Consider the following 116,842-nt stretch of genomic DNA (forward strand, 5'->3'; position numbering starts at 1 on the left):
GACCAATATTCAGTATCTTCCATCTCTATCTGAACCGTGCTCTGAGGAGGAGGAATCATGACACTATCTTGAGGCTTGCGGGCACCTTGGTGCCCTACAGCCAACTCAAGTCCACAGACCCTGCCACCTCCCTCCCTCATCCACCACCTTCCCCCAACCTACCCCATCCGCTCAAGCAAAAAGCTCAGAGTCCCAAGGGAGGCTTCAAGGATATCCGTCTAGCCCCCAATCTCCATGCAAAGCTTCCAAACCAGTCCAGGCCAATAACAACCAGTAAAAATTTGAGTCATCTTTAGGGACAGGCATTTCACTACTTTTTCATGTCCAACAACTCTTTCACATCCCAGAAACAATCTCCTTGACTTCAAGATACCTGAGATCAGCAATACTTTCCATATTTGGGGTCACAGGCCCCGGTCCCAAACAAAACTGTACATACACTTCCTAGAGTCTTCAGTGGCCAGGACCCCAGTTAAGATGGTCAGAACTCAGAAAAAATACAAAGTAATCACAAGATAGCTCACAACAGTTTGGAGGCTGCTTTACCCAAGGTAAAAACTAAGATATAAGGACAGGACAACAAAAAAGAAGCGTCCAAACAAAAAAAAAAAAGAGAGAGAGAGAGAGAGAGAGACCTCACTTAAAAGTAGGAAAAGGTTCAGGGCACACAGTGTCTGTTGGACTGAATATTTTATTTCAACAGACATCCCTGGTTTTAAAAAAAAAAAAAAGATGGAGGGAGTGGGGGATATCATCACACCCAACAGGGAGCAAAACTCCCATCCAAGAACTCAGAGCCTCTTCTGAGGCATCACTTGAGTCTTTGCTAGCTCCAAGACAGAAAGGAGCTGAATTTTCTAACTTTTGTTAAGAAAAATCTATCAAATATGTTCATTCTCGCAGAGGCGAGGGCTGGGTCCTCAGGGAAAGAGATCCTGGGCTCGGATCAGCTGGGGTCCCAGAGATGAAGCTGGGGGCCGAGCCAGCTGGGCTGCAGGAGATCCAGAGGCAGTCAGGTCCAGAGCCCTAGAATCCGTATTTGGCTTGGGTCTGCCGGCGGCTGAGCTTGTTCTCCGACCAGGTGTTCTTCAGCTCCAGCTCCCGCTCCTTAGCCTGTGCAAGGGAGAGGGGGAAGGGGAGAGTCACACCAAGGCTCTAAGAAACGAGCTTCTCTTGCCTCTGTGTGCTTCCCAGTTTAAAGTCTTTCTGCCATCAAAACAATTATGAGGAAAAAGTAAATCCCTTGAAGGATTTAATTTTCTTATTCAAGCAGAAGGGGAGGACCCTCAGAAAGCAAAGGAATAGGGTTCAAGCAGAATTTCAAGAATGCTGGTCCTGGGACTTCCCTGGTGGTCCAGTGGCTAAGACTCCATGCTCTCAATGCAGGAGGCCAGAGTTCAATCCCTGGTCAAGGAACTAGACGCCACATGCTGCAACCAAGAAGCTGCATGCCACAACTAAACCCTGCATGCGCAACGAAGGCCTGTTGTAGTCAAATACATAAATAAATATTAAAAAAAGAATGCTGGTCCTTCCTCAGCTAGATTTAAAACGGAAATGCTCAAATGGGAAATGGACAAATGAGAACTTGAATTTGGCGTCTGAAAGGAACACAATCCGCTGCCTTGGATACCTAACAAGCCACGTGGGGGAAGACAGCGTTGAAGACCTGGACAGGTCCAAATAGGACACCTACCAACAGTAACTTAGTCTGGAGCCGCTGTGTCGCTGTTGTGTTGAATACAGTATATATGGCACCCGAGAAATTCACACCACTTTAGAGCACAAATTGAAGCTGAAAAACTGACTGGAAGGTACAAGAATTGATGCTTTCCCCTCCTGACTGTGGCAGCTCCTAGCTCTAGACTGCATTCTGGGAATGTACAAATGCCACCCTAGAAGAGGGGCTCCTCAACCCCACCCCCACCTACTCCCCTGGGTGGAGGAGGGTGCTGAGAGTTCAGATTTAAAAAAAGACGCTACAGGGGAACAGCAAGCAAAAAATAATTTAAAAATAAAAACAAAAAATTTAAAGACACTACCCTTAAATTCTTTCCCTACAAATAACAAGATAGGGTAAGGGTACAAAGGAGTCAATGAAAAAGAAGGTGAAAATATGGTAAGAACAATGAATGCACGTTCTGGCACTGAAATCGCCAACCAGCATATACACTATCTGAAAATGACCAGGAAAGAGTCTCACTCCTTCTGTACTTTTGACAGCATTTAGTACACTAGATCTCAAAAAAATATTTAATGACACAATAAATATTTGAAAGCTGCCAGGTCCTATCAAATAAATACCAAGAAATATTCCAATTCCAAAAGATATTTTTAGATTATCTGTAAATCTGAATTACTTGCACTGATGTTTCCTGCCACAGAAATGAAGAACACAAAACCAACCTTACCTCCTCATGAGGTGTATGTTCTGCTAAAAGTCTCTGAACCAATTTTTCTTTCGTTTTTTAAATTATCAGATGAACTTGTATTTAAAAGAACCTTATAAGAAACCATTTCACCCCCTCTCTTATGTTTTAAATACCTGAATGTTCATTTACAGTTTATTCCAAGCACCTGTACTTGAGTCTTACATGAAGTTGAGCCTGAGGCAGAGTAGGATAATTCTGAAGGACACATCCCCACCTAGTGGCCATGTGGAGAACTGCGGAGGGTGCCCGCTGGAAGCAGGTTGTCTGACAGGCTTCCAGCCAAGATCTCAGCCTTCAAATCCCCAGGTTTACAGGGATCCTGCCTAGCAGGCCAGGGCCCTCAGGCCTCTCACCTGATGAATCAGGTACGTAATCTGGTGTTTCCGCCGCTGCTGGCCTGTTGGCTGCTCACCTTTCTTCTGTAAGGGAAGAGAATAATCATTAACACATTGAAAGAAAAGTGGAAGTTTCTCACTTGCCCCAATGCAACAAGGATGGGTATTAAGAAAAAAACTACACAGCCCAAATCCTAGGGGGAAGAAGTCATCTTGGAGCAGTTTTTAAGTCTGTATACTTACAAGATAGTTATTTTTACTAAAGTTATTATGCAAAAATCTCAAGCTCAGAATACTTGCCTACAAGAGTCTGCCAATATCCTCATTAGACTGGAAATACTTTGCGGTCAGGGCTGTCTTCTGTATCTTTGGTAACCCACCACCCTCAGCACCAAGAATGGGGCTCTGCCCACAGTGGACAGCTGACACCAGCTTTACCGCCTGCAGTCCATCTAAAGCAGTTTAAAGGTCCAGGAGACCTCCCTCCCTTCTTACCTCCCGCCACCTCCTCTGCCCTTAAGGGCCCCTTCATCTCTGTCCCCTTCTCCCCAGTCAGGCCAGATGTCTAGCCTATCTCCTGCCTGCTGCTTACTAAGCTCTCTCCCATCCATCACCTTGGGCTGAAACCCTACTCCCTCATTCTAGTAAGTACCAACAAGCAGCTTCCCTGGAATTAGGTTTTCACAATCACCACGCCTCTCCAATTCTCAGCCTTCACCCATAACTGCGCTGAACCCCTACCCCAACTGTGATGCAAATGATTTACTGTCAGAGTCTGTATTGGTCTGGGCTTTCACTCTGCGGTTTTCCTGTCCTCTGCCAGTGCTAGTCTCAGACTAGAAGCTTCCCAATCAGCCCCACCCAACTCCCAAAACTCCTCTCTGGAGCCTCCTCGGCACTTACGTAATCAATTTGCACCATAATCATTTATACTCAAGTGTCCTTAAAACTCTTTTTCTCAACTACACTCTAAACCTGTCAAGGACAGGAACTGCATCCTTCTCTTCTTTTTTTAAAATATAACTCAACACAATGAGATAGTGGGGAAAATAATAAAAGACTTAAACCTGGGAAAACAGCAGACTCCAATTCCCTGATGCTGTTTAATGTCATTTAATATGACGGTTAAAGATGACAAACATAAATCGTCCAGCTCCATTCCTGGTTCACAGTGAGCACCAACAGCAGCTGTTACTATGTGAGGATGCCTCTCCACCCAGTTAGTGGAGCATGCTCTCCTAAGTGGCTTTTCCGGTAAACAGTGATGGATCTATGCTGATCTAACCACAATCCTTTGCTCTGTCCTGTATGACCGCCAGCACTCAGTTAAAACAAATGGCTGGGGCTCAGATGGCCATCTGTGGCCAAAAAACAAAGCAAAGAAAATGGGGGGAGAAGGGCATAAAATGCCCGACCTTGGCCTTGCTGGTGCTGGGCTAGAATCCAGGCTCCCCCACATCTTCCCCGCTGTGGCAGGCTCATCAATGTCCACATTTGCTGTACTCAGCTAGTAGGTGAAGAGATGTTCATCATACTGACTGAAGAAAACTAGCACTGAGAAGGTAGGAGAGTGGTGTGGGAACTGTGAGAAATAAAGCATCTGCAAAGACCACAGCTGGGTTCAATAAATAAGAGAAAGAAAGGGGAGAGAAGGGGATGCACACTCAGAACCCAGGACCCCAGGACTTTGGAGGCTCTGTTGTGCCCACACCTCAATGACGTGCTGCACCAGATCCCAACTTAACAGGCTGGAAGGGGGTAGGACAGCAGGAAGGAGCCACACATACTGAGACCTTCGCAACTGCAGGACAGGAAATGGCTCCAGCCGTCCAGTCTCAGCAACCAGACTACCATATAGATAGAGAGCGAAGTGCTGCAAAATTCTGCAAAGTAGAAGCTGTGTCTGGGAGGCTTGGTGTACACTCCAGTACCAAGGGGAACACGTGTTTGCTAAAGATGTAGGGACAGTAACAATGAGGTGAGGGGTCAGATTCTGCTTTGGGGACTCCCAAGGGGGCCACCCAGTAGACCTTTCTTTCCCACTTACTTTGCTGAATGATTTCATGGTTTTCTCTTCTGTCAATGACTTGGTCATCCACTGCTGGGCCCCACTGAGCTGGTCGTCACCTTTGATCTCCACAAAGTTGATCTCCTCCCTCCCTCGGTTCCTTTTGCCCTGCAGCCGCTTAAACTGGAAAAGGGGGGAGAAATTCAGGAGTCGAGGGTCTGGGTAGGGGATCAGGAGATGTCACCAAGGACCCAGAGTTCATGGAATGATTTTGGGGCTCCCCAATTCCACTGCACCCTTAATTCTCTCTGTGCAGTATGTCCTTTCACCATGCCACCTACCAAGCTGACAGGTGAAAGGCTACTTCTCACAAGCTCTCCTGGCCTCAGGAAAAAGAAGGCCAAAATGTATTCCCAAACGTGAGTGCAGAGATTCACTGGTATGAATTTTACTCAAATTGTGTATAAATTGTATATGCCTAAAAGAACTGCACACTATTTTCAAATTAAGAATTAAAGGTACAAAAACAATCCTAGGATTTCTCTTCTAAAAATCAGTTCTTTTAACATGTCTGTTCTTTCTCATTGGTTCAGTATCACCAAATCAGCAGACCACACACCAGATTAGACATTAGAGGAGAAGGCAATTCGAGGTGGAGAGAGAGGAAGCCTCAAAAAAGAGCCTGGCAAAATTTCCAGGAGACTGCTACTCTTTCCCCTTCCTCCGAAAGAAAGAAAAAGTATCACACTGTTAAGTCACCAGAAGATGTGCTGCGGAGTGTAGGTGAAGAGGAATTAAATTCAAGAACACTTGGAAATCTGCAGTGAAGCCTAGGTTGTGGTCTGAGCATCAGCAAGGCCTCTCTCTACCCATAAGGAGCTGACTTTTGCCACTGGATAAGTTCCCTGCTGCCTCCTAGGCTTAGAACAAAAAGGGCCTAACTACTGAACTTGTCAAGGAGGACATACACAGGAAAGTGGACGAACACAGGACGAACCACAGGCAGAAGTTTACAAAGTTTCTGTGAAAAGGTGAGGAGAATGTTATTTTTATAAGACCTTGCATCCCCTATTTCTCCAACCCACTCCTGGTAGGCTGCGGCCTCCCTACAGATGGAATACTTTATCTCCTGAACATGCCTGGACGGTCGCAGAACACGAGGTTTTTATCTTCCCTTGTGCCGAGTTGGGGAGAGGCTCAGCAATAGGGAATAATACAGTGATGTGAAACACAAGGTTATTTACTGTGGCTGCTGTTCCCTCCCCAAAATTCACTCTCCCCGTCTCTGTCAGTATGATTGAACCCAACATTTTGGCTGGGCATAGTACCACCCAATGAAAAGACTACTGCGTTCTCTTGCAACTAAATACGGCCATATGACAGGTTCTAGTCAGTAAGATAGAAGGAAAAGTATTCTCAGGAACTTTCAGGAAGTCTCCTAAAGGGGGAGGTGACTTTCTGTTTCCACTCTGCTGCCTGGTGTGCAATAATGATGGGAGTGGCCTTAGCTACATTCTTATTTTATCGAAGGGGGCTGGATCTTGACAACTTTTTGAAGCTGCCATACCAGCCTTGGCCTGCCTACCTCTAGCCTTCTTTTATAAAGGAAAAAGTTAACCTCCCTTACATATGCCATTATTACCTGAAGTTTCTCAGTTATATGTTCAAACCGAATCCCAAATGAATACAGCTTTTTTGCTTTTTTTTAAAAAAAAGAATTTCCTTTAGCTTCAGACTTGAAACCTGGTGTCTAGGGGTCAAAGATGGTCACTTTGGCTTTATTAACTTACTGCTTCGTCATCAATGAAGGACGCATCTGGGGCAATTTCCTGGGGGGGGACCAGAGCCGGGTCCTGTGCGGGATAGTAGCCACCACTGTAATAATCCTGTAGTCAAGGAGGAGAGAAAACACACCAGCTGAGGGCACAGTGCAGAGAACGGAGAAAACCTCACCCAAGAGGCAGTGGTGATACCCACACCACAGACCCCTCAAGCGGACCAGCCAAAGCACAGATCCTAAGGACCTATCCTACAACTCAAGAACCAGAGTTTTTTCTGATCTACACCATCCAGACAGATGGATTTTTTTTCTAGGGTAGAGATACAAGAAATAAAGACATTCTCTCCTGCTTCAATTCACAGCCTGCTCCCTTAGCTGCTTCCCCAGCATGACTCCTACTGCTGACCTCTACCGTGCCTCAGCCGGGCTCCTCCTGCTCAGAAGACCCCAGGACGCTCCAGTGTGAGCAGAGAGGAGAAGGCATGAGGCATGCTTCCTGCTCCTCGTTGGATCTAGCAGCCCTGGGCACGGGGGACTCCCTCCCCTAGCAGGCAGGGAGGTTGCAGATCTCTGATAAAAATAAACCACCATAAGGGTGGTATGGAATTGACAAAACTGGGAACAAACCAGGTTTGCATTACCAGATTTTCAGTTCAGGAATTGATGACGCCCCTTTAGAGGTGAGCTGGCCAGATGTTGCTGTGGACCGTGGAGGAACAGGGGTGAAGGCAAGGGCAAGGCCCCTACTGTGGCCAACTCAGGCAACTGCAGGCTGAGAAACTATTTCCTCCCTGCCTGCACTTTTCCCTAATTCTTCCACTTTTGCCCAAAACTCCAAGAAATGCTCCTCTAAGAACATTCATTTTATACATGAAAAATAAGGTTTAATATTAAATCAAAATAATACATTAAAAAACAGAATAATTAAAGCATTAATTTTCATTTAAAGTATTGACAAAAAACATACATTTAAATTGAAGGGCCCCCTAGAGTAATTAGAGTGCTTTAATTTGCACTGACTGCCTTCATGGTATCTGTAACTGCATACAAAATCCCAACTGTTATTCATTGGCTGGATATAAACTAGTGGTTTCTTACATTTTTCTCTTTCTTTGCTAATGAGGTCAAAACATTCATCTTCCTCCTTCCAACAACACTGAGGGGAGACACACTGTCCCTGGTCAGTCTACAGGACACAGCAAGGCTTAATGGCAAATAGTTTTCAAAGTCTTTGATCAGAACAGAGAGCCCTCAAAGTCCACCTACCATGGGTCCTTACGTAGGCCTAGATTGTAGATAAGAGTAACAATGACCACTCAGAGAATCACTGAAGTCTTGAAACCATCACACACTAGCAGGAAAACTTCCTAAGGCTGCCCAGCCACAGCTGCCTCTGATCAACAACCACCATGGCTGTGAGTCCCCGGACTCCTGCGAGCCCTCTCCATCTAAGCAAGCTCTGACCACTGGAAGTCTGTCTTAAACTACTCACAACCTGGCCTCATTATATTCTCACCCTCTGAAGCCCTGGAGAACAATTTAAACAGCTCTTCCACATAACATTTGAATAAAATTTCTCATAACCATTTACTGAGCATTTGCTATGTTACCAGTATAACCCTTGTAGCAACCCTGAAGTTCTATCATTCTCCCCATCTTAGAGCTGAGAAATCTGAGATTCAGAGGGGCAGATAAGTAATTTGCCCCAACTCACACAGCTTGAGATTCAAAATCTAAACCCCACTTCCTGTCTCTGCCTAAACTATGGTCCCCCAGTGTCTTCTCTCCAGAGACTGATGTTAGTCCTTTGACTTCTCATGTCTCAGTCAAGGCCTCTCACCATTCTCCTATTCCCTTTGCATTCAACTCTCCAGACTTCCTCCTCTCCCTCCCCACTTGCTATGTTCTCAGCACTCCCCACCTCCAGAACTCTCCTTGGACTCACTGCTATCTAGTCGTCTATGCCAAAGCTCTCACATCCTCCTCACCCACGTGTGCAGAAGTTACCCGGGATCTCTAGGATTAGAGACTGCTCTTCTTCCACTTTCTCCCTATACCTCTCATCAGCTCCTACAATGACATTTTGTGTTCAGAATAAAGGGATTAATTGTGTGGTTCAACCTGTCAGGCTTCGAGACTTCGGCAATTTTAGATCAGTATGGTTCAGCATAAAGGCATAATGTTTTGAGACCCGATAAGGAAAACCAAGACACCAGAAGACTCATTAATTCAGCCAAAGTGATGCCAGAGAGGCCGATCACAGGCTCAAAACTCTCCCGGACTGCCAAACTCCAACATTCCCTGGCCTGCCCTCCCTGCCGCTTACCCACCTGATAGTAAGCACCAGCGGCATTGGCATCGCCATATGTGGAAAACTGATTGTAGCTGTAGTCATCCCCAGGCTTAGGCATCCAAGGGGCCCCACTTGAGCCTGCTGCCATCTTGAATTCCAAGGGGGCATTGGCTGCATCGTCCTGGAAGGCCGGCTCTGGTTCTGTGCCTGGAGGCAGCTCTTCGGGGACAGTGGGAACGGGGTAAGGGTATGGCTCAACTCCAGGCGGCTCGGCCTTCTCAGGGAGGGAGAAAAAGTTCTCAGGGGCTACTTCCTCATCACTGTCGTCCTCCTCCTGCGTGATCTGCTTTGTCACCTGCAGGGCAGCACTCTTGGCGGCAGCCTTGATAGCTGAGGGCGACGGAGTGGTGGTTGTGGTGCCCACAACGGGGGCAAGAGAAGAGGACTTGGTCTTAGAAGCTTGCCTGGAGGGCTTAGTGTCAGAGGAGCCATCCGAGGGTTTCCGGGAGAAGGCATGGGGCAGGAGCAACCTGTTAGTCTCTTTCACAGTCAGGTTTTTAGGCTGGGGAAGCAAGGCGGACAAGCCAGCCCCCTCACTGGATCCCTGGTGACCCAAGTTTGGGTAAGGAGGGAAGAAAGGTGGCAAGTGAGGTGTTATGATACATGCTACTGACATTAAGAACAAGCATTACAGTTACATGCTCCAGCCTAAAATCTTACCAGCCCTGTTCTGTCTGACCTTTGCCCACTAAGGTCATCCAAAGTGACTGGACTCCTCCTACCTCAGGCCCTTCTACTGTCCACTTCTCCCAGCTCCTCTATCACAAAACCTTTCCTGATTTTTTTTTTTTTTTTTGCTAATATGATACATTTAGTAAATACATTGTCTTTCTTCTCCAAAAGCCCAGGGCTCTCTCCAGCTTATCAATGAACATCTCTCAGTATCTTGAAGGTTCCTCTTAAGCATGGCAACTCCCTGCTTCCTTTGGATTGCCACTCAAAGTCAATAGCAAGGCTCTGTCCTAAAAAGACATTCATACATCCCGCCCAAAGTTCCCTCCCTGCCCAAGGAAAGCCCTAGAGATGTGGTATATCCAGCTTGTTTATGCCAGAGTCAAGCATTTAACTTATCAATTTGTAAGCTAACTGGCTCAGTCCATCCAGAGTTGCTGTTACTCCTAAGAATCTTTCGGATTCTGCTTTATGTAAAACAAGGCCAGCTGGCCTACCTGTAGGGCTGAGGGAGGCACTGGTTTGAAAAAGGAGATGGAGTTGGTGTCACTTATGGACACTGTGTCACTGTCCTGGAGTAACCATGTACTTCAGCACTCTCGGCCAAGAAATGCCCAGAGTGAGTAAACTAGGGCTTCTGAATCAAGCAGTCCAGGCAGAACTGTTCACCCAGAAAATGGGCTCTTCTCCCTGCTGTCTGTGTTCACAGACTTAGGTCATTCTATCCTGGCAGACGCCAAAGGCTCAGGCTCATAAAAACCAGACTGAGATGGAAGATGGAGCACATACATCCTTCAGGCTCCCTTCGAAGCGTGTGACTTCTCAGCCACATCTGGGATCATGGCTACATCCCTCTGCAGTGCTTGGTCCACACTCTGCCTCATCAGCTCAGAGGTTCTCTATGCATGCATCTCTTCCTACCGTCTGGAAGGCTGCTCTTTACTCCTAGAGTGCGTTCTGAGCCAGAGTCCTCCACCTCTTTAGTTGCCAGTTCACTTCCTCCAGGAAGCCATTCTGACAACAGGCGACAACTGGCTTCATTCAGTCTCAGCAAGTGAGTGTCTTTCATGATTCTTCCTCCGTATCCCACTACAGACATGGACACGGCATCACTCTCATCAGTTATCTAACTTCCATGTGAATTTGTCCTTCCAGGACCTCCCAACATGGGATATGACGCCTTAACAGACTCAGGGAAGGGGCAACCTCAGGATCATGTACTGAATTAGGAGACAACGACCTTACAAAGCAAGAGCCGCTTTTGCTCTTCCTGAGACATACAATTGACATGAGGTCAGAGGGCGTGTAAATCACTGAGTGTGGAGCTGAATAGGAAGAAATTCCTGGGAGGCAGAATAGAGGCCCTGGGACAGGGGAAACAGGAAATGGCAGTGTGAGCATCTCCCAGCACTGTCTGGTTAAGGACTTCTGGTCTTTATGACAAAGCAGCGGCTGAAGGCTGCAGGCAAGAGCATGGACTCAACAGTCAGACCGCCTCAGCCTGACCTCAGCTCTGTCCCCATGAGTTGTCTGACCCTGGGCAAGTTCCTCAAGGTTTCATTCTCCTCATATACAATACAGGAATGACAGTAACACTCTGATTTAGGTACTATTAAGAGGATAAAATCAGTTAAACACTGGTATAGCACTTGGTACTATTTAAGTTTCTTTTCCAGGTTAAAAATAAGACTGGGAGAAGATGGATAATTTTAAAGTTCAGATGTCCCATAACACTATTTTGACCAATCCATTTATTCTACTGTTCCTAAATAATCCTTTTACCTGAAATGTAATAAATCAAACTGAGTTCCAATTCATCTCCCTACCACGCCTGTCCTCTAGGAGAGGCGACGCCAGCACACTAAAGTCAGTGAACAGTGAGGGGAGGGGAGAAAAGCACAAGGTCTGATGTTACCTGGAAAACAAAACTACACTCAAATAGGCAGTCCTCGGTATCAATATCTGCATTTGCTCAAGCTTGATTTGGAAACTTCCCATCTTCCAGGAAGCAATATGGGAAGAAATGGCTTCTGTCACAAAGCTTACCTGAAGGACAGTTTTCTTCTTTGTGGGTTCATCTTCCTCAGAATCTGACTAAGAGAAAAAGAAACAAAGTAAGGCCTCGCTGTTTAAGGACAATAGGGAAAGCACTCACCTTAAATGAAGCAGAAATAAAGGCCTGGACAACAGTGGCTATCATCTTGTCTGGGCCCTTCCTCTGTGTGAGGGATGTATCTCCCAGGACCAGCCAAACAGCTTCAGAGAATGAGGCAGGCATTGACCTCCCCTGGTCACTCATTCTCAAACCCCCAGACCTGTTCCAGAGCCTTTTGCATCAATTTTGTCTTTAAATTAAGACTACTTCCTCTCATTCAGTCTTTGGTGGAAAGAAAAAGCTATACCCATTCTTCTTCCTATAAATCTGTCCACTAGAAGATAAATGGCATTTGGCCCACAATCTCACCCAATCTCAGCTTCACTTCTAAAACCACTTATATAGACTACATAACCACAGGGCCGGGGCACTCCTATGGGATTAAGTGGTGTGTTAACTACTCTTCTATGAGACATTAAAGGTCAAAGCCATTGGAGAAATCCATTCCTCTCCAAGTATGATCTATTGTTTAAGTATGCCAGACAGAGTCGTTCACGTCCAGGAAGAAGGCAAATAAATGATGACTGTGAGAATTTGGGGCAAGAAGGGAGGTCCCTCTGTGTTATCCCTCTGATTCATCAGGATTGTTTCTAAAACAAGCTCTCACACTGAAAAATGGCCAAACTTTTAGTTCAACATCAGCTCCTCAGCCATCTTCAACTATCAGAAAGATGCAAGGCATATGAAAAACGAGCTGTAACATTTTATTTTAAAAAATTAATATCCAAACTGAGAACTTTAAAAGTTTTGCATTTGTTGTTAAGACCCTGGTTTGGGGCACCTGTAAATAAAGGTGATTAGGCAGAAATCTAAGATCCTTTCCATCCCCAAGATTTTAAACAAGTAAAATTCTCTGCCTATTTTTTTCAACTGAACCTCATATGTCACAAGTTCCCCACAGGATTCATCTGCTACAAGGACCTTTTGGTCATCATTACTCAGAACCTACTGTATGCAAGACACTATGCCAGGCACTATAGACACGGCTCCAACTGGTGTCCTGTGGCTGGGCTACACATATACTACGATGCTATTCATCCACTCAGGCAGCAGGACAGGACTTGCAGCAGGCGGAGTCCTGGCCCACTGATTTCCAGAGGCACAGCCTGGACTACTTTCTCCACTGTGCTTCAAAGAGTTTCTTATATACCAAGACATGGAAAAAGTACCAGCCCTCAAGAAACTTGAGTCCAGTAAGAAGAAAGACAAGTACCCAAATAATTGTAATAAAAGCAGTTAAGGATAAGGGCATCAACTGTGACTCCAAAATCTCCTCAAAGAACCGGCCAAGCCTCCACGTGTACTTCTTCCACGGAAGTCCCCCACCTTGTCACTCCTCCTGCAGGGTCCTGGATGACTGCCACCTCTCACTCTCCTGTCAGTGTGCACTCTGCTCCTCCTGACCTGAAACTCTGAAGTCTTCCTAAAGCAGCTCACCTTGCTCTCCTCACTGTGTCCCTGTGTTATTTATTGTCTGGGGTGGCATCAGGCTAACAATGATTCATCTGTGCTTGCTCTGTAAATCCTGCATTTTTCATGTGCATATATGCTTGCCTTACTAGAACTAACACCCAAAAAAGAAGTCCTTTTCATTATGGGGCACTGGAATGCAAAAGTAGGAAGTCAAGAGACAGCTGGAGTAACAGGCAAATTTGGCCTTGGAGTACAAAATGAAGCAGGCCAAAGGCTAACAAAGTTTTGCCAAGAGAACATTCTGGTCATAGCAAACACCCTCTTCCAACAACACAAGAGAAGACTCTACACATGGACGTCACCAGATGGTCAACACCGAAATCAGATTGATTATATTCTTTGCAGCCAAAGATGGAGAAGCTCTATACAGACAGCAAAAACAAGACGGGGAGCTGACTGTGGCTCAGATCATGAACTCCTTATTGCCAAATTCAGACTTAAATTGAAAAAAGTAAGGAAAACCACTGGACCATTCAGGTATGACCTAAATCAAATCCCTTATGATTATACAGAGGAAGTGACAAATAGACTCAAGGGATAGATCTGATAGACAGAGTGCCAGAAGAACTATGGATGGAGGTTCATGACATTGTATAGGAGGCAGTGATCAAGACCATTCCCAAGAAAAAGAAATACAAAAAGGCAAAATGGTTGTCTGAGGAGGCCTTACAAATAGCTGAGAAAAGGAAAGAAGCAAAAGACAAAAGAGAAAAGCAAAGATATACCCATTTGAATGCAGAGTTCCAAAGAATAGCAAGGAGAGAGATAAAGCTTTCTTGGTGATCAATGCAAAGAAATAGAGGAAAGCAATAGAACGGGAATGACTAGAGATCTCTTCAAGAAAATTACAGATACCAAGGGAACATTTCATGCAAAAATGGGCACAATAAAGGACAGAAATGGTATGGACCTAACGGAAACAGAAGATATTAAGAAGAGGTGGCAAGAATACACAGAAGAACTATATAAAAAAGATCTTCATGACTCAGATAACTATCATGGTGTGATCACTCACCTAGAACCAGACATCCTGGAATGCGCAGTCAAGTGGGCCTTAGGAAGGATCACTAGGAACAAAGCTAGTGGAGGTGATGGAATTCCAGTTGAGCTATTTCAAATCCTAAAAGATGATGCTGTTAAAGTGTACTCAATATGCCAGCAAATTTGGAAAACTCAGCAGTGGCCACAGGACTGGAAAAGGTCAGTTTTCATTCCAATCTCAAAGAAAGGCAATGCCAAAGAATGTTCAAACTACTGCACAACTGCACTCATCTCACACGCTAGCAAAGTAATACTCAAACCAAGTGAGGCTTCAACAGTACGTGAATCGAGAACTTCCAGATGTTCAAGCTGGATTTAGAAAAGGTAGAGGAACCAGAGATCAAACTGCCAACATCCACTGGATCATCAAAAAAGCAAGAGAGTTCCAGAAAAACATCTACTTCTGCTTTACTGACTACACCAAAGCCTTTGACTGTGTGGGTCACAACAAACTGTGGAAACTTCTTAAAGAGATGGGAATACCAGACCACCTGACCTGCGTCTTGAGAAATCTGTATGTAGGTCAAGAAGCAAATTAGAACTGGACATGGAACAACGGAAAATGAGGTTGGAAAATGAGTACGACAAGATTGTATATTGTCACCCTGCTTGTTTAACTTATACGCAGAGTACATCATGCAAAATCCTGGGCTGGGTGAAGCACAAGCTAGAATCAAGACTGCAGGAAGAAATATCAATAACCTCAGATATGCACATGACACCACCCTTATGGCAGAAAGCGAAGCGGAACTAAAGTGGAGACTGAAAAAGTTGGCTTAAAACTCAATTCAAAAACCTAAGATCGTGGCATCCAGTCCCATCACTTCAAGGCAAACAGATGGGGAAACAATGGAAACAGTGAGAGACTTTATTTTCTTGGGCTCCAAAATTCCTGCAGATGGTGACTGCAGCCATGAAATTGAAAAGACGCTTGCTCCTTGGAAGAAAAGCTATGACCAACCTAGACAGCATTTTAGAAAGCAGAGACATTACTTTGCTGATAAAGGTCTGCCTAGTCAAAGCTATGGTTTTTCTAGTAGTCATGTATGGATGTGAGAGCTGGACCATAAAGAAAGCTGAGTGCCGAAGAATTGATGCTTTTGAACTATGGTGTTGGAAAAGACTCTTGAAAGAGTTCCTTTGACTGCAAGGAGATCCAACCAGTTCATCCTAAAGGAAATCAGTCCAGAATATTCATTGGAAGAACTGATGCTGAAGCTAAAGCTCCAATACTTTGGCCACCTGATGCAAAGAAATGACTCCTTAGAAAAGACCCTGATGCTGGGAAAGATTGAAGGCAGGAGAAGGGGATGACAGAGGATGAGATGGTTGGATGGCATCACTGACTTGATGGACATGAGTTTGAGCAAGCTCCAGGAGTTGGTGATAGATAGGGAAACCTGGCGTGCTGCAGTCCATGGAGTTGCAGAGTCAGACACGACTAAGCGACTGAACTGAACTGATCCGTGAAAATGCAAAAAATGTATACTAACTAAAATTTTTTAACAGAATTCAAGAATTATTATTCTCTCTGGTCTGCCAAGAGGTCAAACACAATCCAAGAAAAGCCTTAAGCCCCAAACACCCAAGCATTTTTGACCTTTTCTCTCTGTTCCAAACTCCACTGCCTCAGGGTTTACTGACCATTTCCCTTTTCTTTTTTTTCCCCTCACTCCTCCTTCCCTTGTTTTTTGACTATGAAGACTTTCTCCTTTTCAGCAGACCACACAGAACCACCTTACTGTGGGGTACACAAGGCTGTCATGAAGTCCCCCAGGCATGTTTAAACTTTAACATCTTAGGCAATATGTCCAATGGAAACAATCTGAAAAGAAAATGTTATCAAGTTTAAGACGATTACATTCATAAAACCATACAAGCATATTTTTATTTTTCAGATCTGTGACAAACAAAAAGTGGCTACTCTGAAATTGTAGGCAAACTGTCCTATGGCTAATAGAATTGAAGGCCAGATCAGCTGGGGGAAGAAAATTCAATTTTTCCTTAAATGTCACAGACTGTTTCCATTATACTGTCAACCTAAGTTTAAAGCTTAAAAGCACACACACGAAAAACTGTACAAAGATTTTAAGAACACCTTATTAATTCCGGATTTAGAGGACTGCTACGGTTACAATCATCCTTCTCTCTTTGAACATCTTGTACTAATCTACTGAGCCCCATTATAAATCATCTCATGATGGGCACAAATAGGACTCCCTAAAACAGAACACTAAGACCCTCAAAAAATGTGCTGAACCCCTAAGCCCTTCTTAAGACTATTCATCTTTGAGAGAGGGGCAGAAATAAATCTTTACCTCTTAAAGCTGACTAACAGGGCTCTGAGACATTCAGTACCACACCTGGGCCACAGAGGAAGTCCAGGGCCCTTGGGAGAGCAGGGAAGCAGAATGAGAACCACTCGCCCTCTGAGTTAACTTTAGCCAACCAAAGAGGCTGGAAACATGGAACTCACTGGTTCATTATGGGAAAGAGGCTGAGAGGCCACTCAAAGGACTTACGGGCATGTGTGGGCTTGGATGAAAACAGGAAACCAAAGAAAGCTCAGCAAGGAATTATCCAAATACCTCACACACAAAAATAAATTTCAGTTCAGAGTACTGTAAAGGAGGAGATGAGTAATCCAAGATGTGCCATATATCTACCAGTCATGGGGTCAGGGGCTCTCTTAGAGAATTTAAAAGGAAAATTAATTCAGCTTCTATCAGGAACCAACTGGAGGCAACAGGATCAGCCTAAGCACAGTATTTAGACACAACGAGAACTTCCTTGATGGTGAAAGGTACATGACCACACTGGGGTTTTTTCCCCCTTTATCATGGTAAAGCATATATAACATAAAATGTATCATTTTAACCATTTATAAACATACAATTCAGTAGCATTAAGCACATTCATAATATTGTATAACCATCACCACTATCTGTCTCCAGAACTTCTCCTCATCCCAAACAGTAACTCTGTACCTACTAACAATAATTCCCCATTCCCCAGTAACCTCTATACTACTTTCAATCTCTTCATTTGCCTACTCTAGGTACCTCATACAAATGGAATCATATAATGTGTCCTTTTGTGTCGAGCTTATCTTACTGAGCATGTCTGCAAAGTCCATCCATATTGTAACATGTATCAGAACTGCAGTCCTTTTTAAGGTTGAGTAATATTCCACTGTATGTACATACCACTCTTTGTGTATCCACTCATCTGTTGCTGAAAATGTGGGTTATTGCCACCTTTTGGCTACTGTGAACAGTGCTGCTATGAACACTGCTGCTGCTGCTAAGTCGCTCTAGTCGTATCCGACTCTGTGCGACCCCATAGCCGGCAGCCCACCAGGCTCCGCCGTCCCCGGGCTTTTCCAGGCAAGAACACTGGAGTGGGTTGCCATTTCCTTCTCCAATGCATGAAAATGAAAAGTGAAAGTAGCATACAAGTATTTGTTTGAGTCCTGTTTTCAATTATTTTCACCTAGGAGTGAAACTGCTGGATCATTCTAATTAACTTTTTGAGAACCCACCAAACTGTCCTCCACAGGACTATATTAAAAGGTCAACTCCTAGAGTGCTGAAGACCAGCGAAAGGCGATCTAAGTGGGTCTGTGTCATCTGACCCAGAGAGGATGATGATGCTAGAGATACAGGAGCACCCAGGGCTGGAAGAAGTAGGCTGGGCCAGAAAAGGCATTCCCAGGTTTTCGAGACACAAACTGGCCGTGTCTCTTAAGAAGGAAGTGCTGCATTTCTTTTTGGCCTCCTAAGAGCCTGCGCCTCAGTGGCCACCACTGTCCTCTCTGTTCCAGCTGCCAAGAGTGACAAGACACACACCGCCCGAGACTGCTGAGCAAGAACGGAAACAGACATTTCCCATTAGGCCAGGCCCAGCGGGATCTGCTCACTCCCCATGGCAGCTCCCTCTTATCTCCCAGGCTCTGGTTCTGACAGACTCCCTTTCCAAAAAGCAATCACTAGTTGCCAGGGCCAGAGGCCAAGAAGGAAATCTGAGCCCAAGCACAGACCACCGCCCCACCACCAACCCCCCAGGCTCCAAACTCTAATCACTTACACACTCCTCTCTGCTATTATCCCAATTAGCTACATTCATCAACGGTTTTCCCCTTTGGTCTCAAATATGTTCTTACATCTGCCCGTTCAGTTAGGGCATCATTTTCGCTTCCACTTTTGCACTCCTCATAGTACCATTTTCCTAGTTCTGGTTGCTCAAGACTCTTCTATCTTTTGATAGGAACTATGATAGAAAATGTGGAAAACTCAGCAGTGGCCACAGGACTGGAAAAGGTCAGTTTTCATCCCAATCCCAAAGAAAGGCAATGCCAAAGAATGCTCAAACTACCACACAATTGCACTCATCTCACACGCTAGTAAAGTAATGCTCAAAATTCTCCAAGCCAGGCTTCAGCAGTACGTGAACCATAAACTTCCAGATGTTCAAGCTGGTTTTAGAAGAGGCAGAGAAACCAGAGACCAAATTGTCAACATCCGCTGGATCATGGAAAAAGCAAGAGAGTTCCAGAAAAACATCTATTTCTGTTTTACTGACTATGCCAAAGCCTTTGACCGTGTAGATCACAAATGAACTGTGGAAAATTCCGAAAGAGATGGGAATACCAGACCACCTGATTTGCCTCTTGAGAAACCTATATGCAGGTCAGGAAGCAACAGTTAGCACGGGACATGGAACAACAGACTGGTTCCAAATAGGAAAAGGAGTACATCAAGGCTGTATATTGTCACCCTGCTTATTTAACTTCTATGCAGAGTACATCATGAGAAACGCTGGGCTGGAAGAAGCACAAGCTGGAATCAAGATTGCCGGGAGAAATATCAATAACCTCAGATATGCAGATGATACCACCCTTATGGCAGAAAGTGAAGAGGAACTAAAAAACCTCTTGTTGAAAGTGAAAGAGGAGAGTGAAAAAGTTGGCTTAAAGCTCAACATTCAGAAAACTAAGATCATGGCATCTGGTCCCATCCCTTCATGGGAAATAGATGGGGAAACAGTGGAAACAGTGGCTGATTTTATTTTTGGGGGCTCCAAAATCACTGCAGATGGTGATTGCAGCCATGAAATTAAAAGACGTTTACTCCTTGGAAGGAAAGTTGTGACCAACCTAGACAGCACATTAAAAAGCAAAGACATTACTTTGCCAACAAAGGTCCATCTAGTCAAGGCTAGGGTTTTTCCAGTGGTCACGTATGGATGTGAGAGTTGGGACTGTGAAGAAGGCTGAGTGCCGAAGAATTAATGCTTTTGAACTGTGGTGTTGGAGAAGACTCTTGAGAGTCCCTTGGACTGCAAGGAGATCCAACCAGTCCATCCTAAAGGAGATCAGTCCTGGGTGTTCATTGGAAGGACTGATGCTGAGGTTGAAACTCCAATACTTTGGCCACCTCATGCAAAGAGTTGACCCATTGGAAAAGACCCTGATGCTGGGAGGGATTGGGGGCAGGAGAAGAGGACGACAGAGGATGAGATGGCTGGATGGCATCACCGACTCGATGGACATGAGTCTGAGTGAACTCCGGGAGTTGGTGATGGACAGGGAGGCCTGGCGTGCTGCAATTCATGGGGTCGCTAAGAGTCGGACACGACTGAGTGACTGAACTGAACTGATGATAGAAAGGAACACAACATACCTGGGAGCAAATACGACTTCTGCTCCTCTCAAACTATGTGATTTTAGCTTTGTTCTCTAAATTCCTATATCCTCACCTGTAAACCAGGGGTAAGGCTTAACTTAGAGAGTCACTGATGTGCCCAGCACAGTGTCAGACACTGCACAGGTGACCCACAGATGTTGGTGCATTCGTCTTTCCCTTTCTATCTAGGGCTAAATCCTAGTTAAATTCACCGCAGTCAACTCTTAACAGAAGTGACCAAAATCAGTGAAATTTCAATTTCACAGCTTCAAATCCTTCACTACCTGGGTAAGCAATTTGAAAGGACGCCTAACACTAATCCAAGTGACTCGGAAATTTCTATTTGCGTTGGAAGGCACATTACATGACAGAAAACCCTTAGAGCAAACGTATTCCTCTAATTTTGCTTTTTTGGTATCCTAATTTTAGAAGTCTGCATCTCCTAAGCCCACAAAATCAGCGGGCTGATTTTCTTAACAACTGTTCAGAAAAAGAACAGTAAGAAGGGAAAAGGAATGATGATTCCCCATTTTATGGATCATTCCTAATTTTTGACTCACATTAAGTCAAAAGCTGACTGAATTTGATATTCAAACGTACATGGAGAGAGAATTTCCCGTGTTCCCTGACTGTGGCTGATCGATGAGCTGACTCAAATCAAACCAATCATAATCTCTCTCCCAGAAAACCAGACCAGAACTAAAACTATAGTTCAGTCTGGGCCAGTCACTAAAAGGAAGGAATGAAAAACCAAGGAGGTATAGGTGGCCCTCTTTCGTCCGCAACAAAAGTTAAGAAGTGGAGGAAACTGGTCTGCAGACAAAGAAGAATGAATTAAAGGTGCAAACAGAAGCTGTGTGGGTCCCTGACAGATCTCCAACTCCTGATTCCAGGCCCTTTCCAGGGTACCTCAGTATATTTATGATGTATTTCTACTTATGCTAGCTTGGAGCAGTTTCTGATACTTGTAACCAATTAAATCTAACTAATCCCCAACCTGCTCTACCTTTGTATTCCCCAAATAAATAGCACCACTACCCTCCCAGCTGCCTGAGCCAAAAGGTCAGCCTTGACCCCTCTCCTTCACCCACGCTGCTACTGCTAAGTCGCGTCAGTTGTGTCCGACTCTGTGCGACCCCATAGACGGCAGCCCACCAGGCTCCCCCGTCCCTGGGATTCTCCAGGCAAGAACACTGGAGTGGGTTGTCATTTCCTATTCCAATGCATGAAAGTGAAAAGTGAAAGTGAAGTCACTCAGTCGTGTCTGACTCTTAGCGACCCCATGGACCACAGCCTACCAGGCTCCTCCATCCATGGGATTTTCCAGGCAAGAGTACCGGAGTGGGGTGCCATTGCCTTCTCTGCCTTCACCCACGACATCCAATCAATTCCCTGGTCTTACCACTTCTCCCTCCAAAAAAGACCTGGAACCTCCAATCCTCTCCATCCCCACCACTCCCTTGTCTTACACTGTCTCTACCAGTCTTGCTCCCTCCAGATCTTTTGGCACCCTGTGATCAGAGGGTTCTTGCTCAGACTTAAGGGCTTTTCACTACCCTAGAATTATGTACAAGGGCCTTGGCATCGTATCCAAGGCCCATTATCATCTGGCCTCAATCTCTTTCTCTCTAGCCTCTGCTCTCATCACTACCCCTGCCCACCACGCACTGCAGCCATGGTGCGTTACTAAAGCTCCCCGCAAAGTGTTTGCATTCTCTCATCTCTGGGCTTTTGTACATTCCGTTCCCTCTGCCTGATGTCCTCCTCTTCATCACCCCTTTCTCTGGCTACCTTCTGCTCACTTGTCATATCTCTAAAGTGTAGACATCATCGCCTCCTGAAAGCCTCCCCAACCTCTAAAGGTGATTAGCGCCCCAAAGGAGAGGTCCCGTGGCACCAGCTCCATCATGGTCCTCCTGATTTGACCTTGCCTGTCTCCCCCCACATGGACCATCAGCTCCTTTTACAATAGGGTCTATCATGCTCACTACTGTACTCAGCTCCTGGCACAGAGAATCAGCTCAACAGTGAATGAAGGAATGAACGAGAGTTCAGAGTTAATTGATCCTACTTCAGCACCAAATTCTAAAGGAAAATTATTTAAGGAAACCTAATTCATTCACTTGAAAAGCAGAGACATTACTTTGCCAACAAAGGTCCATCTAGTCAAGGCTATGGTTTTTCCAGTGGTCATGTATGGATGTGAGAGTTGGACTGTGAAGAAAGCTGAGCACTGAAGAATTGATGCTTTTGAACTGTGGTGTTGGAGAAGACTCTTGAGAGTCCCTTGGACTGTGAGGAGATCCAACCAGTCCATTCTGAAGGAGATCAGCCCTGGGATTTCTTTGGAAGGAATGATGCTCAAGCTGAAACTCCAGTACTTTGGCCACCTCATTTGAAGAGCTGACTCATGAAAAGACTCTGATGCTGGGAGGGATTGGGGGCAGGAGGAGAAGGGGAAGGCAGAGGATGAGATGGCTGGATGGCATCACTGACTCAATGGACGTGAGTCTGAGTGAACTCCGGGAGTTGGTGATGGGCAGGGAGGCCTGGCATGCTGCGATTCATGGGGTCGCAAAGAGTCAGACATGACTGAGCGACTGAACTGAACTGAACTGAACTGAATTCATTCACTCAGATGTTTACTGAAAGCCCAATAAGCACAGGACACAGAGCTTAGAGCCACAGGACCTTAGACCCACAGATATTTCAAAGGCTAAGGTCGCCCTTACCTATTCACCTTAGAACTTTCTTAGGCTACCTTTCCCAGGAATTACATGTTCAGAAAACAAAACACTAACTTGTACAGAACAAAAATGGGAAACTGAACCAGTTAAGGGCTAGGATTTGGTTTTATTCTAATTATCCATCTCACAATTTATCTCAGGAATTTAGCAAATTATACTTACAAAGGAGGGATAGTTAAAAGTCCTCAGAATTTTCCACCACTTCAGCCAGCCTAAATGGAAGATTCTACAGTCTCTACCAGCAACTTTTCCTGATGCTACCTCTGAGGACCTAAAAATGAGTCTTTCAACTGTCACTGTGGAGGGAAGCAAGCTGGCTCAAAGTGCCATCTTCCCCCATATATAGCAATTAGGCTGAAAGGAAATTTGGGAAGAAAACTGTGAAAACAGAATGCCCCCCAAAATGAACCTATTTTCCTCTGTCTTAGGAACTTTCCTTTGTTCCAGGTTAAATCAAGAGCAAACTTAAGTTCCAATGGAGCAAAAGAAGGCTTTTTGGAACCCTAGACTTAGAAATAACAGACTTGGGTAAAAAAGAAGGGGAAAATGATTTGGAAAAAGTTTGGAACAAGGTAGTAAGAGAGATTCTGGAAATACCTTCCATAAAGAATCCATATTCATTTGAATTCATTCACCCAAAATATTTAGATAGTACTCAGTATGTGCCAGGCATTGCTTTAACCACTAGGAATTCAGCAGTGAAAAAAATAAACAATAAGCCCTGTCTTCATGGAGCTTGTATACTAGCAAAAGAGAGAGGCTAATAAAATAAACAGCATGTGAGACGGTCAGTATGTCATCTCATACACAGCAAGGTAATGCTCAAAATCCTCCAAGCCAGGCTTCAATAGTATGTGAACGGTGAATTCCAGACATGCAAGCTGGATTTAGAAAAGGCAGAGGAACCAGAGATCAAATTGCCAACATCCCCTGGATCATCGAAAAAGCAAGAGAGTTCCAAAAAAACATCTACTTCTGCTTTATTGACTATGCCAAAGCCTTCGACTTTGTGGATCACAATAAACTGTGGAAAATTCTGAAAGAGATGGAAATACCAGACCACCTGACCTGCCTCTTGAGAAACCTGTATGCAGGTCAGGAAGCAACAGTTAGAACTGGACATGGAACAACAGACTGGTTCCAAATAGGAAAAGGAGTACATCAAGGCTGTATATTGTCATCCTGCTTATTTAACTTCTATGCAGAGTACATCATGAGAAACGCTGGGCTGGAGGAAGCACAAGCTGGAATCAAGATTGCCGGGAGAATCCATGCGCCCTTTCTTGGTCCTACTTGAGCTTAGTCTCCGGTACCACTGTGCAGACTGGGTCAAGTAGAACCAAGAAAGAAAGAAAAAAAAAAAGATTGCCAGGAGAAATATCAATAACCTCAAATATGCAGATGACACCACCATTATGGCAGAAAGTGAAGAGGAACTAAAAAGCCTCTTGATGAAAGTGAGAGCAAAGTGAGAAAGTTGACTTAAAGCTCAACAGTGAGAAAACTAAGATCATGGCGTCTGGTCCCACCACTTCATGGGAAATAGATGGGCAAACAGTGGAAACAGTGAGAGACTTTATTTTCTTGGGCTCCAAAATCCCTGCAGATGGTAACTGCAGCCATGAAATTAAAAGACACTTGCTCCTTGGAAGAAAAGTTATGACCAATCTGCTGCTGCTGCTGCTAAGTTGCTTCAGTCGGGTCCGACTCTGTGTGACCCCATAGACGGTAGCCCACCAGCCTCCCCCGTCCCTGGGATTCTCCAGGCAAGAACACTGGAGTGGGTTGCCATTTCCTTCTCCAATGCATGAAAGTGAAAAGTGAAAGTGAAGTCACTCAGTCGTGTCGGACTCTTATCAACCCCATGGACTGCAGCCTACCAGGCTTCTCCGTCCATGGGATTTTCCAGGCAAGAGTAATGGAGTGGGGTGCCATGGCCTTCTCCATATGACCAACCTAGACAGCATATTAAAAAGCAGAGACATTACTTTGGCAACAGAAGTTTGTCTAGTCAAAGCTATGGTTTTCCCAGTACTCATGTATGGATGTGAGAGTTGGACTATAAAGAAAGCTGAGCGCCGAACAATTGATGCTTTTGAACTGTGGCGTTGAAGAAGACTCTTGACAATCCTGTGGACTGCAAGGAGATCCAACCAGTCAATCCTAAATGAGATCAGTCCTGAATATGCATTGGAAGGACTGATGATGAAGTGGAAGCTCCAATACTTTGGCCACCTGATGCAAAGAACTGACTCATCTGAAAAAACTCTGATGCTGGGAAAGATTGAAGGTGGGAGAAGGCGATGACAGACGATGAGATGATTGGATGGCATCACCAACTCTATGGACATGAGTTTGAGTAAGCTCTGGGAGTTGGTGATGGACAGGGAAGCCTGGCATGCTGCAGACCATGGGGTTGCAAAGAGTCGGACACGACTGAGCAACTGAACTGAACTAGATGGTGATAAAGTATCTTAGATGGTGGTGCTATGGAGAAAAATAAAAAAGTGGGGTGGGGCGGAGTGGGTGACAAGTTACAACTGAAATAGGTCAGCTAGCAAGTCCTCACTGGGAACCTGTCTTTTAAACCCAGATTTGAAAGAGGTGAGGGAGAGAACATTCAGACATCTGTGGGGAAGAGAACAGAAATAGCCTCCGGGCCGATTTGGAAGTCTGAAAAAAAGCAAGGGCGAAAATAAGCTTCCCTCTGAGGGTTACCAGAGGTGAGCAAGGCATGGACCAACTGACCTTTTAGAAGTGAAAGAATGGGAAGAACTCCAGATAACTCTAAAGTATTACCTGCCCCTAGGATGTTCAAGCTGGTTTTAGAAAAGGCAGAGGAACCAGAGATCAAATTGCCAACATCCGCTGGATCATAGAAAAAGCAAGAGAGTTCCAAAAAAACATCTATTTCTGCTTTATTGACTATGCCAAAGCCTTTGACTGTGTGGATCACAATAAACTGTGGAAAATTCTGAAAGAGATGGGAATACCAGACCACCTGACCTGCCTCTTGAGAAATTTGTATGCAGGTCAGGAAGCAACAGTTAGAACTGGACATGGAACAACAGACTGGTTCCAAATAGGAAAAGGAGTACATCAAGGCTGTATATTGTCATCCTGCTTATTTAACTTATATGCAGAGTACATCATGAGAAACGCTGGGCTGGAAGAAACACAAACTGGAATCAAGATTGCTGGGAGAAATATCAATAACCTCAGATATGCAGATGACACCACCCTTATGGCAGAAATTGAAGAGGAACTCAAAAGCCTCTTGATGAAAGTGAAAGTGGAGAGTGAAAAAGTTGGCTTAAAGCTCAACATTCAGAAAATGAAGATCATGGCATCCGGTCCCACCACTTCATGGGAAATAGATGGGGAAACAGGGGAAACAGTGTCAGACTTTATTTTTCTGGGCTCCGAAATCACTACAGATGGTGACTGCAGCCATGAAATTAAAAGACGCTTACTCCTTGGAAGGAAAGTTATGACCAACCTAGATAGCATATTCAAAAGCAGAGACATTACTTTGCCAACAAAGGTCCATCTAATCAAGGCTATGGTTTTTCCAGTGGTCATGTATGGATGTGAGAGTTGGACTGTGAAGAAAGCTGAGCGCCGAAGAATTGATGCTTTTGAACTGTGGTGCTGGAGAAGACTCGTGAGAGTCCCTTGGACTGCAAGGAGATCAGCCCTAGGATTTCTTTGGAAGGAATGATGCTCAAGCTGAAACTCCAGTACTTTGGCCACCTCATGCGAAGAGTTGACTCATTGGAAAAGACTCTGATGCTGGGAGGGATTGGGGGCAGGAGGAGAAGGGGAAGGCAGAGGATGAGATGGCTGGATGGCATCACTGACTCGATGGACGTGAGTCTGAGTGAACTCCAGGAGTTGGTAATGGACAGGGAGGCCTGGCGAGCTGTGATTCATGAGGTCGCAAAGAGTCGGACACGACTGAGTGACTGATCTGATCTGATCTGATCTGAGGATGTCTCTTCTATCTCCCAAGTTCTCACTTCAAAAAAGGTCTTCAATTTTTCTGATCCAACATTCAGAAAACAACACAAGCTTGGTTGCCTCTTCTATATGTAAATGGTGAAACTGAAGCATAGGCCTGCAGTTCAGCTAAACTCTGCATCTTCACTCTGTCCTTCACCAGGTAAGATCTTACACATTGGACACCTGTTTCTCATCTGTAAAAATTAGAATGTTATCTCTCACAGTTCTGTGGCAATTCAAGGAAAGGGTCAATGCCTGGCAAATAATCTGTACTCAATAAATACTGAATTTCTTCCCTAACTTCGCTCAAAAATAGAATCCAGGATTCCTATCCTTTCTGCTCAGACCCTGATGCTTTTAAGTTCAGAGGCAAAGCAAAAGATTAGTTCTGAATGTTGGCCAAGGGCTCAGGAATTGTCTCCTGTTACCTCTTCTAATGCCATATTTTATGCTGTTGTGAGTACATCGGGGGTTTGGGGGGGGGGGGCGGGGGCGGGGGGAAACTTCGATGAAGATGCAACAGAGGGAATGCAATCAAGGATCCCTGGGCCTGGCCCTGTCAGTGTCAGGGGATGGTATAAGGCCTTTCCGCGGGCGGGTCCAGTTTGGAGAAACACGCAAGGACAAGTACCCTAACTCCCCAAGCCGACAAACTTCAGCTGGACTAATCGCACAGTACCAGGGATCCAGTGGTCTGGAATCAACGGATGCATTTACAGGAGAGAGTCTCCGAGCCTCCACAAGTCCCTCCCACAGCTGAGCCCATGCCCAAACCCAATGGACAGTGGGGGTGCCCTCTCCGGATACTCACATCCCCTTTATGCAACTCTGGCGCCGCAATCTTCACCGGCTCTGTCCTCTTCTTTGGCTTCGGAAGCCCCAGGGGGGGCCCGGCACCGCCGATAGGGGGGGGCAGACTGAGGCCAGGGCCTCGGGGCGAGGGCAGCCCCAATCCGAGCCCCTCCCCAACTCCCGCCGCTTCAGCCGGGCTCACGCCTGGAGGTGGGGGGAAACCTCCCAGGCCGAAGGGCAAGGGGGGAGGAGGCTGGAGCCGGGGGTCGCCGGTGGGTGGGGGCAGCAACAGCGGCGGGGGAAAGGCTGGGGCCAGCATCTGGGGGGGCGGAGGCAGCAAGGCCGGACCCTTGGGTGCGGGAAGAGAAGCGAACAAGCCCCCTAAAGTGGGCCCAGGTGTAGGGGCCGCCGCCTCCTCCTCCTCCTCCGGCTCCGGCTCAGCCTCATCCGGCTCACTTTCATCGCTGCTGGCGTAAGCAACCAGCGACATGGCGCCGCCCGCCTTTGGGGCGCCCTTGCCGGCAGACGAGGCCTACTTGAGACCGGGGATGTCCGGAGGCCTAGTGTGCCCCCCCAACTCGGCGGGGAGGGGAACCAAAAAGCCCGCCTTCTCCGTACTCTAGGGCTAGCCCCGGCAGAAGCCCATGCCCATAGTTGATTTCTACCGAATAAGGCTTCCCTCTTCACTTAAGCTCCTAGTCCCGGGCAACTACACACAGCTAATGGCCGCCGAGTCACTCCGCCTCCTCCTCGCCTCACTAACATAAGAACTACAACTCCCAGAGAACACTTTGGCCACGGCACCATTCTCCGCCGCAGGGAGCGCGGCGCAAGGCACGGCGGGAGTTGGAGTCAGAGGAAGGATTGACGGGTCCGCAGAAAGACGGGCGCTAAATCCGCCTCTGATACTAGGACTCCTGGGATGAGTAGTTTTGGGTTTGTTGGTTGGTTTTTTTTTTTTTTTTTGGTCCCCTGACAATTCCTAGATAACTACAAGCCCCATCGGTCACCGCGGTGGTTACATGGAGACAGATAGGAAAGCATTTCGGTACTTGAAGTTCTCTAGGGCAGCTGCTTGGGCGCTAAGATTTATGGGAAACGTAGTGCTCTTAAAAACTGCAAGTAATGTCGGGAAGGAAAGGGCGTCTGGGAAGGTGGCGGGGGTGGGGGGAGGGTAGCTTAAAGAGAAAGTAATCTGTAAATGAGGCTGATGAAGTCTCCGAGTCCACTGAAACTCCAAGTTAGAATAAAACACCCCAAGAACAAACAGGGCTCGAGAAACCTGTACGAAATTGGGCTGCGAGCCAGAAAGATTCAAGACTTCAAGCCTAATTAAAAACATCTGAGAGCTGAAATAAATGTAACATAAGAAGGTGTAAGTGATCTCGCCTTTACCAAGGTGCACATCCAGGAGCACACCTCGCCCTTCCAGCCAGGGTCCTGACCTCACTCGTCAGTGAGACATAACGATGGGCAAGGGCCCTGGAAGGCAGAGCTTGGTCAGACCAGATCAGATGAGATCAGTCGCTCAGTCGTGTCCGACTCTTTTCGACCCCATGAATCGCAGCAGGCCAGGCCTCCCTGTCCATCACCAACTCCCGGAGTTCACCCAGACTCACATCCATTGAGTCGGTGATGCCATCCAGCCATCTCATCCTCTGTCGTTCCCTTCTCCTCTTGCTCCCAATCTCTCCCAGCATCAGAGTCTTTTCCAATGAGTCAACTCTTCGCATGAGGTGGCCAAAGTACTGGAGTTTCAGCTTGAGCATCATTCCTTCCAAAGAAATCCCAGGGCTGATCTCCTTTAGAATGGACTGGTTGGATCTCCTTGCAGTCCAAGGGACTCTCAAGAGTCTTCTCCAACACCACAGTTCAAAAGGATCAGGTCTTCAGCGCTCAGTCTTCTTCACAGTCCAACTCTCACATCCATACATGACCACAGGGAAAAACCATAGCCTTGACTAGACGAACCTTTGTTGGCAAAGCAATGTCTCTGCTTTTGAATATGCTATCTAGGTTGGTCATAACTTTCCTTCCAAGGAGTAAGCGTCTTTTAATTTCATGGCTGCAGTCACCATCAAGTCTGACACTGTTTCCACTGTTTCCCCATCTATTTCCCATGAAGTGATGGGACCAGATGCCATGATCTTCATTTTCTGAATGTTGAGCTGTAAGCCAACTTTTTCACTCTCCACTTTCACCTTCATCAAGAGGCTCTTTAGTTCCTCTTCACTTTCTGCCATAAGGGTGGTGTCATCTGCGTATCTGAGGTTATTGATATTTCTCCCAGCAATCTTGATTCCAGCTTGTGTTTCTTCCAGCCCAGCATTTCTCATGATGTACTCTGTATATAAGTTAAATAAGCAGGATGACAATATACAGCCTTGATGTACTCCTTTCCCTATTTGGAACCAGTCTGTTGTTCCATGTCCAGTTCTAACTGTTGCTTCCTGACCTGCATACAGATTTCTCAAGAGGCAGATCAGGTGGTCTGGTATTCCCATCTCTTTCAGAATTTTCCACAGTTTATTGTGATCCACACAATCAAAGGCTTTGGCATAGTCAATAAAGCAGAAGTGGATGTTTTTCTGGAACTCTCTTGTTTTTTTCCATGATCCAGCGGATGTTGGCAATTTGATCTGTGGTTCCTCTGCCTTTTCTAAAACCAGCTTGAACATCAGGAAGTTCACGGTTCATATATTGCTGAAGCCTGGCTTGGAGAATTTTGAGCATTACTTTACTAGCGTGTGAGATGAATGCAATTGTGCGGTAGTTTGAGCATTCTTTGGCATTGCCTTTCTTTGGGATTGGAATGAAAACTGACCTTTTCCAGTCCTGTGGCCACTGCTGAGTTTTCCAAATTTGCTGGCATATGAGTGCAGCACTTTCACAACATCATCTTTCAGGATTTGGAATAGCTCAACTGGAATTCTATCACCTCCACTAGCTTTGTTCGTAGTGATGCTTTCTAAGGCCCACTTGACTTCACATTCCAGGATGTCTGGCTCTAGGTCAGTGATCACACCATCGTAATTATCTGGGTCATGAAGATCTTTTTTGTACAGTTCTTCTGTGTATTCTTGCCATCTCTTCTTAATATCCTCTGCTTCTGTTAGGTCCATACCATTTAAAAGGCAGAGCTAGGTACTTCAGGTTAATCCCTTCAACTCAGCCTAGTGGGGATGGGGGGCCAGCTACATCTCAGTCCCCTTCACAGATTTGAGGCCTCCCTTAGGTTCATCCTTATCTGCCTGTCCCCCAGCTATCTGCATATGTCCTCTGTATCTGTCTCTGTGTTTGGTGTTCCTTGTGCCTTTTGGTATGACTTGTTCATTGGTCTCTATGAGTTCCTTTTATATCCACCCATGTTTACATGTATCCTTTCCCACCTTTCATGTGTCTGCTCGTGATTCTGCAGCTGTCCTCTGTCCACCGTAATTTCGTGTCCTTTTCTTATATATTCATCTTTGCCCGTTTCTGCTGACTGTGACTGGGTGCCCTCTGTTTGTCAACTATGTGTGTGTCCTTTATATTCTAAACCACCTCTGTGTGGGCTCCATCTCCCTATTCCCAGAGCAGAAGGCTCTGCTAAGCTCAGCCCAGAGAGACTGTTAAGATTTAGGGAGGAGGCTAAAGAGGAAGATGGAAAGGATGACCAAGGTGGGTGATGATGATGGCAACAACAAAGCGGGCCAGTGACAGCCTAAGCATGACTTCTGCATTAGACAAGGCTGCTATGGTCCCCTCCTCCCCACCTTCTCCATGTGTCTAAATCTCACCCTGCCTTCACCAACAAACTCATATGCTGCTTTCTCCATCTGTTTGCTTAAATCTGTCTGCTCCCTGCTCTGGATCCCCAGAGCATTTTTCTGCCCACCAATTCTTAAACTTTAATGTGCCTGAGATCACTGAGAAACTTTTAAAAATGCAAATTTCTGAATTCCAGCCTAAGAGATTCCTCTTCAGTGGGTGGGGCCCGGAAGTGGAACCCAGAAGTCTGGATTTTTAAGCAACTCCTCTGTTGATTGCAAAGCAGGTGTAGTAAGGACCACACTGAGAAACTCACCTCTCCAGTGTTACCTTGCACCTGGAATGCTTTGGACACTGCTGCCTTATAATACCAGCTTTTCCAATCTAGGCTCCCCAACCTACTTTCTGGTGAATTTGGACAGTCACTTCTCTGAGTTTCATTTTCCTCCTCTGAAAAATGGATAGAGTATGACAGGAAAGAAAATGGGAAACTTTCAAAGGGAAATGATTATCCTTATTCCTGGTCAACACATCTTGCTGCCCTGCAGTAAAGAGACACCCCAAAAGGGCAGAGATCTTTTTTTTAAACAAATATTTTCTAAGCAGGGTCCTCTTACTGTAAACATTGATTTCCCTTAATAGGTAGATACCCTGCCCTCAAAAGGTTGTTTTCATGCAAGAAATTGATTAAAGAAATTTGAGGACGAGGATGGGAAGGAGATTTATTTCTCACTGCTTACTCCTTTATACCTTTCTAAATTTGTAACTTGTGCATGTATTACCTATTCAAAAGTAGTAATAACATTAATAAAGTCTTCCATATGATGCCTTAGAAAAATTCCTTTAATTGAAGTTTTAGTAGAATTTCAGGAGGGAACCAGATTAGGTATGTCTATTCAAATTACCCTCCTGAAATTCTACTGAAACTTCAATTAAAGAAATTTTTCTAAGGCATCCTTGACTCAATGGGCATGAGTTTGAGCAAGCTCTGGGAGTTGGTGATGGACAGGGAAGCCTGGCATGCTGCAGTCCATGGGGTCGCAAAGGGTGGGACATGACTGAGCAACTAAACTGAACTGAACTGAAAGATCATTTTGAAAAGATTTGAACCCACAAAGATGGGGACATGAGAAGAGGAGAGCACAGTGACATTTTGGAAGGTAGAAAGCATCAGTGGTACTGATTTGACACATTCAAGAGAGCTGAGAAGAAAGCTGGCCTTGGAGGATGGTGAGACTCAGTCTCACCTGCAGAAACCTCAAAAGGCCCGGGAGTAGGGCATCAAGTACCTCCAGAAGGGAAGGGAACAAAAGTGAGAGCTGGTTAAAAGCTGGTTAGCAAATATTAGATCCCTGAATCCCCTCCCCCACTTCATACTAAGGGAAGACTGCCTCTCGCCAAACCCAGGCAAAATAAAGGAAGGTTTGGGGGGTTTTGTTTTGTTTGTTTCCCAGAGGAATAAAACAGAGAGGGCTTCTGCTATGAAGAAAACTAGGCACAGTCAAAGGCATGGGTATTTTATAGACATCAAAGAAATTAAAGCAATATGCATATAGAATACTGAGACCCCAGATCTGTTTTTCCTAGAAGGTTGACCAGCAGCCTTTACCCTAAAGGCTAGATACTGAGGGAAATCTCCACAGGAAATGTGTTCAGCCCAAGAGGAAAGATCTATGGAATCCCATATCAGAGATTCCCCCTACAAATTTCCCATCCAGAAAACCCCCACACCAAGTTCTCAAATGAGAAGCTCCAACCACATGCCTATAGGTCCAAGATGCCTTTTTAGTCTCTCACTATTTTTTAAGTCCCTCACTCTTAAACATGAGTAGGCACTCTAACATGAATGATAGAGACAAGACAAACAAGTGAAAATAGAGAAACTGCAGGGAGAAGAAAACTTCCAAAATCTATCCTTTCTCAGATGAGAGAAAATATTGTATACATGAAACAAGAACAGGATGCCATAAAAAAAAAGTAACAAGCAGAAAATCAATAGAATTCTTAAGAAATAAAAATATAAGAGCACAGATTAAATTCTCACTAGAAGAGTTGGAAAAGAAAAGTTCAGAAAATCAGAGAACCACCCAGAAGGTGTAGTATCTGAACAATAAGAGTTCCCCTACCTCAAAAATAAGAGGGAAGGAAATATCAAAGGAATAATTACAAAAAACCTCCCAGAACTGAGGGACAAGCATTTTTTTTTTCTGATTGGAGGGGGCCACCCACTGCTCAACATAGTGGTTAGAAATGGGTCCCCACCAGTATGAAATTTCAGAACACTGAAAGAGAAGATCTTGAAAGTTCCCAAAGGAAAGAAACAGATTTCTTAAAATGGATCAGGACAGAATGTAACATACAAAATGGAACAAGAGCTTCAGAAATCCAAAAGAGGGACCTCTTTGGTGGTCCAGTGGGTAAGAATCCATCTTCCAATTCAGGGGATGAGGGTTTGAGCCCTGGTTGGGGAACTAAGATCCCACATGCTGCTCGATTGCAACTAGAGAAAGCCCACACTTTGCACCAAAGATCCAGCACAGCCAAAAAAAATTTTTTAAGAAAAAAAAGTAAAAAAAAATAATCTGAAGGAAAGATTCCAATCTAGAATTCAACACCAAGCCAAACTATCAATCAAGTGGGAGGGTAGAATAAAGACATATTCAGACATGTAAGTTCTCCAAATTTTCCATTCTAAGTATTTCTATTCAGGAAGCCACCAGAGGATTTGCTCCATCAAAAAAAAAAGGAGGGGCGGTGGTGATGTTTAACCATGAAAGGGTTTTCTAAACCTAGAGCTTAGAAAATACAGGAGAGGGGTGAAGGAAATCCCCAGGATGCTCAGAAAGGGAGATTCCAGGAGGAAAGTTAGAGACCAGACTACTCACTCCCAGCCACCTGTTCATCTTCAGACCTACCCCTTCCCCTCAACACTCCCCCAGGGCCTGGCACGGCACCTGCAAATGCCCTAGGGGTATATGTGGGAATGAATGAAAGAGGCTTCAGGCCCATGGCAATGTGGTGGCAGAAAAGGCCTTTCACTGCCTCCTCTGCCATCTATGCCTACAGAAGCCTTAATCAGCCTCCTCCAGCAGGGCCACAACTGTTACTCTCTCCCCCAAGGGGGAGGGTCAGAGAACCCACTGGGGCTCAATCTTATCGTTCCAGAAAAGGGTACTTGGCCCTTCCTCACCCATGCACTCCCCAGGTCTCCCCACTGTCTCAGCGCAATGCCCTTGATGGGAAGGGGCTGAAGAGAGCAGTCAGATGTGATCAGAGCCAGTTAATGTCAGCCTGACTCTGGTTCCCTTTAAGTCTCAGGGACCAAGGGAAAAGCAGACAGACCCGGGGGTTGTGGCCGTACACGGTGGGGGCTCCTCATTCAACCTTAGATGCCTCTGTCTATAAGTAGCAAGGTTACTTCCAGCACTATTTGTCACCAAACTCCTGCAAATAATGTCACCGAATGACCTTTGTGTGTGTGTGCTAAGTCGCTTCAGTCGTGTCTGACTCCACGCGACCCCATGGACCATAGCCCACCAGGCTCCTTTGTCCATGGGATTCTCCAGGCAAGAATACTGGAGTGGGTTGCCATGCTCTCTTCAGGGGATCTTCCCGACCCAGGGATCGAACTGGTTTCTCTTAGATCTTCTGCATTGGCAGGTGGGTTCGTTACCACTAGCGCCGCCACCAAACAACCTTTTTCATCTTGCAAATTGGAAATTGTGAGGATCCTCACTGCTGAAAGAGATGAAATGGTACAGTATTATTCACTACAGTACTGTTGGTATTATCAAAAGAAAGGAAAAAACCTAAAAGCCCATCAACAGGGGCTACATACATCATTCTGACACAGAAATGTCACGAACTATTATGCAGTCATAAAAATGAAGGTGGACTGGCAAGTCTTTGTGGACTGAAATGGAAGGAGTTAAGATATATGTTAAGTAAAAGGTAGTAAAGTGTGGAACAGTATATATGGGATTCTACAATTTGCTTAAAGGAAACAGCTCTATACTTGCTTGAAAATTATATACAGAGAATATTACTAGAAGACGTATAAAGTTGGTAATTTTTTGATTCTAAGAAGAAAATTGGGGTGGCAGGGGATGGGGAGGGTAACATGAGATGACTTGTCACTAAATTATCTTCTTGACTTTCTAAATTTCGTATCATATGCACATATTAATTCCATATACAAAAATAAGCTGAATTTTAATTTTTTATCTTATTTTTTGGCTTCACTTTTTTTTTTTAATTAAGCTGAATTTTTTAAATGGCATCTACAACTCATGGGGATCTTGAGGTGTTTTGTTTGACCCATGCCTCTTGGAATGCAGAATCTTAGTTCCCCAACCAGGGATTGCTTCCCTGCAGTGGAATCGTAGAGTTTTAACAAGTGGATCGCCAGAAAATCCCTCCTTCCTGTTCTATGAAGGCTGAAGTTCTCTCCCCTGAGGGCTAAGGAGCTACTGCCACCATAATTCTTGGAAGAGTGGAGAAGAAAATCCAGGAATGCAGCTGCCAAGCCCCTTCCACATGTGGGGTCATACGTCCCTCAGCAGGGACCACTGCAGAACCTTTCTGTGACCTGGCAAGTCTAAGCCCCTCCACATCCATGCTGCCTTCAGATGAAGCTTCTGGAAGTTCACCTCTGCTCATGCGTCTCTCCTACCTAAACCCTTTAGTAGCTTCCACTGTCAACCAATTAAACTCTGAGGAGTTGGGCCCAGGGATTAGTACTTTTTAATTCTTCAAGTGACGCTAATGTACAGCTCAAGTGGGAAGCCATGGCCTTGGAACAGTGCTGTTCTTGGACTGCTGTGATAATGAAAATGTTCTATATTTGTGTTGTCCGGTACAGCCAGCAATAGCCATATGAGGCCACTGAACACTTAAAGAGTGCCTCATATGACTGAGGAAGGGAACATTTAATTTTAATCAAAGTTTAAATAGATATGTTAGAAGAATAGAGAATGAATAGAGAATAGAGAATGAATCCGATGATTTTCACTTTTGAAAAATAGAATCTAAGAGTTCCCCGGTGGTCTAGTGGTTAGGATCTGGGCTTTCACTGCCACGGCCAATTCAATCCCTGGTTGCGACACTGAGATCCTGCAAACTGCATGATGGCCAAAAAAATAAAAATAAACAACAACAAAAAACAGAATTCTTTTTTAAAAATATTTTTATTATTCAAGATATTATAAGTACAGAAGAGTTATACAACATAAGCATTTTTAAGAAAATAGCTAATATAATTTAATATAAATATATTAACAGCTAATATCTGAGATACCTGAATATTCATTGGAAGGACTGATGCTGAAGCTGAAACTCCAATACTTTGGCCACCTGATGGGAAGAACTGACTCATTGGCAAAGACCTTGACCCTGGGAAAAATTAAAGGTGGGAGGAGAAGGGGATGACAGAGGATGAGATGGTTGGATGGCATCACTGACTCAATCGACATGAGTTTAAGTAAACTCCGGGATTTGGTGATGGACAGGGAGGCCTGGCGTGCTGCAGTCCATGGGGTTCCAAAGAGTTGGACACAACTGAGCGACTGAACTGACTGAACTGAATACCTGCGAATTCCCTGGTGGTTCAGCAGTTAGGACTCTGCACTGTCCCTGTTGAGGGCAAGGCTTCAATCCCTGGTCGGGGAACTAAGATCCCCGACTTAAGCACTTATGAATATCAACATATTAATTGATTTACCAACATCCCCCTTTACAGATGTGAAAACTGAGACACAGAAGGGTTGAGTAACTTGTGGCAGGTCACGCAGTGAGTGAATGATGGAGTGGGACTCAAATCCAGGTAAACGGGTTTCCAAGCCCACGTGAACACCCACACCCAGGTAGAAGTGCCAGTTTTACCAGCCCATAAGGCTGGTACCTAGGAGCTCACTGCAAAGGAACCCATTTTCTTGAACTAAATATTATTCAAAATCTAAATACAGTGATAAGTGATTTTATCAAGCACTTACCGTGTTCCTGGGCTCGATTCAAAGCACTTTAAAATACATTAAATTCATTCACTCTTCACCACAACTCCTTTTTACAGACCATTTTACAGAGATGCAAACTGAGACTGGGGAGAGTTAAGCAGTTTTCCTAAAGAGACACAGTGTGTCACAGTGGTGAAGCAGGTACTTAGACTTTGTTATCTCAGACTCTTTTTTTTTTTAAATCTCAGACTCTTAACCACTCTGACTCATTGTAAAATGCATAAAAGCATGGATTCTTTTTTTTTTTTTTACTTTGGGTGGCACCAGTGAGAAGGGGCAACGGAGGCAGTTTTGAAAACTATTGGTCTAAACTATTCATCCTCCTCTCCTCCATTTTCCAGAAGAGGGTAACCAGGGCCAAGAAGAGGTAATGGGAGCAGGTCACACGGTGTTGAGGACTGGGACAGAAGCCAAACCCCTCGACTCTCTTTTAGGAGTTAAAGGGAAGGAAACTGACATTTCCTTTGAACCTAATGAGCATGTAAGGTTTTCACTCAGATGATCTCCGTTTCTTTTGACAACCACCCCATAAGGGTAGCTATTTGTACTAGTATTTTTGCAGTAGAAGAACATTTTGTTTAGAAATTCTAGTTAAGTCATTTGTTAAAAGCCAATCTCAAACCCAGGTCCCTTGACATGCAAACACAGTTTCCCCTAGACCACATTACCTTCCTCTAGTATTCTAAGCTTCACAACCCCACTGCTGTGCCAGTTCCTCCTTCTGACATGGTCAGAAATAAGTCCCCCACCATCTCCCTGACCTTGCCCCTCCAGACTCACTTCAGAACTCTAGAGCCAGATCAGCACCCACAAGTCTTCTCTGCCCTAGGGCCCCAAGTCCACTGACTTCTTTCTTGACCTTCCTCCCACAAAAATGTAGAACCAACACCAGCGTCAAAGGAACCATTTCACGGAGACATCTGTGAACTAGCTCCAAGCTGAGCTAGCCACCTGGGGGCCGTGACCCTGTGTTTCGGACCTTACTAATCAAACGGAGGTTTAAACCAGCAGCAGCACCTGGGGTGATGAAACAGAAATGCAGGTGACACCAAACCTGAGCTAGAATCTGCTTTTTAAGAGGCTCCCCAGGTGATTCATTTGCACACTGAATTCTGCAAAGCACTAAGTTAGACCTGAGTCCCAGGGGATGCAGGCTTACACCCGCCCCTGTAACTGACCCTCTTCAGCTCTTGGCTTGGTTGTTAGAGGCAGCTGTGAATTGGTTGATGATGTTATTGTAAGGAGAACTTGGATATTAAATTGCAACCAAGGCCTGGGAGATTACTGCAACAAAGGGAACTCTGGTTGTTTTATTTCAACCAGCATCTGCATGGTGGGCTGAATAACAGGCCCAAGAGATTTGCTGCAAAATAAGAATTTAAGAAGCCTTATTGCTATCTCCACGCAATAAAGTGGAGAAATGGATAGGAGTCTGGCTTGAACTAAATTGGGGTGTGCCAAATTGGAAAATAGTTTAAAAATGCATTGGTTGCACTGAAACAGCATATTTATAATACTGGCTTGGACACTAAAAGGAAACCAACTGTGACACTGGATTTACTGAAATATCTCTAAGAACTTGTGACAAGATTCTCTCCTAATAACAATAAGAACAACAAAGAAAGGTATTAGACTGACAGAATCTGGACTATCACACTGACTGCATTTCAAACTGGAATGCACGGTAGAGTAAACACTACTGGGACCTAGCAGCTCTGTTGCAACAAGTTTGGATTTGCTATTGAAACAAATCGACAAGTCTGTGGCTGAGTGCATGCATGAGGACCTTACAGAGTGTCCTGCTGTGCCAGCAGCCTGAGCCCTGGAATGCCTGTGGACAGGGCCAGAGGGACTCCTATCACAAGGTTGGATTATGCTGAGAGGCCATACTGTATAAAGGCAAAACTTGTGAAATGCACTGCCATGGACATAAGGACAACCAACTGATATGAAGGACCATAGGAAACAAGCTCAGGCCTTGGCTAGATAAGCAGCCATTCCATGTCTGTGATGTTGGCAGGAAAGTAATGTGATCCCATCTCAGGTTGAGGAAACTGAGGCTCAGGGAGATGTTCAGAGGGTAGCACAATTCTCACTGCTAGTGAACAGCATGATAGGATGTGGCCCTGGACCTGGGCCTTTTGGCTTCATCTTGCAGTTCTTTGTCAGGGAGACTCTGCATATGCTTTGAAGTAGGATCAGGAAATTGTGGGAAGAAAAACACATATTTTCTCTCTTCAAACCTAGAATATTTTGTTGCAAAATTTTAAGAATCTAGACAATACTATAACATAAAATCCAAATATCTTATTTCTAAGTTACCACAGGTGTCTGGAATTTCGGCAAATCCAAGACCAATACAGTGACAGCAAATTGTAATTATGGCAAAGTTTTGTTTGGTTTAATGGTAAAACCCGAATTCAAGTTTTGGCTCTATCATTTCTTAATATATAACTTAAGCTGAAATGTAGTCTCTGGAATCCAGCAAAATCACACTCTTGTCCTTTAAGACCCAACTCAAAGTCAACACCTTTGTAAAACCTTCGCAGATTCTCCCCGACTCTCACCTCCACCTGTGCCTCCCCAAGACAGGTAGTGACTTCATGCTACATCGAAGTGGGATTGGGATTTATTGGCATTCTACTGTCTATTCTCACTAGAACGGAGCTCATCTTTGCAGGTTTAGCTGGTGGTGAAGCCCAGATCTCTTTTGCCGGAAAGTACATAAAGAACAGTTCTATCTAATGCACACAGAACGTGGCCACTTTGTGCCACAAGCACTCCGAAATCTCCTTGCTAACAAATTCCACAAAGGCCGTCGTAGGGCGCAATGCCCGGCATTTTAGGGAACACCCCGCTGACTGTAAGCACGTCGAGGCCCAGGCCGAACCTCTGTGTGCTCAGTGGCGCCGTACCTAGCCCTCGCCCCAGCGCCCAGCACGCAGCCACGCACCGGGAACGGAGCTAACATTCACCGATAGGGATGGAGCCGAGGGCAGAGGCACGACGCCTAAACTTCGACACTTGGCTGCGCTGAAGCCGCGGTTGGGAGCGCCCCGTGGGTCCGGGGGAGGGGCGCCAGGCCGCTCCGTCCAGCCGGGCGCCAGCTCCTCCCGGGCGCGCGGGCGGGCCGGCACCCACCGACAGCGGGCACACAAAGCCTACTCGGCTTGCTCGGCGATCGGCTCCTCACGCCTGTGTCGCCGCGCGCCGCCAGGCGGCTCCAGGTTGGGCGACGGGCAGTGGCAGGCACAGGGCGTCAAGAAGCTGCACGCATCAAACCGCCGCGGGAGGGAGCGCGGAGGGGGGAGGAGGAGGAGGAGGAGTGGGAAAAGGAGGAGGGAGGAGTGGGGACCGGGCGGGGGGTGGAGGAAGAGGCCTCGCGCAGCGGAGGGAGCAATTGAATTTCAAACACAAACAACTGCACAAGCGCGCACCCATCGTACCGGAGCGTTGCCCCAGATCCGCGCCCGCCCCGTCCGTGCGGCGCGCGGGCGGAGTCGCCGTGGCAGCGCCGGAGCCCGGGCCGGGGGCCACCATCGAGGCGGGGGCCGCGCGAGGGCCGGAGCGGAGCGGCGCCGCTACCGCCGCACGCGCAAACTTGGGCTCGCGCTTTCCGGCCCGGCGCGGAGCCCGGGGCGCCCGGAGCCCCGCCATGTCGCGATCCAACCGGCAGAAGGAGTACAAATGCGGGGACCTGGTGTTCGCCAAGATGAAGGGCTACCCACACTGGCCGGCCCGGGTGAGCAGCGCGGCCCGCCGCCTCCTATCCACCTCCAGGCTTGGGTTGCATAACACCCGGGAGGGCACGAGCGCTCCGCGCGGAGGGGTTGGGAGTGGGGGCGGGGGGCGTCTGAGTCCCCGAGTCTTAGCCAAGCGACTCCAAACCCACCCGCCGGTTATATAATGGTGGAGGCGGGGTGGTGGGGCGGCGGCGGCGGCGGCGGCGAACACCTGGCCACACGGCGTCCGCGCGTAGTGGCGTGTGCGCGGCGTGGGGAACCGAGAGCGCCGGTCACTTTCCGGCCCCCGGCTCCGCGTGCTCAGTTCCGCCCCCAGCCCCCATACTCCCAGCGGTTTCGGGCGCGCTACACGGGCACGGGCCAGTCGTGTAACTCCTCCCACCCCCCAAGCGCCACTGCTACCCCCCTCAGGGACCCCCTTAGAGACCCCCAGTTTCTTCACTGATTGTTACCCCTGGTTCAAACTCTCCTCTTCTAGATGAGATGGTTAAGCAGGATCTCAGCCCAGAAAGGGATAAACGGAGGCGGAGTTCGCTTCTACAAAACTTTGGTTTGGGGCATCCGTAAGAGATCTGAAGCTGGGAGGGTCGAGGAATCGTTGTTGGGAGGTGGGGGGCGGAAGAAGAGGGAATCTGCCTGGTTTGGAAATCACCCGCTAGTACCCTTCACTCCTCAACCCCACAAAAATACTGCTTCGTGTGCTGCCAACTCAGACTTGGGGCTGAGGGTGGCAGGGCCCTTGTTGGATTGAGAAGTCCAGTCCAGGCTGCCCTCCCTGTAAGTGGAGGTGGAGGGAACCCGAGTTGCTTCTCCTCCCCATTTCTTAAGCCTCTCCCGCCAGAACGGTCCAGTCTGCCATGTGGTTGATTCAGCCCGCCAATATGAGGCGCCCCACCACCACCTCCGCCCAGCACCTGGCCAGGTGGGAGGGTGGGGCCCAAAAGCCCAGCCTGGAGCATTCATCGTGTTTCCCCTAGAACTGAGACAGGTGAAGTAACTGTATGGGAGGTTGCCAGAGGTTGTTGGAGGAGGTTGGGGTGTCACAAGGGACAGTGCCTCCGGCAACTTATTTCAAAGATGGTGTAGGGCCTTTGGGTTTGGCCCTCGAGTATAGAGTGAAATCCAAGGGCAGAGAGAAGTAGAGGGAAGGAGTCTTCTGGACGAGGGGGCCAAGTGTAGAACTGCGTTATTGGCTGTGGGTTGCTCTTTTCCACGTGAGTCTGTGTCTTCATCTGGGCCAGACCCTGCCCTGAGGAAAGTTGGTCCAGGCCCCCCTGGGTCCTGCTCAGAGTGTGCAGACCAACTTTGGGGCCAGCCTGAGAAAATCCAGGAGATCCTCAGTCTGTACCCTCTCCTCAGGAATGTGCCTAATCCCATATGCCTTGAGCTCCTTGTTCCTGGAAACTTCTAGATGTCTGGCCTCTGGAGTGGGAGTGAAGTCTAGAGTGAAGCAGGGCTCTCCCAACTTCCAAGGCCTCCTAGGGGACTTGGGTGGTGGTGGCGGCTGGGGGCAGTGTGAGCAAGCAGCCACGGTCAGCTGTGTGTGTGTATGTCTGTGTGTGGTGTGTGGACACTCGTGTACTTTACCCTGCACCTTTGATCCATCTGGCTTCTTGGTTCAGATGCCAAGGTCCTGGTGGGCAGGTCAAGAACTGAACCGAGGTCTCTACTGCTCCTACCTCCTGGGGGTGGGAGAAAGCCCAGAGACTGGGGAAGGGGCTCAGCTGGAATGTGGGTTGCAGAGGACCCCTTAGGGCTGCAGAGAAGGGAGGGCCCCATATGGATGCATACTGGCCCATATGAAGAAGACCTTCGGGTTTCTGGTGGCCTTGGAGTAAGGGCAGCACTGGGGCTGGGAATAATGTCTATTTCTTCTTCATCCCGGGCCTCTAGGACAGGGGGCAGTCTGTTGCTTGGTCGAGGGCTGGACCCTTTAGATAAAGTTAGAGTTGGGGGAGGGGGACCAGACTGGATCCCAAAGAGATAGGACCCCACCCTTTGCCTGCGCTCTGGGTCTTGATTATGAAAATTAGAGGGAGTGGTACACCCAAGGTAGTTATGTTCCGAATACATTCTGCTTGAATGCCAAAAGAGCAGACAAATTGGGGTCTCCTTACCACCCTTGGATGCTGTCTTAGTCTATAGAGTGGCAGAGTCTGAAGAGACTCTGGCTCTTCCTGAGATGGAGGAGGAATGGAGGAGCCTTGCTAACTGTTCCATATAATAGGCAACCAGAGCCCTCAGCCATGGTGAAGGCAAATGTGTGGACTTTTCTTCCTTAGGCCCTACTTCTGGGGAGGGTGACTGACTCTGGGTGAGACTGGAACAGCCCAGTGTTTGCAGAGTCCAGCCAGAGGGACCACGTGGTAGGCAAGACCTGCCTGGAAGGACGGTGTGACTCCATCTTAATCTTTTCCTTTCCTCTTCCTTCTGCCTAACTTCCCCGGGGGATCTCCAAGCACTTAACAATTAACCTGCAAGACTCAGGGATTTTTCCCCTTCTGTTCCTTCCTCCTTTCTTCACTTCCTGTTTCACAGTCCCAGAAAACCTGCACAGCCCGAGGGCCTCACCCATCTTTTCTCTCTCTGCCCCTCCCCCACACCCAGGCACCACCTTTTCTGCCTCTCCAGCTTGCCACACTTTCCTGGCCCCAACTGTCTCCTGCCCCAGATTTTCCGGTTCCTGGGTCAGGTCAGGCCTGGGCCCTGGGTGTGGTGGTCAGAACCCTGGCTGGCAGTCAGTGTGGGCTTAGCCTTCTGGGCTGCCTTCCGGTGTGCTGAGCCAGGCGCCCCTGGGCCTGGATTGGGTATGAGGCTGGGGGAGAGGTGTTTAATTTTCTCTCACCACTCCTCACCTGGGAACTTCAGACCTTAGAAGGTGTCCATGGGCTCTGGCAGGATGGGATTTCCTATGCTCCGGCCTGTCTGAAGGAGCCAGGCAAAGGCAGTAGGCAGGTGTGGGAGTGGAAGAGCCCCAGCCAGGGGGAAGTAACTTGCCAGGATTCCTAAAATGGCTGGGAAGGAGCAGAGCCCCCTCCCCTGTTGGCCAGTGGAGGACGTGCAGTGGGGGGTCTCCAGCACTTCTCTGGCCCCACCCTGACTCACTAAGCCTTGACTCACTTGTTCTGAGTCACAGTCTGGATATAAAGGCACCGCCTGGGAGACACATGTCTGTACTGGGGACACAGGCCTCCCCTGAGACCTCATATCCTCTATGTTGTCGATGAAGAACCGCCTTTCACTTCCAAATGCAAGATAAGACATTTCCTTTGTGGCTTGAAGGATGAAGGATCCACTGAAGAAGGAATGTCTCCCCTTTTTGGAGTGAGGGGTTGGGAATTCCATTAAGTGAAAAGCACTTGCTCTCCTGGCCCTTCCCCCACAGGTGCCTACTCTCAAGGTCAGATGGGGTGGGGGTGGCATTACCCTTTTGGGGGTAGATGCCCATCTGCCCAGGTCCTTGGCCTCCCTCTTTCCTCTCGACCCACCCTTTATTTTGCTAGAAGTCAGCAGGGTGGGTATATCTGGTGTGTCTCGTTCTATTTTTAATTCCCATCCATTCTTTTGTTTCTTCCCCGCCCCTGAGGCTGGGCAGCTGGTGGCCTCCTGGATCCCATCACAGTGTTGAGCCACCTCTCTCTTTGAGTTTGTTTCCCACGGGAAGGAGACTAAAGGTCGGAGCGCCGCTTGCCTGGTCTCAGCTCCTTGAGAGCACCTCGAGCGTGTTTCCTGTTTCTGACTCCTTTGCTCACCCTAGCCCCTTTCCTGGGCCTCAGTTTCTCCCCTTGCATCACATTTCCTACAAGCCTGTTACTGCCTGGCTCAAGTGTGGCACTGAAAACATGGAGCCCAGATGAGTTCCTAACTGGGACCCTTAGATACTCCCCCACCCCCCACCCCCAGTTCTCTTTCCTGATGCACAAAGATCCACCGAAAGAGGCCTAGGAAAGGGCTTCTGCTATTATTGTCTTATGCCTGCCTGTCTCCTGGGATTTCTGAGCCCTGGAGCCTCTCATTTTATTTTTTGTTACCCCCTCTGAGAGGAGGGTGGGGAACTAGCTGGCAACAGGACCCAGGTGTCCTGGTGGAGGCGGCTCCTCCTCCGCCCACACCCCAGCTCTGGCTTCCTGAGCAGGGCCTGGCCCTCAGCCCTGGCTGGGGTTTCAGGCACAGCCAGGGACCCAGGTGCCAGACTCCAGGCTTGGGGGTGGGGTGTGAGTTAGTGTCCCCTCCTCCCTAATCTGGAGAGAGGGCCTGGGGAGGGGGGGGAGAGGAGCAGTCACATTCCTGGTTGCTGAGTGGCCCTGGGGGCGGGGTTGGGTTGTCATGGCGATGGGGATTGAGCTGGGGTGGGGGGACAGCATGCCTTTCCACCCCCTGCTCTCACACCCGTGTCTCTGGGTGGTGGGGAGGGCATAGTTTGTGCTGGGCCTTCCTGGGGAGGAGGGGCTGGACCTCTGTCCCCAGAGGCCACAGGGCAAGGGGGGAGGTGCTCAGGAGCCTGAAGACTCCATGTCTGGAGCAAGATGCCCCTCAGATTCTTGCCCAGGTTCCACCCCCTCTCCTGGGTGTGTGTCAGTTTATTTCCAGCCTCCCTGTCTCCCAGGTCCCTAGTCAGACACACTGTTCTACTCTCTGTGTGTGTTTAATCACTGCTTTGGCCTGTCTCTCTTTCCTATCTGCGCCTGGGGCCCCAGTCAACATGGCCACCTGGCCTCTGTCCGGCGGGAAGCCAGGCCGCTGGGGCTGCTGCAAGTGTTGCTGGGAGTTGTAGTTCTCCTCCCCTAACTCAGCTTGGCCTGGGCTTCTAGGGCCTGATCCGGGAGAAGCTGTGTAGGCCACTGCATCTCACTATTTCCCTGGCCTCAGACCTCTGCGCCTTCTCCATCACAGCATCCCTCACCCGCTAGGGACATTTGAGGCAGAGAATCAAGTCAGGAGCTGTTTCTGACATCTGGCCCTCTCTAACTTGTCCTGTCATTTTGGGAAAATCACTTTTCTGAGCTTCAGTTTCCTTGTCTGTAAAATGAGAGTGTATGTCACGTGACTTTCAAAAAGAGTTCCCCAAAATTCTTTGGGGGAGCTGCTACTGCTGGGTAATACTAAATAGGCAGCCCCTTGGCCTCACCTCTTCACTTTCAGTCAGAGCAGTCTGTTTCATAGTCATCCAGTGACTATTGTGTACCCACTGTGTGCTAGGCAGTGTGCTGGACGTATAAACAGACTTCTCTGATCTTGGGGAAGGTATAGTCAACATAGACATTAATATTGGAATTGTAAAAAGCACTGTGAAGGAGACGTGCTGAGAGTTTTATCTGGGAAGCCGATCAGATTGGGAGAGGTGGGGAAGCTTTCTGGAGGAAGTGATGATGGGCCTGAGGTCGGAAGGCTGATCAGGAGTTAGTGAGTATAGAAGACTGAGATCAGTGTGGCTGGAGCAGAGCGCAGAAGGACAGTGTACTGGGAGAAGACGACAATAGCGAACATATATGTGGGACGGACCACATTATGGTCATTTAAGCCTTACAACCCTTGGACTGTGACACTCTCCATTTTACAGATGAGGAAACTGAGGTTCTGTAAGTTACCCAAGGTCATACAAATATTAGTGGCAGCACTGGAATTCAGACCTTGACTTTATGGATAATGGTGAATAGGTGGTCCCTAGAATCCTGAAAAGCCACTAGCAGGGAGGAAGAATGCTCAGACCCGCACTTGGAAAGGCTCCCCCTGGTGGCAGCTTGGAGAATGGGTTGTAGTGAGGCAAGAACGGAGGCTGTGGTTTCAGTCCAGGCAAGAGGCGTGGCAGTGGGTGGACCCGCCAGGGTGATGGCGGAGACATGGAGCCTTGTGGACGGGATCTGTTTAGGGATGCTGTTTGGTTTGTGAAGGAGAGGGAGGATTTCTGCTGGGCTTTTGTGTCTGACTTCCTTTGAACAAAGTCCTACTGCTAAAAATGGTTTAGAAACCCCCTTGGTGAACTGCTGGGTCCCTCTCAGTCTGATTTTCCACGTGTGTGCCTTAGAGGTCAGCCCCACAGCACCTGTCCTCTGGCCTCCAGTTCATGACCTTAGGGCTCCAGCTCATGCTCCCTTTCCTCATTTTGCTCTCAGATTGACGAGATGCCGGAGGCTGCCGTGAAATCAACAGCCAACAAATACCAAGTCTTTTTTTTTGGGACCCACGAGACGTGAGTGAGGGAGCAGAAGTGGGAGGGAGGGCCGGCTGGGGGGAAGAGCGGTGGTGCCAGCACCCCTTGCCTGTGGGGCTGCGCAGCTCAGATGCAGTGAGGGGCTCGAGAGCACAGTCTCCCATCTCTCACCAGGGCATTCCTGGGCCCCAAAGACCTCTTCCCTTACGAAGAGTCCAAGGAGAAGTTTGGCAAGCCCAACAAGAGGAAAGGGTTCAGCGAGGGGCTGTGGGAGATCGAGAACAACCCCACCGTCAAGGCTTCTGGCTACCAGGTGAGCTGCCGGCCGCCCCCAGAGACCACCCCCCCCCCTTTGGAAAGCAGGTGTGGCCATAGGTGTGATCACACAGGGCCCACCTGTGGCGCTTAGTCTTCATGAACAGGGTGGGGCTCAGAAACCAACACCAGGGCTTTCAGAGTAGGAGCTCATGGGGTGAGGGGTGGGGGGCTTCCTGCAAGAGGGCATGGGGCTCTGGGTGTGCGATGTAGCTGTGGTGAGGGGCCACTTGTTAGACAGCGCCTGGGAGGGGCAAGAACAGGACTGAGGCGGTAAGTGGGGGCAGGCCTTTGGCGGGCCCAGAGTGAATAGAAGATGTGGCCTCAACTCTTTCCACAAAGGCTTCCAGGAGGAGGTGCTCGTGAGCCGGGCAGGATGAGGCGGGAGGGTGGGGGGCGGGGGTTGGCGGGGAAAGGGTCCCAGCTCCCTTTGGGAGAAGTTGACCCGAGGTTTTGCCTCCTGCTCCAGCCCTCCCCCCTCCTGCACAGAGCCCTGCCTGCCCGGCCAGTGGGTTTACCCCGGGGCTAATCCGACAGAGGTGGGTCTCAAATCACTTGTGAGACTGGGCACCTGGGTGGGGGCGGGGGAGAGGCGGGCAAAGGAAGGAGTGAGTGGCCGAGGGAGGGATCTGGGGAGGGGGCCCTGCGTGGCAGCTGCTGGTGCCACTCAGCCTCCACTGTCTCCACCACAGTCCTCCCAGAAAAAGAGCTGTGTGGAAGAGCCCGAACCGGAGCCCGAAGCCACTGAGGGTGATGGCGACAAGAAGGGGAATGCCGAGGGAAGCAGTGATGAGGAAGGGAAGCTAGTCATTGATGAGCCAACCAAGGAGAAGAATGAGAAGGGAGCGCTGAAGAGGAGAGCGGGAGACCTACTGGAGGTAACTGCCCCCTGCCTGGGCTCCCAGAAGCAGGGCTCCTAGTCTTGAGGAGAGAAGTTATTACTTTTTTAGGGAGTGTCCAGTCTGAGAGGCTCAACCCCTAGTCTTGGCGGGGGGGTCCCTCCTTAGAAGATGGGCTGCAGGAGACAGCTGGCAGAGGGCTGGAAGAGCGCTGGTCTGCCCAGGAAGGAGCCTCTGGGGAAAGCAGGGGGAGGCGGGCGTTCTCCCCGTCCCGCCTCAGCCGTGCCTTATCTCTGCCCAACCGCCGCAGGACTCCCCCAAACGCCCCAAGGAAGCAGAAGACCTTGAAGGGGAGGAGAAAGAGGGGGCCACCTTGGAGGGTGAGAGGCCCCTTCCAGTGGAGGCGGAGAAGAACAGTACCCCGTCTGAGCCCGGCTCTGGCCGGGGGCCTCCTCAGGAGGAAGAAGAGGAGGAAGAAGAGGAAGAGGCTGCCAAGGAAGACGCCGAGGCCCCGGGCCTGAGAGATCACGAGAGGTGAGTGAGCCCCCTGCCCCTTGGCAGTTGGGCTGGGAGGGCTGGGCCCTCTGCTGAGAGGAGGAGGAGGGCCTGCAGCAGTCAGCCTCTTGGGAGGCAGGGGGGCTTTCCCAGGAGAACGGCGCTGGCTGGGGCCTGGCCAGGCCAAGGCCACACCATTAACCCTTCTCCCCTCCAACCCTCCCCCGCAGCCTGTAGCCACCAATGTTTCAAGAGGAGCCCCTGCCCCGTTCCTGCTGCTGTCTGGGTGCTACTGGGGAAACTGGCCATGGCCTCCAAACTGGGAACCCCTTCCCCACCCCAACCCACTCTCCTTTTCCCACTCTCCCCCCTTCTGAGCTCAGACCCTGGAGATTGACCCCGATGGGGCAGGCCACGTGGCCCTCACCTCCGTGTCCCCACACACCTGTGACCTGAGTCAGGTCCGTGTCTTCTGCTCTGTGGGATGAGATGACGCCATTGTGTCCCTCCCTGCCTGGAGTTGTTTCCCAGTGTACTTGTTAGGGCCTGGACTGGCTATTTCCATCTCTTGACACCCCTCGCCCCCTTCCCCGGGCATTCTAGACGTCTAGGTTGGCTGGGATCAGGGCTATGAATGGAGGGGATGGAGAATGAATAGCAGGGTGGGCTTCTGGGGTCTGGGAGGGGCAAACTTCAAATGGGGGGATGGGTAAGAGAATGACATCTCCCTGAGCTCCTGTCCTTTCCTCCCACACCTATTATCCCAGCTGCCTGGATTCAGGGAAAGTGGGACAGCTCGGGTAGGGGGTGGGGGGGCGGGAGGAGGGGGCGAGGCGCTCCCTTCCATAAATCCTTGATGATTGACAATGCGCAATTGTCTCACTTAATGCAGACCCCAGGTGTTATGGGAGTTACAGTTTATTATCAAAAGATTTGGGTTCTTCCAAGTTCTTTGGGTCAAGGACCTGAGATCTGAAGGGCTGACTTCACCCAGCTTGGGTGGGAGTGTTGAGGAGTATCCATCCCCCTTTAGATCTCAGGCCAGAGATGGGATGCCCTGGGGAGACCCTTAGCTACCCTTTTCCCTCTTCTCCCAGTGCTCAAGGCCAGCCTACAGTCACACACGTCACCCAGACATAAAGGAAAAGACACATTTTTTAGGAAATGTTTTTAATAAAAGAAAATTACAAAAAAAAATTTTAAAGAACCCCCCCCCATCCCTTTGTGTGCCCCCCACTCTTGCCCCCATTTCTGAGGTGCACTGGGAGGCTCCCCTTCTGTTTGGGGCTTGATGACTTTTGTTGTAGTTGGAGCTTTGGTGTTCCTGCTGATGTCATTTCCATCCACATACCCCCGACCTGATCCACTCAGTGTTGTCACCAGATCCGATTTGTAACCCACTGAGAGGCCAGAGGGAAATAATCGCCCTCTCCCAACCTCTTTCTAGTGGTCTATTTGCCTCTTCGGTTTCTTGTCTCTTTCACCCTTGCCCCTCTCCCTTGGGCTCTGATGAAAAATTGCTGACTGTAGCTTTGGAAGTTTAGCTCTGAAAACCGTAGATGATTTCAGTTCTAGGAAAATAAAACCCATTGATTACTACATTGGATTTTGACTGATTCTTTGGAGGTGTGTTGCTTAACTGATGGTGCAGGGGAGTGGGGAAAGAGACTACAAATGATTTCCAAATTCACTTCTCAGATTCAGGTAAGGTGTGCCAGCTTCCTCCATTCTCAGTCTGTTGAAATACCTACAATTCCACATAGAATTTCACTCTTAAGAGTCTGGAGATCAAACCAGTCAATCATCAACCCTGAATATTCATTGGAAAAGACCCTGATGCTGGGAAAGATTGAAGGCAAAAGGAGAAGGGCACTGCAGAGTATGAGATGGTCAGGTAGCATCACTGACTCAATGAACGTGTGTTTGAGCAAACTCCGGGAGAAAGTGGAGGATAGAGGATCCTGGCGTGCTACAGTCCATGGGGGTCGCAGAGTCATACATGACAGACACTGAACAACAACGAAATTTCCACATGAGGGCGAAGTCACAGAATACTGCACCTAGTACTCTGGTTCTGCCCAGCCAGTTTAACATAGCTTCCCCCTAAGCACCTGGGAAAGTTCTTTTTAAGTTTGCACAAGAAGTAGGTTCACAATGGCCAAGAAAGAGAGGGTTGAGTCTGTTGTAGAAACAACTTGGAGGCTCAAGGGCAAAGCTAGGGATGCCTGCTACCGATAACTGTTGAAGGGTGAGGCGGTCCATAGCATGGAATCCTCTCAATACTCCCGAATTAAGTGGAATTGTTGGATTTCATCCTTTCTGAGGTTTCTTCCAGTCTGACATTTTGTGACTAGTTCATCCACTGGTACCGAAAGGCCAGGTTTCATCCTTTTAGAAAGCTGTGACACTTTGGTCATCTGCCTTGGCCCCCTCCAGCAGAGAAGGGCGGGTGGGGAGAGTACTGACTGTGGTCTCACTAAAAGGGAAGGCCCTCTGCTTTGAAGAAGCCGCAATCACGTAGAAAATGGAGCCATGGTCCCTGGTAACTACAATTCCCAGCGGCCTTCACGTAGAGCACGTGCAAGAATGTCCCTGGCACCGCAGCCTATCCGACTTTGCCTTCAACTCCCGACGTGCTTCACGGTGCTCTTACGCTTCCTCGATTTCCTACCCGGTCAGATTTCCTGCTTCCCTCTTGCTTCGTCGCGGCGGACTACAACTCCCAGCATGCAGAGAGGCTAGATTCGTTGTTGAGCGTCCCTTGTACAATTAGACTACATTTCCCAGAAATCTGAGTGATGGGATTGGGCGGGGCGTGGGTCCCACGTGCCTATGGGACCCGCGGAGGCCAGCGGATCAGCGGGAAGCTGAGGTGAGGATATCGTGAACCAGAGATTTCGGGATCTCTGGGTTGGTCGGGGAGGTGGGAACGGTAAGGTCCTTTGCCCCGGCATGGCTCAATTGCTTCGTCTGGGGTCTCCAAGCATCGGAAGCTCGGAGCGGCTGGGTACTGAAGACCGCTGGGGGCTGATCATTACCCGCACCTAGGATGGGACTGGAGGTGGAAGCAGCCTTTGGAGCCGGGGCCTGAGGGATCACTACCTACACAACAGTTCCCCTAGAGCGTGCAATGGAAGCCCCACTGCGGAAGGTCACCAGGCTCTCCAGGGCTGGTAGAGAAAGAAGAGAAAGATCTAAGGCGGGAGAGCTTCTGGGATCGCCTGTCTGAGCTTCAGATCTAGAATGGCTGAGGTTAAGGGACGTCTTATGGCAATCAACGCAGGAGACTCGGGTCTTGAGATTCGTGCTGCTACTATCAAGCTGTATGAACTAGGGCAAGTCACCAGCTCTCCGGGCCTTGGTTTCCTCGTCTCTTGTCAACCTCCCCCCAAACAGCAGTGTGATGATCAAATGCCGGGAATAGTAAGGTTCCTAACCGTAGATCTGTCACATAGTAGTGCTCCCTAAGCATTTTTAAATTCTGAATGAAGGAACACTGAGGCCCTAAACTTCAGTTCAGTCGCTCAGTCGTGTCCAACTCTTTGCGATGCCATGAACACCAGGCACACCAGGCCTCCCTGTCCATCACCAACTCTTGGAGTTTACTCAAACTCATGTCCATCAAGTCGGTTATGCCATCTAACCATCTTATCCTCTGTCGTCCCCTTCTCCTCCTGCCTTCAATCTTTCCCAACACCAGGGTCTTTTCAAATGAGTCAGCTCTTCGCATCAGTTGGCCAAAATATTGGAGTTTCAGCTTCAACATCAATCCTTCCAATGAACACCCAGGACTGATTTCCTTTAGGATGTACTGGTTGGATCTCCTTGCAGTCCAAGGGACTCACTCTCAAGAGTCTTCTCCAACACCACAGTTCAAAAGCATCAATTCTTCTGCACTCAGCTTACTTTATAGTGCAACTCTCACATCCATGAGAGTTTTTCCATGACCACTGGAAAAACCATAGCCTTGATTAGACAGACTTTTGTTGACAAAGTAATGTCTCTGCTTTTTAATATGCTGTCTAGGTTGGTCATAACTTGCCTTCCAAGGAGTAAGCGTCTTTTCATTTCATGGCTACAATCACCATCTGCAGTGATTTTGGAGCCCCCCAAAATAAAGTCAGCCACTGTTTCCACTGTTTCCCCATCTAATTGCCATGAAGTGATGGGACCGGATACCATGATCTTCGTTTTCTGAATGTTGAGCTTTAAGCCAACTTTTTCACTCTCCTCTTTTCACTTTCATCAAGAGGCTCTTTAGTTCTTCACTTTCTGCAATAAGGGTGGTGTCATCTGCATACCGAGGTTATTGATATTTCTCCCAGCAAGCTTGATTCCAGCTTGTGCTTCATCCAGCCCAGTGTTTCTCATGATGTACTCTGCATAGAAGTTAAATAAGCAGGGTGACAATATACAGCCTTGACGTACTCCTTTTCCTATTTGGAACCAGTCTGTTGTTCCATGTCCAGTTCTAACTGTTGCTTCCTGACCTGCATACAGGTTTCTCAAGAGGCAGATCAGGTGGTCTGGTATTCCCATCTCTTTCAGAATTTTCCACAGTTTCTTGTGATCCACACAGTCAAAGGCTTTGGCATAGTCAATAAAGCAGAAATAGATGTTTTTCTGGAACTCTCTTGCTTTTTCAGTGATCCAACGAATGTTGGCAATTTGGTCTCTGGTTCCTTTGCCTCTTCTAAAACCAGCCTGAACATCTGGAAGTTCACGGTTCACGTACTGCTGAAGCCTGGCTTGGAGAATTTTGAGCATTACTTTACTAGCGTGTGAGATGAGTGCAGTTGTGCGGTAGTTTGAGCATTCTTTGGCATTGCCTTTCTTTGGTATTGGAATGAAAACTGACCTTTTCCAGTCCTGTGGCCACATCTTCATCCAGCATTAATTAAAAATAGTACTAGGTCTTTTGTTTACCATATTGAGAAGTATAGAGAAGAAAAATGACCCAATATCTCAGTATTCAATAAACCAGTTGATATATATTTTTAAATGTATGTAGTTAGAAAATGCAAAAGTTATGGCAAGGAACAGCCCTCCCAAACTTCGTCTTCCCCAAAACAAGTACTTTAGTTGGTCCCTGTTTCCTTCTGGTAGATATTTATGCCTATGACAGAATATGTATTTTTAAATTTACCCCGAAAGGATAGTACTATCCACATGATTCTGTCTTGCTTTGTTAAAATCTTAGAAATAACTTGAATGACAGAAACAGCTCTGTAAAATTTTATGGATAATGGAACTGAGCTCAGAAGACAAGGGTCACAGAATGAGTTGATGGTGGAGCAGAGACTAGATCTCAGGTCCTCTGACTACCCAGTCCAGAGCTTTTAATGTCATCATAGTGAACTTTAATTGTTCTTTGAATTAGGCTTCATTTTTACTATGGAGCAAGGTTAATGGTACCTCCTTCGTCAGCTGTCCTTGGGGTTAAATGAGATGACACAGGAACGCACTTAGCATGGCCACTGGAAGGTAGCACGTGCCCGTTGGGTTAGTCCATTTTCCTTCAAGAACTGGGAAGCTTAGAGTACATACTTAGTTTGGAATTGTAGGTCTCTGTAATCCGACAGTCTTGCTCTGGATCTTTTTCCTTTAGAAAAGAAATTATCTCAGGGGGAAGTGATTGTTTCCTGATTGAGATTAGGAATTGGAAGTCTTTTGGGCCCAGGGGAGTCCAGCAGGCTATGGGGTTGCAAAGAGTTTGGACATGACTGAGCAACTGTGCATGCACATAGGGACATCTTAATCCCAGTTTTTATCTCTGCCGCCTGTTTGTCTTAACCTATAATTGCCTGGTTTTCGGACTTATGCCAGTGTTTTCTTTACATCTTGCTGTTGGTGTATTTATTGAAAGATTTTTTATTGAGTACCTAATACTTGCCAAGGGTTTCCCAGGTGGTTCAGGGGTAAAGAATCCACTTGCCAATGCAGGAGACTTGGGTTCAATCCCTGGGTCAGGAAGATCCCCTGGAAAAGGAAATGGCAACCCACTCCAGTATTCTTACCTGGGAAATCCCATGGACAGAAGATCTTGGCCGGCTACAATCCATGGGGTCACAAAAAACCCAGACACAACTGAGCAACTAAACACTATGTGCCAGACCCTACTAGGATCTTCTAGATTCAGGATGGATCTAGATAACATGGTCCTGGCCTCAATGAACTTTTTTGGACTTTGAAGTCAGGTATCTGTGGGTTTGAATGCTGATTCTCCCACATAGTAACATTATGACCGTTGACAAGTCACTTAAATTATCTGAGTCTATATCATCATCTGTAATAGTGAAGATAGATCTTATGAGGATTCAGTAGGATGGAGTCCATTGAGCCATGGAGTAGGTGCTTAAAAAGATGTTTCTTCTCTTGTTTCTTTGCCCTCTTGTTTCTGTCTACCTCAGAGCTGACTAGGAAGATTTCTGGGTCTTTCGCTGGCCAGGGGACTTCTCACAGCCTCCAGCCATGCGGCTCTCTGCTCTGCTGGCCTTGGCATCTAAGGTCACCCTGCCTCCCAACTACCGCTATGGGATGAGCCGCCCAGGCTCCTTGGCAGATAAGAAGAAGAACCCTCCAGGGACCAGGCGGCGCCGGGTGGCTGTGGAACCCATCCCTGAGGAAGACTGGCATCTGTTCTGTGGGGACAGGGTGAGAGTTTCAGACAGGTTGGGTGGTGGAGTGCTCCTGGGCGAGGATCGCCCTCCCTGACCCTTGCTATCTGCCCACAGGTAGAGATCCTAGAAGGCAAGGATGCCGGGAAGCAAGGCAAAGTGGTTCAAGTTATCCGGCAGCGAAACTGGGTGGTTGTCGAGGGACTGAATACAGTAAGTAAAGAGTGAGGGTGGTGATGCTCAGGAAGCCTGTGCCATCCGTCCCTGTCTATGAAGAGCGGCACAGGGAGGAAGGAGGCTGGCTGAGGGGTTGGTGCGACAGCTTAACCTCCGAACCTTTCACTGTTCAGCATGGACTGAATGCTCTGAGTTTCGGTAGACAAGCCACCTTCACACCCCTTGGTTTCTGATAGCCACCCTCCCCCCTTCTTTTGGACAGCATTACCGCTATGTTGGCAAGACTGTGGATTTCCGGGGAACCATGGTCCCCAGCGAAGCACCCTTGCTCCACAACCAAGTCAAACTTGTGGATCCTATGGACAGGCAAGCCTAAAGGGCTCTGGTCAGAGGGTTTCCTGCCTTCTGTTGGAAGGTTGTTGACCATATTTATCCAAAGGGAATGGTGGGTTGGATGTGCTGGATATTGAGAGGGGCCATCTCATGGACATGTCCTCCTGTAGGAAGCCCCAATCCAGGGGTAGCAGAGAAATAAGATGGTGACTTTGGGGCTGGAAGATAGCAGGGAGACCTGCTCCCTGGAGGTCTCACTTCTTCTTTCTACTAGGAAACCCACTGAAGTGGAGTGGAGATTCACCGAGGCAGGAGAGCGAGTACGAGTGTCCACAAGATCAGGAAGGATCATCCCAAAACCTGATGTTCCCAGAGCTGATGGCATCGTCCCTGAAACATGGATTGGTGAGACTGGGTGAGGGGCAGGAACAAAAGTGGGAGTGGGAGTAAGAGATGTTAAGAAGCCCTCCCACCCGTCTTCCTTCCTCTGGTTCAATAGATGGCCCCAAAGACACATCAGTGGAAGATGCTCTAGAAAAAACCTATGTGCCTCGTCTAAAGACATTGGAGGAGGAAGTGATGGAGGCGATGGGGATCCAGGAGACTCGGAGACACAAGAAAGTCTATTGGTATTGAGTCTGGGGGAGCCACTTCTCTCCTCGTCTTAAGCCTTGAAGGTTGCGGCCACCTCTTCTTCAGACACTAATAAAGAGCCTTGGGTCCTCTGTCTTCTGGTAAGACTTACACCCTGACCCCTGTTTCAGGGGCTGAGGGAGGGAGCATCTGTCCTGATGTTATGACAAAACCTGGATGGAAGTTAACAATCTTAAGGGGTCCTCCCACAGGGCAGGGCCTGCAGATTTCTCAGATGGAGGTCGAAGGGAGAGAGCTTCCCCTCACAGAGACCTCTGAATAACAGGGCGCTGCCTGTTAGGAAGACTGCAGGGACTGGGAGTATGAGACCTAAATTAGAACCTCAGCAGGATTCAGTAGGGAGGATGCTGGTCTGTCCTTTATACCTAATAGAAATGGTAGACGAGTAAAGATTTCAATTTTTTAATAAATTGAAAATAAACTTCTGCATAATATTATATAACATATACAGGGAGAGAAAGAGTATGACGCTGGTCTGTAGGGAACCCAGATGCCAGGGAGGATGCAGGATGCTGGTTCTCTGGCTGAGGAGGCAAAGACTGCCTCCCAGCGTGGTGCCTGGCAGTTTCAGATAGGGTCTGAGATGCGCCCTTCCTCTGGCTGCGTCAGTTGTCTTCAGTCTCCAGAAGAGAGAAGGCCTCACCCAGAGGCCCTTTGGTGGCCACCAGAACCAGGTTTCTTGGAGAGAGTTCGGGACTGAAGATGGGTAGGAGCTCAGCGTGGAAGCCTGTGAGAAAGGCAAGGCTACTCAGGAGAGAATTGAAACAAACTTGTACCCACTTCCTGCCTGACCTGTAGGCATAGCTCCTCTCCGCATAGGAGAGGCCCAAGGGGATCTAAGGAAACCCCGCTTTTACCAGGAACATGAGTGCCCGAGATGCTGACTTGGGAGGAGGCAAGCCTCAACACACTGTAGGGATGCTGGCTTAAGATGAGCCTCAGGGATGTTTCACCTATCCTATGGTGACAGGCATCCAGATTCAGCAGGAATTTGCATTAACAGCACCCCCCCAACCCCTGTCTGATGCTGAAACAGCTACTGGTCCTAGAATCACCACGGTGATGGGCCAAGTCCCAGCAGGTGTAGGGGCGGGGACCTGAAGGAGACCCCTAGAGCTCTAGCCCCTCTAGCCCTGGGTCCCTGGTGTGGCCCCCCTCACCCTGCTCCTGAAGGTAGAGCAGCCGGTCCAGTAGAATCAGCGTCTCCACCAGTGGGGCCAGCAGCAGGGCCAGGCTGAAGAAGGCCACCACACGGTTCTCCTGGGCCTGGTGAGCTCGAAGGGCAGCCACATTCAGTGGCAGGTGGGGGTCCAGCCCCACCCGCTGTAGCCCCCGCTGCACATATCTGTTGGGTCAGTCATAGACAGTACTCAGCTTAGAAAGTCACTCCTCCATTCAAACTGTCTGTTTCTAATTCAATTCCAGCTCTGCTTTTCTAGCTTAAGATGCATTTAAAATATATATATATTTATTTGGCTGTGCTGGGTCTTGGTTGTGCCATGTGGGATCTAGTTTCCTGACCAGGGATCGAACCTGGGGCCCGTGCATTGGGAGTGCCACTGGAACACCAAAGAAGTCCTTTAAGATGCATTTTTATTTAAAGAGTTTTCTGGCCGTGAACTGTCCATTCAATAGCAAATCAATCCAAAAATTTATTTTTAGACAAACCAATTATTTGGGCTTCCCAGGTGGCGCTAATGGTAAAGAACCGCCTGCCAATGCAGGAGACTAAGAGATGTGGGGTTCGATCCCTGAGTCAGGAAGATCCCCTGGAGGATGGCATGGCAACCCACTCCAGTATTCTTGCCTGGAGAATCCCATGGACAAAGGAGCCTGGGGGCTACAGTCCATAGCGTTGCAAAAAGTCAGACACGAGGTGACTTAGCACGCACACATGTCCAATTATTTAGCCATATTTTTATCATTTCAAAAATTTGATAAAAGAGTGACAACTGCCTTTTAAAGAACATTTGAAGCTGTCTCAGAACTCAGTCACTACCCCCTCCCCCAACCCAGCACATCTAGATTTTCTTTAGGACACGCTGACAAGTCGGGGTGGGAGGGGAATCATACCCCAAGTAGGTGATGCCCCCCATCTTACCCCCCCGCCCCGTCCCCCAGCCTCACTCTTCGATCTTGAGCTCGTGGACCCTGGGAATCCCCTGCACGCCTGGCCGCCGGAGCTCAGGCTGGGCACACCGGATGACGGTCTCCAGTGCCGCGCGGTAGCAGTGGGTTCGGAGGCTGGGGCCTGCTTTCTGTAGCCGCTCAGCATACTCCTCCAGGGCATGGCAGGCCCCCTCCCGAAGCCTGTAGGGCAGTTCATAGCCGGGTAGCCCAGCCACCCACTGACTCAGTGGGTAACCACCAGGGTCACTCAGCTTCATGTAGCAGCAGCCCACTGAAGCCAGGGCCACCACCTCAGGGCAGCAGCAGAAGTGCCTCAGCAAGGCAACACTCAGATCCCCACAGGCGTGGAGGCCCGTCAGCAGCAGGCGGGCCCTGCTCTGAGGTGAGGTCTCCAGCGGAAGCAGGAGCTCCTCACACAGGGTCGTGGGGTCCACCCACCTAACCACGTGGTGTGGGGGGTGACGAGGGCCAGTTTGGACCACCTGTGGAGGTAGGACAGAACAAAGGCAGATATGAGGCCTGTTTCCTGTCCATACACCACCTCGGGCCACAGGAAGGGATCTGTCCTGAGTTCCTTCCCAAGGAGGAAGGTGGGAGAGCAACTGGGGCAGAGGAAATGGGATAGATACTGCGTCTGTCATTACTAACTGCAAATCTTTTCATCTCTGAGTACCAGCTTCCTCATTTGTAATGAGGCTGATACCTGATTGGCCACTTTGTACAGCTGGCTGTGAGGAGGATGTATCGGTGTAGAAAGCACTTTTTAACTAGAAAGTGCCTTTAAGATGAGGCTTTGGTGAAGGAGGTAGCAGAAACAGGGACACACCGTCTCGAGCTGAGACATTTAAAAGAGAGAATTCAGCGTTGGTGCCTAGTTTCAGCCAAGGCAGTCCTGGTCTCATGGTCCTGGCTGCAGGAAAAGCTGGTCTACCTTTGGGTTCCTCTTCTCCTCTTTCTCCAGAGTCTGTAGGAGCTCCTGGTCTAGGCGCTGGGCTCTCTCCACCAGTCTCTGATCCCCTTCAATGCTCTTTACCATCAGCCCCAGCCCCAGCGACATGAAGCGGGAGAGATGGCCCTGGAGTCAAAAGAAGGGGGGTAAAGACAGCCCTGTTCAGGGTCCCCTACATAGTCCCCATCCCTATCTATGGTTTGGACACCTGAGTACCAGGCCCCCAGAGACTTAAATTCTGCCCAGCTTACTTCCTGCATTCCTTATTACTTGCCCTTCTGGGCCTGACAACCCGCCTTCTAGTTGTTCTATCCCCATGACAAAAAAAAACACAAAAAACAAAAGCAGACTATTATGGGTCTGGCTCACCTGGCCTGAGCCTACATCCACAACCTGGGTGCAGCCTGTGAGGTCACTCAGCTTCTTCACCAGCTGAAAGAAGAGGGAACAAAGGCCCCCTGGCCATTGGTTGTTGGCTCCCAGGGCAAACACTCATAAGGAGAGCAGAGAGGAGCTGAGGATGGCAGAGGAAGACGGGTAGGGGGTGCCATGGAAGAGACAAGAGACATGGAAACCAAAATAGGGTGTGCTGACCCCGGCTCAGGCTACTATCTTTGCTCCTCTCAGGACAGTGATTCAGTCCCCATAGAACAAGAGTCCTGCTGTGATGCCATCAGCAGACTGTGAAGATTATCAGAACAAGAATAAGACAGTGATTCAACTATAGCCACCAATCAACCCAGCAAAAGGATGAAGATAGGCTTACAGTATACCTGCCAAGGAAGGGACCTTCTAGGGCCTCTGGTCCTATAGGTGATAAAAGGTGCCCAAACCTTTGTAATCCATAGGCTTAAGGAGTCCCCAAGGCCCCCAGATACTACCTGTACCCCAGCCATCTCCTCACCTCTCCCAGCCTCCGAATCTCATGCTGCTTCTTGGGCCTGACATGTTTCCGGAATGGAGCTGTCAGTCGGGAACTCTGGCTGGGATTCTCCAGGAACTCTGAGGGGGTCTGAAACCCAGGCGTCCGGGTAAAGGCCAGGGCATAGGCTGTGGACTTCAGGGCCAGCAGGGTGAGTGGCCACACCGACCTGTACCTGAGATAGCCCGCCCAGGCCCCCAGTGAATAGTCCCATTGCATCCTGAGTGTGCCAGCTTACAACCCAGGAAGCCCCTGTGAGACTGAGCAATGGCTCCCTGCAGGGCTCAGCTCCGAGTCCCCCAGCACAGGGTCCCTCTTGCCCATACCTGGCCACTTCCCCTTCTCTGGGCATCCCCAGCAGCAGCGTGGCCAGCTGTGGCGGGTTCAGTCCATCCAGTGCTTCCTGCCATGAGCAAGGGAGTGTGCCCCACAGGTTGTCTGTGAAAAATTCCTGCAGGGGAAAGGGAGAAGCAATCAACAGGCTACTTCCCCTCCCATTCTTCCCTACCCACACAACACATGGCCACCAGCTGCAACTAGCAGGAACCTCTCCTCATCGGAGTCACTTCTCTGAAGTCTGCTCTAGCCTTCCCCTCCTTCCTGAGCCCAAATTGCATTCTGGACACATTTCTCCTTTTAGCAAAGTCCCCCTTGTTTATGTGTGTCCGCCACTCAGCTGAACTTAAGGGCATGTGTGGTGGCTTTGCACCTGCCTCCTTAACACAGCAGTGACTAACACACACTATCAGTATGTTACCATCTAGTAACCTACTGTTACATGTGCCAGACACCACAGACGCCAGACATTATATATGCCAAAATGTTTGTTTTTATTTTTGGTCATCACATGTGACATGTGGGATCCTAGTTCCCTGACCAGGGGCTGAACCTGGGCTCTCTGCAGTGAAAACGCCAAGTCCTAACCACTGGACCACCAGGGATTCCCTGCCAGAATGTATTTTTATTCATTTATTTGTTCAACACAAATTCTGGAGCTTTGCTTAGGCATCAAGTTCTATCCTAAGCTCAGGGGATACAAACAACAAAACAAACAGACAAGATCGCTGCTCTTGCAGAGTTAACATTTAAAGAAATTATTTCAAGTAACATCAAGAGCCACATAGACAATAAAACACTAATGAGACAGTAACATAATGGAGAGTTTGAGAGTGTACTCTTAGAGTAATACAGCACATGTGAAACACTGCATGCCTTGGTTGCCCAGAGGCAGGGGCGGAGGTAAGTAAAATAGGTGAGGAGGGTCAAAAAGTACAAACCTCCAGTTACAATGTAAATGTCATGGAGATGTATAATATGGTGACTGTTGTAAATACTACTGTATTCTATGTCTGAAAGTTGCTGACAGTAGATCTTAAAAGGTCTCATCGTAAGAAAAAAATTAACTATGTACAGCGATGGATATTAACTGATGCAAGAGATGGTTAGATAGCATCACTGATGCAGTGGACATGAATTCATTTAATGGACATGAATTTGAACAAACTCTGGGAGACAGTGGTGGACAGGGAAGCCTGGTGTGTTGCAGTCCATGGGGTCACATAGAGTCAGACACAACTTAGCTACTGAACAATTATTTCATAATATATACAAATAGGAATCATTACATTACACTCCTGAAACTAAAATGTTACATGTCAATTCTATCTCAACTTTTAAAAATTCAGGTAGTAGCAAATACAGAATACTTTAATATGCCAGATACTGTAACATTTTATATATGTTAATGCATTTCATTAATCTGTCCAAGTCAAGAAGCTAGTAAGTAGTACAGCTAGAATATGAAACCAATTCAACCCTAGAGTTTTGCCCTTAACCACCCTACTCAATTGCCTTTCTGTTGAGGAAAAACATTCCAGGAAGATCAGTAAGTGCAAAGGCCCTGATCAAGCCAGTGTATATGTAGTATAGTGAATGTGGGAGAGAATGAAATGTGATCAGGTTTAAAAGGGAGCTTGTAGGGTTTTATAGGTAATGGTAACTATAATTAGGATCCAGGCAAGAATACTGCAGTGGGTTGCCATTTCCTACTCCAGGGGATCTTGTCAACCCAGGAATTGAACCCACATCTCTTGGGTCTCCTGCATTGGCAGACGAATTCTTTACCCCTAGCGCCACCTGTGAAATCCCAGAGTACCTAGGAAGCAAGAAATGTCACGATCAGATTTACATTTTTAGAACAGTCTGTTTTGTGAAGAAATGGGTATGGAAGGGAGGAAGCAAATACAGAAATCAGTTAGGAAGTAGTCCAGAAGAGAGATGATGTTGGCTTGACCTAGGGTGGTAGCAGTGTCAATGGAGGCATATGGGTGAATTTGGTGAATTCTGTTGAATCAACAGACTTGTTGAAAGAGCTGAATCAGAAAAGAGCTGAATCAAGGATGGCTTCTGGGTTTGGGAAATGAATAATTCCGTGGATGCTGGTGGCATTTATACATCATCTCATTTATTCTTCACAATGATCCTTCAAAATGGGATCCATTTTACAGCTGAGGATCTGGGGCTAGGAGGAATTTTTATGCCTAATGTTAACAGGATAGGGAAGGCTGGATTCTAGTCCGACTCTGTTAACTTCAAAGTTAGAATTGTCCGTTACATGGCAAAACAGGAATTTATTCAAAACCTGAATGAACGAACATGTGTGTTCTTGAAAACACCTCACATGTTGCTGGGATAGTTCAACATTGCCGCAGCAGCATGGCTCAAATGCCCATGCGCTTTATTACTCTGGACACGAGGAGATTAGAAAAACAACCCACATGCTAGAAATATTAATATTTAGGTCATCAGGGAAAAAAAAGAATCGGGGGTTTTGCCCCAGCTTTAACCCTTTCTTGTACAGACAAAAGACTGAAAAAAAACTATTAGAAAAAAAGATCAGACGCTAACTCTCCAGATTCTCCCCTAGTCGTGGCTAGGTAGACAATCACACAAGCAGGAGCACCCCACCCACATCCCTGTGGCCTCACGATGATGTAGGCGTCCAGGATGGAACGGTAGAGCGTCACGACCCGGGTGAGGTTCACCGCTAGCTGTCTCCTCTCTTCATGAGAGAGGCGCCGGGCGGAGACCCCGGGCATTCCGGGGCCCAGACGGTGGCGCGGGGAGCGAGAAAGCAATGAGGAGAGAACCAGGGTCAGGACCACGCGGGTCCGGGACCCGGGCTGGGCTCAGCACTTCAGGTGGTCTCAGAAGAAAAAGTGTCCGGTCCCCGATGTTGCCTTTCCGGGATTCCAGGCTGGGGGTGAAGACTTCAGGCGCACTCCTGACGTCACAGGTCGCGACGTCCCACAGCACCAAGGTTTCTACGTCTGAGACTAGCGGGGCGGGGGTGCCAGCGCAGTGACGTCACAGTGGTGTCGCGCAGTGCCCAGCTCACGAATAGGGGCGGGCCAAGAACCAGGTCTCGCCTCCAGATCCCGCCCCTTCCCGTACACTTCTCTCCTCTCCGGAAGTGAGGCCGGGGGGTGTCCCGCGCATTTCAGTTCCCGTTTGTCGAGGCTTCCCCACACCTTCGAGTTGTACCTCCACGGGGCTAGAGGGGCCGGGGAGCGCATCCCGCCCCCGCCCCCACCCACACCGCCCCCGCCGCTGCCGCCGCTGCCGCTGCCCACACACTCGGAATCCCTGGCCTCGCTCCCGGAGACAGGGGCCGTGCGGGTACGCGGGCGCCGGCCTCCGGCGCGTTCCAACCCGCGGGCCTGCCGGCCTGGGCACCGCCGACGCGCGCCAATTTCCGCATCCGGCTCCTGGCGCTTCCGGTCTTAGCGGGTCCATCTAGGAGGTAAGTGAGTGAGCGTGCGAGGCAGGCTCCGCGGCGTGGATGGCAGCTGATCCTTAGACTCGGTTCCTTCCCCCACCAGTGTGTGTTGTCAAAGGTCCTTTCGTGGGACAGAGACTTGAGTGAGATGCATGTGGAGATTTCCCCCACCTGGAAACGAGGGAGATGAGTGCCTGAATTTGTATCTCTACTCGTGGGACCCGCGTGGGGATGCTAGGGTAATCCAGAGGTCAACTTTGCCAAACCTGTCACTGCCTTTGAGCATACTTAGACGTTCCCTCCATGGGCAGATGATAGAGTTCACCTATTCTGGCGTTGTAGATCGCAGTTTCAGCTAGTTGGTTTTGCGACCCCCTAAGTTTACAAATGAGACTGAGATCTAGAGAGGGGACATGGCCTTCCTAATACCATACAGCTGGTGAATTGTGGAGCTTTCTAGAATCCAGGCTTCCTGGTTCAGAATGAAGTTCTCCTTCTGTCATTTCACATTATTTGAGAGGTTATTCTGATGTCTTTCCTCTCTCTTAAGTCCTGCAAAGATGGGTCTTATTGATTCCCAAGCCTATGGGCTCCGTTATCAGGATCGCTTTCTTCCCTAGGGTATGCTGCAAACCTCCAAATGCTGGTCTGTGGGATTCAGCAGATGAGTCTTCTATCTTCCTCTCATCTGTAAGCTGTTCTTCCCAACTATTCTCTCACCATCCAGTGTCATCATGTCTACCTTACTCCTCAATCTGGATTTTGGCGAGCCTCCCCCCAAAAAGGCATTAGAGGGAAATGCCAAGCACCGAAAATTTGTCAAGAAGAGGCGACTGTTGGAACGGAAAGGCTTCCTCAATAAGAAGAAGCAGCCCCCTAGCAAGGTGCCTAAGTTGCACTCAGAACCTTCACAGAAAGGGGAAACTCCCAGGGTAGATGGCACTTGGAAGGCCACTCCCCTTCCAAAGAAGAAGACAACAGCTGCCTCCAGCAGTGGGTCAGAGCAGTCCCTGGACAAGAAAGCTGCAGTGCCTTGGCTGACTCCTGCCCCTTCACAGAAGGCTGGTTCTGTTGTGGCTAAAGTAGATTTGCTGGGGGAGTTCCAGAGCGCCCTACCAAAGATTAAGAGCCACCCAACTCGCCCCCAGAAGAAGGGATCCCAGAAGAATCCTCCACCCAAGAATGGCCCACAGAACTCCACCCATACACATTCAGAGAATAAATACTCTGGGGTATCCCAGAAGATACCGGGGAAGATGGTGGCAATTGACTGTGAGATGGTGGGTACTGGACCCAAGGGGCATGTCAGTTCCTTGGCTCGATGTAGCATTGTCAACTACGACGGAGATGTGCTCTATGATGAGTACATCCTCCCCCCCTGCCACATTGTGGACTACCGGACCAGATGGAGTGGTATCCGGAAGCAGCACATGGTGAATGCTACACCCTTCAAGATTGCTCGGAACCAGGTAGGAGGCATGAGGGATGGTGGTAGCAGCGAAGCAGATAGGGCAAGGTCCAAATCATTTTTCAGCAAAGGATATCACTCTGGGAAGGCACCAAAGGATTGTGGAGGGATGGTTGGAGTGGATGGGAGTAGCAGATAAAGAAGGCTTTTCTTTTGGGATGAAGAGTGGTAAGAACCTGGAAACTTACAAATAGCTGGTGTAATAAACTGTATTAGATCTGTTTTAGATCCCAAGTGGAATCCTCATCTGGCTAATTGGGACTCTGCTAGAAAAACAGCAACCTGTGATGGACAGAGTAGCAGGCATGAGTGCCAGGGGGAAAGGGCTCAATTTGAGAATACCTTGTAGAGGTGGGGCTGGGGTTGAGAACAGAGAGGTGGAGGGCGCTTCCCAAGCAAGAAGTGGCCTGTGGCAGTGTGGAAAGTTGGTGGATAACTGGAACAGGCAGCCTGCAGTGAAGGGGGTAAAAGACACAGGCCTGATATGCTGGGGTTCTCATCTCATTCACTGAACAATCCTAGCCACTGTAAGCTCTATGCTGAAAACTGGAGGCACGCTGAATGAACAGGAAAGGAGGATGAACTGGTAGAGGGGAAGCGGAAAGGAGCTGCTGGTCTTGGAAGGCCTCCAGAGGGCACCCTTGATCCACTGTGTAATTTCAGCTCCACATTCTTTGTCTTGTCTAGACACACTGTTCCAGTAATTTCTCATATGCCAGAGCAGTAAGTTGGAGGAATTTCATCAGCTAGGTTTTAGAAAGAACATGAAGAGTTAAAGAACATCCTGTGCACCCTCAAGTGTGAGCAAAGGCTCGGGAGAGTCAGAAGATCGGGTGGGTCTGAAACAGCACATCCACTTAGCTTTAATGAAGGCTGTGTGTTAAAATTAATGCAAAGTAAAGGTGTTAGTGGTCAGTAAACTGTAGGGGCGACTAAATACCAAGTTGATTAGACTATATCTGGTTTTCATCATAAAAATCAGTGCCCAAGCTGGGGTATGAGACCAAGGTACATTCAAATGAGTCTGTACCCTTCCAAGGGGGTCCCATTGAGAGGCCAGGCATTGATTCCAGGCCTGTTAACTCTTTCGCGGTCTGTTTGGAACCCCATTTTGGTAACAGCCCTCAGAGTTCATGGCATATTCTTTCGACATCCTCATTGGAAATGAATCTTTTTTTTTAGGGGGTGGGGCATACCTTGAGGCTTGTGAGATCTTTGTTCTGTAACTGGGGATCAAACCTGGTCCCCCTGGCAGTGAGAGTGCTGAGTCCTAACCACTGGACTGCCAATTCTTAATTCCCAATTTTTAATTTTTTATAGCTTGTAGGCCCTTTGAGAGTCTGATGAAAGCCATAGATTCCCTCCCAAAACAAACACAGAAACATACGCATATCAATTTGCATATAGTTGGGGGCTTCCATTACCTCCCTGGAGCCCATCTTTACAGTAATTGTCCCAGCCTGTATCTAAGGCCAACGTAACAATTATCATGGTTAAAGAACTTCAAGTATCAAGCCAGGACTGAACTAGGTAATTACATGAACATCACATTGAGGTAGAAATTAATGCGACAATAAGGAACCACTGGCTAGGCGTCCAAACAGGGTTACACCATGAAAGATGCCTACTTTTACCTCGGGGAGAGGAGATGGATTTCAGGTAAAAGAAAACTTGTGGGAGAAGGCATTTCAGGGATGAGACAGGTGAGCAAGTGGTGAAAAGAGCCTAGGAGGACTTAGAGCTGTGTTGGACTTTTAGAATGCAGAGGCTGCATCTGTGAGTCGTGCTTCTTACCACCTCCTCTTCCATGTCTGTTTCAGATCTTGAAGATTCTGGCAGGGAAGATAGTGGTGGGGCATGCCATCCACAACGACTTCAAAGCCCTTCAGTACATTCATCCCAAGTCCCTCACACGAGACACCTCTCATATCCCCCTCCTCAACCGTAAGGCTGACTGCCCAGAGAATGCCACCATGTCTCTGAAGAGTCTCACCAAGAAGCTGTTGAACCGGGACATCCAGGTAGCGTCTCCCCAAAGGCTGCCAGACCCCTGGCTTGGACGGGAAAGGCTCACCTGGTGCCTCTCTCCAGGCTCTGACACTCAGATTCCTCTGACTGTAGAAAGATCCAGGGGGAGATGCTCTGATGGGAAGAACTTTGGGCAGAGAGGTCCATCTCTACTTAGGCATAACAGTTCTTGTTTCCTGCTTCCCAGAGTGTTCCCCAGGCTACTTGGAAAAGGAAAAAAGCCTAAAAGTGGGACTAAAACCCTAAGTAAGAAAAATGGGAAGCAGGTAGATGTGGTGGCCTAACTGACCATAAAGTGGCTTCAGGGGCCTCTTAGTATTTCATATGTTTGGCAGTCAAAGAGGGGGTGGTCTGCCTGGCATGAGAGTATAGACATGTCATACATAGATTAGTTAAGGAACTAGGGAAGATGGAAGACTCAGAAGGTCTGTCTATGATCAGGTCTGTTCTGCTTCTACAGAAGAATGTAGAACAATATGGTGTGTACTTGTTGCCACAGAAAGGACTGAGGCACACCATAGTATAGGAGTTGAACCCCTGAAATCAGGTGATGAGTGGGGCCCCACCAGAGGTCTGCCTTTGCAGCCCGCTAACTGCACAAGCAGCAGCATCACTGAGGTTGGAGAGAACCAGTTGGGAAGGGAGGAAACGGCCTCTTGTAGCCTCATGCTCTTTTCTTCCTCCCTTGTTCAGGCTGGGAAAAGTGGACATTCCTCAGTGGAAGATGCTCAGGCCACCATGGAGCTGTACAAGTTGGTTGAAGTTGAATGGGAACAGCACCTGGCCCAGAATCCCCCTAAAGACTAGGGGTCACTGGCGATGCGGCAGGCGGAAGCAGCAACACAGCCAGGGCGGGGCAGTGGGCCATGGACAGCCCCACCAGCGCCGCACCTTGGAAGCCAGGGGTTCTGGGAGAGGGAGGCTGCACCCCAGGCTTAGCATCCATTGAAATTCACTTCAGGTGTTGTGTGTCTGGTTAACGTTACTTGGAAGGAGGACGCCTCCATGTCAGAACCCACCCCCGGGCCGTTTACCTCTTAAATGGTGCTAACCATGTGTCCCAAGGTGCTTTGCTTCTGGGAAAGTCTTTTGACTTTCAAAGGGCACGGCAAACTGGGAAATGTCTTTTCCCAAACTGCCTTATCGCTAGGGTGGCCATGTGTCTCATTATGCCTTTCCTCTCAAGCAATTAACAGCACTCTCTTTCACTCTCAGAAGTATCCTGTTGGATGATAACTTGTATGATCACAATGCATCTCTCAGACTCTGCTTTCTGCTCAGAGTCTACATCTGGTTTGTGTTGGGATATCACCTATTCTTTCCACCTTGAATTCCGGAGGAGCCATTCCTGGTGAGGTTTACTTCTCCTTAGGGTTATGGGCAGCAGAGGTAAGAGAGTGACTTGGAAATCAATTTTTCTGATTTAGGAAAGCAGTCTCCTAAAGTGATAGAGAATTTATTTAATTTAAATCCCACTTGCTAGGTTAAAGAAGAATTTTAAAGTGTTTCAATGAGTTTTAGTCTTTTACTTTGCTAAACCAAGCCTCTGAAAATGCAAATTATTCCCTTGATAAATTTTTTATAAAGGAAAAACAGTTGTGTGGTGTTTTCTTTATAACTTCACATTAAATAGCTTTGCCACAGACTCCTTAGCACTGTAGCTCTGCCAGGGGGGCTGGGTCTTTGGATGACACTGATGGACCCTGGTTTGCTGGGAGTCATCGGGAAGCGCTGACCAAGCCTTTGTCTGTCGCCCGTGTGCTCTGCTGCCTTCTCGGCCCTACCACAGATCAACAAGCACACCTGAAACGACGCTTCAAGCCGCACGAACACCTTCACACAGGGTATGTGACCAGGAGAGTGACTCAGAGAGTGGGCATGTGGGAGGGATGGAGCGGGGGAGAAAGGTGCTCGGTGACGCCAGCCTGGTTGCTCCTGCCAGCTCTTCCTTGGTGGTACACACCCTGATGTTGGGAAAGTGAGTCACAGGTCTGACCTTGTGGCTGGGATCACTGTCTGCGCTCTGTCTTGAGAGAATGCAGACTCCGTGTATACACCGAGACTCTTGCCCTCTTGAGTGGCTATTTTGGCTCCAGAGGCCAGAGTCACAGTTGCGGCTGCCTATAGAAGGGAATTTGCTGCAGCCAAATGAGACCTTGGACGTGGTCTTGCTGCTGTGTCCCGCACTACAGCATCTGCTTGAACAGGCAGCTGTTGAGCTCTGAGCAAGTTGGTTCCTGTTGAACCCAACATAAGCAATGTCCATGACACTTCACAAAGAAGCGCTAGGCGCTCTTACACATCTCTTAAGTGGGAATAATGTAGGAAGGTCACACCAAAAACGGGTTACAAGTCTTAAATGAATGTGAGTCTTAATTACATTGCAATCAGGAAACTAGAAGCTAAGTGGAAAATTCTCCTTTGAGTTCAGGTTTTAGGGTACCTGGCTGGGTAATTTATTTTATGAAGTATACTGTTGATTTACAATATTGTTTCTGATGTACAACAAAGTGACTCAGTTATATATAACAATCATATAGTCTTTTTCATGTTATTTTCCACTGTGTTACCATACGATGTTGAATATAGTTCCCTGTGCTCTGCAGTAGGACCTTGTTCATTCTGTATCTAACAGTTTACAGCTGCTAACCCCACACTCCTGATCCATCCCCTCCACCTCCCTCCTTGGCAACCACGTGTCTGTTCTCTGTGCGTCTGTTTCTGTTTCACAGACAAGTTCGTTTGTGTCATGTTTTAGATTCCACATATAAGTGATATCATATGGTATTCGTCTTTCTCTTATTCACTTACTTCACTTAGTATGGTAATCTCTAGTTGCACTTGGCTTTTATGCTCTACTTCACCCCCCGACTCAGGCGCCCTCCGTCCAGCATTGGGAAGGGCTAAGTCTCACTTTTGCTCACCAAAAAGAATCTGGAGACCAGAGGACCTTGCAACCATTTTCCCGCTCTTTTCTCATATACTTCCTGGTCAGAGCCCAGCTCACCCTGCAGGGTGCCTGGGGATCCCTGTACTTTAATCCCCTTCTTTCTCTGCCCCTTTGTTCTCAGGCTTCATCCAGTTGATGACAGATAAGCCCCATTGCAGATTTCTACCTAAATACCAATCAGCAAGTCCTGGTTTGCCTTAAGTTTGAGGCCCTTTGGAGCATATGCACAAGAAAACAAATGTTCTTCCGACAAATACTCTTTCCATGTCTTGATACTTCCTAATGCTGAGCCCCCTTCTGCAGGTGAGAACGATAAAGGGCAAAAGAGTGGGAGAAGTATATGCTGCCAAACACACTGATCTTTTGAAATGTCATATAGTAAAGTGATTCTTGGGAGGGGAAGTGTACTTTGAAATTTCAGGTCATAGTGCTGCCATTCTCTCTACCCTTAAAAGCCACTGGTTGAGGGAATTCCTTGGGAATCCAGTGGTTAGGACTCCACAGCCTCACTGTAGAGGGCCCAGGTTCAATCCCGGGTCAGGGAACTAAGATCCCACAAACCACGTGGTACAGCCAAAAAAAAAAAACCACTGATTGAATCAAGACTCTAACAAGGAATCACTTGATTCCTAGTTTAACAGATGATTACAGCTGACAGAAGGAAAGATGAACAGTACTGTAATTATGAACTTGCCCCAAGGCACATTAGCCTAAGTCCAAGTTTAGAGACACAGGTTCCCATGTGTGCAGCTGTACCTTGCCAAGGGCACTTATGAATATCCTGCATTACAGGCTGTGTATTGTTCACAATGCACTTTTCATTTACCCTGTAACTTAGGGCAAGTCCACCAAACAGTTGATAGCAGAACAGCATTTTATTGCTATGTAGACACTAGACATCAATTTTGATTTTGCTACTTACTCAGTTTGTGCTGGTAAATCAGTTTGCTTCCTAGGAGCCTCAGTGGTTCTGGTGTTAAAATCCTGGGGTTCTCTTCTAACTTTGAAGTCTAGCTAATGGTTGCTATCATTAATAATAATAATGGCAGCCATTTGTTGAGTGCTTCTCTGAGTCAGGTACTGTGCTGAGTCTTTAGGAGCGTGGTCCTACTCTCCGTAAGGGAGATGGTAGTATTCCAATTGAACAGTTGAGGAAACTGAGGCTGACGAAAAGTAAGACATCTTCCCTAGGCTAAACAGCTGGAAGTTGGCAGTGCTGGCATGCAGACCTGCCAGGTCTGTCTGTCTGGAGCCTCAGCTCTTAACCACTCTCCGACTGGGTTGGTAACACAGCCAGGCAGCATCTGATGAGGTTGGCATCCTGCCACGCAAATGTTTATTATTAAACACTTGCTATGTGCCAGGCATTGTGCTAGGCACACAGAAATGGCATGTGCCCCCAGTTGCTTATAGTAACCTGAAGCAGAGAAACCAGTAAATTGATATCAATGCCCTGTGGCAAGCACTGTCTAGAGTCGCCGAAGAATTTAAAATAGGGGAGTGATGTGATCAGATTTCGGTTTTAGGAAGACAATGCTGGCAGCCAAATGGAAGCAAGATTGAGTAGGGCCAGAACATGAGTTCTTCTGTTTGAGTAATCTGATGAGCAGTGATGTAGTCCTGAATTAATGAATTGGGAAGGTGCATATGAGCATCACTGAGAAGGTAGAATCAAGAAGATTTAGAGATCAGAGCAAGGGGATTAAAGGTTGCCTTGATATTTCTGAACTACAGTGGATAGACAGCAGTGGTGCCATTAACCAAGACAGAGTGTATGGTGGGCAGGAGAGCAGGTTTTTGAGGAAGATGACTTGGGTATTGATTGGGTTGACTTTGAGCTTCTTGAAGATACCCAAGTGTAGATATCCAGCCAGCAGCTGGATGTACCAGACTGGAGTTTAGCAGAGTAAATGAGATCTGGGGCTGGAAACTAGGAGACAAGAGCACAATAGTAAGATAAAAGCCTTGGCTTGGAATGAAGCCTTTATATAAAGGCATATAAAGAGCAGGTCAAAATCAGAGTCTCAGGAAGTACCCGTCCTTAGAAGCTGCTGGAGGAAGAGAGGTCTGAGAGAGGACCATCAGGTAAGAGGACAGCTAAGGAGACTCCTCCCAGGACGGGGGAGGTAGCATTAACAGCATGGACAGCCAGTCCGATGAGAGCCAACAAAAGGGTCTGTTTTGTAGCAATTCAGTGCCCTTTATCTGAGCAGCGTCTGAGAGGGGCGGCAGCAGCTCAGCCGAGACGGGCTGGAGAATAAACGAGGCGAGGAAGGAGTGGCTGTGAGCTGTTCTTTGTTGGCTCTGAAGGGAAGCAGATGAGGGTTGCTGTGGGAGTGTGAGGGCTGAAGGCGCCAATAGACAAAGCCAGCAGAGCATAACTTGGCTCGTGAGAGGGCAGGTGAATTAAGCTACAGTGGATCCTGAAAGAGTAGAGGGGAGGGATGCCAAGCTTAGCCTTGGCCAGCAATCAGGATCCCTTGTCTGCTGGGTCAGAAAGAAAAGAGGAAACGGTAAGGCAGATGGCAGGTGGAGATGGTTGGGTTTTGTTTTGTTTTGGGGGTGCTTTTTGGCCACGTGGCAGCTTGTGTAGTCCTAGTTCCCTGAGCAGGGATTGAACCCAGGCTCTTGGTGTTAAGAGCGCAGAGTCCTAACCACTTTACTGCAAGGTAATTCTTGGAGCTGGCTTGGGATGATGGTGGAATAAAGTGATTAGGGTCTGGTGACCTTGCTTGCTCATTAAATTGGAGGCAGAATGGTCAGCTGAGTATGAGGGGGAAGCCAAGGGACAGAAACTTGGAAAGAATAAAGACAGTGTGGAGCAGCCACCAAGAAGACAGGAGAGTGAGCTGACTGAGAACACAAGGAAGGGCCTCTGAGCAACGGCAGAGCTCCTGATTGAGGTCAGAAAGTGAATTTGCAGGACCCCTGCAAACTGCTTGTCACATTTTTTTTCTAGCATCATTCAGCAACCCAAACAGAAAAGTGAAGAGTTTAAATGCTCACAGCTGACAGTGTGTGGTCCCCGAGGCAAGTGCCTAAACCTAGATGGAGACGAGGTTGATGAAGTCTGTGGAATCAAGGACCTGAGAGGCTGACCTGTTGAGTAAGTGCTGGAAGCCCCCAGGGGGCCACAGGATTTCATATATATATATATGAATATATGAATATATATATATAGTGGGGGGCAAAGTTGGGGGGTTGTGCCACGCAGTGTGTGGGGATCTTAGTTCCCTGATTAGGGATGGAACCCATGTGCCCTGCAGTGGAAGCCCAGAGTCTTAACCACTGGACCACCAGGGAATTCCCCAGGACTAGAAACAGGAGGATGGGGAGCTTGAGCTAGATCCTCAGGGACCTGAGGTGGACAGATGCTGCAAACAAGGAGTTGAAGATGCATAAACACATTCTCTGAGCCTTAATGAGCTGGGTTGGGATTTCTAAGAGGGCAGCTGGGGCATCATGGAGAGTTCTGAACTCTCCCAGCCAGTGGGCATGGCCACCACCACGGCTGTATGGCTGTATCCCTCTCATTTTCAGACCTGATTTTTATCAGAGTACCTCTTTTATGCACCTATCAGTTCAGTTCAGTCTCTCAGTCTTGTCCGACTCTTTCGATCCCATGAACCACAGCACGCCAGGCCTCCCTGTCCATCACCAACTCCTGGAGTTTACCCAAACTCATGTCCATTGAGTCGGTGATGCCATCCAACCATCTCATCCTCTGTCGTCCCCTTCTCCTCCTGCCTTCAATCTTCAAGGACAGTTAAATAAATGATTAAATCAAGAACAAGTGTACTAATGAAAGATATTTTTTTCAGCCTTAGTGGTCATTGATTTTGGCTGAAGTCATTCACTTTTCATCCATTTGTTCAAGAAATATTTACTGAGCACAAACCAGGTGCTATCGTAGGCCAGTGGAGTCTGCACAGACCTCCCTTGTAGTGGGGATGATGAGTGATATGAAGAAAAGTAAGGGGATAAGGCAGATATGTGTACATAAGATTCTAGATGGTTTGTTTAGAGAAGGCATTTTTGAGGAAGTGACATTTGAGCAGAACTGAAAGACGTGAAGGAGCAAGTCAAGTAAATATCTGGGGGAAGAATATTCCAGAGAAAGAGGTCAGTGCAAAGGCAGGAGTAATGCTTGATATATTTAGGGAGCAGCATGGCTGGAACAGGGGAAGCCAAGGGGAGGGGGTAGGGGCTGGGGGGTCAGTGAGCAGGGGGAGACGTAGGCCCGTGACATAGACCCTTGTAGGCCATTGTAAGCCCTGGGACTTACTATCTGCGTGAAACGGGCACCAGTGCAGGGTTTTGAACAATGGTGTGAACTGACTCAGGATTTAAAGGACTCCCCGTGGGTGCTGTGACTGGAAGAGAGTGGGAACAGAAAACCAAAGCGGAGGTTCTTGCTGTAATCTAGGCCAGAGATGACAGGAGTTGAGGCGGAGGAGCTGGTGAGTAGCCTTATCTGAAACTGATTAACTTTGCACACATAGATGATCTCTTGTGTTGATGCTGAACAGATGTGTAAGCCAAGACTGGCATCTTTGGTCTTTCAACTCTCACCCAAGTTCCTGTACATACTAGCCCACCAGATAGCTCAGGAAGTACACGCACCCTCACCAGTAGGGGACCCAGTGTGTGGTCAGGGGTGGAGGTTTGCCACCGTTTCTGGGTGGACAGTCAGGGTTGCACCATTTCCTCCAGGCAGTGACTAAATGGGTAAGTGACATCTAGTGGCACTGCTGAGCTCGGGGAGGGGTCCTGGTGAGCCCTTGCCACCCCAGCCCCTGGTCTTTTAGAATTGCTGCACAGGTTTTTTTCCTGCTCTGCTCTCTGCCCTCCTACCGCTTCACTGTGCTGACTTTGCTGGTTTTGTTTTTTTCTTTAATATGTGAGCTCCTAGCCTTATTTAGGGATACCATCAACTCCGTGCTTTCTTTGAAAGAGTGTATATAATGCATAGGATTTTGAGAGATGTAGGGGTGGAGGGAGAGGCAGAGAAAGAAGATATTTTTAAGAATTTGGCATGGAAAGACAAGCACATCTTAATCCTCTCCCAGGCTTAACCAGATTCCATTCTGAAGTGTTTAAGAGTGAGCTTTGGGATCAGACCCCAGGCAGCATAGGAAGTTCTCGCACAGTGGCGGGCTCAGAGCCACTCTTCTCCCAGACCTGGGCACTGAGGGTTGGCCCCTCGCCCGGGACCCTGACCCTCCTGTCCGTTGCAGCACCAGGAACCCAAACTGTCTGGCATCCCCAGACCAGAGGCAGCTTCACCGAAAGGCCAGGTCCTTCACTCCCTTCTATCTTGTGGAATCCTACTCAGTCCCTTCTTTGGAAAGACTCCATGAGATGGATCCAAACCATAACCAAAGGAGGAAGAAGGCAGACTGCCCCTGCTCTCAGAGCTGAGGAGGGCGATGGAGCCTACACCCATGACCAACGGGAAGTCAGAGGCAGATAATCCAACCTTGGCAGCTTGAGACCTCAGGCTGGGGCAGGGATGCTGGGCTGGGCTGGCAGAGTGGGTGGGTCTGGGAAGCTTTCCTGAAGGGTGGGAGGGTGGATCTGGGGTCGGATCAAAGAAGCCTGGGCTAGAGCAAGGGAAGAGTGTTCTGTTGCTTTCCTGCGAGGTTAGCCACCCCCATGCCCACTCTCCACTCCAAGGCAGGAACTGCCTCCTCCCAGCTTTGGAATCAATTCCCTGGGACTCCTAGGAACCTAGAACCAGGGGGTCTGGGAGCTCATCAGAGGAGAGACTTGGCCCATGGAGACCACACTGCCCCCAGGCAGGGAGAAAGGCACACCCTGTGTGTCCTTGACTCAGGATGGCACCCTCTCTGTGCTAGCTGCTGCAAGCTCAGCTGGAAGGCTAACAAGAAATCCGGATCATCTGGAAACCTGGAAATGTGTAGCCGACAGTCCCAGAGCACTGGGATTCAAGAGGTGTGAGACCGTGGCGAGGAGGTTGGCAATTGTGAAATCCAGGATCTGCTGGCTCTTTTGACCCCCCAGGGACATGTTCCTGAGGATCCCCAAGTGCCAAAGCTCCCGTCTGAATGTCTTTCCCAGGTTGGTGGAGAAGACGCAGGCAGGGAGAGATGGGGGCTTCGTCCAGACAGTGTGCGTCCTCAGCCTAGTGAACTGAAATTCACAGGCACTAGCCAGCCCGGTGCCCCCTGGGAATCTGGGCAGGCAGTGGGAGGGGGGTGCTGGTGGATGGGGAGGGGTGAAGGGGTACTGGGTTGAGGGAGGCAGGGGGACTATACAGTCTGTCTTTGACAGCTAACATTTTCCAGAGCTGGCGCCTGCAGGGGAAAGGAAATCAGAGCTTCCCACCTCACACATCTTTTTCCCATTTTGTTCATGCTGCCCAGGGAAAGCCATTAGGGCTAGGTCAGTCTGGGGCCTCCCCTACCCGCCCATGTCTCCAGCCCTACTATAAGGAGGGGTAGGTTGGTGGGGTCACTGGAAGGACAAGGCCCTAGCCTGGTGAAGGGGCCAGACTCTGAACTCTTGCATCCCTTCTTAATTCCCTCCCTGCTCAAGATGGGAGGATGGGGGCAGGGACCAGGAATCTGGGCTCCTGGAGCCCATCCTTACTCTGCTCAAATCCCCCTGTAGCTCTGATTCTGTCTCTGGGGAGTCTGGCCCACTGTTCTGGGCCTGGTCTGCAGCAAGAAGGGCCCTGGGGTTGGGGAAGCTGGTCCTTATTACCCAGCTCCTGGGGTTCCAGCCTCCTCCCTGGAGCCATTAGCACAGCCAACTTCCTTAGGAGCCCGGCTGGGGGCCAAACTACCAGGTCTTATCTGGAGACAGTAGCTGCATTTTGGGGGTTAGAGAAGGAGGGAAATGGGAGTGCTAAGGAGCTTTGAAGAGGTGTCCCTCCGCCCCCGAGCTGGCCAATGTTCCTGAATCTGATCTGTCAGTCCCACTTACCCTGCGCCCCAGGGACAGTGGGTCCAATACTCTCTTTCTATCTCCATACAGAACCTCAAAGCCTAGGCCTAGGGCCCCCTCAGTCTCTTCTCTGGGATCTCACCCTTTTCTCCCACCACCCCCTACTTCTTTCCTCTTCAGTCTCAGAGTCTGATTATCTGGCCCAGTGCCCACCTTCTGCAGTTCAGGCCAGAGGAGGAATGTAGCCCCGAATCAGCCTGCAGCCCTGTCGACTTCTTTCTTCCTCCAAAAACTCCAGATTGTCTCAATGGACAGAGGGGTTCTGTGGAGCCCTGGCTCTTCTTCCATTTCTCATCCCCAGAAAGTGGGAGAAGAGATATCTGGGAGGGGGCTTGAGCTCCCCAGAAAATGTCTTGGGCTGGACCGCAGGCTGTTCATCTTTTCCCGGGTCTGTTCATCTTTTCACTGTCCCCAGGTACCATGCAAACCCAAGGTCCACTCTGCCAAGCTTTTCATAGCTACAGCCTTGGGCTGCCAGGGGTTAAGGGGCCAGTACCAAGAGTGGAAATGGCACAGGGATCTGGCCCTAGTCACTGCATCATAAAAGCCAGGAGTTTTACAGCAGGTCACAGGGCTGACTGGCTTCTTCATCCAGCAGTGTTGCCCTGGGGGGATTCCTTCCGAGTGGGGAAGGGGCCACGGCTGGCCAGAGTCAGGCCCAGGGCCATGTGGCTTCAGATGTTGGCAGCTGCCACCAACAATCCGTGCCACACTGAATCCCCACCTCAGCCTGGAGGTTCTCTTGAGAAGCGAGGAGGCTCTAGAGGAAGGGGGGTCAAATTTGGTGTTTTTCACTGCAGTAGGAGAGAAAGTGAAAGAAAATGGCAACCCACTCCAGTATTCTTGCCTGGAGAATCCCAGGGATGGGGGAGCCTGGTGGGCTTCCGTCTACAGGGTCACACAGAGTCGGACACGACTGGAGTGACGTAGCAGCAGGAGAGAAAACGGAGCAGGGCCTACGTGGGGGAAGGGATTGAGCTACCACGGCAGACTGGCAAGAAGCAGTCTGGGTGGTGGAGGCAGGGTAGCGGAGCAGAAGAACAAAGAGCCCAGGCCTTGTGCAGGGGTTCTCCAGGCTCTTCGATGACTGCCCACACCTCTGCGCCTGCCCCTGAAGAGGCGAACAGAGCCAGGGGCCTCTCTCAGGGAACAGAGATTTGATCTCCGGACATGTCTTCTGCCAGTGCACCCCCAGCTCCTCCTTCCCCCCTCCACTGCTCAGCCTGCCCAGCTCAGTGCACCCAGCCCAGCCCTGAGGAGAGCGTTGGCAGATGGAGCTGGGAACCAGGTAGCAGAGCCAAAAACAACAGAGGAGCCGCCTGGCTGCCCGGTGCCTGCAGATTCCCCTGGTCTAACTGTGATCCCTCCTGTCACAGGCAGCTCCCTCCTCGCATTCTGCGCTTCTGACCCCACCTGCCTCCCCCTTTGCCAGGGCCCCAGGGCTGGCTCCGGAGGCCGTTGTCATACCTTCCTTTGAGTCTGGCTGCCCCTTCCCCCATCACTCAGATTCTCTGACCATACCTTTCCTAGTTCCCAGGATCTCTCTCCTGTGCCCAGATGTTCCTGGGAATGAGTTGCCTCCTTTCTACTCTCTGACTCCCAGCTTGCACTTTAGCTTGCTGGAAGCTCTTTTTTTGGTCTTGCATCTATCCTGTTGCAATGGCAATTTCATTTGGGGAGGATCAGAGCCGGGCCTTAACAGATTTGAAAAATGCTGGGTCCTTAAGCCCAGGGAGACACAAGAACAGCACATTTCCTTCAATGTTGAGGATTAGAGCAGACCTGGAGGCAGGATGCTTAAGTCTATGCTCCGTGCTGCACGGAATCCTGAGGGCTCAGGGAGGCCAGGATATACAGCTGTCCTGCCCAGGGGAAGGCCCAGCTCCTCTCTTCTACTCTCCCACTTCCCACCCTCTATAGAATTCCTGCTTCCTTCGTGGCCCCTACCCTGTATGGCAGAGACCCAGGTGTCCAGCCCCACCTGGGTTTAATTTCTACATGACTCTCCGCCAACAAACTCTCTGATCCAGCAGATGCAATAACACTGCGCAGGGTGAGGCCCTTCTACAAGTGCTGCATTTGGCTGGGAATCTCCCGGTCCCCGTTGGGGGTGAGGGTGAGGGGTTCACAACACTCCCGCTCTTGCCATCACTCCTCCCCGACTCAGCCTCAAGGGAATGGTGGAGAGAGGTGGGGCAGCCTCCTCTTCCCAAGCCCCCAGACCCCTTAATTGTGCATACATCTACATCCACTCACACCCTACTCTTGCAACCATTCAGGAGCCTGCCCATCTGCATTCCTTCTGCAAAACCAGCCACTTTCCACATAGCCACACTGCAATGGGAACAAAGCTCCAGAATGTTTCTTTCCTAACTCTAGCTTGTCTGTTTCTTCCTCACCCCTATCCTGCCTCTGCTCCCCCACCTTTTCTCACCAATCTGGCACCCCCCCCACCCGACTTGAGTCTCCAAATTCCTGGGGGAGCCCCAAGAGAGGTATGACCCAGGCTCCTAGAAAGGGGAACGCATTGCCCCAGGCAGATCTGCAGCAGATTTGGTAATAATTAAAAGGCCAGCGACACTAGGAAATTCCTTCTCCTTATGGATCCCGGCGGGAAATTAAAGCCAGTTGTTTGTGACTGAGTGACTGATGCTGGCTAAGCTCCTCCCCATCACCTGGTTCCAGGGCTCTAGCCACTGCCCCTTGCCCCTGGGTTCCCCCAGCCTCCTCTGTTAGCCCCCTTTCCCTGTCCCCCAGCCCTCTCATCCACTACTCCCCAGCCTCATGCCCCCCAACCCCCTTCCCCTGCATTTTTTCCTAAGTACCCCTTACACACGTGCCTCCATGCTCCTATGGTAACAGGGCTGCTGGAGGCTGAAACCTCCAGCCTGGCTGTTCAGCACCATGCTCTGGACCCTCTGCCCAAACTCTCTCAGCCAGGGTTGGGGTGCAGGGGCTGGAGCTCAGGCCCAGAGCTGCCAAACCACAAACACTCACATCTGGAAAAAATTCTCCTCCCAGCCCAACTTCCCTTTGTCTTACTTCTGTCTCTTTGGTAATTCTGGCTGCCTGGCCAGTGGGGGGTGGGGGTGGAGTGGGGGGAGTGAGGAAGTGGAGGGAGGGGAGTGGGCCCAGGCTGGCCTGCCTCCACCCCAGGGAGCCCCCACCTCCAGCCCCTCTAGTTCCCTCAGCCAGACCACATCCCTCGTCTGTGCTCCTGTAGGTCCAGGCCCCCCTCATCCTGGTGACCATCTTTTGGGTGAGGTTTCTACATCCTTAGTCACAAGCTTGTGGAGGAGAGGGTCAGCCCTGGCCCTTCTTTTTTGCAGTAGGAGAGATGCCTACTGAGGAGGAGACTGGACTCTTCTGCCTGGGGGCTCAAGAAGGCTGGAGCGGAGAGGGACAGGAGACCTGGATGTAAGAGGCAGGGGGCAGCGAGGGGGCAGGAGAGGCAGCCGGAGTCTGGTTTCTGCCCCGTTCCCTCCCCCAGCGTCTCCTCATCCCCTTGGCTGGGAGCCTGATTTCACTGTCAAAACCTAATCCCCCTCCCTTTACCTACAGCGAAGCTGCAGCCGAATGATGGGGGAGGAGCAGTGCCTCAACCCCAAGCCCTAAGCACCCCCCAGGGACCACCCCTTCCCTCCACCGTCTCTGCTTTTGTCTATCCATCTTCCCAGAGCCCTTCGACCCGCTGCCCCCTCACTTGCAGAAGACCAGGCCAACCCCTACCCTGCTCCCCGCAATTAAAGTCCCCTACACAAAACCTGGAACCCTAAAACCAGGCTGAAGCCTCCAGCTCCTTTTTCAGAATTGACATTTTATTGGTTTTTGAGGGGGGTGGGGGGCGTCAAAAGCCCTTTCTACAGTCTAATCTCCATCCTTCCTGTGCCAGAGTCACCCTAGTTGCATTATCTTCCCTACACACCCATTATTCAGAGGTTTTCCTCTTTACAGCACAGAGGCTGGACCTCCAGCGTGTTCTCCAGTCTTTGGTAAATCCTCCAGCCCCTTTCCGTTGGCTCTCCTCCACGGGGGTCCTCCCCAACTAAGGCCCCTAACCTCCTAGACTGTTCCAGGCTCTAAAGGCCCAGAATCTCGCAGAGCTGGTCCTCTGCTCCACCCTTGGCCACGCTGGCAGGGTGGGGCCAGGGCTGCGACCAGATGTGGGGATTTTTCTCCCCGCCTCGGAAGAAGCTGGAAGGACAGCTCCGGGAGGGTGGCGGGGCTGGGGGTGCGTTAAGGGCATCCGGACCACGTGCACCGATCGGCCGAGGGCAGCGGGGCCGCAGCGTCCCTCAACGCGGAACGGGCCCCCGGGTTCCGCTCTCTCAGGAGTACCTTATTCCCCGTGCCCGACCCTGCTCCTCTGCGGTCGGCGGTCTAGGGCCTCCTGGCCTGTCTCCGAAGCTCCCTGCCTGACTTCCATTTCTGTTTGTCTCCCGGCCCTCTCCCTCAGAGTCTCGCCCACTCCCACTTGGGTCTCCGCGTGGAGCCGTGCCCTACCCCCGTCCTTTGATCTCCCACTTCAAAGACGCTTGCCGAGGGGCGGCCGCTCCTTCCGCCGTTTTACGGCTCAGAATGGTGACACCTGAGACCCTGCTCCTCCCCTTCCCCGGGCACCCAGCCCGCGCTCCCCCGCCCCCACCCCCACCCGGAGGTGGCAGCTCTGCGCGCCGGGGGCTCAGCGCCTCTGTCCCCGCCTCCCCTCCCTGCCACGTACTGCGATCCCCTCGGGGGTCTGGGGAGCAGAGTGACAGAGAAAGCGCCTAAATAAAGAGCTCGTGTCAAGTGATTGGCTGTGACCTCTGCCCTCCGTAGGCTCGGGCTCAAGGCTCCTGTTTAACCCTTCGACGCCCGCCCAATTCTTAAAGAGGAATGAGTCTCCCTACTCCAACTTTCAGCCCATCAGGCACTACTGGAGCCCGAAACCTGGGTGGGGAGTCTCGGGCGGGGGGCGAGGGTGAACCCCCTCCCAGCGTCTTCGAGTTGTTCCAGCAGGGGGTGCCGTTGCCTCACTTAGGTGCCTGGTCCCTGAACCCCAGGACCCCCCAGCCTCTCTCGAGTTCGGAGCGGTCACCCTGGATCCAGCTCCAGCTTCAGCGGAGCGGACCTCGGCCGCCCCAGCTCCGACTCGCAAGGAGTGGTTCACCAGCTGGTGGTGTCGCCGGGTCCGGCGCCGAGGAGCAGAGTGCACAGTGTCAGGTTGGGGAGGGATGGGGAACAGGCGAGATGCGACCCTGTGCCTCGGACTGCAGATGTGAGACCCCAGCCTCTGTGCCCCGGACCCGGCGCCCTCCCTTCCCGGTTGAGAGCCCAATCCTAGGGCTCGCCCCCCATCCGCCTCCTCATCCACCCACTGGCGCGGGAGCCAGCAATCTCCGGCCCCCTCGGTGAATTTTGGACCCGCCCATGGGTCTAGATCCAGAGGCCGTAGTGGGGGTGGGGGTGGGACGGTAATGAAGGGACCGGGCTCAAGGCCCCCACAGGTGGGGAGGGGGGCGGGACGGAAGGCGGGGCCACCTCGTTCTTGGGCAAGGGCGGGTCCGCGAAGGGTATAAAAGCTGTCCGCGCAGGAGCCCAGGCCGGCTTTTGGGTTGTCCTCGGACCTTCCCGGTTTCCTGAGTCCCGCAAGGCGGCGGAGACATCTCTTTTGAGTAAACGACTCAGCGTCCAGTGCTCCAGTGGAAAGATCTAAGGGGCCCGCCACTAGCGCCGCCACCATGCCCAACTTCTCTGGTAACTGGAAAATCATCCGATCGGAGAACTTCGAGGATTTGCTCAAAGTGCTGGGTAAGGAGATTTTTGATCGCTGGGGAGAGAAGAGGGGGTGCCGAGGCATCGGAGGTGGGTATGAGAAAGAAAGGGAAGCTGGAACCAAGGCGTGGGAAGCTGGGCGCCTACATCCCCAAGAATAGGGGCCAGACGCCTGGGTCCTGGGGCGCTGGGCCGGAATACCTAAATCCTTCTTTCTCCGGCGGGGCGCCCACCGGTGCCAGCTGCTGCGGTGACTCAGCCTCTGAATCAAGTAGAAACCAGAAGCACGAGGTCGGTATCTCTTGGGGTGAGGCAAGGGGGTTCTCCGCTGTTCAGAAGCTGCACACACTGCGTCCAGGCTGAGTGCCTGGGTCTCTACCCAGCCGAACCCCCCCGGAGGCATTCCTGCCTCCTTCCCCTTTGCCCCCTGCAGGTAACCCAATCTCCGGGGGCAGATTCCTTACCTCTTTGCCTCGGGTTCCGCCCACTAGGTGATCCGTCACAGCAGGGCCCCCAGATTCCCTTTTCTTCCCCTTTCAGAACTTTTCCACTGTGCTCCCCCCACCCTCCATCTGTGAGACAAATATTTTCCTACAGCGAGCAACTAGAGTCCTAAAATCGCTCTGGATAATTATCACTTTCTTAGATTTCAACAAATGGCTTCGTGTGAAACCCCAGCCACCCCCTCCTTTTCGGAAAATCCAAGTTCTCCTCTCCCTCCCTCCCTCCCTGGAGAGCCCGGCTGCAGCCCAGCTGGTTAAAGGTGGAAGAAGTTGAACCTACCTAGACTGCCTGTCCCAACTCCTGTGTGCCCTCAGGTGTCTGAGGGGCCGGGGTGGGGGTGAGGGGGTTGGGGGGTGGGTAGAGAAAGCCTGGACTGGCTGGGGAGAGGGTTTTGAAGAGAGATGGAGATTAGTCAAGAATTCAGCGACTCGGAAGCCACCTGGAAACCCTGGAGCCCTCCATTTCTGGCCTGAACAGACTCTGGCTGGACTGGGCAGAGGGCACCCTGTGTGGGGCAGGGAGCTGTAGAAATGAGTTAGGAATGAGGAAAGGTCTGGAATGCTGCGAGGAAAGCGAGGATTTCCACACCCTTCCTCACTGTTAGTTCTTCTTGCAATCTGACTGCAGTATTTCTCGGAGTCCTGTCAGCCTTTCTTGCTCTACCCTTGTTGAAATGAAAGGAGAAAAGTTTTCCCTTCGGAAAGCCTGGATGCCGTTCCTCCCCCATCATCTCTGGATGCTGGCCCCTCTCCCTAGTGAACGAAGCAGTGGCCTGGAGCACCCGCAGGCCCCGGCTGGAGGATTAGATCCCAAGCCCAACCCTGTTGTCTGTCTGTCTTCAGTCTGTTTGTCCTCCCTGTGGGGTCTCTCAGAGCCACGTGCCCTCCTCGGGGCTTGCTGAGGGGACAGATTGAAAACAGACCCGTTAGACAAACACAGTCCTGAATCAGCCAAGGTCAGCTGAGCCTGGCCCAGCACCACAGTCACCAGAGGCCACGGGAGGGGTGTCCTCTCTGAACCTAGCCTTGCTTCCGCAGGAACCTCAGTCCCTTCTCACTCCTCTTTGTCCTATTCAAGGGTCTCTCTCCTGGGGAGGGATGCTCAGGTATTTGGAGGATACCCACACCTTCCCTTGTGGCTCAGCTGGTAAAGAATCTGCCTGCAATGCAGGAGACCCCGGTTCAATTCCTGGATCAAGAAGATCCTCTGCAGAAGGGATAGGCTACCCACTCCAGTATTCTTGGGCTTCCCTTGTGGCTCAGCTGGTAAAGAATCCTCCTGCAATTCAGGAGACCTGGGTTCAATCCCTGGGTTGGGAAGATTCCCCTGGAGAAGGGAAAGGCTACCCACTCCAGTATTCTGGCCTGGAGAATTCCATGGACTGTATAGTCCATGGGGTCACAAAGAGTCTGACACAACTGAGCGACTTTCACTTCTAACTCACTTCACTTCTTCGTCCCATCCAATATGATGGTCATGGCACATAGCTTCCCAGGTGGCGCTAGTGGTAAAGAACCTGACTGCCAATGCAAGAGGTGTAAGAGACGCAGGTTCAATCCCTGGGTTGGGAGGATCCCTGGAGGAGGGCATGGCAACCCACTCCAGTGTTCTTGCCTAGAGAATCTTGTGGCCAGAGGAGCCTGTGGGTTATGATTCATAGTGTCACAAAGAGTTGGACACGACTGAAGGGACTTAGCACACATGCACAGCACATAGCTAGCCGCTCCTGTTTCTGTAACGGGAAAGCTAATTGTTAGATAGCAGGATGAATTTCCCAGGTAGCACCAGAGAGTGAAGCAGTCTATTTGTTCAAGGAGTTGGAGCAGGATGTGTTTCTTTTACCAGGTCAATTTGTCTTAGGAACCTCAGTCATTGCTCCCTGGTCCCAAGAGATCAGCAACCAAGAAATGGGCCCCTGGGCTCCTGAGGGACAGGCCTTCCTCCTACTCCCTTCTGCCTGCAGGAGAGTGGGTCTGTGCTGGTGCCAAGGGGAAAGGGGATTTGTTTCTCTAGGGATCCAAGTCTGGAGGAGAGCCGGGGGTCTGGCCCACATCAGGGGAATCCCAGGCCACTCACCTGGCCCAGCCCAGTTTGGCCCCTCATCCTCATCCATTGTTACCCGGAATGGTTCTGCTCCAGTTCAGGGCCGGAGGCCAGGCCAGGTGAAGCGGTGCAGGGCTTGGACCTGGGCCCCAACTAGAGATGCCTCCCGGCCTGCTTGACTTCCTGGCAGAGGGCTGCTCTCTCCGGCTACCCCATTCCTTTTAAATAACTAGGGAGAGGAGAGAAGGGGTCCAGTCTGGGAAAGGACAGGGGGACAGTCACAGGGACTCTGAACCTGAATGAGAAGACCTGGGCCCTGAAGTAGGGTGGGTGATCCTGGAGTCGGGGTACATCACAGGAGGGGAGGGGAGTGTCCCTTGAGGGGAGAGGGATGTAGATGTCTTCCAGGAGGGCAGGTGAACAGGAGTCTGATGCATGGAACTTTGAGCCCCAATTCTGGCTTTTTCTTTGCCTTCCTTTAATCAGTAAAAACAACAACAATAAGAGTAGCTACTGTTTGAAAACTTACAGATGTGCCCGGCACTGTGTGTGCTCCAGCCTAAACACACATTGTCCCATTTGATAGGCTCTTGAAGAAGCTATTGTTTCCATTTTACAATTGAGAAATCTAAGGTTCAGAGAGGTTAAGCCATTAGCCCAGGCTCACCCAGCCTGAAAGGGAGGGTGAGCCAGATGGAAATCATGGCCTAATGGATCTTATTTCACAGCCTGTGGCTTCCCCAGGCTACAGACCATTCTATAGGGGGACACAGCTGTCACACCCCCTCCCCTGTTGAGAATCCCTGTTCCTTCTCATTCTGGGAGGGACAGAGACTCAGCAAATCAAGGCCACCAGACAGGGGAGGTGAGTAGGCAAAGAGGGAAGTGGCCGCTACTTCAGGACATGAGTAGTGAGCGCTGGCTGAGGAGAGTCTGCCCTGCACATGAGTGGGGGTGTGGACACAGTGACTCTGATGAGCCCATCCCAGCAGATGGTCTCAAGGAAGGTGGACAAAGGACCAAAAGTGAGGTGAATGGAGCCTAGGGGAGTTGTAGCAGGATGAAGGGACCGGGGAGAACTGACTGCAAAGCTGAGACGTGGGATCCCAGTGCAGGGCTGCTGATGCATCCAGGTGGAAGCTAGAAACAGAAATCCCAAGGGAGGCGCTGCCTCTCTGCCCCTCCTCCCTGAACCCACCAGCCATCAGGGCTGCACCACCTGCCCTCCCTTCAAGGCGCTTTTTGGACACGCAGGAAGCCTCCTTCTCTTCCCAGTCGACTCACAGTTCAGCTTGCTCCTGCTGTCTCCTGGGGAGGGTGTGAGGCAGGTGCCCGGAGCGTCCATCCTCTACCCTCCCTACAGGGGTGAATGTGATGCTGAGGAAGATCGCAGTGGCTGCAGCATCCAAGCCAGCAGTGGAGATCAAACAGGAGGGGGACACTTTCTACATCAAAACCTCCACCACCGTGCGTACCACAGAGATCAACTTCAAGATCGGAGAGGAGTTTGAAGAGCAGACTGTGGATGGGAGACCCTGTAAGGTGCGTGCAGGGATGGGGTCCCTCGGGGTCATGGGATCCATTGCCTGGTGTCTCACCATGACATTTTCCAATCTTTCCCTTGACTCTTTCCTCCAGTTCCAGTGGGGAGAGTAGTGTTGGTGGATAGAAAGGTGGCACTTCCTCTGTCCCTCTGTTGGCCCCCCTTGTCCTGGCTGTGGGCCCAACTCACCTGGCCACCCTCTCATACAGAGCCTGGTGAAATGGGAGAGCGAGAACAAAATGGTCTGTGAGCAGAGGCTGTTGAAGGGAGAGGGTCCCAAGACCTCCTGGACCAGAGAACTGACCAACGATGGAGAGCTGATCCTGGTAAGGCTTCTTCCTGCTTTTCTCCTAGCTCAGACAGGGCAAGCCCAGTGCTACCTTCAGAGATTTTCCAGGACATTCCACAGTACAGGAAATTTAAGAACAACGGTGGCTGGTCTCTGCCTCCTGATGGAGCTGCTGGGGCAGAACTAGGCTGTCTGTGTCCCAGGCAGTACCCTTGTGCAAATGCAAAAGGGTGTCCCTTCCACCTGGAGCAAAGGACTTGCTCTGAAAGGCCCCAGCAGTTCTCTGGGGGGATCTTCCTGGCTTGGGGAGGGAGGCGTAGAATGGACCCTGGGCCTCTATTGTCCTCCATCACATGATGCCCAGGCATTTTGTGAACCGTCCTGAGCCAAGAAGTAGGTTTGGACCTGGAGGCCAAGCAGAGTACTTCCAAGCAACCCTCCTGCTCCCAAGCACAGGAACCAGGGGCCTCCCAGGCTAACAATGACTTCTCTCCCTTCAGACCATGACGGCGGATGACATCGTGTGCACCAGGGTCTACATCCGGGAGTAAGCGGCTGCGGCCCCAGAGCCACCAGAGCTGCCCCCCGCCCATGCTCCCTGCCTCCTGCCCCACCCCTTCCTCTAGGCTAGCTCTCCCCTCATCCTAGTCACTTCTGGGGGTTCTGGGTTGCCTTCTGCAGGGGCTCTCCTTTTATTGACCCCTCCTCTCCTCCCCATATATCAACACGATGGATGGAGCCCAGATCACCGATTCCAGGATCACTCCCCCGACCCCCACCCTGGTCCTAGCCCCAAACCAGCCCGTAGCACCATCTCTCTCCTTTTCTGCAAGGGGACCCGAGGGCCTAAGTAGGAAAGACGGGCCCTCTGTCTTCCATTCTTTGTCCCTGTAGCCCATACGGTGTAGAATATTTATTGGTTAATTTTATTAAAATGTTTTAGGAAATAAAACCTGTCTCTGGCTCGTTGGGAAGGGGCTGGGTAAGTCACCTGGGTCCAGCTTTGCCTTTGAAAGGCAGTGTGAGAGAGTCTGATGTTTCAGCAGCACTGGTACAAGGTTCACAAGGCGGAGGGAACCACCTGGCCTTCACCCTCCTCATCACCGGCCCTTCCTTTGCTGTGGAATCCATGACCATCACCTTCACTCCCCCTCCTCCAGCCTCCTTTGTCCCCAGCTCTGGCTTCCAAAGTTACTAAGGCCTCATCCTCTGACTCTCAGCAGGTGCTGAGCAACTGACTCCCACCTTCTCCTGTGATGGCGACAGAGCTCCCTCCTCCTCCTCCGATTGTTCCTTCTCTCTCCTCCAACCGCAACGTGTGGGCGACCACAGGCCTGGCCTTGGCCTCCCACGTGGCTCCAGATGACTCATCACCACCCACAGGATGGCCTTGCTCTTCCCATGTCACTCTGTGTCTGAGACAAGCCTGTCTCTGCCTTGAAATCTCTCACTCTGCCCCGTCTGCCACGTCTGCCCCGTCTCTTGGATCTTCCAAGCCCCTTAGGTCCTCCTCCCACGCACCTCCCTGAGCCTCCACACTCAGTTCCGTGTCTTCCCAAATTCCATCACGATCTCTTTCACACGCCACTGCACTAGACCCAGCTTTCTCATTGCTCACCTGGTTTATCCAGCAGCAGCTCCTAACTGGTTTGCCTGTTTGCAATTCACGTTATCACGATGTGATTGGGGCCAAGTGAGCACAAGTGATAAGCGAGGTTCAAATCCTAGTTCTTCCACTTGCTAGTTGTGACTTCAGAAAAGTTACCTGGTTTCCCTGGGCCTCAGTTATCTGGGTCGTATTTTTTAATTGAAGTATAGTTGATTTTGGCACTGGCAGGCAGATTCTTTACCACTGCGCTAGGGAAGATCCCCTGAAGTAGGAAGTGACAACCCACTCCAGTATTTCTTGCCTGGAAAAATCTGTGGACAGAGGAGCCTGGTGGGCGACAGTTCATGGAGTCACAAAGAGTTGGACGCAACTTTGCACACACACGTAGTTGATTTACAATATTGTGTTAGTTTCAGGTATATAGCAAAGTGATTTTTTTCAATTCTTTTCCATTACATGCTATTACAAGATAGTGAATATACAGTAAATCCTTATTTTATATATATTAATGTGTATCTATTAACATCATTGGAGAAGGAAATGGCAACCCATTCCAGTATTCTTGCCTGGAGAATCCCATGCACAGAAGAGCCTGGTGGACTACAATCCGTGGGGTCACAAAGAGTCAGACACGACTGAGTGACTAACACACATTAATATCGTACTCGTAATTTATCCCTCCCCCACCCCTTTCCCCTTTGGTGACCATAAATTTGTTTTCCATATCTGTGAGTCTATTTCTGTTTTGTAAACAAGTTCGCTTGCTTTTGTCTGTTTGTTGTCACACTTTGTGGCTTACGGATCTTAGTTCCCGAACCAACCAGGGATCTAACTCTGGCGCCCTGCAGTAGAAGTGCCGAGTCCTAACCACTGGACCGCCAGGAAATTTCCTATATTACTGTTTAAATTCCACATATAAGTGATATATAATATTTGTCTTTGTCTGGCTTACTTCACTTAGAATGATAATCTCCATCCATGTTGCTGCAAATAATCATACTTCATTTTTTGTGTGTGGCTGAGTAATATCCCATGGATGGAGGAGCCTGGTGGGCTGCAGTCCATGGGGTCACTAAGAGTCGGACATGACTGAGCGACTTCACTTTCACTTTTCTGCATTGGAGAAGGAAATGGCAACCCATTCTAGTGTTCTTGCCTGGAGAATCCCAGGGACCGGGGAGCCTGGTGGGCTGCCGTCTATGGGGTCGCACAGAGTCGGACACGACTGAAGCGACTTAGCAGCAACAGCAGTATTCCACATCTTCTTAGGCCAGTTGTCTGTTAATGGGTACTTGGCTTTTTTCCATGTCTTGGCTATTGTAAATAGTGCTGCTCTGAACACAGGGGCAGAGTACATGTATATTTTTGAAATGTGTGTATTTTCAAACTAGAGTTTTCATCTTTTCTGGATATATGGGATTGTGGAATCAGTTATTTGGCTTTTTTAAAACACAAAACAATGTAATTGAAAGGCTTATGTACTGGGACTGGGAAGTTTCAGTCGGGTCTAACTTCAGGTGTGGCTAAATCCAGCGACTCAAACGCATACGTCAACCTCTCCCTTTGCATCCACATCCTGCTCATCTGTTCCTTTGTGCATTGTTCACCTTCAATCCTGTCACAGAGAAATGATCTCTACGTCATAGGAAATGGGTTTCATATGCCTCCGGCTAACACGGTAACAGCTTGAGATCCACAAAGAAGCGGGACTCTCTCCCAGAGTCTTTATCTTGAACATCCCGGGATTCAGTTTGCTTCTGCTCATACCACATGACCATCCCTTGGCCCCTGGGACTAGTCGCTGTCGTCAGGGCAAGGGGCCCACTGATTGGCCGGGCCTGGACCTCACACCACACCCATGGCCAAGGAACAGGTCTGGCAAGGTGATTAACAATCCCATCAGGATCCCATGGGATGGGAAGGAGCACTTATCCAGGGAAGAGCGCTGCTATGAGTCTTAGGCTTCTAATCTAGAAAACAGCAATTATATATAACATCTACCTCACAAGGATGTTGTAATAGTTAAATAAAATAAATCTCATTAAGTATATAGCACTTAGCAATAGTAAACTCTTGGCGTCTCTGATCTATCCTTCACAATGCTGCCAGGGGATGCTTCAAAACATATTGGGGCACTTCCCTGGGGGTCTAGTGGTTAAGAATCCACCTGCCAGTGCAGGGGACATGGCTTCAGTCCCTGGCCTAGGAAGATAGAACCCGCAGTGGGGCAACAAAGCTTGTGCATTGTTGTAGCCACGCGTTTTGGGAAACAAACTCACTCAAAGGACAATGCAAATAGTGGAGTGCAGTTTATTACACCGGCAGGCCCAAGGCAGAGTCTCCTCTTAGCCAAGGACCCCAACCAGTTTTTGTGAAAACCTTATATACCCTAAGTGTACTTGCTCAAACCCACCTCCCCAAATTCCTTGAAACTAGTCTGGACAAGGTAAAAGAGAGATACGATCAAAGTTAACCCATGATTCATGTATCACAAGACTAGATAAACAGTGGACATTTATGAATAGGCCTGTGGTCATATCCCGATAAACATAATGGAATTTACCACTTTGTTCCGTTACAGAGATAATTAGCATATTCTTTTAGGCAACGGAGGAGAGTCCAAGTACAAGTCCTGAGGCTCTTTTATCCGGGGGTCTGGTTTTCCATTGTTATGCCATTTCTATAGACACCGGGCACCAAGTTCAGAGTCCACTGGGAGGGTGACCATGCGTGTAGCCTAATGTTCGCAGCCTGGCCTAAGATGGAGTCCAGCTCCGTCTGTTTCCTCCTTCAGCGCTACTGCACCTGCACTCTAGAGCCTGCGCTCTGCAACAAGGGGAGCTACAGAAAAAAGAGAAGCCAGCACATTGCACCTAGAGAGTAGCTCCTGCTCTCCGCAACCAGAGAAAGCTTGTGCACAGCAACGAAGACTCAACACACCATAAATAAATAAACTTTAAAAACCCCACTAAAAAAAAAATAAAATAAAATAAAAACCCCACTGCCCCCCCCCCCAACCAAAAAAACATTGAGATGGCCAAAAAGTTCATTTGCGTTTCCTCCAACATTGAACGAACTCTTTGGTCAACCCAATATGTTTTCTGTCAGTCTCCTGTTAAAAGGGCTTCCCAGGTGGCGCCTGTGGTAAAGAACCCGCCTTCCAATGCAGGAGACGTAAGAGACACAGGTTTGGTTCCTGGATGGGAAAGATCCCCTGGAGGAGGGCATGGTAGCCCGCTCCAGTATTCTTGCCTGCGGAATCCCATAGACAGAGAAGCCTGGTGGACTACAGTCCATAGAGTCACAAAGATCGGACACGACTGAAGTGACTCAGCACACATGACCTGTTTAAAAAACAATAAAACAAGGTACAAAATCCCCTTAGCTGCCGCCCCTCATTTTGTCCAAAATAAAGTCCAAACAGGTATTAGAAGCCTTTCAAGATGTGGCCTCTGCTTTTCCTGCGCTGCTCTTCGGGGCAGGCGTCTGCTTCCACCTCCCCTGCACGGCATGCTGCCCTCTCTGTTGACACCCAGATGCTTCTTCAAAGCCTAGCACCTCACATAGCCTGAAGGAGCCTCTCGCATCAGTGCTGACACTCAGTGGCCACGCTTCAGAGACTCTGTGTTGGGTGGGGAGCCTCCTCTGTCTACAAGACCAGGGTGCCCCGGGGCCAGGGCCTCCCGCTGCAGCCCTGTGAGAAGCCACAGGCTGTGGCTGAGGGCAGAGGGTCAGAACCAGGGGGCAGGGAAACAGAGTCCCCGGGCAAGTGAGGCCCCTCTCTGAGTGTGGGGTGGGGCAGGGGAGGGGCCCTTTCATTTATTCATCCAACTATTGTTTCCTGAGAGTCTCCTGGGTGCTGGGCACTCCACTAGATGATGAGAACACCGAAATGAATAAAATGGGCAAGATTTCTGCCTTTATGGGGCATGTGGGGGGGGGGGTAGGGGGAATAGATCTCAAGTAGGAAAAGATGATTCAAAATAAATGCACCAATAAATATATACAAATGCACCAATAAATATATATAAATGCACCAGTAAATATGCAATCACCTGTTGTGGTAAGTGCTATGAAGGAGAAGGGGAGAGGAGGAAGAGAGTGCAATAAAGACCTCACTCCAAATGGGAGTGGGTGGAGTGTCAGAAGAGCAGGTGTTTGGAGGACAAAGCGCTTAGGGATTCCCTGGAGGCCTCAGTCAGGTAGAGCAGAGGAGAAGGTGCTCTAGGCAGAGAGAATTACAGGGTAAAGGCCCTACGGACAGTTCGAGCAGTTCAAGGTCCTATAATTGGAGTGCAGAGCAGCTGGGGGTCATCAGTGACTGGATTATGAAGAGTCTGAAGGACATGAGGGCCACAGTACGTTTTTCTTTTTCTTTTTTTTGGCCTGAGACTTGCGGCTTGTGGGATCTTAGTTCCTGACCAGGGATTGAACTCCGGCCCTCAGCAGTGAGAACTTGGAGTCCTAACCCCTGGATGGCCAGGGAATTCCCAGCATTTCTTATTTTAAGAGCCATGAGAAGTCACTGAAGGATTTTTTTAAAGGGAGTGGCATTCCATTTCTGTTTTAAGGAGCTTCTTCTAGCAGCCAGGTAGATAGATCAGAGAAACAGGGGAGCGAAGGAAAGCCATCAGGAAACTGATGAGATGCTCAGGCAGAAGGTGGAGAGAAATTCGGTGGAGGGTGCAGACTGTGATGCATTAGAAAGGGGGAAGAAAAAGGAAGGTGTCAAGAATGGCTGTCTGGGGACTTCCCTAGTGATCCAGTGGCTAAGACTCTGCACTCCCAAGGCAAGGGTTCAATCCCCGGTCAAGGAACTAGACCCCACTTGCTGCAACCAAGAATTCCCATGCTGAAACTAAAACCCAGTACACAGCCAAATAAATAACTTCTTTTTTTAAGACACTGCTAAGAAAACAACAAGAATGGCTGTCTGGCTTTGGTTGCTGCTTGTGCTGGTTTCGGAAATGGAAAAACGAGGGACTTCTCTGGTAGTACACTGGATAAGAATCCACCTGCCAATGCAGGGGTCATAGGTTCGATCCCTGGTATGGGAAGATGCCACATGCCCCAGAGCAACTAAGCCTGTGCACCACAAATACTGAAGCCAGTGTGCGCTAGGGCCTGAGAGCTGCAGCTGCTGCGCCTGCGTGCCACAGGGGAAGCCACTGCGATGAAAACCCCACATACCAAAACGAAGAGCAGCCCCCACTCACCACAACTAGAGAAAGCCCACACAAAGCAACAAAGCCCCCAAGCCGCCAAAAATTAAAAGAAGAAGAAATAGAAAGTGAATCAGGCTGGGCCTTCTGGATACTAGTATTGTGTTTGGTTTAATCCAGAAGAGCCCTAATTCATCAGCCTGAGCTCTTCCTTTATCTTCTTTCTGCATCGCCTCCTCCCCTCCCACCCCATCCTTGACTCTGGCTCTGTCTGACCTGCATCCAGTTGCTGGCTCCACAGCCTACCCATCCCCGCTCAACCTGACTGCTCATTCCCACCCTGGAGAGATCTTTCTTCAAGCCTTTCCTGCACCTTCCCAGGCCCTTCTGGCTGGAGCTCTGTCTGTCTGTTTGGGGCATCTGCTCTTGTTTCTCTGCCTCGTGTGTCTCTGAATACAGCTGTTGAAAATGGCAGGGAGAAGACACACTTCTTTTTCCCAGATCTCAGAGGGCAGGGACTGGGTCTCCCCCCTCAGAATGGGGGTTCTCTGAAAACAGTAGCTATTTGTCTACCCTGAGACGGGGGCCCCACTTTGGGCGGGCCCTTCCTCCTGGCTCTGCTTCTCCAGCACTTCCCTGCCTGCCAGCCTGAGATGACAAGGAAGTTACAGCCCTGGACACAGGAGATTGGATCAGGGAGTGGCCACCTCACCCATCTGGCCCAGCCCAACCTGTGAGAAAATCCCTCTAGCTTCCCCTCCCACCCCAAGGCCTCTTGGGCTCCTCTTCCGTTACCTGCCCGTATTACTCAGTGGTGCATTTGAGGGAAAAGGCATAGGAGCCCCCACCTCCTGCCTGTATCCTGAAAATTCTGTGAAATCTCTGTGGGCAGAGTCTTCTTGAGAGTCCAAGCTTCTCAGAGGGGAAGGAGAGGGTGAAACCTCTGAGGCAGGAACAGAGGGGCCTGCCAGGGTCACCGAGCCCCCGCAAAGGTCAGGACAAGCAGAGCCCAAGCGGAGAGGAAGGCTAAGACAAGGGAGGGTGTGTGTGTGATTCTCTCCTGGAGTTGGGGCTGCGCCCAACCCACAGGGGCACTGATGGGCACTGAGACAGTTTACACCAACATCTCAGGGAAACTGAGGTACACGCACACACAGACACACATGCACACACCAAGAAACAGGAGCATGGAGCTGAGAGAAAGGCCTAGAAAGGCCTCAAAACCAAGAGCGGCAGGGCACAGCTGAGACCAGAGAGGAGAAAGCTCTGGGGAAGCCAGGGCCCGGGGTGCCACTGAGGCCCCCAGAACCTAAGGGCAGCTCTGTGCCCATGTGTGGCAGGAGGAGCCAAGTTACTCCATATGGGAGGGACTGGTAGAAGTGGGGCCACAGACAGGAAGCCCTGAGAGAGGAGCAGGGAGGAGGGGAGAGAGAGAGAAAGAGAGGGAGAGAGAGGGAGGGAAGGGAGGAGACCAAGGGAGGGGAAGACGGAAGAAGGCAGGGGGCAGGGATAGGAGGAGATCTAGGCTGGAGAGGGCTGAGATACTCAGGAGGAGGGGGAGAGGCTGGGAAGAAAGGGCCCCAGGGCTGGGGGTCAGAGGAGAGGAGGCACGCTGGTCAGGGCCTCTGACCCCAGGTCCCAACAAAGGTCTGCATTAGGACCACCACAGGCACCAGATGGATGGGACTGGGGCCTCCAGGCCCTTTGTGGCAGAGGATTAAAGGGAGCAGGCTCTGAGGAGGGTCCTCCAGAGTCCCCCACCTCTTGTGGGCTCCCCTACCCCTCTCCACAGTGACCTCAGGACCCTTCAAGTGTCAGCGGAAAGGGAGAGACTACTGGGGTGGCAAGGTGGGTTGGGGGGGGCGGGGAGAGGAGTCCAACCAGGTGTTTCTCTTGGCTGGGCCAGTCATACCTGAAAAAAATGAGGGACAGGGTAGCCGGACAGCCAGGGGACCTGGGAAAGTCCTTCGGCCCATCTAGAATCTCCCTGGGCCAGGTAACGAACCTGGGTCTGCCGCATTGCAGGCAGATTCTTTACCGTCTGAGCCACCATGGAAGCCCAGAAAGTGATTCCATTGTGTGCAAATAAGATGCAAAAGCGATGCCTACGGAGGCTCCAGGAGGCGTCTGGAGGTTAAGGCTGCTGCTGTAGTGAAGGTCAAGGGTCCCCGGGTCAGGTCTTCCCACCTCTCCTTCAGACCTGCCGCTGCCCTCCTGACCTCTTGGCTTCTTCCTGTCCTTGTACCCCTTGGCGCTGTCAGTCGAGAAACCAGTTCTGTTCCTGCCCTGGATAAAGATCTCTGGGCTGGGCTCTTCCCAGGCAGAGGTAGAAACCTGCCCAGCTGACAGCACCCCTACTCCTAGCCCGGGCTGTTAAGAGCTCCCCACCCCAGGCCCACCTGAGGTCGGCCTGACCCTTTCCTCACCATCCTTCCCACAGGCCCATACCCACTCAAAGAAAAATTCTGAGTGGGAGCTTGTAGGGAGCAGGGTCCCTCCTTTGCCTTCTTCCTTGGGTCTCCCAGGAGCCCTCGGGTTCCTCTCCTCCCATCCACACTCCCCATTCCGTTTGGGCTGGTGGGGTTTGTCTCTACCCACCGCCCCCGCCCCCGGCCCCCGTCTTCCTCCACGACCCACCCGCTCCCCACTGGACTGACAATAGTTCCCAGACCGCAGGGTTAGCCCCTTGCCCGGTCACCGGCACCAAAGGAGGTAGGGTGAGATAGGGTTGACCCCACTTAACCGCAGCCCCTGGTCTCCTCTTGAGCCATCATTCATGTCCCATGACATTCTCGTCCTTTTCTCATCCCCTGGAGCCGCATGTCCCCACTCCTCCAACTGGAAGGGACTTTAAAAGGTCATCTCCTCCACTCTTACGCCTCCTCATCAAACGTCTGCCTGACCTCTGCCCCTACCCAGCACTCTAGAAACCCTATTCCTCTTGTCCCAGCCCTCCACAGTTGGCCAGACTCTCTCAGCTTCCCCCAGGGCACTTGTAGGGGAGGGGAAGATCAAAAAGTAGAGAAGGCAGTATTGGCAGCCATTGGGGGGATCTGGGGACGTCTGGAAGAGCCTGGACTCAGGTCTCAGCTCCCATCCCCACTCCTCGAGGTGAGCAGGTTGCCAGGCCAGGCTGGGATTCAAGCTGGTGACTCAAGCTGGAGCGGCCAGACAGCTGCACGGTCCTTGGTGTGAGCCCTCCCTTCCGGCCGCCCTGAGGTGGAATCTTAGAAGCTGGGAATTCAAGAACCAGAGAACAGAGTCCCGGAAGGAAGGGCCTTCGGGGATCATGCCTCTCCTTTGTTCAGAAAGAAACTGAGGACCAGAAAGTGGTGTGGCCCGCTTGGAGGGTCACTCAGGCAGCAGGGGAATTGTTGGTCCCAGTAAGAGGGGGATGCCTGATCCCCACAGATGTCAGCTCGACCCCTCCACACCTTCTTTCTCCACAGCTGGGAAGGTGGGTGCTCCAGGGTGGAGAGGTGTTAGGCTTCCCCTATGGCTCTCCTCCATCTCTCACCCAGGAGGGGGACAAGCCTCTGCTCCTTGCTGGGCCTCTCCTCTCCTTCCGGACTGAAGATTACGAGGCCAGGACAGGTGTGGCAGGCCATGGGCCTCAGGTGGGGGATTACGGGCTAAAGTTGCAGCAGGAGCCTAAGGGGAGGGGATCCTTCCTGGGCTCAGCTTAGAGCTGCCCGGGGAGGGACAGTCTCCTTCCCTTGGCGGGGCTCTGGCGTGGGACACTGGAGTTTCCTCAGAGGTCTGATCATCCAGCTCCAATACATCTCATGCCACCCACGGGGCTGCACCAAAGTGTAAGGAGACCCAAGGGCCAGACGGTCGTCCTGTTGGGTCAACTATGGCACGGGTGTCATCACTGTTTCCACAGATGCTGACAAAGGCAGGGCCCCGGCCCGGCCTTGGGAAGATGGGCGGCATTTATTTCCTTGATAAACATGTATGGAGCATTAGCTATGTGCCGGAGAAGGCAATGGCACCCCACTCCGGTACTCGTGCCTGGAAAATCCCATGGACGGAGAAGCCTGGTAGGCTGCAGTCCTTGGGGTCGCTAAGAGTCAAGACAAGACTGAGCGACTTCACTTTCACTTTTCACTTCCATGCATTGGAGAAGGAAATGGCACCCACTCCAGTGTTCTTGCCTGGAGAGTCCCAGGGACGGGGGAGCCTGGTGGGCTGCCGTCTATGGGGTCGCACAGAGTCGGACACGACTGAAGCGACTTGGCAGCAGCAGCAGCAACTATGTACCAGACCCTGTGCTGAGCAGGGTCAGTGCAGTCCTGGATTTTCAACCATCCTCTCATCAACTGAGGAAATATTCTCTGACCTTCCCGTAGGTTCCAAGCACATCATTCTGGCTGCTTGTCCTCAGTTCCCCAGCCAGGATGGAACCCCCACAGCAAACTCTGCGGGACAAGGTGTCACAAGGGAGGGCCCTCTCTTCCCATAGCCAGCCTCTGCCATCCTCAGGCTGCCTGGGCCTCAGCGCCAGCCCCTTTCCTCGAAGCTGTGTCTAGAAGCTAAATCATGCAGTAAAACTTTCCTGCAATTGTCCTTCTGTCGTCACATCCCCGACTCAGGAATCAGACGAGGAAACAGAGACAGAAAGGTGAGGTCATCCTTCCAGTAACCTGTTAAGTCAAGAACATGGATCACAACCCAGCTGAGTCCCAGGACTTAACAGAACAGGAGGGAGTCCCCCCCTCCCACAATCCTCTTTGGCTCACTCCTTCTCTTGCCCCATTCCTCCAGGGAAGTCCTTCCTGGAGGCTAACTGGAGTGCCTCCTGCTGTAGCTCCGACTCCTCACTGGGAGCTGGAACCCAGAGGACAGGCTCCTTCCCTCAAGTGGGCTCAGGGACTGGCAAGAGGAGCAGTGTGGGCACTCCCCCGTGGGCACACTTTCTCCACCTCTCGCTTTCTCTCTCTTCTCCACCCTGATCCTCTCCCCTTCCCTCCTCTCTCCTCAGTTCCCGACTCCAGCTCCTGGCTGCGCGCCAGCATTGTTCCTGCCTGGCTCCCCGCTCCCCTCCTCCATCCCTCCCTGCCCCCTCCAGCCAGCCCAAGGGGCACCAGCCTGCCCATTCCCTGCCCCCCGCCCCCCCACCCCCGCAGTCCCAGGCTAGAGGGTGGGGGTGAGATGACACCTTTCTGGTTCCATCCTCTGCTTCCTCGTTGCTCTGTCCTTCTAGTCCCCACTGATGGCTTCTACTCTGCCATAGAAGCCTGGAGAGCTTGGATTACTCAGGGGCCCTGGTTATTTTTAATGCCCTGGGCTCGGAAGATAAATATACCTCCCCTCCCCCCAGCTGCCCGAGACAGACCGACACCTCCTCCAGATTCCCTCCTTCTCCCACCATTTATCCAGTCTCCTCAGACTTGATAAATGCCTTTCCCTGACAGTCCCTCTTAGTGGGTCTCCCCACCCTAGACTCCCAGCAGGAAGACAAGTTGACCCCCAAACCCCACAGATGAGGTGGGAGGTGTCCTGGTGTCCTGGCTCCACCTAGTGGCTTCTTGAGACATCACACCCAGCGCGCCCTCAGGAGCCTGCCGCAGGCCTCAGAAAGCCCTGGGAAGGAGGCTCTGGCCAGTAGTCACTCCTTGGCCCCAGCCTCGGCCCTGGGACCCCTCTTCTACTCCGCCAGGGAAGGGGCCGGTGGCCAAGAGCCCAGTTCTTCTTCCTCTCCCTTCTCCCACTTCATTTCTGCTTGATCCCACAAGGCAGAAAAGTTCTTCCTGGAATTAATATCCAGGCCTCTTGCTTTGGCTCAAAGAACCGAACTCTGGCAGGGAGTTCTGTGGTGGTCCAGTGGTTAGGACTCAGCGCCACAACCTTAGCTCAATCCCTGGTTGGGGAACTGAGATCCCACAAGCTGCTCAGCTCACCCAGGAAAAAAAAAAGAAAAGAAAAAAATAAACACACAAAAACCCACTGACAATTGTTCCTGGCTGGAACTGCAGCTTTCCAGAGATGACATGGGGGGCGCCCTGGGGTCAAGACAGATTGTTTTTCATTCTTGGAGTGTTGGAATCCCCGGGGTTGAAGAAGCCACCAAGGTCCTCTAGGACAGAGCCCAGAATGGATCACCCTAGAGTGTCCTGTCCCCCAATAACAGGGCTCACACTCCATCTGGTGGCAACTTCCTCCAGGACAGAAACAAGTCTTATGGTCACCTCCTTTGTCTGGGCTGGCATCTGGGACCATAGCTTCTACCCATCAGGTCTGGTTCTCATTTCTGGGCCCCCTAAGAAAAGTCTGGGCCCTTTTACCCAAGAGCCCCTCAGCCCCTCACGTACTCCATCAATAAAGAATTACCTTATACACAGAGACATACCTCTCTATTCCCCTTACATCTCCTCCCTCCTCCCCAGAGGGAACTTCTATCCTCTCCTTTTTTATTTAAACCATTATTTTGCCTTTCAAAAATATTTTTACTACATATGTGCATGTCTCTAAACAGCACATGGTTTACTGTGCAGATTTTACTGCTGTTTGCTTTTTTCTCTTAACAAGATGTTCGCGAGTTTCATCCACGTTTATGCATTTCCACAGTTGCATTGAATGAACACACCTCACAACTGTGGAACATTTAAAAACCCTGATAGTACCGAGACAACGTGGAGCAATGGGAATTGTGCGCACTGTTGGTGGGGAGTAAGCTAGTATGCCCACTGTAAGAAACGGTGTGGCGGGAATTCCCTGGTGGTCCAGGGTTAACCCTCCATGCTTAGTCGGGATCAGATAAGCCTCACTACCAACACAAAACAAAATGAAAATCCACGGATGTGACCGTGTCCAGTGGAGGTGAAGACGTGCCTTCCCTCCCAGCAGCGATTTCCTTCCAGTTGGCTCCCAAGAGAACACTAGGAGGCCCAGCAAAGAGTGTTTGCAGCAGCATGGGGGTAACAACCCAAACACCCCTCGGCTTATTCACTCATTTATTCATTTCACAAACATACATTGAACGCCTGTTGAGGATCAGGTGCTTGGACAGACAGGTGACCTCTTTGTGCTCAGGTAGGGTGGGTTATTATTGCCCCCATTTTATAGATGAGGAAGCTGAGAACCAGAGGTTAAGTGTCTCTCCAGGACTCAGGTCTGCCACCAGAGCCTGCACTCTTTTTTACAATTAACTAATTAATTTGTCTGCATTGGGTCTTAGTTACAGAACATGGAATCTTTCATTACAGTGCATGGATTCTCTAGTGGTGGTGCCTAACCCTAACCCTAGCCTTAACCCTAACCCTTGCGCTGTGTTTACTGAAGCCCACACACTCTCTGCTTCTGGCAAGCGGGTTTAGTTGCTCGGGGACATGTGGGGTCTCAGTTCCCTGACCAGGGATCCAACCGGCGTCCCCTGCACTGCAAGGCGGCTTCTTAACCACTGAACCACCAGGGAAGTCCACAGAGCCTGTGCTGTTAGCAGTCTTGCCACTCAATGGGTACATTATGGAGTGTCTGTGCCCCCTTCAGAGGGGTGCCCAGAGCCAAACTCAGCTATGGAATGTGGCCAGACCAACGTGGGTTTAGACAATCAGTCCGCAAACACCGGAGGGGACCTCAGTGCAGGTAGGGCATCGGGTACCGCCAAACACAGATGGCACCTTCCGTGTCTGTTCTGGGACTCCAGCTCAGTCCCAACCCTGGCCCCCAATTCCAGCTCCAGTCCAGCCCCAGATGGCTTTTTCTGTCCACTTCTCAAACCGGGTAGGTGGGTTGTGGTAGGGTGAAGACTGGATGACTTTAACCAGGGGAGAGAGGTTTGAGTCTAAAGTTAATCGTCTCCCAGCTCCATGTGGCCCAAGGTGGCTCCGAATGAGATGCCAGAAGAAGCATGAGGGATGGTAGAGATGAAAGACTTCCATTTAACACATAGCCAGGACATGGAGACAGCCTGAGTGTCCATCAACAGAGGAAAGGATAAAGAAGATATGGTGTATGCACACACACACACCGGAATATTAATCAGCCATAAAAAGGAACGAAATTCGGTCATTTGTAGAGACGTGGATGGACCTAGAGACTGTCACACAGAGTGAAGTAAGTCAGAAAGAGAAAAACAGGACTTCCCTGGGGGTACCGTGGATAAGAATCCATCTGCCAATGCAGGGGACACAGGTTCCATCTCTGGTCTGAAAAGATTCCACGTGCCTTGGAGCAACTAAGCCCGTGTGCCACAGCCACTGAGCCCATGTGCTGCAACTACTGAAGCCCGTGTGCCAAGAGCCTGTGGCCTCCACTAGGCAAGGAGAAGCCCCCATAGTGAAAAGCCGGTGCACCGAAACAAAGAGAAGCTGTGGATTGCCGCAACTAGACAAAGCCCTCGTGCAGCAATGAAGACCCAGTGCAACCAATGGGTAAATAATTTTCTAAAAAGAGAAAAACAAGTACCATATATTAATGCATATATGTGGAATATGAAAATAAACTGGTATAGATGATCTTATTTAGAAAGCAGAAATAGAGACACAGACAGAGAGAGAACAAACGGATGCCAAGGGGGGATGGGATGAATTGGGAGATTCGGGTTGACATATATACACTGTCAACTACAAATCGGCACTTGCCATGTACCTCGACAAGGATTAATTCATGTGCTACTGCAGCTGCTGACCTTCACCTTCAACACCCCTGGAACGAGTTCAGGGTAGAGAGCACTCCGGGGGGAGATCGGCATGACAGGTCTTCAGATAGTCAGGTATTTTCAGGAGGTATTTTATGAGTCCAATTGTTGTATCTCCCCATATCTAGAAAAGCACTAAAGTCCTTCATGTTCATGACTGTTCCTCGTGACTAGCAAAGCTTCACAAGATGACCAGAAACCTTCTGGAAAAATACATGCTTGATGGCATGTATTCCTTCTTCGCCAGAATCACATGTATACTGACATTTCCCTCTCTGCCTCACTGGAGCAGTTTCTCAGAGCTAATCTGAAGTGCTGTCTCCCAGGCTGCAGTCCTCATTCTGCCCCCAATAAAACTTAACTTGCAGCTCTCCTGTAGTGCATGTTTAAAAAGCTGACGACACTGTTGACAGTATGTATAAAATAGATAGCTAACGAGAAACTGGGGGCTTCTCTGGTGGCTCAGATGGTAGAGAATCCACCTGCAATGCAGAAGACCTAGGTTCAATCCCTGAGTTGGGAAGATCCCTGGAGGAGGGAATGGCTACTCACTCTAGTATTCTTGCCTAGAAAACCCCAGGGACAGAGGAGCCTGGCGCGTCCATAGGATCACAGAGTCGGGCATGACTGAGTGACAACGCTTTCACTTTCAATGAGAACCTGCTGTGTAGCACAGGGAACTCTACTCGGTGCTCAGCGGTGCCCTATAATTAAAGGGAAGGAAGTGCAAAAAAGGGGACATATGTAAATGTTTAGCTGATTCACTTTGCTGTACAGCAGAAACGAACACAACATTGTAAAGCAACTACAATAAAAATTTGAAAAAATACTCATTCTAGCCGATGAGATTTTACCATGGAAGCAGTATGGTTGAAGTTTTGTTATCAAATTTATTTTATCGTGTATATTAAAAAAAAAAAAAAAGGAATCACAAATTTGTCTGTGAAAAAAAATAGTCTTCCCCACGTGGTCCTCTCTGATTCATCTTCTGCCCCACGTGCACACCCCCCCACCCCACTCCCCTGCTCGCATCATCACCTTTTTCCCCATAGGGAGGTACAGGCTGAGTCAGAACTCTGAGTTCAATTTCTATTCGTGTGGTCTTGGATAGGTTACTTATGTTCTCTGGGTTGTTTCCTTTGTTGGAAATCATGAATGACAATGATAATATTACCGGCCTCACTGCCTAGATATTATAATTTTTAAAAGAAACCTTGCGCGCACTCGCAGGATTTCCCCAGGGAATGTGGCTTTTCTTGAGGCAATAGCGCCCCCTGGTGGCTGTACCCCACTGCAGCCCCTTTTCTTAATATTTTGTGGGGGTGGACACCTGAGCTGAGCCTGAGTCAGGCGACTGCTTCTTTGCAAGTTGCTCATCGAACCACAGACCCAGAGAGTCAGAAGGGAACAGCTCATTATTCTGTCCTCTATCTTCTCTCCCTGAATGACCTAGTCCATGCTCACAGTCTCCCTTATCCACTCCATTCAGGCATCCTGTTTCTAAATGTGATCCCCAGCCTTGCACATTAAGCATCTCTTCCTGGGCCACCATCCCTCCCTGCCCTAGGGCCACACCACGTGTATGGGAATCTTCCCTGCCCCTCCTTCCTCTCACCTAGCTCTTCCTGGAATGGATACACCCTAAGTATTCTCATACTCTTCCCTCCTCTCCACTAGGTTCCAGTCTCATCACCTCTGAGGTGGCAATTGCCTCCCCATCGGCCATTAGGTCATGACTGACTGTCTCCTCTCCACCCCACCTGAATTCTATCTTTCTAAGATGCAGAGCTGGTCAGGTTACCATAGGTTAAGTTTAAAACCTTTTCAAGGCTCCTTGCTGCCTGGAGAACAAAGGCCCAAATTTAAACATGCTACAGTTTCCTTTGTCCCCTCCCCCCAGCTTATCACGTCAGACTCTTTGTGATCTCATGGACTGCAGCAAACCAGGCCTCCCTGTCCATCACCAACTCCTGGAGTTTACTCAAACTCATGTCCATTGAGTCAGCGATGCCATCCAGCCATCTCATCCTCTGTTGTCCCCTTTTCCTCCTGCCGTCAATCTTTCCCAGCATCAGGGTCTTTTCCAATGAGTCAGTTCTTCTCACCAGGTGGCCAAAGTATTGGGCTTTCAGCTTCAGCATCTGTCCTTCCAATGAATATTCAGGACTGATTTCCTTTAGGATTGACTGGTTGTATCTTCTTGCTGTCCAAGGGACTCTCAAGAGTCTTCTCCAACATCTCAGTTCAAAAGCATTAATTCTTCAGTGCTCAGCTTTCTTTATAGTCCAAATTCAAATCCATAGACGACTACTGGAAAAACCATAGCTTTGACTAGACGGACCTTTGTTGGCAAAATAATGTCTCTGCTTTTTAATACGCCATCTAGGTTGGTCATAACTTTTCTTCCAAGGAGTAAGCGTCTTAATGTCATGGCTGCAGTCACCATCTGCAGTGATTTTGGAGCCCCCAAAAATAAAGTCTGACACTGTTTCCCCTGTTTCCCCATCTATTTCCCATGAAGTGATGGGACCGGATGCCATGATCTTCGTTTTCTGAATGTTGAGTTTTAAGCCAACTTTTTCACTCTCCTCTTTCACCTTCATCAAGAGGCTTTTTAGTTCCTCTTCACCTTCTGCTATAAGGGTGGTGTCATCTGCACATCTTAGGTTATTGATATTTCTCCCGGCAATCTTGATTCCAGCTTGTGCTTCATCCAGCCCAGCGTTTCTCATGATGTACTCTGCATAGAAGTTAAATAAGCAGGGTGACAATATACAGCCTTGACGTAGTCCTTTCCCAATTTGGAACCAGTTCCAAATCAAGTCTCTCTACCCAATTGCATTCTATGGTTTCCACCTCTGTCTTCCAACATGCCCATTGGCTCCCTGAGGATGGGGCTCCCCCATAGTCATTTTTTTATCCCTTCATAATATTTATTTAGTGCCTCTGGTGCACCTGGCACACAATATGTGTTTTATAAATATTATTTGAATAAATTAATATGGAAACCAAGACCCAAAGACATGAACTGACTAGTCCAAGGTTGCCTAGAGAGACAAGACTCTTTTTTTTCCTGCTCCGTTTTATTTTTTAAATTTTTATTGGAGCATAGTTGCTTTACTATGTTGTGTTAGTTTCTGCTACAGAACAAAGTGAATCAGTTGTACATATACCTATATCCTCTCGTGTTTAGATTTCTTTCCCTTTTAGGTCACCACATAACATTGAGTAGAGTTCCCTGTGCTGTACACTAGGCTCTCATCAGTTATCCATTTTATACGTGTGTGTGTGTGCTCAGTCGTGTTGGACTCATTGCGATCCCACGGACTGTAGCCTACCAGGCTCCTCTGTGTATGGGATTTTCCAGGAAAGAATCCTGGAGTGGGTTGCCATTTCCTACTCCAGGGGATCTTCCCCAACCGGGGATTGAACCCATGTCTCCTGCATTGGCAGGGGATTCTTTACCACTGTGCCACCTGGGAAGCCCATTTTATATATTATATATCTCCTCTAGAGAAGGAACTAGCAACCTATGCTAGTATTCTTGCCTGGGAATTCCTGTGGACAGAGGAGTCTGGCGTGTTACAGTCCTTGGAGTCATAAAAGAATCAGACACGACTTAGCAACTAAATAACAACAGAGTGTATGTATGTCAATCCCAATCTCTGAATTCATCCCACCTTCGCTTCCCACCTTGATATTCATGTTTGTTCTCAATATCTGTGTCTCTAATTTCTGCTTTTCAAATAAGTTCATCTGTACCATTTTTCTAGATTCCACATGTTATTAGATGATATTTGCTTTTCTCGTTCCGACTTCACCTGTATGACAGTCTCTAGGCCCATCCATGTCTCAGCAAATGGCACTATTTTGTTCCTTTTCACGACTAAGTGGCATTCCATTGTATATATGTACCACATCTTCTTTATCCATTCCTCTGTTAGTGGACATTTAGGTTGCTTCCTTGTCTTGGCTCCTATAAATAGTGCTGCAATAAACATTGGGGTACATAAAAATATTTCTGTATTTGGCCTTACTTATAGCATGTGGGATCTTAGTTCCCCAACCAGGAATCAAACCCAGGCCCCCTGCACTGGGAGCAGGGGAAGTCTTAGCCATGGGACTACAAGGGAAGTCCCCTAGATGTGTTTTTGAATTATGGTTTTCTCCAGGTATATGCCCAGGAGTGGGATTGCTGGCTCATGTGGTAGTTCTGGTTTTAGTTTTTTGAGGAAACTCGGTTATGTTCTTCATAGTGGCTGTGTCAACTTACATTCCCACCAACGGTGTAAGAGGGTTCCCTCTTCTCCACACTCGCTGCAGCATTTATTGTCTGTAGATGTTTTGATGATGCCCATTCCATCCGGTGTGAGGTGCCACCTTACCCTTGTCATAGATTAGGCGAACATGGGTGTGTGGGTTTATCCCTGGGCTTCCCATCATGTTCCACTGATCTCTATTTCTATTTTTGTGCCAGGACCACACGAGAGATAAGGCTCTGTGTGCAATGCTTTTCCCGTCCCGCTTGCAGCCCCTCGGTCCCTCCCCCAGCATGGAGGATGGGGAGGCCATCTGGACTGTTGTGGAGACTTGGCGAAAGGAGAAGGGTGCCAAGCCATGCCAGCCCCATCACCCCTCCAGCTGGGAAAGGAGCAAATGAAGAGAGAAGGAACATTTCTCTCTCCCGGCTCCAGCTCCAGCTCTAAGCCTCCCTCATGTGATGGGGAAGAGCAGGATGGAAAGGCAGGGTCCAGCCAGGACCCAAGGCTCTCAGGCCAAAGCCAGACTTCCCCTGAGGGGCCCTGGGCTAGCTCTCTGCTCTGCTGATCACTTCCTCAGCACCAGCTGTCTTTCCCTCTTTAGTTCTCCAGGTCTCTTGGTACAGAGGTTCCCAAAGTTGTCGTCTCTCTTACCATCTGGTCTCCATCCCGCTCACTTCCTTCTTCCCATCTCTTGTTGCCAAAAGATTTATGACTCCTTGCTGATGTTACGCCTGCCACATATGTCCAGCAGGACCCATCTAGTCCTGCAAGTGGAGGGGAAGAGAGAAGGGGGATAGGGGGATAAAAAGGAGGGGCCAAGTTAGGAGTGAGGCAAGAGTGACTTCTTGGGACGTCTCTGGCAGTGCAGTGGTTGAGACCCCACGCGTACAATGCAGCGGGTACAGATTCCATCTCTGGGTGGGAACTAAGATCCCACATGCTGCATGGCCTAAAAAAAGAAAAAAATGGGTGACTTCCCACCCCTGCCTTAGCCTCTGCATTAAAAGCAAAGAAGTGGGAGGCAGGGGAGGTAACAAAATGAACAGCTTTAGATCTTTCTGACCACTGCCTGAAATGACATTCTGTTGTGTCTCCCTCTCCTGTCCCTTAAGGACACTTTGGCAGGCCTCCTTCTGAGGCTTCCTTCTCTGAAGGAGGGAGGAAGAGACAGGAGTGACTGACACTTATCCAGTGCTACAGCCAGACCCCCTCAGCTTCCCTTGGGAGTGGTGACTCCCGAAGCTTGCTGCCCATCGGCGAGCTTCTTACAGAGTCCTCTAGGCACACAGAACCTCACCTGTCCTTCTTGGTGGTCCCCTCTATTCCTACCCACCTCTCTTCAGTGTCTGTATATCTTTTACTCAGTAAGGCCCAAGGAGCAGATGAACCAGGCCCCTGCCCTAAAAGACAGCTACCCAGAAGTGGGACCCCAGTGTGCCTCCAGCGGGATGCCCAGTCCTGAGGAGTCATCCCCTTGAAAGGCCTCACTGACTTGCCTCGGTGGGTGTCACCTTCCCCTCTGAGCAGGAGAGGGGAACCCACAGCTGCCCTCCACGGCTGGCCACCCTGCACTCCAGTCCTGCTGCATACAGCCTCTTTACCCTCTGTCTCTCTCTCTCCTGGAGACTGGGACACGGGTAAGCCCTTCCATATGGGTCTGCCAACTTTCATTAGGATACGTATGATGCTCAGAGCCTGTTATGCTTTAGTTTGAGAATGTACCTTTAATCCTGAGACATGAGTAGATTCAGAAAGTCTTCATCAGGGACTTCCCTGGTGGTCCGATGGCTAAGACTCTGAGCTCCCAATGAAGGGGGGCCCAGGTTCAATCCCTGGTCAGGGAACTGGATTCCACATCCTGAAACTAGAAGATTCTACATGCTTCTACTAAGACCTAATAAAAAAAAAGAGAAAATCTTCATCAAACAGTATTCCAAGTTGGCTTACTAACTGCTCATCTTCCTCTGGGATCAATTCCAACCTGCCAAGTTCCCTCTTAAAATACTGTGTCCAGAACAATATTCCAGATGTGGAGGGCAAAAGGAATGTCACCACTCCTGATCTGGAGCTTCACATCTATTACTTACTTGTATCCTTTTTACTTTTTCAGGTAGCTTCATCATGGTCCTTGGTTGATAATGAGTTTGTGGTCTGCTAAAATCCCCAGGTTTTCTTTACTAGATAGACTTGACTCTTTCCTTATGCTGTTGATTTTTTTTGAAATCTAAATCAGATTTTACATTTATCCTAATTAAAATTCATCCGGTTCATTTTTTCTCCTATTCTATCAAAGCCTAACTCCCATTTCCTGAATAATATGTAGATTTAATCAATACAGTTTCTGTGATCTCATCCATCTTTATTAAAAGTTTGTGATCTACAGGACCAAGGACAGAAACCTGAGGGCCCAGGGAGCCCCTCAGCTTTGTCATAGATGTCTCTGGGGATGGCTACTGAACTGTTTTTTGTTTGTTTGTTTAAATTTATTTATTTTAAATTATTATTTTTAAAAATATCTATTTATTTATTTGGCTGTGCCAGGTCTTAGTTGAGGCATGTGGAATCTAGTTCCCTGACCAGGGATCGAACCCGGGACCCATGCATTGGCATTTTGGAGTCTTAGCCACTGAACCACCACAGAAGTCCCTTAAATTACTTTTTATTGAAGTATAGTTGCTTTGCAATATTGTGTTAGTTTCTGCTGTACAGCAAAGTGAACCAGCTATACATACATCAGATATACATAACCCCTCTTTTTGGGACTTCCTTCTCATTTAGGTCACCACAGAGCACTGAATAGGGTTCCCTGTGCTGTATAGTAGGCTCTCATTAGTCATCTGTTTTGACGACTACATAGTAGATAGTCTGAATTTGGCAATAAGGAGTTCATGATCTGAGCCACAGTCAGCTCCTGGTCTTGTTTTTGTTGACTGTACAGAGCTTCTCCATCTTTGGCTGAAAAGAATATAATCAATCTGAATTTGGTGTTGACCGTCTGGTGCTGTCCATGCATAGAGTTTTCTCTTGTGTTGTTGGAAGAGGGTGTTTGCTATGATCAATGCATTTTCTTGGCAAAACTCTATTAGTCTTTGCCCCACTTCATTCCATATTCCAAGGCCAAATTTGCCTGTTACTCCAGGTGTTTCTTGACTTCCTACTTTTGCATTCCAGTCCCCTATAATGAAAAGGACATCTTTTTTGGGTGTTAGTTCTAAAAGGTCTTGTAGGTCTTCATAGAACCGTTCAACTTCAGCTTCTTCAGCGTTACTGGTTGGGGCATAGACCTGGATTACTGTGATACTGAATGGTTTGCCTTGGAAACGAACAGAGATCATTCTGTCGTTTTTGAGATTGCATCCAAGTACTGCATTTCGGACTCTTGTTGACCATGATGGCTACTCCATTTCTTCTAAGGGATTCCTGCCCGCAGTAGTAGATATAATGGTCATCTGAGTTAAATTCACCCATTCCAGTCCATTTCAGTTCTCTGATTCCTAGAATGTCGATGTTCACTCTTGCCATCTCCTGTTTGAGCACTTCCAATTTGCCTTGATTCATGGACCTGACATTCCAGATTCCTATGCAATATTGCTCTTTACAGCATCGGACCTTGCTTCTATCACCAGTCACATCCACAACTGGGTATTGTTTTTGCTTTGGCTCCATCCCTTCATTCTTTCTGGAGTTGTTTCTCTACTGATCTCCAGTAGCATATTGGGCACCTACTGACCTAGGGAGTTCCTCTTTCAGTATCCTATCAGTTTGCCTTTTCATACTGTTCATGGGGTTCTCAAGGCAAGAATACTGAAGTGGTTTGCCATTCCCTTCTCCAGTGGACCACATTCTGTCAGACCTCTCCACCATGACCCACCCGTCTTGGGTTGCCCCACGGGCATGGCTTAGTTTCATTGAGTTAGACAAGGCTGTGGTCCTAGTGTGATTAGATTGACTAGTTTTCTGTGATTATGGTTTCAATGTGTCTGCCCTCTGATGCCCTCTTGCAACACCTACTGTCTTACTTGGGTTTCTCTTACCTTGGACGTGGGGTAAATTCAGACTTAAATTGAAGAAAGTAGGGAAACCCACTAGACCATTCAGGTATGACCTCAATCAAATTCCTTATGATTATACAGTGGAAGTGAGAAATAGATTTAAAGGACTAGATCTGATAGATAGAGTGCCTGATGAACTATGGACAGAAGTTCATGACTTTGTACAGGAGACAGGGACCAAGACCATCCCCAAGGAAAAGAAATGCAAAACAGAAAAATGGCTGCTGAGGAGGCCTTACAGATAGCTGTGAAAAGAAAAGAAGCAAAAAGCAAAGGAGAAAAGGAAAGATATATGCATCTGAATGCAGAGTTCCAAAGAATAGCAAGAAGAGATAAGAAAGCCTTCCTCAGTGATCAATGCAAAGAAATAGAGGAAAACAACAGAAAGGGAAAGACTAGAGATCTCTTCAAGAAAATTAGAGATATCAAGGGAACATTTCATGCAAAGATGGGCTCGATAAAGGACAGAAGTGGTATGGACCTAACAGAAGCAGAATATATTAAGAAGAGATGGCAAGAATACAGAGAAGAACTGTACAAAAAAGATCTTCATGACCCAGATAATCATGATGGTATAATCACTGACCTAGAGCCGGACATCCTGGAATGTGAAGTCAAGTGGGCCTTAGAAAGCATCACTACGAACAAAGCTAGTAGAGGTGATGGAATTCCAGTTGAGCTCTTTCAAATCCTAAAAGATGATGCTGTGAAAGTGCTGCACTCAATATGCCGGCAAATTTGGAAAACTCAGCAGTGGTCACAGGACTGGAAAAGGTCAGTTTTCATTCCAGTCCCAAAGAAAGGCAATGCCAAAGAATACTCAAACTACTGCACAATTGCACTCATCTCACACGCTAGTAAAGTAATGCTCAAAATTCTCCAAGCCAGGCTTCAGCAGTACGTGAACCGTGAACTTCCAGATGTTCCAGCTGGTTTTAGAAAAGGCAGAGGAACCGGAGATCAAATTGCCAACATCTGCTGGATCACGGAAAAAGCAAGAGAGTTCCAGAAAAACATCTATTTCTGCTTTATTGACTATGCCAAAGCCTTTGACTGTGTGGATCACAATCAACTGTGGAAATACTGAAAGAGATGGGAATACCAGACCACCTGACCTGCCTCTTGAGAAACCTCTATGCAAGTCAGGAAGCAACAGTTAGAACTGGATGTGGAACAACAGACTGGTTCCAAATAGGAAAGGGAGTATGTCAAGGCTGTACATTGTCACCCTGCTTATTTAACTTCTATGCAGAGTACATCATGAGAAACGCTGGGCTGGAAGAAGCACAAGCTAGAATCAAGATTGCTGGAAGAAATATCAATAACCTCAGATATGCAGATGACACCACCCTTATAGCAGAAAGTGAAGAGGAACTAAAAAGCCTCTTGATGAAAGTGAAAGTGGAGAGTGAAAAAGTTGGCTTAAAGCTCAACATTCAGAAAACGAAGATCATGGCATCCGGTCCCATCACTTCATGGGAAATAGATGGGGAAACAATGGAAACAGTGTCAGACTTTATTTTTTTAGGCTCCAAAATCACTGCAGATGGTGATTGCAGCCATGAAATTAAAAGACGCTTACTCCTTGGAAGGAACGTTATGACCAACCTAGACAGCATATTCAAAAGCAGAGACATTACTTTGCCACCAAAGTCTGTCTAATCAAGGCTATGGTTTTTCCAGTAGTCATGTATGGATGTGAGAGTTGGACTGTGAAGAAAGCTGAGTGCCGAAGAATTGATGCTTTTGAACTGTGGTGTTGGAGAAGACTCTTGAGAGTCTCTTGGACTGCAAGGAGACCCAACCAGTCCATTCTGAAGGAGATCAGCCCTGGGTGTTCTTTGGAAGGAATGATGCTGAAGCTGAAACTCCAGTACTTTGGCCACCTCATGTGAAGAGCTAACTCATTGGAAAAGACTCTGATGCTGGGAGGGATTAGGGGCAGATCCCAATCTGGGGACGACAGAGGATGAGACGGCTGGATGGCATCACCAACTCGATGGACATGAGTCTGGGTGAACTCCGGGAGTTGGTGATGGACAGGGAGGCCTGGCGTGCTGCGATTCATGGGGTCGCAAAGGGTCGGACACGACTGAGCGACTGAACTGAACTGAACTAGTAGATAGTACTGTACGTATGCCAACCCCAACCTCCCAATTCATCCCCCCTTTTCCCCCTTTGATATCCATAAATTTGCTCTCTGTAGCTGTGTCTCTATTTCTGCTTTGCAGATAAGTTCATCTGTATCATTTCTCTAGATTCCACATATAAGTGATATTAAACAGTATTTGTTTTTCTCTTTCTGACTTACTTCACTCAGTATGAGTCTCTAGATCCTTCCATGTCTCTGCAAACGGTGTAACTTCATTCCTTTTTATGGCTGAGTAGTATTCCATTGTATATATGTACCACATCCAGGTGTCCTGCATTGCAGGCAGATTCTTTACCATCTGAACCACCGGGGAAGCCCTCAACATTCCATTGTATATATGTACCACATCCTCTTTATCCATTCCTCTGTTGATAGACATATAAGTGAAGTGAAGTGAAGTCACTCAGTCGTGTCTGTCTCTTTGCGACCCCAGGGACTGTAGCCTACTAGGCTCCTCCGTCTGTGGGATTTTCCAGGCAAGAATACTGGAGTGGGTTGCCATTGCCTTCTCCAGATAGACATATAGGTTGCTTCCAAGTCCTGGCTATTGTAAACAGTGCTGCAGTGAACACTGGGGTTCATGTATATTTTTACAATTTTTATTTATTTATTTACTTTTGGGTGGGCTGGGTCTTCACTGCTGCGTGTGGACTTTCTCCTGTTCCAGGGAGCAGGGCCTACTCTTTCTTATGGGCTTCTCACTGTGGTGGCTTCTCTTGTTGCGGAGTATGGGCTCCAGAGTGTGGTCTCAGTACTTGTGGCTTAATTGCTCTGCGGCATGTGGAATCTTCCCCAACCAGGGATGGAATCCATGTCCCCTACATTGGCAGCTGGACCACCAGGGAAGTCCCCTCCATGTGTCTTTTTGAATTATGGTTTTCTCCAGGTGTAGCCCCAGGAGTGGAATTGCTGGCTGATGTGGGAATTCTGTTTTTAGGTTTTTGAGGAACCTCCATACTGTTCTCCATAATGGTGGTACCAATTTACATTTCCACCAACAGTTTAAGAGGGTTCCCCTTTCTTCACACTCTCTCCGGCACTTATTTGTTCTGTAGATTTTTTGATGATGCCCATTCTGACCACTGTGAGGTGATACCTCATGGTAGTTTTGATTTGCGTTTCTCTAATAATTAGTGATGTTGAGCATCTTGTCACATGTGTTTTTGGCCATGTAGATGTCTTCTTTGGAGAAATATCTATTCACATCTTCCACCCATTTTTTCATCGGGTCATTTGCTTTTGATATTGAGCTGCATGAGCTGTTTGCATATTTTGGAGATTAATCTCTTGTCAGTTGCTTCACTTGCAAATATTTTCTCCCATTCTGAGGGTCTTTTCATCTTGTTTATGGTTTACTGTGCAAAAGCTTTTAAGTTTAATTAGGTCCCATTTGTTCGACTAATGAACTTTGTATCCACTCACTGTAGAATCAGGTAGCCTGTGTGTCCTGGCCCAGGGACATAAAAGTGCAGGCAAAGGCCTCACAAAAGTCACAGTAACAGTGCAACCCCGCCTCCCAGCCCCGGGGAAGGAGAAGACACCTGGCCCACCTTGCATCCGTTGAGTGTCTCCTGGCCCATGCTGCTGCTGCTGCTGCTAAGTTGCTTCAGTTGTGTCCGACTCTGTGCGACCATAGACGGCAGCCCACCAGGCTCCCCCGTCCCTGGGGTTCTCCAGGTAAGAACACTGGAGTGGGTTGCCATTTCCTTCTCCAATGCATGAAAGTGAAAAGCTTCATGAAGTCGCTCAGTCGTGTCCGGCTCTATCGACCCCATGGACTGCAGCCTACCAGGCTCCTCCGTCCATGGGATTTTCCAGGCAAAAGTACTGGAGTGGAGTGCCATTGCCTTCTCTGCTCCTGGCCCATAGAGGGCCTCATTTTCCTCAGCTTCTCATCACATCAAGTAGTAGTTCTCTGTTTAGAACTGGCTGGGTCTTGGTGTCAGCTCCACCAGCTGTGGTCATGGGACCCACCTTCTCCTGCCTCGGGAAAATCAACATCCCGCTCATCTCCAGCATTTCAGATCATCTCTGGTTCCCAAGACTCTCCAAACTCACGAGAGTGGCTCACGGGAAAGGTATGCTCTAGCTTGATGGCTTTCAAGGCTTTTTGTACAAAGACCTCCCTGTACCTGATCTTGTTTGATCCTCAGAACAAACACCTGGATATGGATAAATATTAACCTCCTTTATAACATAGGTGAACTGAGGCTCAGTTGGAGAACCTACGTGATTTGCCTAAGGTCAATCAGCTAGAAAGTGTAAAAGTCAGACCCAGGGCTCTCTGCATGAGACACAGTGCCAAACATCTCGCCTGTGGGTGACAGTGAGGGGCCCAGGAGAGAAAGTCTCCACACCCCTGCCACTCCAATGTCTCCAGGGGACCCCTTCATGGATCCCAGGGATCTCAAGTATCATCTCTCCCTGAATAGCCAAGAAGTGAAAAGGGAAGGAGAGACTCCAAGTCAGCATTCCTGGGTACAACCCTCGGGAGGCCTCAGCCCAAACCGAACGGCAGGATTGGTGAGGTAATGTGGGGGTGGAGATGCCTCAGCCCCCCACACCATGTCCGCTGCCCTCTGCATTCCAGTGGACCAGTGAATTCAAACTCCACTTGGCCTAATGGGATAGCCTCCAGGTCATTGATCCTGCTGTGCTCCCTTCTCAGAAAACCTTCTCCACCCTCTGTGCTCCCCTGGGTCTCCGTGGACTCCTCGGATGCTAAGTATTATGACAACCTTATTGGTTACCCCCACCACCGTTGTTGCCCTCCCGTTAGCAAATCATGAGCTCCTCCAGGGGTGGAACATACTGCTGACACAGAGTAGGTTTCGAGCTAAATTGGATGCACATGAGCAGAAATTCCTTCCCCCTTCAAGGAATCTCATTATTCTCCGCTCTCCCCCTCTGACGCTGGTTCCCCTTTACAAGCCCCAAATCCCACCTCCTTCACTACCCAGTTCAAGGACCTCCCCTCCTCCAGAAGGCCTTCCCAGCTACTCCCGCCCTCAGTGAGCTCTTTGTCTCCTGAACTGTGGAGCTCTCAAAGGGATGTTTTGAGGATTCAGTCAGATAACG

General features: G+C 49.3%; 6 protein-coding genes across 10 annotated transcripts; 4 read left to right on the top strand and 2 right to left on the bottom strand.

The window, feature by feature from the left end:
• Positions 1-673: 673 nt before the first annotated feature.
• Positions 674-28,241, bottom strand: PRCC (proline rich mitotic checkpoint control factor). Its single transcript, XM_019952978.2, has 7 exons — positions 27,494-28,241; positions 11,627-11,674; positions 8,886-9,452; positions 6,566-6,661; positions 4,815-4,958; positions 2,786-2,851; positions 674-1,113 (listed from the first exon to the last, which is right to left on the bottom strand). The coding sequence occupies exons 1-7, from the start codon at positions 27,962-27,964 to the stop codon at positions 1,027-1,029; spliced, it is 1,479 nt and encodes a 492-aa protein (XP_019808537.1). The 5' UTR covers positions 27,965-28,241; the 3' UTR covers positions 674-1,026.
• A 12,367-nt stretch (positions 28,242-40,608) lies between these two features.
• Positions 40,609-50,377, top strand: HDGF (heparin binding growth factor). Its single transcript, XM_070784623.1, has 6 exons — positions 40,609-40,977; positions 47,092-47,168; positions 47,304-47,442; positions 48,137-48,322; positions 48,594-48,817; positions 49,009-50,377. Exons 1-6 carry the CDS (start codon positions 40,891-40,893, stop codon positions 49,013-49,015), a joined length of 720 nt encoding a protein of 239 aa, XP_070640724.1. The 5' UTR covers positions 40,609-40,890; the 3' UTR covers positions 49,016-50,377.
• A 1,147-nt stretch (positions 50,378-51,524) lies between these two features.
• Positions 51,525-56,643, top strand: MRPL24 (mitochondrial ribosomal protein L24). The gene is made up of 6 exons (XM_019953048.2): positions 51,525-51,650; positions 55,189-55,432; positions 55,513-55,608; positions 55,835-55,938; positions 56,180-56,310; positions 56,405-56,643. Exons 2-6 carry the CDS (start codon positions 55,250-55,252, stop codon positions 56,539-56,541), a joined length of 651 nt encoding a protein of 216 aa, XP_019808607.1. The 5' UTR covers positions 51,525-51,650; positions 55,189-55,249; the 3' UTR covers positions 56,542-56,643.
• A 302-nt stretch (positions 56,644-56,945) lies between these two features.
• On the bottom strand, positions 56,946-64,102 carry METTL25B (methyltransferase like 25B). Of its 4 annotated transcripts, none has more exons than XM_019953011.2 (8): positions 63,548-64,091; positions 60,887-61,011; positions 60,543-60,695; positions 60,008-60,070; positions 59,621-59,764; positions 58,687-59,171; positions 57,720-57,904; positions 56,946-57,286 (listed from the first exon to the last, which is right to left on the bottom strand). In XM_019953011.2, exons 2-8 carry the CDS (start codon positions 60,968-60,970, stop codon positions 57,165-57,167), a joined length of 1,236 nt encoding a protein of 411 aa, XP_019808570.1. In that variant the 5' UTR covers positions 60,971-61,011; positions 63,548-64,091; the 3' UTR covers positions 56,946-57,164. The 4 variants fall into 4 exon arrangements, with proteins under 4 accessions (XP_019808570.1, XP_019808561.1, XP_019808588.1 ...); XM_019953002.2 differs by having other exon boundaries at positions 60,543-60,735; XM_019953029.2 differs by having other exon boundaries at positions 60,543-60,650; positions 63,548-64,089.
• A 114-nt stretch (positions 64,103-64,216) lies between these two features.
• ISG20L2 (interferon stimulated exonuclease gene 20 like 2) lies at positions 64,217-69,429 on the top strand. Of its 2 annotated transcripts, none has more exons than XM_019953038.2 (4): positions 64,217-64,362; positions 64,959-65,807; positions 67,627-67,827; positions 68,528-69,429. In XM_019953038.2, exons 2-4 carry the CDS (start codon positions 65,073-65,075, stop codon positions 68,639-68,641), a joined length of 1,050 nt encoding a protein of 349 aa, XP_019808597.2. In that variant the 5' UTR covers positions 64,217-64,362; positions 64,959-65,072; the 3' UTR covers positions 68,642-69,429. The 2 variants fall into 2 exon arrangements, with proteins under 2 accessions (XP_019808597.2, XP_070640716.1); XM_070784615.1 differs by having other exon boundaries at positions 64,220-64,362; positions 65,066-65,807.
• Positions 69,430-83,320: 13,891 nt separating this feature from the next.
• Positions 83,321-88,838, top strand: CRABP2 (cellular retinoic acid binding protein 2). Its single transcript, XM_019953059.2, has 4 exons — positions 83,321-83,543; positions 87,418-87,596; positions 87,807-87,923; positions 88,387-88,838. The coding sequence occupies exons 1-4, from the start codon at positions 83,474-83,476 to the stop codon at positions 88,435-88,437; spliced, it is 417 nt and encodes a 138-aa protein (XP_019808618.1). The 5' UTR covers positions 83,321-83,473; the 3' UTR covers positions 88,438-88,838.
• Positions 88,839-116,842: the final 28,004 nt, after the last annotated feature.

This window comes from Bos indicus, chromosome 3 (assembly GCF_029378745.1).
Source record: "Bos indicus isolate NIAB-ARS_2022 breed Sahiwal x Tharparkar chromosome 3, NIAB-ARS_B.indTharparkar_mat_pri_1.0, whole genome shotgun sequence".
Classification (NCBI taxonomy): Eukaryota; Metazoa; Chordata; class Mammalia; order Artiodactyla; family Bovidae; genus Bos; species Bos indicus.

Bases quoted from the DNA above. Each gene is read 5' to 3' on its own strand.
- PRCC (XM_019952978.2), bottom strand. From the start codon at position 27,964: ATGTCGCTGGTTGCTTACGCCAGCAGCGATGAAAGTGAGCCGGATGAG. The intron at 11,675-27,493 runs GTGAGTATCCGG...TTTTTCTCTTAG, and splicing joins CAGAGTTGCATAAAGGGGAT to TCAGATTCTGAGGAAGATGA. The intron at 6,662-8,885 runs GTGGGTAAGCGG...CCTTGACTACAG, and splicing joins CCGCTGGTGCTTACTATCAG to GATTATTACAGTGGTGGCTA.
- HDGF (XM_070784623.1), top strand. From the start codon at position 40,891: ATGTCGCGATCCAACCGGCAGAAGGAGTACAAATGCGGGGACCTGGTG. The intron at 40,978-47,091 runs GTGAGCAGCGCG...TTTTGCTCTCAG, and splicing joins ACCCACACTGGCCGGCCCGG to ATTGACGAGATGCCGGAGGC. The intron at 47,443-48,136 runs GTGAGCTGCCGG...TCTCCACCACAG, and splicing joins TCAAGGCTTCTGGCTACCAG to TCCTCCCAGAAAAAGAGCTG.
- MRPL24 (XM_019953048.2), top strand. From the start codon at position 55,250: ATGCGGCTCTCTGCTCTGCTGGCCTTGGCATCTAAGGTCACCCTGCCT. The intron at 55,939-56,179 runs GCAAGCCTAAAG...TCTTTCTACTAG, and splicing joins CTTGTGGATCCTATGGACAG to GAAACCCACTGAAGTGGAGT. The intron at 56,311-56,404 runs GTGAGACTGGGT...CTGGTTCAATAG, and splicing joins CGTCCCTGAAACATGGATTG to ATGGCCCCAAAGACACATCA.
- METTL25B (XM_019953002.2), bottom strand. From the start codon at position 63,658: ATGCCCGGGGTCTCCGCCCGGCGCCTCTCTCATGAAGAGAGGAGACAG. The intron at 59,172-59,620 runs GTAGACCAGCTT...CTACCTCCACAG, and splicing joins AGGAGAAGAGGAACCCAAAG to GTGGTCCAAACTGGCCCTCG. The intron at 57,905-58,686 runs GTGAGGCTGGGG...CTGACCCAACAG, and splicing joins CACGAGCTCAAGATCGAAGA to ATATGTGCAGCGGGGGCTAC.
- ISG20L2 (XM_019953038.2), top strand. From the start codon at position 65,073: ATGTCTACCTTACTCCTCAATCTGGATTTTGGCGAGCCTCCCCCCAAA. The intron at 65,808-67,626 runs GTAGGAGGCATG...TGTCTGTTTCAG, and splicing joins TCAAGATTGCTCGGAACCAG to ATCTTGAAGATTCTGGCAGG. The intron at 67,828-68,527 runs GTAGCGTCTCCC...TCCCTTGTTCAG, and splicing joins TGTTGAACCGGGACATCCAG to GCTGGGAAAAGTGGACATTC.
- CRABP2 (XM_019953059.2), top strand. From the start codon at position 83,474: ATGCCCAACTTCTCTGGTAACTGGAAAATCATCCGATCGGAGAACTTC. The intron at 83,544-87,417 runs GTAAGGAGATTT...CCCTCCCTACAG, and splicing joins GGATTTGCTCAAAGTGCTGG to GGGTGAATGTGATGCTGAGG. The intron at 87,924-88,386 runs GTAAGGCTTCTT...CTCTCCCTTCAG, and splicing joins ACGATGGAGAGCTGATCCTG to ACCATGACGGCGGATGACAT.